This window comes from Lissotriton helveticus, chromosome 1_2 (assembly GCF_964261635.1).
Source record: "Lissotriton helveticus chromosome 1_2, aLisHel1.1, whole genome shotgun sequence".
NCBI classification, from domain to species: domain Eukaryota; kingdom Metazoa; phylum Chordata; class Amphibia; order Caudata; family Salamandridae; genus Lissotriton; species Lissotriton helveticus.
In genome coordinates, this window is record NC_136058.1 from 331,926,607 (window position 1) to 332,070,785 (window position 144,179).

The 144,179-nt window shown below is 49.0% G+C and overlaps 1 protein-coding gene across 4 annotated transcripts; it reads left to right on the forward strand.

Annotated features, from left to right (window-relative positions):
- Positions 1-32,522: 32,522 nt before the first annotated feature.
- LOC144803248 (uncharacterized) lies at positions 32,523-116,491 on the forward strand. 4 transcript variants are annotated; one of them, XR_013605498.1, is made up of 4 exons: positions 32,557-32,657; positions 62,764-62,826; positions 96,551-96,642; positions 111,502-112,091. XR_013605498.1 is itself a non-coding variant. In XM_078671855.1 (3 exons), the coding sequence occupies exon 3, from the start codon at positions 112,158-112,160 to the stop codon at positions 113,799-113,801; it is 1,644 nt and encodes a 547-aa protein (XP_078527981.1). In that variant the 5' UTR covers positions 32,523-32,657; positions 96,551-96,642; positions 111,502-112,157; the 3' UTR covers positions 113,802-116,491. The 4 variants fall into 4 exon arrangements, 2 of the variants coding, with proteins under 2 accessions (XP_078527981.1, XP_078527982.1); XM_078671855.1 differs by lacking the exon at positions 62,764-62,826 and having other exon boundaries at positions 32,523-32,657; positions 111,502-116,491; XM_078671856.1 differs by lacking the exons at positions 32,557-32,657; positions 62,764-62,826 and adding an exon at positions 32,815-33,161 and having other exon boundaries at positions 111,502-116,491.
- The last annotated feature ends 27,688 nt before the right edge of the window (positions 116,492-144,179 follow it).

The window sequence follows — 144,179 nt, forward strand, 5'->3', positions numbered from 1 at the left end:
TAAGACAGAGAGAGAAGGAGACAGAGGGAGCTAGAGGGAGTAAAACAGAGAGAGAGGGAGCTAGACAGAGAGGGAGGTGGAGTAAGATAGAGAGAGAAGGAGCTAGAGGGAGCTAGGGCGAGCAAGACAGAGAGAGAGGGAGCTAAAGGGAGCAAGGGAGCTAGAGGGAGCAAGACAGAGAGAGGGAGCTAGAGGGATTAAGACGGAGAGAGAAGGAGCTAGAGGGAGTAAGACAGCTAGAGGGATTAAGACGGAGAGAGAAGGAGCTAGAGGGAGTAAGACAGAGAGAGAGGGAGCTAGACGGAGCAAGACACAGAGAGAGGGAGCTAGACGGAGCAAGACACAGAGAGAGGGAGCTAGAAAGAGCAAGACATATAGAGAGGGAGCTATAGAGAGTAAGACAGAGAGAGAGAGAGAGAGAGAGCTAGAGTGAGAAAGACAGAGAGAAGCTAGGATTTATCATGTAGTTGGGGGAGTCTTAAATGCCAGTGTCCAGCACATTTACTCAAAATGGCCTTCCCTGTTCACTTGTAATATCTAGGAATCAACTTAGACATCACAGAGGCAAACTGTCCCCGTCTGCCTAAAAATGTCACGTTTCTACCGACAGGGGCAACCTCGGATGCCGGGATCCCAACGAGCCAATTGCATTTTTTCCTTGTTTCCCAAGAAACAAGGAAACTTTGTATAGGCCGGGCATAGGACCATGGATTACCAGGCTAAAGTTAAGATAACATACACATGGCACACCACAAACTTCTTCAGCAGGATCCGAACGAATTTTACTTCTATTCTTACATATGATATGGGTCCTTTTGCCCCAGTAGGTATAAAAGTGGCCTTGGAGAGCAATGTACTCACAATATACTACACCATTGTGGCATAATCTTGGCCATGACTAAAATGATTTGTGACTGCACGATTAAATTTCTCAAACAGCTTTTACGTGCACATTGAGCCAATTGCTCGTGTAACTTGAATTTACATGCGGATATGGCTCTGTGGATAGAGTCCTGCACAGGTGGTGGGCGAGCTGTCCGCCTCACTTGCAATATTTGTGGCTTTTTCAGCGACAGGAACGCTCAGTGCTCTGACAGAGAGACGCAATATTCGTACAGCAGGCCTCAGCTCTCTAAAAGAACGCTGTGCACCCGCCCGCCCCCTCCCACTCCCCAGGCACATATGACGTCGTGTCAGACTGAAAAGGCGCGCGCTCGCGCACCAGTGTGACTGACATCGCAGGGTGTGGAACATATGCCAGCCATGAACTTCCTGTTCTATTTCTGAAGCACGCATGGCACAACCCAACGTGATTCTATAAAACATGCCCGATATATTTTTAGTAACTAACATGAAAATACGGTAATAGACTAATTATTCGTAGCATAATCCGTATTAGCAAGAGTTGCTCCAAAACCCGCCTGAAAAGACTTCTTTTTTGGACGGCCGCAAAAAGAGAAAAGAAATGCACTTAATCAACATTTTCACCCTGGTGCTGAGATGAAAATAAATATATCTCTTATTATGTCACAAAGGACTAAGCTTTCATGAGTGGTATTTCCTTACTTACTTTTTCTTTCTTTTGAATGTCAAAAGTGAGGAGCAAATAAGAGAAAGTTATTTTTACAAAGTACCTAAGTGTAAAGCGTATGGTCATAGTGCGAGGAACACAAATTCATCGAAAGGAGTTTAAACATCAGAAGCAATAACAACTTACAATAACCTGATGTTAAGAACAATAACATGAGTTAGATTAACAGTATTGATGCCTGCTCGAGTTTCTGAAGGAGTTAAGACCCCCTCATGCCCCTCGCAGCCCCCCCATCTCCTCCGCCGCTCTCCCCTGCTGCCCCGTCCCCGCTGCCCTCCCTGCCCCTGGCCATCAAACCAAAGGCAAATCAGCAGCGTCAATGACTGAGAAACCTCATACCTGGAAAGAGGACAACCGAGTGGCCCAGGGTCCCTGAGTGACACGGCGGCGGAGAAAAGACGAGCGGAGACCAACACGCTGGAAGGGGAGACGAACCGCTGGCTGCAGTGCCAGACAGCAGAGCCCGGGTAAGTGTGGTGAAGTGTGCCTGGACCCTGTACTGCGGAGGTGGGAGCGGGAGACAGGTACACAACACCACATGAGCGAGGGCAGGGAAGCGAGGACCCAGAAAGACACGAGGAAGGGGCACCGACACCACATGAGCGAGGGCAGGGAAGCGAGGACCCAGAAAGACACGAGGAAGGGGCACCGACACCACATGAGCGAGGGCAGGGAAGCGAGGACCCAGAAAGACACGAGGAAGGGGCACCGAGGGGGCTGTGAACGGATCCTGGACACAATACGATTGAAGGGGAAAAGGGAACACCCCAGGGCCCATGAATTACGTGAAGGGCAAATTAAAGCAACTAGTGGAGGACAGAGACTCTGGAAGCGGGAAGAAAGAGCCCGGTGGCATGTTGTAAGGAGCGAGCGCTGATGAGGGCCGAGCAGGGAGCGCTGCCATCTGGGTCAAGAGAACTCTGAGGGGCGGGCACTGTAAAAACTGCGACCTGAGCTGCACACGGACGCACGGCTAGGCGGGTGAGGCAACCACTTTCACACGGGGAGGGGGGGGCGGAACGGACACACGGGGAGGGGGGGGCGGAACGGACAAACGGGGAGGGGGGGCGGAACGGACACACGGGGAGGGGGGAGGGAACGGCAGCACTCACCTCGACTTCCTCCAGCGGCGGTCGGCCGCGTAATGGGGGAAAAAAAAAAAAACGAAAGTCCGCCCACCGCCGCGATGACGACATCGCAGAGGCGGAGAGGGAAAAAATGTCGGGAACGCCCCCGAATCTGGTCCGGCCTTGACGGACAGATCCGGCTCCCAATGGCTAGCCTCCGTTTATGGAGCTAGCCAATGGGAGCAGGGGGCGAGTAGGGGACGAGTCCCTGTTCCCCACTGCAAGACATAAGATTTTGCTAGCGCATGCGTACTTCGTACGCATTGCCAAGCAAAACCTAAAAAGCACAAGCCAAATAGCAGGAGAAAGCGAAGGAAAAATAGAATGCAAATAATGAAAGAAAGCTGGAAAGAAAGAGAAAGATTTAGATTTAACAATGGAAGGAAGGACAAGAGGATGATTAAATGGGAAAAATGAAACCAAATGAATGTTAATGTGGAAAATGGAAATATGAAAAGAAAGTGAAATATGAATTTAAAGAATAGAGAGAGACTGAGAGACGAAATGAAAAGGTTCACAGACAGAAAGATGGAAAGAAAATAAATGGAGGATGTAAAGAAGAAAGAGAACAAAGGTGGATAGAAAGAAGGACATAAGGAAAAAAAGAAAATGAAAAGACGGAAAAAATAAAAGACAAACAATCAAAATAGGTAAATGCAGTTTTTGACTAAGTTTCTTTCCAGCTGTAAAAAGCACAATTTTGCATTATTTTTGCTAACTTTTATCAGGGGAACAATTTTCACAGACTTCAAAAGGAAAGACCAGGATAGCTCACTATCCTCCTTTATTTAGTGCCATATAAAGTGTGGTTAATTTATTTTTCTGCCTACTCTCTTGCAATGGGCCCTTGTGTAGTTACAGCATGTGGTGTGCCCTCCTCTGCATAGGCCTAGGGCACTGCATGCTGGAGGACTAAGCTACATTTTGAAATATCCAACAGGATGAAAGGCAAAGACTTCTGAGTGCTTTGCGCTACTGCAATTTTCGGGCCATAACAAAACTGTCTATTGTACCTCTGGTGATTAGTGTAACTCTTGGAGAGATCTGAGGTTTCACTAATCCCGGTTTTGACTCATCATAAAAAAGCATAGAGGCATAATGCATCTCTTGTAAAGCACAAAGTGTAACATGCAGAGTAAAGTATTTATTTGTATTATAATTGTAAAGACAACCCCCACCACTATGTTATGTGTTATATCCTCAGTTTGTATTTGGGGGTCACTGGAATTATGCAATTGTGCGGCTTCAACAGTTTTCGCATGATTATGGATTTGTCGCATGTGCCACATAATCCATCATTAGCTGAATATAGATGAAGATTATAATTTAAAAACAGTTGCTACCTCAAAAGGTTAAAAAATAACTAAAAAGGCAGTGATGTATTGTAAAGGTCGACGGGTCACCTTCCTTTGCATATGACTATATTTGGGTGTTATACGGGTACTGATGAGGTGCAACCTATGACCAGAAAGTGTTAAAATGTGCAAAAATGAGAAAATAATATGGTAACACTATGACAAAATTTGCAGCATTATGCTGCATACATTCCCTTGGGTTACCAAATAATTTAGTCAACCCTGCAGCATAATTTGGCCCTCTGAGCTGCATTATTTCAGTGGCTCTTCATATAGAGGCTACCAGAATGGATGCCATGTGACTCTTGCACGCTGTAGCCCTCCTTGTCTTAAGTAACATTAACTATATATTGATTTACATTCTTATATGAGTCATTGTCTCTGAACAATAAGTGTGTGAGCTAAAGCGCTCAACACCCTACATTGAACTGAGCACCACTATAAATGACATACACATGAGCGAGGGTCTATACAGCGATGAGGGGCACCCTGGGAGGTTGATAATGAGGGAATCTGTGCAGAGGGAGGTCTTTGGTGAAGGGGTGTAATGAAGGCTGAAGGCGTCTGCATCCCGTGCAGTGCAGGTGGGACAACACTTCAAAGGAACCCCAAACTGAAAACAATACATCATATGAAATACCACAAAAAGACCTGCACAGTTGCTCAAAACTGTGCACATACCAAAACGGGGAGTTACACAACTGTCTCAACTTAATATAAACGTATTTTGACATGTATTATGTTGGTGGTCTATTTACTTACTTATGCACTATTGTACGACTTCCTCTGATGTGTCTGAAAACGCACCTTTTGTCCCAAATTTCTGTCCTGAATTTTGACCTTTTGTCCTGAATTTTTACACTCACTCTCCTGAATTTGCACCTGTGCCAGCTGGTTACCCTAGGGACTTGTGACCCGAGGCCACAGCCTCTCCTCCATGACTGGTGACCCGCAGTCCCTCCCTCATCACTGGGGACCCGGGGGCGCTGCCGCCGCCCCTTCCTCATCACTGGGTTCCCGGGGCCTCAGTTCCTCCCCATCACTGGTGACCCGGGGCCGCAACCCCTCCTCCATCACTAGTGACCCGGACCGCCGCCGCCCCTCCCGCATCACTGGGTTCCCGGGGCATCAGCCCTTCCCCATCACTGGTGACCCGAGGGCTTCAGCCCCTCCTCCACAGGTGGTGACCTGAGGGCCACAGCCTCTCCCCCATCACTAGTGACTCGCAGCCCCTCCCCCATCACTGGTGACCACAGCCCCTGCCACATCACTGGTGACCACAGCCCTTCCCTATCACTGGTGACCACAGCCCCTCCCCCATCACTGGTGACCACAGCCCCTCCCCATCACTGGTGACCCGCCGCCCCTCCATCATCACTGGTGACCACAGCCCCTCCGCATCACTGGTGACCACAGCCCCTCCCTCATCACTGGTTACCACAGCCCCTCCCCCATCACTCGTGACCACAGCCCCTCTCCCATCACTGGTGACCACAGCCCCTCCCCATCACTGGTGACCAGCAGCCCCTCCCCCATCACTGGTCACCACAGCCCCTCCCCATCACTGGTGACCACAGCCCCTCCCCCATCACTGGTGACCACAGCCCCTCCCCATCACTGGTGACCCACAGCTCCTCCCCCATCACTGGTGACCACAGCCCCTCCCTCATCACTGGTGACCCGCAGGCCCTTCCCATCACTGGTGACCTACAGCCCCTCCCCCATCACTGGTGACACGCAGCCCCTCCCCCATCACTGGTGACCCACAGCTCCTCCCCATCACTAGTGACCACAGCCCCTCCCCCATCACTGGTGACCCGCAGCCCCTCCCCCACCATTGTTGACCACAGCCCCCTCCCCCATCACTGGTGACCCGCAGTCCCTCCCCCATCATTGGTGACCCGCTGCCCCCTCCCCCATCACTGGTGACCTGGGGCCGCAGCCCCTCCTCCATCACTGGTGACCCGGACCGCCACCACCTCTCCCGCATCACTGGGTTCCCGGGGCATCAGCCCTTCCCCATCACTGGTGACCCGAGGGCATCAGCCCCTACCCCACAGCTGGTGACCTGAGGGCCACAGCCCCTCCCCCATAACTGGTGACTCACAGGCCCTCCCCCATCACTGGTGAAAACAGCCCCTGCCACATCACTGGTGACCACAGCCCTTCCCTATCACTGGTGACCACAGCCCCTCCCCCATCACTGGTGACCACAGCCCCTCCCCCATCACTGGTGACCCGCCGCCCCTCCATCATCACTGGTGACCCGCAGTCCCTCCCCCATCACTGGTGACCCGCCGCCCCTCCATCATCACTGGTGACCACAGCCCCTCCCCATCACTGGTGACCACAGCCCCTCCCCTATCACTAGTGACCACAGCCCCTCCCTCATCACTGGTGACCACAGCCCCTCCCCCATCACTCGTGACCACAGTCCCTCCCCATCACTGGTGACCCGCCACCACTCCCTCATCACTGGTGACCCAGTGCCGACGCCACCCCTCCATCATCACTGGTGACCACAGCCCCTCCCCCATCACTGGTGACCACAGCAACTCCCTCATCACTGGTGACCACAGCCCTTCCCCCATCCCTCGTGACCACAGCCCCTCCCACATCACTGGTGACCACAGCCCCTCCCCCATCACTGTTAACCCGCAGCCCCCCATCACTGCTGACCACAGCCCCTCCTCCATCACTGGTGACTACAGCCCCTCCCCTATCACTAGTGACCACAGCCCCTCCCTCATCACTGGTGACCACAGCCCCTCCCCCATCACTCGTGACCACAGCCCCTCCCCATCACTGGTGACCCGCCACCCCTCCCTCATCACTGGTGACCCAGTGCCGCCGCCACCCCTCCATCATCACTGGTGACCACAGCCCCTCCCCCATCACTGGTGACCACAGCCCCTCCACCATCACCAGTGACCACAGCCCCTCTACCATCACTGGTGACCACAGCCCCTCCCCATCACTGATGATCCGCCGCCCCTCCATCATCACTGGTGACCACAGCCCCTCCCCCATCACTGGTGACCACAGCAACTCCCTCATCACTAGTGACCACAGCCCTTCCCCGATCCCTCGTGACCACAGCCCCTCCCACATCACTGGTGACCACAGCCCCTCCCCCATCACTGTTGACCCGCAGCCCCCCCCATCACTGCTGACCACAACCCCTCCTCCATCACTGGTGACCACAGCCCCTCCCCATCACTGGTGACCACAGCCCCTCCCCCATCACTGGTGACCACAGCCCCTCCCACGTCACTGGGGACCCACAGCTCCTCCCACATCACTGGTGACCACAGCCACTCCCACATCACTGGTGACCCGCAGCCCCTCCTCCATCACTGGTGACCACAGCCCCTCCCCATCACTGGTGACCCACAGCTCCTCCCCCATCACTGGTGACCACAGCCCCTCCCCCATCACTGGTGACCCGCAGGCCCTTCCCATCACTGGTGACCGACAGCCTCTCCCCCATCACTGGTGACACGCAGCCCCTCCCCCATCACTGGTGACCCACAGCTCCTCCCCCATCACTGGTGACCACAGCCCCTACCCCATCACTGGTGACCCGCAGCCCCTCCCCCACCACTGGTGACCACAGCCCCCTCCCCCATCACTGGTGACCCGCAGCCCCTCCCCATCACTGGTGACCCACAGTCCCAACCCCATCATTGGTGACCCGCAGCCCCCTCCCCCATCACTGGTGACCCGCAGCCCCTTTTCCATCACTGGTGACCACAGCCCCTCCCCCATCACTGGTGACCCGCAGCCCCTCCCCAATCACTGGTGACTACAGCCCCTCCCCGATCACTGGTGACCACAGCCCCTACCCATCACTGGTAACCCACAGCTCCTCCCACATCACTGGTGACCAAAGCCCCTCCCCATCACTGGTGACCACAGGCCCTCCCCAATCCCTGGTGACCCGCAGCCCCTCCTCCATCACTGGTGACCACAGCCCCTCCACCATCACTGGAGACCACAGTCCCTCCACCATCATTGGTGACAACAGCCCCTCCCCATCACTGGTGACCCGCCGACCCTCCATCATCACTGGTGACCACAGCCCCTCCCCCATCACTGGTGACCACAGCAACTCCCTCATCACTGGTGACCACAGCCCCTCTCCATCACTCGTGACCACAGCCCCTCCCACATCACTGGTGACCACAGCCCCTCCCCCATCACTGTTGACCCGCAGCCCCCCCATCACTGCTGAACACAGCCCCTCCTCCATCACTGGTGACCACAGCCCCTCCTGATCACTGGTGACCACAGCCCCTCCTCCATCACTGGTGACCACAGCCCCTCCCACGTCACTGGTGACCCACAGCTCCTCCCACATCACTGGTGACCCGCAGCCCCTCCTCCATCACTGGTGACCCGCAGCCCCTCCTCCATCACTGGTGACCACAGCCCCTCCCCATCACTGGTGACCCACAGCTCCTCCCGCATCACTGGTGACCACAGCCCCTCCCCCATCACTGGTGACCCGCAGGCCCTTCCCATCACTGGTGACCGACAGCCCCTCCCCATCACTGGTGACACGCATCCCCTCCCCCATCACTGGTGACCCGCAGCCCCTCCCCCATCACTGGTGACCACAGCCCCTCCCCCATCACTGTTGACCCGCAGCCCCTCCTCCATCACTGCTGACCCGCAGCCCCTCCTCCATCACTGGTGACCACAGCCCCTCCCCATCACTGGTGACCACAGCCCCCCCCCATCACTGGTGACCACAGCCCTCCCCCATCACTGGTGACCCGCCGCCCCTCCATCATCACTGTTGACCCGCAGCCCCTCTTCCATCACTAGTGACCCGCAGCCCCTCCTTCATCACTGCTGACCCGCAGCCCCTCCTCCATGACTTGTGACCACAGCCCCTCCCCATCACTGGTGACCACAGCCCCTCCCCCATCACTGGTGACCACATCCCTTCCCCCATCACTGGTGACCCGCCACCCCTCCATCATCACTGTTGACCGCAGCCCCTCCTCCATCACTGGTGACCCGCAGCCCCTCCTCCATCACTGCTGACCACTGCCCCTCCCCATCAATGGTGACCACATCCCCTCCCCCATCACTGGTGACCACAGCCCCTCCCCCATCACTGGTGACCACAGCCCCTCCTCCATCACTGGTGACCCGCAGCCCCTCCCCCATCACTGCTGACCACAGCCCCTCCTCCATCACTGGTGACCACAGCCCCTCACCATCACTGGTGACCACAGCCTCTCCCCCTTCACTGGTGACCACAGGCCCTCCCCCATCACTGGTGACCCGCAGCCCCTCCCCATCACTGGTGACCCACAGTCTCTCCCCCATCACTGGTGACCACAGGGGAGGGCTGTGGTCACCAGTGATAGAGGGGGGGTTGCGGTCATCTTAGGTCAAACTCTCTGGCACTGTTGAAGGTCTCACGTATCCGCCTTAGCCGTACAGGGGGCAAATCATTTTCATATGTAGCCCCCAGATACTGGAACACGCTTCCCGAGGCTTTACGTAAAGCCACTTCCTATCTTGTTTTTAGAAAAAATCTCAAAGCTTTTTTTGTTCTAGTGCACTCTTCCCTTTTTTTGCTTTTTGGTATCTGACCTCTACGTCTCTGTGTTTCCTTTTAGGCTTCAGCGCTGAGATGCCCCTGGGTGAGTCATGCGCTATATAAAAGGTCACTAACAAAACATAACATCCGGATCTCCTGCGCATTCCATTGGTGACTTACTTGGGCATAAGCCTTTCTCCGGCGAGCATTAATCCGAGGGTCATCAGGGTTCTCCGGCTGCCATCGAGGATGATGAGGTATGGAACAAGTGACTACCCGACCCATCAGCAAGTGAGCAGGGGCTACCCCGGTGGTGGTATGGGGTGTCTGCCGGTAACTACGAAGGAATGTGAAAATAGCTAGCTCGATAGATTGCTTTTTGTCATGGGCGATTCGAATAACCTTTTTGAGTGTCCTCATGAATCGTTCTGCCTCACCATTGGCTTGAGGCCAACGTGGCGTGATTCGGCAGTGTCGTATACCCAGGGCTGTAAGGTAGGCGGCCAACTCTTGTCCCTGAAATGGGGGCCCATTGTCCGAGCGTAACTCTTGTGTTAAGCCACGGGTAGCCATAATTTTCTCTATCTTAGGTATTACCTCAGCAGCATTGGAAGATGTCACAATTTCCACCTCCGGATATTTGGAATAGTCATCAATTGCTACCAGTGTGTGACGTCCATCGGGCAAGCTGCCAAAATCCATGCTGACACAGGACCACGGAGATTGTGATAGGCTCTGTAATGATTGGAGCAGGATGAGGCAGGTCTCCGGTGACTTGACATGCCGGACACGATCGGACCACATTCTTCACTAGTTCGTCCATGAGGGGAAACAGCACCTTGGTGCGGAGTCGTGACTTTGTTTTACCGTGCCTTGATGCCCTACATGGGCCAATTGTACGCATTGATCTGTTAGCGCCGTGGGGATGACCAAGCGATGCCCTCTGAATTTTCCATTCTTCTTTGGCCTTGTGCCAGTTTCCATGTTGCAAGATCTGCTTGGATCTTTGGAGACACTCATCTCTGGCGGTGACTTCAGACAGATCCTTAATGGACAGGGGAATTGGACAGGACCGGGCTGTGATGCATTTAACGTATTCTTCAGTGTCAGCAGCGTCCTCCATCTCTTTATCTGTGGCTGCTCGGGGATGTCAGGACAAATAGTCCGCCGGATTGCGAGACCCGGGTTGGTATTCCACTCAACAATTATAGTCTTGGAGCATCCACTTTTCAATTCTTGGCGGAGGCTTCGTGGATGTCCTTGCAAATAAGGCCACTAGAGGCTTGTGATCTGTTGTGACCACAAACGGTTGTCCATATACGTATAAGTGGAAATGCGACATCCCCAATGGATGGCAATGGCCTCGTTCTCTATCTGAGAATAGCGTTGCTCAGTCTCTGTAAGGGATCTGCTTGCAAACGCCACAGGGGCCCAGTCTTCCTCTCGACGTTGTTTCTGCAAGAGCACTGCTCCTAGGCCCATTGGGCCTGCATCGACAGCAATTTGGGCCATTCTCTCCGGGTCAAAGAAAGCCAGGGTGGTTGCTTCCGAGAAGGCGTTTTTTATGTCCTTGAAAGCTTTCTCTTGAGTCGGACCCCACTTCCACGGAACAGAACCCTTGGTCAGCTCTCGTAGTGGCAGTGTGAGGGTGGTGAGGTCTTTGCTAAACCTTCCACAGTAGTTGATCCTACCTAGGAAACTACGAACTTCCGTTACACTGGCAGGGGCGACAGCATTTTTGATGTCCCGCACCTTTTCAGGATCCGGGTTGACTCCTTCCGTGGAGAAAGTGTAACCGAAGAACTGGAGCTTCTTCTTTAGGAATTCGCATTTCTTTCTATACTGTGGAATTTTAGTTCGTGTACTAAACATTATCTACGCCATCTTGCAGACTCACGTATGAGCATACACGACAGCCATTTTAGGTACCATGGTCTCCCTGTTCACGATCGCCCGTCAGCACACTTCCCTGAACCTTGCGAGTCTTCCCCGCGCACCCTGGCTGCCCCCGCACTCACATGCACAAGTCATGAACCCTCCCCTCCCATGACTCTGTCTCAAGGAATCACACCCCGCGCCTGACCAACACCTCCTTTCCGTCCATGAATACCCCTCCTTTGATGACCCCTTCCTCTGAACCCGACTGCCTGTACGAACCGCTGGTCATCCTTTAGCCCGAGGATACAGTTTATTGTCCACTACTGTATGCACTCGCTTTTCCTGAAAGGAGCCACTATTGATCACGACCTCCCCACCCCCTGAGATTCGATCAGGCGCACACATTCCAAAGGAATCGGCAGAACACTCAGCTGCGTGATAGCCCCTCCCAATCATATGAGGGGAAAGGGCTTCTACTGTTGTCATGTGTTGGAATGGGCCGGAACTGGGGGGGGTGCCTGGGATGTCGTTCTCATACTTCACAATGCCCTTGTTGAAATAAAGAACGTTCACATGTCTTAAACCAGGGTATAAAAGACCAGGTCTCAGAGAGGTTGAGAGAGCACCTCGAGACGATACCTTGTTGTCCGATCTGATGTGTTCTACTCCGTCGGAATAAAACTTGTTTCCTGTCTTCTTGTCTCCAGCGCCTGCCTCTTTATTGAATAACTTCGTATGGTATTAGGGGTGTTTTACGCCGGGCAAATTTAACTTAGGAAACATCTACTGAAATCGCCTGCCCATTTTGAATTGATCTTTATCAATTGGCGTCCCAAACGCGGGGCCCATCAGCGACACGTGGATCCAGTGGGAGAGGTCCCGACGACAGAGTGAACAACTGCAACGATCGGGAGAGCTCCTGTCCGATAGACCCTTGTCTGACAGCCGATCATCTGAACTTCACTGATTCCGAGCAGACCTCTCCCGAGTGATCTACGGTCCTGACTGGGAACCACCAGGATAGCAACAAGAGAATAGAGGACAATCGGGCGCTGGAAGCGGAAGACGAGAAACTGTCCATGCGGTCCGGGTAAGGTCGTGACATACGACAAATTGCGAAATTGATTGATTGATTGTTTGAAAATACTAGTATTACTTATTGACGGGAAGCACCCCTTACATCGGATACATCGCATCGCCCTGACATTGCAACGCGGCGATTACATCGTGCACGTCATCACATCGCATGTCATCAGGACGCATGCTAGTGCATCGCATTTACTATTACATCGTTAACGATGACATCGAATTTACTTAAAATGGGAAGCAGCGCATATGCTGACACTTTAAATAAAGCGAGCACAATTAATAAAGAACAATGTTTGACAAGAGAAGCAGCGCCTATGCGAACCCAATCAACTAAAGCGCACAATTTACATAAAATGGGAAGCAGCGCATATGCGAGCACAAACAAGCAAAGCAGCGCATATTTGGAAGTATGTTTATTTAAGTAAGCGAAACATCAGCGTTAATCACTGCAACAACATGTGGTCTGACGGAAACATAGACAGACTTTGGTGCTGACAGACGAGGTTCAAGCCTCCTACCATCTACTCATAGCAAGAGCATATATATTTTATAATTAACAAAAATATACTTACATGTGTTCAAATTAACATATTAGACGCACACACACACATGCATATTTAATCGATAAAAGGTTTGTTCGGCTGCTAAATGGATCCGTACATAAGGATGACCAGCCAAAACGGGATGAATGAATGCATAAATGAGTGGATGGGTAACCAAAGGGTAACTGGATGGGTGGAAGGCTAAACGGAAGGGCGGAGCACACAACGAAGATTAAAAGGGTATACAGTCGGTTAAAAAGATGCCTACACGGATAGGCGAATCGCTAAACAGATGAATGTATGAATTAATTGACTGACAGATAAATGGGCGTTTGCATCGTTGGGTGGAGTGGACAAGATGGACGGACGGACAGACAGAAGGTGAAGATGTACATAAGGGGTGGTTGTGTACGTCATTTGGTATGTTGCTATGCAATAGATTGACGGCTGGATGGATGGTACACTAGACTCATGTGTGAACAGATGACTAAAGAGACAGATGCTTTCATAAAAGCTGCCTACATGGGTGGAATGAGGGCTGTCTACCTACAAGTGCCGCTGACGGTGGCGATGGATGGTAGGCTAAACGCACACTCCCAGGCATTGCAGCCCGTGAATGATAAGGACTTGATCTGTAATTGTTGCCGCCTGTGCTGATGATTCGGGGGGTGCTGTGGGGGCACTGGTGTGCTTTGCTGTTCTTGTCTCCTGTTTGCTGGAGTGATGTCTATTCCTCGCTTCACCTTGGTGCCTCGCTCATCCCTTCCAGGCGCTGTGTGGCTGTCAGGTTGTAATGTGACAGTGTGCGCGCAGGGAGCAGGCTGGCCCTGCCCTGCGGGCCGTGCAGGGCGCCGCGCTGACAGACACAGGCTACTAAACAACTTAAGCACAACCAGCGCGGGAAGTATCTGGGAGGGTGGAAAATTACCGAGCAGCCGTGCCCCGGATAATGCACTTACAGAAAGGACACTTGTTTGGCAGTCATTTCAAGGGGCCACTTAAGCAGGCGGCAGGGATGACAGGTAAATAAATATTAGCTCAGGCAAAAACTCACATGAAGTTCCTGCAGCAAGCCCAGAAATGTTGTACATCATGCCGCGGCGAATATGACGACTGGAAGTGTGCAGTCCGCCGGAACTGCATGGAAACTTCACTGAGTGTAACGAGCATCCTGGTCCTGTAAATGGAGGGCCCGCAGGAACTGCAGAACAACACATGGGAGTGTGCATGGAGCACAGTAATACATTGTGTCCAGCACTGTGAGATACCGCCGCAGAGAGAGTGTGTGTGTGTGCATGGAGTACAGAGGCGCGTCGTGTCCAGCACTGTGACATACGTCAGTACACATGGGAGTGTGCATGGGCTACAGAGGCGCATTCTGTCCCGCGCTGTGCTATACACACAGAGTGTGCATAGAGTACACAGTCCTAGGAGTTCAGTGCATGGTTGTTCCTGCTGCGTGCACCATGCGGTCCTCCACTTGTCGAATGCGGGAGTTTCACAGTTGCATACAGGGTCTCACACGCTACCCTGGTGCTGCGGGCTAAACCATCGCGTTGTAAGGTCGCGCGATGTAAAGTCGCGCGAAGTGACATGCGATCCTATTGCATGGCCGCATTTGCGTTGCTACATCGTGCGATGCTAAAACGACCGATGTGACTGCATTTGCGATGTAGTGACGGCGATGTGAATTACCGCGATGTGATTCAGTGCGATGGATTGTCATACAACCCTTATTGACTGTTTCTGAGAAATTCTCTATTTGCAAACAAGCACAGAATCGCCATACTCTGTTTAGTCTTTGCAGATAGTGAAGGGTAGGCAACACAAGCCTTTAACACATCGTGCCTATTTTTCTCCTCATTGATTGATTGATTGAATCGAGCATTGAATTGTTCGAAGTTGGTTCTCTTAAGGATCTTCTCTGCCTGCAAACGGGGAAGAATAGGAATATTCTCTCTCCCTTTGCAGATAGTGAAGGGTAGGCAACGCAAGCCTTTAACACGTCGTGCCTATTTCATTCCTCATTGATTGATTGTTTGTCCAAACATTGACTGTTTGGAATTGGTTCTTTCTGGAGGTATTCTCTGTTTGCAAATAGCGTAGAATAGAATATTCTGTCCAGTCTTTGCAAATAGTGAAAAGATAGGTAGTGCAGGCTTTTGCCCCCCATTGTAATCCGTCATGCCTATCTTCTCCCCATTGGTTAATAGTTGGGTCAACCCGGACCGCTTATTAGAGATGAACCATCCGGCTCCACTGGAAGGCACCCCTAATAAGGACATGTTTACTAAGCAAGGACTAGTCGCTATAGCTTATAGTAAGTTATGGCATAAATATACAAAAAAGGATCCTGAAAGTCAGTGGCCACTGATAGGTTCTTTTGATGAAAATAAAATAAAAACACTAGAAGCAGCTGTAAAAATAAACAAGGCAACGCCCACTATGCTTGATAGTATTGGCATGTGGCGCAAAGAAGCAGAACATCGCAGAAAAAGAGAGGAAGCGAAAATAGTGAAAGAGTTACGAAAAGCCGCCCATCTGGCCGCAAAAGAACTAGATGAAGAAATAAGAAGAAGAGAGGAAGTTAAACAAACGCAAGAATCAGGACTGGCAGGCCAATGCCCTGTCAGGACCACCTCTGCGCTCTACCCGGAGATGCCCTCCAAACAGCGGGCAAATGACGAGTTACTGCTCGGTCCTCCAATTATCTACATGCCTCCTCCTTATGCTCCCAGCCAGCCTCTAGCACAACACTCACCAGTTCAAAGTGCAGGTGTGGGTGACCCTAGCGCTAGTGCCCCGGCTCTTACGGCCTTCGCACCAGCCGCATTGGTAAGAACAGCAGATGAACATGAGACTAGCAGGCACCTAACAGCCAGACCAAATAGGTTGAGCAAAGATGAGCGGGATGGAATCGACAAGATAGCAAAAACATTGGTAGAACGGAAGGAGAGCGAAGAATATACGATGAATATGCACAATTCACATGCCGGTAGTCACAGACGGCATTTCATTTTACGGTTCAGCTACCACACCCTGAACGCATATGAGGATAGGTACCAGAATAAGGGTCCTGCAAAACTGACGACTCTATATAGAAGGGTCGATGTTGGAGATGGGACTGAGAGCGATGTGACGGACCTCTTCATGCAAACGCTTGAGGTCTTCCGCCACCTCGCGGAACAGAAACCAGAGGTCAAGATCACAGTCCCTGAGACGATTGAGCCCTCATTAGAAGCAGCCAACACTATGATGCCTATCAGAGAAGCCGCCCCCTATTGGGTTCCCCCAAGAGGTCAGGAACAAACGATGATATCAACCACGCAGATGCAAAAGGGAGGGTTGTGTAAAACTGGGTTTACCAACCATGGGATCGGCAAGATATTTTAACTTTTAGACAAACCCTGCCCGATTTACGAAAGAACCCTACGGCATTTTATACAGAACTAGGCACAGCCTTGGGCTCAACCATAATGACTCTATCGACATTGATTTGTTTTTCGGGTTGTGTCTGCCGGCTGATGTGTGGAAGCAAATCTGGAAAGCCGACCACACGGACCTGTTCGGACACACCTGGAAACAACTCGATGACCTAGATAGGCAGCGAGAGCCCGGAAAGAAACCTGTAAAAGACATACTGGAACTCCCCGACAAAATAGTACAGAAGCTAAAGACGTTGATCCCAGAAAAGAAGGTAGACTGGTCGGTAGTCACGGCTTGTCGTCAGAAACCTCAGGAAGATGTATCAGAATATTTCTCCCGATTTGAAACAGTGTTCTCCGACTACAGTGGTCAAGACATGACCACCGCAACCGGACAACACCTATTCGTGCAAAACTACGTAAAAGGGCTATCGCAAGAGGTCTCCCAAAAGTTACAGACGAGTGAGAGTAGTTGGGGAGCCTCCAAACCTGCAGCTATCCTTCAGATGGCTCAGTATTATGAACACCAAAAGAACGAGAACGAGAGGACGAATGAGAAAAAGAAAAAGGACTTAAAGAAACGAGTGATGATTGCCCAATTGCATGAAGTGACTACAGGAAGGGAACGATATAGGGGAAACTACCAGTCAAATGCCCCTAGGAATTCGGCCCCTAGAGACCGCAACTCCACACCTGGCGCTCCACGAACTGACCTCGATGAGAACCAGTGTGCATTTTGCAAAGAATTTGGGCATTGGAAGTCTCAATGCCTGGCCCTTCGGGAAATGATTAAAAATAAAGAGACATGACAAATGGCTCCAAAACTGGAGGGCAGGGACGAGGGCAGACCCGCGACACCACCAATGACCGATCTGGCAGACCAAACACATTTGACCGCCCCGACAGAATCAGTGCCAACAGTCCGACTGCAACAATGCTCACGACTCTGCATAGGACTGCCAGGGGCAAGGGAGGGATCCAGTCGAGCTCTGTGTTGACCAGCAAGGTCCTTACGTCACTGCTAAGGTCATGGGTACAAAGTCTCCATTTTTGGTAGACACTGGAGCGACACGTAGTGTATTATCAAAACGACTGATTCCAAGGGCACCCTTGTCTGGCTCACACATCACCTCGATAGGTTTCGATGGAACGCCCTCCACTAATCCCCTGTCTGTACCTATCTCCTTTGACCTAGGAAACAATCCCACTGACACAACATTTCTGCTCTCCTCCAACTCCCCTGACACCATTATGGGTATTGATTTACTGAAACATTTCCGAGCTACTATTAGGTGTTCCCCAGATGGAGTCCGAGTCATCCTGTACGACAACCCGAGCATGTCCAGACCCTACCCCGCACATATGTACGCCATAACAGATGCTGACCTATCCTTGCTCGATACCCTACCCCTGTACCTATGGGCCAGAAACGACTCGGATGTAGGACGAATGATGATCGATCCTGTACACATAACTGTTCGACCAGATGCAATACTCCCGAAACTCCCACAGTACCGGATATCGCCCGAAGGCGAGAAGGCATTGGTAGCGATTATTCAGTCCTTGGTGGATGCAGGAGTGGTAGAGGAAGTGGTTAGTAATGTCTGCAATAGCCCTATCCTACCCATTGTTAAGAAGCAAGGTGAGGGAGATGAGAAAGCTTACCGCTTCATCATCGACCTGCGAGAAGTCAACAAAGTGGTGGTGCCACAGTACCCCGTAGTCTCAGACATCACCACCATCCTGACTCTCATCCCGTCCACTGCCACCACCTTCACCGTTATTGATCTTAAAAATGCATTTTTCTCTATCCCCATCCATCCAGACAGCCGTTATCTCTTCGGCTTCACTTTAAAAAACCGTTCATACCGATTTTGTAGAGCTCCCCAGGGCTACACTGAAAGTCCCAGCATTTACAGCCAGGCCCTCAAAAGACAGCTGGACGCCGTCCAGCTACCAGATGGAGTGGTGTTGATCCAATATGTTGACGATATCCTTTTGGCGGCCGACACCACTCCACTTGCAATCACAGCCACTATCCAACTCTTGCACTTTCTTGCGGAGAATGGCCACAAAGTCTCCAAAAAGAAACTGCAGTTCTGTCAGCCCCAAGTAACATACCTAGGCCACCTCCTGTCCAAAGAAGGGAGGAAACTTACGCCCGACCGAATCCAAACCATCCTAGACACCCCCATTCCAAAAACGCAGAAGCAAGTCCGTTCATTAGTGGGCCTTACTTCTTTCTGCCGACAATGGTTACCAAATTTCAGTCTCATTATAAAACCCCTACTTTCCCTGTTGGCCAAAGATGTTCCGTTCCCACTCCCGTGGACTCCCGAATGCCAAGCATCCTTTAAGGAGTTGCGGGATGCCCTTTGCTCGGCACCCGTTCTAGGAACACCAGATTACTCCAAGCCCTTCTCCCTCTTCACTCACGAAAGGGAGGGATGCGCATTGTCTGTTCTAACTCAGCCCATCGGCGCCAAACAACGCCCTTGTGCCTACTTCTCTGCCACTCTTGATCCAGTCGCCAGAGCTCTACCTGCCTGCCTTCGAGCAGTAGCCGCTGCTGCTGTCTCTATCCGCCAGAGTGAGGGAATTGTGCTTTCGAACTCTCTCACGGTATTAGTGCCCCATGCAGTTGACACCCTTTTGAACCAGACCCAAGACTCAACACCTGACTAGTGCACGACTGACAGGGTACGAATTGACTCTACTTGCACCCCATATCACCCTGAAGAGATGCACGACATTGAATCCTGCTACACTGTTACCCTTGCCCGAAAATGACCCCGATGTGCCCCCTATACACGACTGTGTGACCCTCACGGACGAACAGACTAGGAGTAGAATTGACCTCCGAGACATTGCTTTTACAGATCCTGATGGAGAACTATGGGTAGATGGCTCTTGTATCAAACTCCCAGATGGCACCACTTCTGCTGCCTATGCGGTGACGACAGCTCGAACAGTAGTTGAAACAGCTCGCATCACACAACGATCCGCACAGGCAGCAGAACTAATTGCCCTCACATGAGCATGTATCATAGCAGCAGGAACCACGGCAAACATTTACACGGACAGCCAGTACGCCTTCGGGGTGGTTCATCATTTTGGGCTCCTGTGGAGGGAAAGGGGATTCCTGACGTCCCACGGTACGCCCATCCTTCACGGAGATTTAGTCTCCGCCCTGATTGAAGCAGTTCTTCTCCCCAAACGATTAGCAGTGATCAAATGCCAGGCACACAAGAAGGTGACAGATTTAGTTGGACAGGGAAACGCACTAGCCGACATCACTGCCCGAACCACAGCTGAGAATAGGACAACGACACGCATGTATGTGACCAGGTCACAAGCAGAAAAATGGACCGACGCTAGGGAAACGATCAGGGACATCCGATCGGCCAGCACACCACACGAATTGACTGAGTGGGCGCGGGTGGGTCTAAGGGACGATGAAGGCTGCTGGCGGACAAAAGACACGAACAAATCGTTGCTGCCTGATGCATACTTGATCCCCATACTGACAATGGCACACTCCCCTGCACACATAGGTTCTGCCCTCATGATTGAACTCATTTCTAAAGTCTGGCACAACAACAAGATCCCCGACTCAGCCAAACGCCTAGTCCAGCAGTGCCTTATCTGCCTACAACACAACCCCGGGAAAGGAACTGTGGTACCCCGGGGAGGGTTTGGGATGCCCGACCACCCCTTTGAGGTCCTCCAGATGGATTACATCCAATTAGAGAGGTGCCAAGGCTTGAAGTACGTATTAGTCATTGTATGTGCCTTCAGCAAATAGGTGGAAGCCTATCCGACCCGAGATAACACTGGCATGACTACTGCCAAAGTACTACTGAAAGAGTTTTTCCCTCGCTACGGCCTTTGTCGAATTTTATGGAGCGACAATGGCCCCCACTTCGTAGCTGAAGTTATCCAACTAATCCTGAAGGGGTTGGGGGTAAAACAGAGGTTCCACGCAGTCTTCCACCCCCAATCCGCTGGCCTGGTAGAACGACACAACGCTACACTGAAACTGAAACTGTCAAAAATAGTGGCCACCACAGGACTTAAGTGGCCAGATGCCCTTCCACTGGCATTACTATCGATGCGCTCCACTCCCACTAAGCACCACTTGACCCCCTACGAAGTTGTGTTTGGGCGGCCTATGAACCTCTGGACTGCCCCCAAACCGACCTCCATTCACGACGTCCCCGACGTCCTGCTGTCAGATTATTTATGCAAATTAACTAAAACGTTGTCTGTCATTCATCAACAGGTGCAGCAGGCCATCCCCGATGCTTCCAGGGGTCCCGGTCACGATATCCAACCGGGGGACTACATCCTAATCCGGAACTTTCAACGAGCGAAGAGTCTGGAACCCCGGTGGACGGGCCCCTGGCAAGTACTGATCACCACTCGGACGGCTCTTCGAGTGGAGGGGAAGAAGAACTGGCTGCATGCACACCACTGCAAGAAGGTTTCCTCGACCCTGGCCACGACAGACAACGTCAGCACCCAAGAAGAGCTCCTGAACAAAGACCGGCCATCACTGAACTGCTACCCTGATACCGAGGCACTTGAACTTGCAAAACACTCTGATCCCACTGTGCCATCTCGAGAAGGGTATTTCCTGCGTCGAAAGGAGGGAGCTTCGGCTAAGTAGGCCACTGACTAAGTTAAAAATCTCAGAACGGTGACCCAAAGCAACCAAGGGTTACCCGGAGAGAAGCTAAACAAAGTCTGTTGTTCTGCCCACTACCGAGCACCTTGAAGATGAAGATGATGGAAGCGCCAGATAAGAAGATGATGGAAGCGCCAGATAAGAAGACGTCGGAAGCAACAGGAAATACCCACTACAGGAATCCAAAGACTGACAATTTGCACAAATCAAAGACAATCGCTTTCTTCATTGTCTTCCTCTTTTGCCTCCTCCTCATGACTTCCTTCTGGATCTTGGAGGAAAGCACACCCGCTCACCAGATGTTGCCAACCACTGTCCAGCCAACCACCATGAAAGAGCACCACCTGATCACCCTTTCACCTCAGCTCCGAGAAAGGCGTAGGGAGTTCTGGAACAATTCCTTCGTACAACTGTTGCACCAGCACAACCTTGCTGCAAATGCCACAAACTGCTGGATCTGTGGGTTGCTCCCACATGCTACCGGACACTCCATCCCCTTCATCCCTTCTCCTTTCTCAGTTCACGGCTCCTGCCTCGCCTGGTTGATCCTCATGCAGGAAAGCCACAAGGACAACGCCGCTTCTGGTCAGACAGTGTCACACTTCTACTATGGGTTCTGGCTGAACAATACAGGAAAGCCCTTTTGTCCTGCAATTTCAGGTTCAACCTTCCTTACGAACATCCCTGCCAAAGAAAGGGTCGAAATGCAAGTGCTCCACAATCCAGCCAGACCCACCTTCTCCCACCTGCGGAAACAAACGGCTGCCACCCTGACCGTGGCCCTGTCTGTCATCAATGTCACAGGACTCGTATGCCTCGAAGGACAAGGAACGCAACTGGTGGGTCACAGTTCTTGTCGCATCACCAAAACATTGGTCTCAGCTGACCCCCCCTCCTTTGTTGCTTCCCCGAATATGTACTTTGTTTGTGGCACCAAAGCTTACACTTGGCTCCCAAGAGGCTGGAGGGGTACGTGCTACATCGCCTTCATTCTTCCTCCCACGTATGTGGCTCCAGCCAACCACCACCGGCAAAAGCGCACAGGAGATGTTGAACAAGCCGACTCCACCGGAGCACAGTTCCTGGATGCAGCAAAGGGACTTGTTCCTCTGTGGGGACCAATGGCAAATAGCCGCGCTATCCGACACCTGACTCAGGCATTAGAAACAACCATTAACATCACCGCTGGCATCCTCGCCAACAACACGGCTGAGCTTCAGGCCGTCCGCCTGGTGGCTCTTCAAAACCGTCTTGTTCTAGATGTGGTTCTGGCCGACCGCGGAGGAGCATGCCGCATCATCGGCTCCAGCTGTTGCACCTACGTGCCAGATAACTCACCTTCAGTCTACAAAGCAATCGAACACCTCCACAGACTGTCCTCAGAGGTTCACCAGGAGCAGGAAGGATGGTCGCTTGGAGGCTGGTTCTGGGACACTTTGAAGAACTGGGGATGGAGATTGTTCACGTTTTTATTGATACCAATCATGATACTGTGTGGGTGTTGCTTAGGTATTCAATGTTTACCATCTTTATGTGCACTCATTTCCAACTGTATGTGCCCAAAGACTTTGAACTTTAAAACTGAGCACATGAGTCCCCTATACGAGATAGAGGTGCGTGGTCTCATGGGGATCGATCCGAACTGACAAGCTGGCGAGACATGTTAAAGGGAGGACTGTGGAATTTTAGTTTGTGTACTAAACATTATCTACGCCATCTTGCAGACTCACGTATGAGCATACACGACAGCCATTTTAGGTACCATGGTCTCCCTGTTCACGATCGCCCGTCAGCACACTTCCCTGAACCTTGCGAGTCTTCCCCACGCACCCTGGCTGCCCCCGCACTCACATGCACAAGTCATGAACCCTCCCCTCCCATGACTCTGTCTCAAGGAATCACACCCCGCGCCTGACCAACACCTCCTTTCCGTCCATGAATACCCCTCCTTTGATGACCCCTTCCTCTGAACCCGACTGCCTGTACAAACCGCTGGTCATCCTTTAGCCCGAGGATACAGTTTATTGTCCACTACTGTATGCACTCGCTTTTCCTGAAAGGAGCCACTATTGATCACGACCTCCCCACCCCCTGAGATTCGATCAGGCGCACACATTCCAAAGGAATCGGCAGAACACTCAGCTGCGTGATAGCCCCTCCCAATCATATGAGGGGAAAGGGCTTCTACTGTTGTCATGTGTTGGAATGGGCCGGAACTGGGGGGGGGTGCCGGGGATGTCGTTCTCATTAAGCATGAGCGCAAAATCCGCTCCGATCGCGGATTTTGCGGATTTTCGGCAAATCCGCGATCCGCGAACTCTCGCGGATTTGCCGAAAATCCGCAATCCGCGATCGGAGCGGATTTTGCGGTCAAAAGTTCAAGCGCGCCTAATTAACGATGGCGCCGGCATCCTGCAATAGTTACTTAATTAGCTTCAACAGGAAGCTCTAACAGATAAGATACAGCAGGGGCTCGAGCGCCTGCTTTATTTTAGCAGTTGGAGCTTCCTGTTGAAGCTAATTAAGTAACTTTTGCAGGATGGCGCTGGCAGCTTGCCGGCGCCATCGTAAATTACTTCAACAGTGGTGTCTTCTTGAATAAATATGAAGGGCAGGGTTCATTCGGGCACGACGGTCCTGGCACAATTAAATAATTAATCTGCTGCTCTGATCGGTCTCTGACCTTTTATACACACAAGAGGCATGCTCGCATGGACGCCCCGTCCGTTTGGCCCCGCCCACACACTCAAGGTGTGCACCGTCTTCCCGCCATTTACCCACTATGATGGACATTTCACTCAAGGGACCCCTGCGCACTTCGGCGCGATTGCATAGTGACACACACTTGGTCGCTGGAACTAGTTGAAGCGCAAATGCAGTGACTCATTCAGCAGCCCAAAAAAAAACGTGAGCGTTGGGAGGCTGGGCATCTTTGACTTTTACGAGCGCAACCCCCGTGCTGTTCCTGTGACCAGGGGCTTCTGTCTCTTAATCTGCTGCTCTGATCGGTCTCTGACCTTTTAGACACACAAGAGGCATGTGCGCTCGCGTGGAAGCCCCGTCCGTTTGGCCCCGCCCACACGCTCGAGGAAGCCCCGCCCCCAAATCCGCAAATCCGCTGAATCCGCGGATTTTGCGGATCCACGATCCGTGAATCCGCTGAATCCGCGAATCGTGGATCCGCAAAATCCGCCCATGCTTAGTTCTCATACTTCACAATGCCCTTGTTGAAATAAAGAACGTTCACATGTCTTAAACCAGGGTATAAAAGACCAGGTCTCAGAGAGGTTGAGAGAGCACCTCGAGACGATACCTTGTTGTCCGATCTGATGTGTTCTACTCCGTCGGAATAAAACTTGTTTCCTGTCTTCTTGTCTCCAGCGCCTGCCTCTTTATTGAATAACTTCGTATGGTATTAGAGGCGTTTTACGCCGGGCAAATTTAACTTAGGAAACATCTACTGAAATCGCCTGACCATTTTGAATTGATCTAACAGATCACAAGCCTCTAGTGGCCTTATTTGCAAGGACATCCACGAAGCCTCCGCCAAGAATTGAAAAGTGGATGCTCCCCCATCACTGTTGACCCGCAGCCCCCCCATCACTGCTGACCACAACCCCTCCTCCTTCACTGGTGACCACAGCCCCTCCCCATCACTGGTTACCACAGCCCCTCCCCCATCACTGTTGACCACAGCCCCTCCCACGTCACTGGTGACCCACAGCTCCTCCCACATCACTGGTGACCACAGCCACTCCCACATCACTGGTGACCCGCAGCCCCTCCTCCATCACTGGTGACCACAGCCCCTCCCCATCACTGGTGACCCACAGCTCCAACCCCCATCACTGGTGACCACAGCCCCTCCCCCATCACTGGTCACCCGCAGGCCCTTCCCATCACTGGTCACCGACAGCCTCTCCCCCATCACTGGTGACACGCAGCCCCTCCCCCATCACTGGTGACCCACAGCTCCTCCCCCATCACTGGTGACCACAGCCCCTACCCCATCACTGGTGACCCGCAGCCCCTCCCCCACCACTGGTGACCACAGCCCCCTCCCCCATCACTGGTGACCCGCAGCCCCTCCCCATCACTGGTGACCCACAGTCCCACCCCATCATTGGTGACCCGCAGCCCCCTCCCCCATCACTGGTGACCCGCAGCCCCTTTTCCATCACTGGTGACCACAGCCCCTCCCCCATCACTGGTGACCCGCAGCCCCTCCCCAATCACTGGTGACTACAGCCCCTCCCCGATCACTGGTGACCACAGCCCCTACCCATCACTGGTAACCCACAGCTCCTCCCACATCACTGGTGACCAAAGCCCCTCCCCATCACTGGTGACCAAAGGCCCTCCCCAATCCCTGGTGACCCGCAGCCCCTCCTCCATCACTGGTGACCACAGCCCCTCCACCATCACTGGAGACCACAGCCCCTCCACCATCATTGGTGACAACAGCCCCTCCCCATCACTGATGACCCGCCGCCCCTCCATCATCACTGGTGACCACAGCCCCTCCCCCATCACTGGTGACCACAGCAACTCCCTCATCACTGGTGACCACAGCCCCTCTCCATCACTCGTGACCACAGCACCTCCCACATCACTGGTGACCACAGCCCCTCCCCCATCACTGTTGACCCGCAGCCCCCCCCATCACTGCTGAACACAGCCCCTCCTCCATCACTGGTGACCACAGCCCCTCCCCATCACTGGTGACCACAGCCCCTCCTCCATCACTGGTGACCACAGCCCCTCCCACGTCACTGGTGACCCACAGCTCCTCCCACATCACTGGTGACCCGCAGCCCCTCCTCCATCACTGGTGACCCGCAGCCCCTCCTCCATCACTGGTGACCACAGCCCCTCCCCATCACTGGTGACCCACAGCTCCTCCCCCATCACTGGTGACCACAGCCCCTCCCCCATCACTGGTGACCCGCAGGCCCTTCCCATCACTGGTGACCGACAGCCCCTCCCCATCACTGGTGACACGCATCCCCTCCCCCATCACTGGTGACCCGCAGCCCCTCCCCCATCACTGGCGACCACAGCCCCTCCCCCATCACTGTTGACCCGCAGCCCCTCCTCCATCACTGCTGACCCGCAGCCCCTCCTCCATCACTGGTGACCACAGCCCCTCCCCATCACTGGTGACCACAGCCCCCCCCATCACTGGTGACCACAGCCCCTCCCCCATCACTGGTGACCCGCCGCCCATCCATCATCACTGTTGACCCGCAGCCCCTCTTCCATCACTAGTGACCCGCAGCCCCTCCTTCATCACTGCTGACCCGCAGCCCCTCCTCCATGACTTGTGACCACAGCCCCTCCCCATCACTGGTGACCACAGCCCCTCCCCCATCACTGGTGACCACATCCCTTCCCCCATCACTGGTGACCCGCCACCCCTCCATCATCACTGTTGACCGCAGCCCCTCCTCCATCACTGGTGACCCGCAGCCCCTCCTCCATCACTGCTGACCACTGCCCCTCCCCATCAATGGTGACCACATCCCCTCCCCCATGACTGGTGACCACAGCCCCTCCCCCATCACTGGTGACAGCCCCTCCTCCATCACTGGTGACCCGCAGCCCCTCCCCCATCACTGCTGACCACAGCCCCTCCTCCATCACTGGTGACCACAGCCCCTCACCATCACTGGTGACCACAGCCCCTCACCATTCACTGGTGACCACAGGCCCTCCCCCATCACTGGTGACCCGCAGCCCCTCCCCATCACTGGTGACCCACAGTCTCTCCCCCATCACTGGTGACCACAGGGGAGGGCTGTGGTCACCAGTGATAGAGGGGGGGCTGCGGTCATCTTAGGTCAAACTCTCTGGCACTGTTGAAGGTCTCACGTATCCGCCTTAGCCGTACAGGGGGCAAATCATTTTCATATGTAGCCCCCAGATACTGGAACACGCTTCCTGAGGCTTTACGTAAAGCCACTTCCTATCTTGTTTTTAGAAAAAATCTCAAAGCTTTTTTTGTTCTAGTGCACTCTTCCCCTTTTTTGCTTTTTGGTATCTGACCTCTACGTCTCTGTGTTTCCTTTTAGGCTTCAGCGCTGAGATGCCCCTGGGTGAGTCATGCGCTATATAAAAGGTCACTAACAAAACATAACATCCGGATCTCCTGCGCATTCCATCGGTGACTTACTTGGGCATAAGCCTTTCTCCGGCGAGCATTAATCCGAGGGTCATCAGGGTTCTCCGGCTGCCATCGAGGATGATGAGGTATGGAACAAGTGACTACCCGACCCATCAGCAAGTGAGCAGGGGCTACCCCGGTGGTGGTATGGGGTGTCTGCCGGTAACTACGAAGGAAGGTGAAAATAGCTAGCTCGATAGATTGCTTTTTGTCATGGGCGATTCGAATAACCTTTTTGAGTGTCCTCATGAATCGTTCTGCCTCACCATTGGCTTGAGGCCAACGTGGCGTGATTCGGCGGTGTCGTATACCCAGGGCTGTAAGGTAGGCGGACAACTCTTGTCCCTGAAATGGGGGCCCATTGTCCGAGCGTAACTCTTGTGTTAAGCCACGGGTAGCCATAATTTTCTCTATCTTAGGTATTACCTCAGCAGCATTGGAAGATGTCACAATTTCCACCTCCGGATATTTGGAATAGTCATCAATTGCTACCAGTATGTGACGTCCATCGGGCAAGCTGCCAAAATCCATGCGGACACAGGACCACGGAGATTGTGATAGGCTCTGTAATGATTGGAGCAGGATGAGGCAGGTCTCCGGTGACTTGACATGCCGGACACGATCGGACCACATTCTTCACTAGTTCGTCCATGAGGGGAAACAGCACCTTGGTGCGGAGTCGTGACTTTGTTTTACCGTGCCTTGATGCCCTACATGGGCCAATTGTACGCATTGATCTGTTAGCGCCGTGGGGATGACCAAGCGATGCCCTCTTAACAAGCAGCCCGTAGTGTCCTCAGTGAGTTCATCCTTCACATGATGTAAACTTTCCATAATCCTTTGAGCAGGAATTGTCAGAATTTTCCATTCTTCTTTGGCCTTGTGCCAGTTTCCATGTTGCAAGATCTGCTTGGATCTTTGGAGACACTCATCTCTGGCGGTGGCTTCAGACAGATCCTTAATGGACAGGGGAATTGGACAGGACCGGGCTGTGATGCATTTAACGTATTCTTCAGTGTCAGCAGCGTCCTCCATCTCTTTATCTGTGGCTGCTCGGGGATGTCGGGACAAATAGTCCGCCGGATTGCGAGACCCGGGTTGGTATTCCACTCAATAATTATAGTCTTGGAGCATCCACTTTTCAATTCTTGGCGGAGGCTTCGTGGATGTCCTTGCAAATAAGGCCACTAGAGGCTTGTGATCTGTTGTGACCACAAACGGTTGTCCATATACGTATAAGTGGAAATGCGACATCCCCAATGGATGGCAATGGCCTCGTTCTCTATCTGAGAATAGCGTTGCTCAGTCTCTGTAAGGGATCTGCTTGCAAACGCCACAGGGGCCCAGTCTTCCTCTCGACGTTGTTTCTGCAAGAGCACTGCTCCTAGGCCCATTGGGCCTGCATCGACAGCAATTTGGGCCATTCTCTCCGGGTCAAAGAAAGCCAGGGTGGTTGCTTCCGAGAGGGCGTTTTTTATGTCCTTGAAAGCTTTCTCTTGAGTCGGACCCCACTTCCACGGAACAGAACCCTTGGTCAGCTCTCGTAGTGGCAGTGTGAGGGTGGTGAGGTCTTTGCTAAACCTTCCACAGTAGTTGATCCTACCTAGGAAACTAAGAACTTCCGTTACACTGGCAGGGGCGACAGCATTTTTGATGTCCCGCACCTTTTCAGGATCCGGGTTGACTCCTTCCGTGGAGAAAGTGTAACCGAAGAACTGGAGCTTCTTCTTTAGGAATTCGCATTTCCTTCTATACAACATGAGACCAGCATCTCGCAGCCGTCGCAGTACTTGTGTGAGGTGGGCGTTGTGTTCAGGTAACGATTTGGCGTGGACCATGATGTTGTTGCTTACATTAATTACTCCTGGAATGTCCATGATCAATTCTTGTATGACATTCTGGAACACCTCCGAAGCGCTGGATACTCCGAAACTCAAACGAGTGTAACGTCATAACCCCACGTGGGTTGAGAAGGTGGTGATGTTTCGTGACGCCTCATCAAGGACCAGTTGGTGGTATCCAAATCTTAAGTCAAGTTTGGAGAACCAGCAGGCTCCAGCCATCTCTCCAATGAGATCGTCAATTGTTGGTGTAATATGGCGCTCGCGTTTAATTGCGGCATTGGATAGGCGCATTTCGACACAGATGCGTACCGCGCTAGGATGCCTTGGCTTCTGGGTGACCAAAATGGGGGATACCCACGGGGTGGGAACAGTGACCTTCTCAATGATCCCAGTGGCCTCCAGTTTCTTCAGTTCCTGTTCGACCTGTGGCCGTAAGTGGAATGCTATTCTTCGATGCCGTAGAGCGACAGGTTGAACCGTGGGGTCAACATGTAGATGAACTTATTTTCCTTTGAACTTTCCGATGCCCCCGAACACTTCAGGGAATTCCTCGAGTAAGTGTTGTATGGACTCATGATGTACGCTGAAGGCAAATGTTACTACCCCCAGGTCTTCTGCGGCCCGACATCCCAGGAGCATACCTTGGCCGTCTTCTGTGACATATATGTTGGTGTGGACAGTCCGTTCTCTGTGAGTCACTGACATTTTGAAACGTCCCAGGATCTTCAGAGGGGTGTCCTGACCATACGCAAACACCATGATGGCTGATGGCTGTAGCAGGGGCGCAGGTCGCAATGTTCGATGGAGGGCAGCGGCCATGATGTTGATGGTGGCCCCGGTATCCACTACCGCCATGACTTTCTGATCCCCTACCTGGATGTTGCACTGGGGCAGGCGTCGCGCTCTGCGGGTGGTGGTGCCAATCATGTGCACTTTATGGACTATTCACTCTTCCTCCTCATCATCGTCCATATCACTTGGTGTTTTGTCACCCTCAGGCACCGCGTTGACCATCTGACATGGCTTGCGGTATTTCTTGGCTCTGCATACCTTTTCGAAGTGATTAAATTGTCCACATCTGGAGCATCTTCTCCCTTTGGCAGGACAGTCCGCTGGCTGGTGTGGCGGTCTGTCACAGTCTCCACACGTTGTGGCCATAGTCGCCGCAGCATTGCGGGATCCCTTCTTGTTCCACTTCGTCGCGGGCTTGGTGGGAACAGGGTTAACCGGTTCTATCTTCACAGGGACTTGGAGGGCTGCCTCCATGTGAGTTGTGCGGGCTTTGGAAAGCTCCTTGGTGCGCCCCAGGGTCAGAATTTCGGCGAGGTGTTTGTCAGACTCCTCGAGGATGCGTTCCCAAAGTTTGGCGGAGGCACACCCCTGGATCACTTGACCCCTTATCTCTTCCGTCTCGTCTTGAAACCTGCACGTTGAGGCCAGATTCTTCAGCCGTGCATGGTAAGTGTCCAAGGATTCCTCTGGAAGTTGTCGCGCTTGTCTAAATATAAATCTCTCATAGTTCTGGTTGGCCATCGGCTCGAAATGTCCATTGAGCGCATTAATTAGAGTATGGTGGTTCTTTGGCGTCGCTTCCACGAGTGTTTTGACGATATTGTGTATGTCCTCCTAGGTGTAACAACATTGCTTGTTTTTGATCTTTGTGCAGAAGAAGATTTGTAGGCGATTTGTTTCCATTTGGGCGCAATGGAGGATGGCGACCCTTCTACTATGAAGGGCTCTATCGGAGGTATTTGTGACATGGTTTTGAGTCACCCACGGGCAACTAGGTCCTCACTGAATGGTGTCACTCTCCAAAATCCGTCCAACGCTGAGCCCCTGGCTGTGACAGGCACTTTATCTTCACTCTGGCTCGTAAATTGCGTCTGAGTAGCAAAGGCAGGCCCTCATATTCACTGGGTGAAGTCTGGTCCTGCTCCCTGTTATGAAGGTGCCTGCAGTGGGAATCCCTTTTCCTCTATATCAGGGCAGGGGACCCCCTCGATGGTGTAGTGACACTCTGTTCACTTGTCCAGGCTTTGTACGTTAGGCCTTGACCTTTGCCTGCCTGCGGCCTCTCTCTGCGCTCCTCTCTGCTGCCTTGGGGCTTGCTGGAGGCGGGGCCTGTAACACGGCCTTTCCCGGTCTCCTTCAAGGGGCCTAGAGTTCCCCCCCACATGGCAGGCACAAACACTGGAGCTCCGTCAGCCTAGCGGAGCGAGCCGCACTTGTTGCTTGGGCGAGCGGGGCCGCGCTCGCCGCCGGAGTGCCACATGGGGCGCAGCTGCTCAGCCGGACCCAGCCGTGGGGACAGCACACGCGGCAGGCAGCACCACGGGCTGCTTCGCAGCGGCAGCCTCACCTGACGGCCTCGTCAAATCCAGGTCCGCGCACGGGACAGGAGCACCACACGGGGCACGACGGGCGCCAGGCAGAGACGGCACCAGCCGACGGGGCCGAGCGCCGCGATCATTCTGACACGCTCGCGGTCGCCTCACTGGGTGGCGAGGGCACGACCACCCTCGTCACCAAATATTGTGTCGGGCGCACTGGGCAGCGCCGACATTCGCAGGAGCAAGGATGTTGGGGGCTAGGGCCCTGGCACACAATAACCACAAGAGGCTTGATAGTGGTTTGCTTAACCCCTTGCATGCTGATGACGGCCCCCAGCCATCATGCACTACAGTGCTCGTGTGCTGATGACGGCTGGGGGCCGTCATGACCGCACCCGCGCTGAAATCTTCAGCACAGGAGCAGAATTGCGGCATCATGGAAGGGGTTAAAGGGGTTTGTCTCCTTCGCCAACTGGCCAACGTGAGCACGGCCCTGTACTTTTATTAACTCAGGGTCACATAATCCTTACGTCGCGACTTGACGATGTCATCACAAGTCACGACATTACAGTGACCACAGCCCTTCCCCCCATCACTGGTGACCCGCAGCCCCTCCCCTGTCACTGGTGACCACAGCCCCCACATCACTGATGACCCTCAGCCCCTCCCCCATCACTGGTGACCGGAAGGGGGGGGCCTCAGCCCCTCCCTCATCACTGGTGACCCGAGGGCCTCAGCCCCTCCCCCATCACATGATCCTCGGTGTGGCCGCTTAGAGATTCCGTAGGTGAGCCTGCATGGCCCTATGATTGGCCGCCGTCCAATCAGAGCCTTCCACAGCGCAAGCTTCCACAGGAGCAGCCAATGAGAACAAGCTGCATGTAAACCAATCAGAAACGCCCTGCTGCCACGAGGGACTATGGGCCGCGTCTGAGAACAATCCACCAAGGGAGAAGGGTTTCCTCTTCCGTTTCAGCGGTCGTGACATCACTTCCGGACAGTGTTGATTCTCGTTCCGGGCGTACTGCCGAAATTTGACCCTCGACCTCCAGCTTGGCCAAGTTCAAAGGTGAGTGAAAAGGGGGGGGCACAGCCGTTAACGCGATTTTGACCCCCCCAGTAATACCGCATGTTGTACCCAAGCCGAGTGAGGCGCCGATATTTATTCTACCCCCCCATCACTTTACTTCCGGCTCCGGTCAGCATCCTGCCGGAAGTGACGTCTCAAGCACCATCTGCGTGTCAAGGGGTCGGGGTCCACAGAAGACTGTAACAACCTCCATGGAGATAGCTCGGGGGGTTCATGCCATCGCTGCTCTGCTCTGGGGATGAATGCCCCCCGCCCCCACAAAGAACAAGCGAGCCCCCCAAGGAGGGCAGGGACATACTTCCTTAGCTCCTCCCCTCCCTGAAGTTGGGGTGCTCCCCTTCCATCCGCACAGGCATCAAAACCCCCTGCCTGCACCGGCCGGATATATCAGTTGCGACCCAGAAGTCCCAAAGTCTCTGTCAGGTGCACAGTTTGTTTGACTCGTACCAGCGCAGGGCTTGAAATGGAAAAATGGAAGTGCAGGTACCTGGTTGTGTCTGAGAAGTGCCTGTATCAATCAAAAGTATTGCATCACTCTTGAGAAGTGCCGGGACTCTCCAATCTAAAGTATTACATCACTTGTGATAAGTGCAGGCACTCTCCCTCTCAAAATAGAGAAGTACCGGCCCTTTTAAAGCAATGTACCAGAGGAAGGTGCATGGTGCCTGTACCTCTTAAAATATTGCTCCCCAAATCTAATATTAGACCCACAAACCTTTGCGACCCACCTAGCTTTAATGGACATAAGGTGCACAATGTTTTAATGTAACTAAAGCATTCGCCCACACCCACCTGTGCACACACACACACCTGTACACACTTACACCCTCCTGTGCACACATACATCAACCTGTACACTCCTACCCCACTCATGCACACACATACACTCACTTGTACACACATACACTCACTAGTACACACATACACTCACCTGTACACACATACACCCACTCATGCTCACACATACACCCATCTGTACACACACTCACTCATGCGCACATATATACCCACCTGTGCAAACACATACACCCACCTGTGCAAACACATACACCCACCTGTGCAAACACATACACCCACCTGTGCATACACATACACCCACCTGTGCACACACATACCACCTGTGCAGACACATATCACCTGTGCACACATATCACCTGTGCACACATACCACCTGTGCTCACACATACCACCTGTGCTCACACATACCATCTGTGTGAACACATACCACCTGTGAACACATACACCCACCTGTGAACACATACACCCACCTGTACACACATACATTCACCTGTGCACACACCCACCTGTGCACAAACATACACCCACCTGTGCACATATGTATGTAGTTGCCTCTTAGTGTCCAGCACAGAGGCTGCTTTCCAAGACATTTCTATTTGGCGCTTGAAAAGTACGTATGCAAGGTCTATGAACCAGTGTAAGTGTTAGCCCCCCTTTGCTTTAGGGTGAAGACCTAGCAGGCAGGATTAAGGAGTAGGTGACCGTGTATGGTCTGCGAGTTTCACTATGGTGGCTGTAACCTCAAGCCATAACACCTGTAGTGATGGGCACTCCCACCCCATATGTTAGACGCAGGCATCAGTCTGTTTACAGCACGGGCACTCTGGTGTCGAATCAGGAAACATGCGCTGGATATAGAGATAACTGTGATGTGTGTAGTTAAACTGTGTAAATTGGAATCAAGGGTTCAAGTAATCCTTTAAAACAATGAAGTCTTTAAGTCACTTTCATTTTTTTTCGTCTTTCCCAAGAAGAAGGCGGCAAGTTCTTCGCAGTTAGGCAGCAGATTAAACCCAGAAAGCAGGTTGAGGCTGCCTGTTAGATTGCAATTTAATGAGTTCAAACTGTTTTTTTTAGGTTTATTCCTGGCATTGTTCAGCTGTTTCCTAAAGACGTTTGCTTTTCAGTTATGTATGTGTTTGTTGTAAATGAATCTTTGAGATCTCAGGTGCTGGAGGTGTTCGAGCGAGGAAGAGAATCTCCATGACCATTCAGCCAATATTAGATTGCATCTTTCAATGTTTAGATTACCATTGTACCAAGGCTCGGAGTCTTTGGTGGATACTCTTTTTAGTTGGAGGGGTGCCAGAGAGTCTGGAATGTTTGTCATTGAATTAGTGTAAGGATCAGTAAGGTCCAGGACATCTGAAATGTCCTTGGGAGGGGGTAGGATGTAATTTCTGATAGATGTTAGTTCATTCAGGTTTTATGTTTCAAGGGTTCCTTTTCCATTGTCTGTTTTTGTTTTTATTTGAACAATTTTTGAGGACAGCGATTCAGTGATGAGGAAAGTGGTGCAGTGGTGGTCTGTCCAGTCACATGGAATGATAGCTTAAAGTTGAATGGAATTAGCTTTAGAGATCACTCCCACGTTGTTTGTAGGAGTTTGCCATATTTGGATCAAGTTTAGGTCGGCTAGGAAGTTTTTTAGGCTAATCACCGATTCGTCATCTGGGTCATTCCAGTAGAGATTGAAGTCACCAAGGAAGATTGGTACGCAGTATACCCCAGAGTTGGTTGTGATGATTTCCATAACTTGTTAAATGGATGGGAGGTTATCTCCCGGAGGGTGGAAACACGCATTCAGTTTGTATCGAGGCCTATCTTTACTCAGGATTTCGATGCCTAGACATTCACACAAGATGAGAGTAACATTTTGTGCTTGCTTCAGAGAGAGCTTATCGCAGTGAGTACAGGGCTTACCTCCACCAGGTCGGTTTGGTCTATCTAACCTGATGATGTCGTAGCCAGGCGGTGCTAGAATGTCGAGCGATGGAGTGAAGGAGTCATTTAGCCAAGTTTCAATCAGGACTATAAGGTCAAGATCATGAGTAAGGATAAGGTCAGCAATATCCACTCTGTGTTTAGATGCCGATCTGCAATTGAAAGGTGTACATTTCAGGTGGGGTATGGCTACAGCGGAGGCAGCCTGAGTGATGGGAATTTGCTTGAAGTTGGAATTGTTAACTGCTCTGGGATTGGGCCTATGATATCTATGTGGATTCGACAGAAGGAGTAGGGAGTAAATATTGTCTGATAGAGTGTCTTTCATCCTGATGGGTCGGGTGGAGGGGTGGGGGTAGGGAATTGTCTTCCAGGTCAATTGAGGAGACGTTGCGAGTGCTGAGATCCCATTGGGTGTGTGGGTGACATCCATCAAATGTGATTGTTATTGAATTGCTAAAGGGAGTGTCTACTCTTGCCCATCGGCCTGGTGAGACACCAACAATTAACGATCTCTAAGGCGAGGGATATTAGGCTTTAAATATCAGCCTTAAGTTGATGAAGCTCCTGAAAGATCTCCGTGAGTTTGGCGTCATTAGTAATGTTGGAACAGGGGGTCGTGATGTGGGCCAGGAGACCAGGTGAGACTGCTGTGGTTTATGGTGTTAGGGAGCAACTGAGTTGGGAGAATCAGGGGGGGGGGATAGAGATGGAGTCATGATTGAGGAGTGGAGGTGTGGGACTCATAAACTGATTGAGTAGATAGGTGCCATGTTATTGGTCATGTTATGGGGTTCCGAGATAGCAAGTGTCATGGTTTGGTCCGGAAAGGGTGTCACAGATGCATCAGTGCTGACAGCGGGGGAATGTTCAGAGGTAAGGGGCAGAGATGAGGTGATGGTGTTAGCATCGAGTCGGTGTATTTCAATGGTTGCTGCTCTAGGGGTGTGATGAGGCTTCAGGCTATTATGACGAAAAATGTCGGTTGAAATAATCTGCAAGGGTAATGGTAAATTAATGCTGTTGGGTAATCTTATGAAGGGGGATAGGGAGGAGGGGAAAGGGGTGAAGCAATACAAGTAGTGGGGAGAGGGGAGGATACAGAATGAGGTACTTGTGTGATGACTAAAGGGCTAGGATGGGCTTGGGTCAGGGAGGAAACTTACTCCATCACGGAGAGTTTGATGAGTGAGGAACATTTCATCAAGTGATTCTAGGTTGCATTCAGATGGTTGGATGAGGATAATCCCATTATTTTAAAGGGAGATGGTTGCCCCTGCTCGGCAAATGATAGATGGAGTTACAGGGAGTCTGAGACCATGGGGGGCTTTAGTGGATGCAGTGATCCGGAGCAGAGAGCAAAGGGCTTTCCTTCATTGGGCTGGTCTTTTAGTGAAAAAGATAAGGTCACTTATGGTAGCTCCTTTATTTGTGCAGACATAGGGGGTGGAAATAAGGATTTCTGAGTGAAATTTGAGAAGCCTGTGTTTGAAGTTCTTGAGCACACTTTTAGATAGTTTAGGGGGGTATATGATAGTGTAGGAATTACAGCTGTCTGGAACAAGTTTGGAGTCTAGTGATCTTCGAGAAAGGGAATACATGGCTAAGGGCTCCAAATTTCCAGAGTGGAAAGAGGGGAGAGACCAGAGTACTACATGCTCACATGTGGGGAAGCTGCGGAGAGTCGAGGCGAAGGCGGTATGGTCAGACGAAGGAAGGGATGGAGCAAATCATGGGGTGGCTGGAGGAAAGTTCCATGACTCCGTTCTACAAAGAAAGCCCATTAAACAGCAGAATCATGACAGAAGATGTCCAGAGAGGAGAAGGTACTCTTTCTTTTTTGGGCTTCCCAGCATTATATGCATGCGATTACTAGGTGGAAATCAGCAAATCCTGAAGAGAGGACCCAGCTGCTAATCTAACAAGCATTGAAAATGCAATAGGTCTCGCAATAGAAGAGTTTGAAATTTTTCGTTTTGCAAATGGATGAGTGGTGTTGCGTGGATGAGTGGCGTTGCGTGGATGAGTGGCGTTGCGTGGATGAGTGGCGTGTGTGAGTGGCGTTGCGTGTGTGAGTGGCGTTGCGTGTGTGAGTGGCGTTGCGTGTGTGAGTGGCGTTGCGTGTGTGAGTGGCGTTGCGTGGATGAGTGGGGTTGGAATGCAATAGGTCTCCCATTAGAAAAGTTGTAGGTATTGGTCTTGTAAATGACATAATTTTTTTTTTTCGTTGTTAAAATTGCTAAATTGATGGCTTTGTCATTTACAATGCCAATAGTTATAACTTTTGCAAATGTGACACCTATAGCATTTGGAATGCAACATGTTTTGTATTTACGTGACTTATATGGCAGCTCTGGTCGTTATGCTACATCTCTAGATAGTTTTATCTTCCGCAAATGTGACACCTATTGTAACACAATATGTGTTGTGAGGGTGAGGGGTTGAGGGTGAGGGGTTGAGGGTGAGGGGTTGAGGGTGAGTGAGGGGTTGAGGGTGGGTGAGGGTGAGTGAGGGTGAGGGGTTGAGGGTGAGTGAGGGTGAGGTGTTGAGGGTGAGTGAGAGTGAGTGAGGGTGAGTGAGGGTGAGGGGTTGAGGGTGAGTGAGGGTGAGGGTGAGTGAGGGTGAGGGTGAGGGGTTTAGGGTGAGTGAGGGGGAGTGAGAGTGAGAGTGAGGGTGAGTGAGGGGTTGAGGGTGAGGGGTTGAGGGTGGGTGAGATTGAGGGTGAGTGAGGGTGAGGGTTGAGGGAGGGTGAAGGTGAGTGAGGGTGAGTGAGGGTGAGTGAGGGTGGGTGAGTGAGGGTGAGTGAGGGGTTGAGGGTGAGTGAGGGTGAGGTGTTGAGGGTGAGTGAGGGTGAGGGTGAGTGAGGGTGAGTGAGGGTGAGGGGTTGAGGGTGAGTGAGGGTGAGGGTGAGTGAGGGTGAGGGTGAGGGGTTTAGGGTGAGTGAGGGGGAGTGAGAGTGAGGGTGAGTGAGGGGTTAAGGGTGAGGGGTTGAGGGTGGGTGAGATTGAGGGTGAGTGAGGGTGAGGGTTGAGGGAGGGTGAGGGTGAGTGAGGGTGAGGGTGAGTGAGGGTGAGTGAGGGTGAGGGTGAGTGAGGGTGAGTGAGGGTGAGTGAGGGTAAGTGAGGGTGAGTGAGGGTGGGTGAGGGTGAGTGAGGGTGAGGGTGAGTGAGGGTGAGGGTGAGTGAGGGTGAGTGAGGGTGAGGTGTTGAGGGTGAGTGAGGGTGAGGTGTTGAGGGTGAGTGAGGGTGAGTGGTTGAGGGTGAGTGAGGGTGAGGGTGATTGAGGGTAAGGGGTTGAGGGTGAGTGAGGGTGAGGTGTTGAGGGTGAGGTGTTGAGGGTGAGTGTGGGTGAGGGTGAGTGAGGGTGAGGGTGAGTGAGGGGGAGTGAGGGTGAGGGGTTGAGGGTGGGTGAGGGGTTGAGGGTGAGTGAGGGTGAGAGGGTGAAGGAGGGTGAGGGGTTGAGGGTGAGTGAGGGTGATTCAGGGTGAGGGGTTGAGGGTGAGTGAGGGTGAGGGGTTGAGGGTGAGTGAGGGGTTGAGGGTGAGTGAGGGTGAGGTGTTGAGGGTGAGTGAGGGTGAGGGGTTGAGGGTGAGTGAGGGTGAGGTGTTGAGGGTGGGTGAGGGTGAGGGGTTGAGGGTGAGTGAGGGTGAGGGTGAGTGAGGATGAGGGTGAGGGGTTTAGGGTGAGTGAGGGTGAGTGTGGGTGAGGGTGAGTGAGGGTGAGTGAGGGGGAGTGAGGGGGAGTGAGGGTGAGGGGTTGAGGTGAGGGAGGGGTTGAGGGTGAGGGGTTGAGGGTGAGAGGGTGAAGGTGAGTGAGGGTGAGGTTGAGGGTGAGTGAGGGTGAGGGTGATTCAGGGTGAGGTGTTGAGGGTGAGTGTGGGTGAGGGTGAGTGAGGGTGAGGGTGAGTGAGGGGGAGTGAGGGTGAGGGGTTGAGGGTGGGTGAGGGGTTGAGGGTGAGTGAGGGTGAGAGGGTGAAGGTGAGTGAGGGTGAGGGTGAGGGGTTGAGGGTGAGTGAGGGTGAGGGTGATTCAGGGTGAGGGGTTGAGGGTGAGTGAGGGTGAGTGAGGGTGAGGGGTTGAGGGTGACTGAGGGTGAGTGAGGGGTTGAGGGTGAGGGGTTGAGGGTGAGTGAGGGGGAGTGTGAGGGGTTGAGGGTGAGTGAGGGTGAGGCGTTGAGGGTGAGTGAGGGTGAGGGGTTGAGGGTGAGTGAGGGTGAGGGGTTGAGGGTGAGTGAGGGTGAGGTGTTGAGGGTGGGTGAGGGTGAGGGGTTGAGGGTGAGTGAGGGTGAGGGTGAGTGAGGATGAGGATGAGGGGTTTAGGGTGAGTGAGGATGAGGATGAGGGGTTTAGGGTGAGTGAGGGTGAGGGTGAGTGTGGGTGAGGGTGAGTGAGGGTGAGTGTGGGTGAGTGAGGGTGAGGGGGAGTGAGGGTGAGTGAGGGTGAGGGGTTGAGGGTGGGTGAGGGGTTGAGGGTGAGGGGTTAAGGGTGAGAGGGTGAAGGTGAGTGAGGGTGAGGTTGAGGGTGAGTGAGGGTGAGGGTGATTCAGGGTGAGGGGTTGAGGGTGAGTGAGGGTGAGGGTGATTGAGGGTGAGTGAGGGTGAGGGGTTGAGGGTGACTGAGGGTGACTGAGGGTGAGTGAGAGTGAGGGTGAGTGAGGTGTTGAGGGTGAGGGGTTGAGGGTGAGTGAGGGGGAGTGTGAGGGGTTGAGGGTGAGTGAGGGTGAGGCGTTGAGGGTGAGTGAGGGTGAGGGGTTGAGGGTGAGTGAGGGTGAGTGAGGGTGAGGGGTTGAGGGTGAGTGAGGGTGAGGTGTTGAGGGTGGGTGAGGGTGAGGGGTTGAGGGTGAGTGAGGGTGAGTGAGGGTGAGGGTGAGTGAGGGTGAGGGGTTTAGGGTGAGTGAGGGTGAGGTGTTGAGGGTGAGTGTGGGTGAGGGTGAGGTGTTGAGGGTGAGTGAGGGTGAAGGGTTGAGGGTGAGTGAGGGTGAGTGAGGGTGAGGGTGAGTGAGGGTGAGGCAGTGAGGGTGAGTGAGGGTGAGGGGTTGAGGGTGAGGGGTTGAGGGTGAGTGAGGGTGAGGGGTTGAGGGTGGGTGAGGTGTTGAGGGTGGGTGAGGGTGAGGGGTTGAGGGTGAGTGAGGGTGAGGGTGAGTGAGGGTGAGGGTGAGTGAGGATGAGGGTGAGGGGTTTAGGGTGAGTGAGGGTGAGTGTGGGTGAGGGTGAGTGTGGGTGAGGGTGAGTGTGGGTGAGTGTGGGTGAGTGTGGGTGAGTGTGGGTGAGTGTGGGTGAGTGAGGGTGAGTGAGGGGGAGTGAGGGTGAGTGAGGGTGAGGGGTTGAGGGTGGGTGAGGGGTTGAGGGTGAGAGGGTGAAGGTGAGTGAGGGTGAGGTTGAGGGTGAGTGAGGGTGAGGGTGATTCTGGGTGAGGGTGAGTGAGGGTGAGGGTGATTGAGGGTGAGTGAGGGTGAGGGTGAGGGGTTGAGGGTGACTGAGGGTGAGTGAGAGTGAGGGTGAGTGAGGTGTTGAGGGTGAGGGGTTGAGGGTGAGTGAGGGGGAGTGTGAGGGGTTGAGGGTGAGTGAGGGTGAGGCGTTGAGGGTGAGTGAGGGTGAGGGGTTGAGGGTGAGTGAGGGTGAGTGAGGGTGAGGGGTTGAGGGTGAGTGAGGGTGAGGTGTTGAGGGTGGGTGAGGGTGAGGGGTTGAGGGTGAGTGAGGGTGAGGGTGAGGGTGAGTGAGGATGAGGGTGAGGGGTTTAGGGTGAGTGAGGGTGAGGTGTTGAGGGTGAGTGAGGGTGAGTGTGGGTGAGGTGTTGAGGGTGAGTGAGGGTGAGGGTGAGTGAGGGTGAAGGGTTGAGGGTGAGTGAGGGTGAGTGAGGGTGAGTGAGGGTGTGGGGTTGAGGGTGTTATTTTTTTTAAAATTAAAATGTCGGACGCAAAGCGCCACCTTAACGCTACCAACATTTATTAGGTTAGCGTTGTAGTTTTTTTATTTTTTCCTACCGTTCCGTATTATTTTTGATTGACATTTTTTTTAGCCAATCGGAGCGCTACGTTTTTGACGTCGCGTTCCGATTTGCATACGTAATCGGTGGAATTCTCCAGAACATCGAGAATGGTGGGATGCGGAAGGCGTGTTCCTGTTCGTGTGCTGTTGGTGCGTCGTATGATAGGTAAGAGATTTCCTCTAACTGTTTTTTAAATCTAATTTAAAGTAGTATTGATAGTATGCATAAATTCGTTAATAATTATGAGTGTATTTATATAAATAGTGACATATTTTGTTAGCGATTGCAATTATTTTAGTTATTTATTTAATTTATATGTAAGTAAGTGTTTCTATTTACTACCTATAGTATGTTTAAGTTAACGAATGAATAGGAGTGTATTTTTAATAATTTTGACATGGTATTTTTTTGTTTGTAATATTTGGAAATGAATATTATGTAATGTAATTAAAGTCTTGTTTTTATTCTTCGATATGTAATGTATTTATTTTCTTAAAGTGTTATGTAATGTATTAATAGCAGTTGTTTGTTATTTGACGTCCAAGAGCTGTTCTTTGAGTTTCTAAGTACTCTTTTCGCCATGAATATTGTACACTTCAAAAGTATTAATTGTATTACGCGTTGTTTTGTGAAGCTAAGAGACATATGTAATGTTTATTGATGCTGTTAGCGCTGAATCCAAGTTGCGTAATATGTTTTTTATATTTGATGTAATTCCGTGTGATGAACTGCTATTGTTATATGCGTACGGCTTTTTGTGTAACTCTTGACCATTGTGTTTAATCCGTCCCATTCCCCGGATGAATAGTGCTTGTTTATTACCCCAATTAAAAATTGGCTGTTTCACTTTTGTGTTTGTACATCCTCGTCCTCGCTTCCTGCCACATATTTTTCTTTGTTTTGTTGGTGTAATATTGTAGGAATGACTTTTGCTTTTTGGCCTGAAGCCTGATCAACATCCTTGCATGCTGTAGCTCATTTTGGGAAGTATATTTTGTGTGTAACGTATCTGATGCAGTACTCCGTAGACCCCCTTTTTTTTTCCGTCCTAAAAGTTGTTTATGTCAATGAAAATGGCATAACATTCATTAATTTGCAGGTTGGGTGAATGATGCAGAGTGGGTGAATGATGCAGAGTGGGTGAATGATGCAGAGTGGGTGAATATTCGATTTGTTGTTTCCTATTATTTTTATTGGCATAGTAGTGTCTTTGTTTTGCAACGAAGGATGTTTATTTTGATTTGTCGGCTCTTTATGTATGTAATGCATTGTATCCTATTGTTCAGATCTAAATTTTAAAATGTATGTATTTTGTTACTAGTTGTGTTAATAATTAGAGCAGTGTTTTTTTGGTGTAATTGTGTAGTATGTTGTATATCTGCGTGAATAATTTATATTGTTTCATCTCTACGTTCTGTTATTGCAGTTTTTATTAAACGTATGTTTGTATAGCTTTTTAATTTGATGTTTATGTAAATTTCGTGCTGTTGTTTGTGATACTTCCTCTTCGTTAATAATCAATGCAATGTCTCCGCTTTGTGTTACGATGTATTTTTAAAGCAATATTGTCTTGTTATATATGCTTTCTCCATGTTGCTATCAGAATTGGGACTTATGTTCACATTACTGTAGATTAGCGACATTTTTATTTTGTATATTTGCGCTAATTTCGTGTGACTAAAAGCTTGTGTTATATGCGTACGGCTTTGTGTAACTCTTCACAATTGTGTTTAATCCGTCCCATTCCCCGCCTGAATAATGCTTATTTATTCCCCCCCAAAAAAGTAGGCTGTTTCACATTTGTGTTTGTACATCCTCGTCCTCGCTTCCTGACAGATATTTCTTCGTTCTTTTGTTGGTGTTATTTTGTCCGAATAATTTTTGTTTGGTGACGTGAAGCCTGATAAACATCATTGCATGTTGTAGCTCACATTGGGGAAGTAGATTTTGTGTGTAACGTATCTGATGCACGACTCCGTTGACCCCCTTTGTTTTTAATTGCGTGCTAAAATTTGTTTATGTCTCAGAAAATGGCATAAAACTTATCTATCTGTTAAATGCACAATCAATTTTTTTAATAGGGTGGAATAGGAGGCTATTTTTTGAGTCTTTACTTATATTGTGTTTTGTTTAGTTTTATTTGATTGTTTATTTGGATGGTGCATTAGGATGGCGTATTTTTCCTTTGGTTTTTATTTTCTAGGATGTCTTTCTGTTGCGTATCTTGAGGGTGTATTTGTAGGGTGAATTAGGCTGTTAGTTTATTAGGGTGAATTAGGACTCAGGATTTCTATCTTGGAGTTAGAGTGTGGATTAGGATAGTTTATTTCTATTCTTCCTTTTGTTGTTGTTTGTGTGTGTGTGTGTGTGTGTGTGAGGGTGAGTGAGGGTGTGTGAAGCTGAGGGTGTGTGACGGTGTGTGAGGGTGTGTGAGCGTCAGTGAGTGTGTTTGCTGCATGTCTGATGCTTGTGGATGTCTGTTGCTTGTGGATGTCTGTTGCTTGTGTATGTGTGCAGCTTGTGTTGCTTGTGGATGTCTGCTGCTTGTGATGCTTGTGGATGTCTGACGCTTGTGGATGGGTGAGTGGGTGAAAGGTACAGAGCGTGTGAAAGGTACAGTGTGTGTGAAAGGTACGGAGTGGGTGAAAGGTACAGAGTGGGTGAAAAGTGCAGAGTGGGTGAAAGGTACAGAGTGGGTGAAAGGTACAGAGTGGGTGAAAGGTACAGAGTGGGTGAAAAGTGCAGAGTGGGTGAAAGGTACAGAGTGGGTGAAAGGTACAGAGTGGGTGAAAGGTACGGAGTGGGTGAAAGGTGCGGAGTGGGTGAAAGGTGCGGAGTGGGTGAAAGGTGCGGAGTGGGTGAAAGGTGCAGAGTGGGTGAAAGGTACAGAGTGGGTGAAAGGTGCAGAGTGTGTGAAAGGTGCAGAGTGTGTGAAAGGTGCAGAGTGTGTGAAAGGTGCAGAGTGTGTGAAAGGTGCAGAGTGTGTGAAAGGTGCAGAGTGTGTGAAAGGTGCAGAGTGTGTGAAAGGTGCAGAGTGTGTGAAAGGTGCAGAGTGTGTGAAAGGTGCAGAGTGTGTGAAAGGTGCAGAGTGTGTGAAAGGTGCAGAGTGTGCGAAAGGTGCAGAGTGTGTGAAAGGTGCAGAGTGTGCGAAAGGTGCAGAGTGTGTGAAAGGTGCAGAGTGTGCGAAAGGTACAGAGTGGGCGAAAGGTACAGAGTGGGCGAAAGGTACAGAGTGGGCGAAAGGTACAGAGTGGGCGAAAGGTACAGAGTGGGCGAAAGGTACAGAGTGGGCGAAAGGTACAGAGTGGGCGAAAGGTACAGAGTGTGAGGGAAGCTTGCACTGTAGCTGCCTATGCTGTACCTGCTCTGTGTGTGAGGGAAGCTTGCACTGCTGCTGCCTGTGCTGTACCTGCTCTGTGTGTGAGGGAAGCTTGCACTGCTGCTGCCTGTGCTGTACCTGCTCCGTGTGTGAGGGAAGCTTGCACTGCTGCTGTCGGTGCTGTACCAGTTCCATGTGTAAGGGAAGCTTGCACTGCTGCCGCCTGTGCTGTACCTGATCTATGTGTGAGGGAAGCTTGCACTGCTGCTGCCTGTGCTGTACCTGCTCCGTGTGTGAGGGAAGCTTGCACTGCTGCTGTCGGTGCTGTACCTGTTCCATGTGTAAGGGAAGATTTGGAAGAGAGAGTTAAAGAGGCAGAAACGTGGAGAGGAATAGAAAGAGCAAAGGAATCTGTAAGCTGAGAGATGTGGCATAACAGAACGCTCGGTAGTGCGGGCACTGCTGCTTGGGGTATCTGCGGGCTTTTTGTAAGTAAAGGTAGAGGGAGGGAGAGAGTTGGAAGAGCGAGTGAAATTTGCAGAAACATGGAGAGGAAAAGAGAGAGCGAAGGGATCTGTAAGCTGAGAGATGTGGCATAACAGAACGCTCGGTATTGTGGGCACTGCTGCTCGGGGTATCGGCGAGATTTGTGTAAGTAATTGGAGAGGGAGGGAGAGAGTTGGAAGAGAGTGAAATTTGCAGAAACGTGGAGAGGAATAGAAAGAGCAAAGGGATCTGTAAGCTGAGAGATGTGGCATAACAGAACGCTCGGTATTGCGGGCACTGCTGCTCGGGGTATCGGCGCGATTTGTGATGGAAGCTTGCACTGTTGCTGCCTGTGCTGTACCTGCTCTGTGTGTGAGGGAAGCTTGCACTGTAGCTGCCTGTGCTGTACCTGCTCTGTGTGTGAGGGAAGCTTGCACTGTTGCTGCCTGTGCTGTACCTGCTCTGTGTGTGAGGGAAGCTTGCACTGTAGCTGCCTGTGCTGTACCTGCTCTGTGTGTGAGGGAAGCTTGCACTGCTGCTGCCTGTGCTGTACCTGCTCCGTGTGTGAGGGAAGCTTGCACTGCTGCTGTCGGTGCTGTACCTGTTCCGTGTGTAAGGGAAGCTTGCACTGCTGCCGCCTGTGCTGTACCTGATCTATGTGTGAGGGAAGCTTGCACTGCTGCTGTCGGTGCTGTACCTGTTCCGTGTGTAAGGGAAGCTTGCACTGCTGCCGCCTGTGCTGTACCTGATCTATGTGTGAGGGAAGCTTGCCCTGCTGCTGCCTGTGCTGTACCTGCTCCGTGTGTGAGGGAAGCTTGCACTACTGCTGTCGGTGCTGTACCTGTTCCACGTGTAAGGGAAGATTTGGAAGAGAGAGTTAAAGAGGCAGAAACGTGGAGAGTAAAAGAAAGAGCGAAGGAATCTGTAAGCTGAGAGATGTGGCATAACAGAACGCTCGCTAGTGCGGGCACTGCTGCTCGGGGTATCGGCGAGATTTGTGTAAGTAATTGGAGAGGGAGGGAGAGAGTTGGAAGAGAGAGTGAAAGAGGCAGAAACGTGGAGAGGAATAGAAAGAGAGAAGGGATCTGTAACCTGAGAGATGTGGCATAACAGAACGCTCGCTAGTGCGGGCACTGCTGCTCGAGGTATCGGCGAGATTTGTGTAAGTAATTGGAGAGGGAGGGAGAGAGTTGGAAGAGAGTGAAATTTGCAGAAACGTGGAGAGGAATAGAAAGAGCGAAGGGATCTGTAACCTGAGAGATGTGGCATAACAGAACGCTTGGTAGTGCGGGCACTGCTGCTTGGGGTATCTGCGAGATTTGTTTAAGTAAATGGAGAGGGGGAGAGAGTTGGAGGAGAGAGTGAAAGAGGCAGAAACGTTGAGAGGAAAAGAAAGAGCGAAGGTATCTGTAAGCTGAGAGATGTGGCATAACAGAACGCTCGGTATTGCGGGCACTGCTGCTCGGGGTATCGGCGCGATTTGTGTAAGTGGGTGACTGAAGCAGAGTGGGTGAATATATATGTCTGATGCTTGTGGATGTCTGATGCTTGCATGTCTGCTGGGGTGCAGGGTCAGTACAAGTCAAGCTCTAAGTTGGTGTGTGTCAGAACTGGTTGCCTCGGGGCCAACGAAGTCTGTTGCGAGGCGTGGGGGGCAGCCTTTGATGTGCGAGAGAGCTGCCGTGAAAGAAGTAAACAGCAGGCATGTAATTAGGGGGGAGGAGAAGTCGCGCTGGGGTGAATACCTGAGGCCAAACTGCCCGCGGGAGGGAGGCTGATGGCTGTGATGTGGACGCGCGTCGTGAACTAGTGGGAGGGAAGACGGAGGGAAGGCAGAGAAGGGGAGGGGGGATGAATGCGACACGGCGGGCAGGGGAGGGGGTGAGCGGGGAGAGCGGCATGAGGGTGTGAAAGCAGCAGGGGCCTGGAGTGCGGCTAAGATAACTGAAGAAACGCGACACGGCAGGCAGGGGAGGGGGCGGAGCGGGGGTGTGGGAGGAGTGAGTGAGGGAAAATACATGCAAGCAGGCGGCTGGGGGCATGTGCACGCGCTTTTAAGCTCAAAGCACATGCGCATTAAGCTTGAATTTCACGGGCACTGCAAGGAATCGCCACGATTCCTTGCAAGTTGGTTAAAGACTGTTTAAGCCCCAATAGTCTCGCAAGCTCGATGCGCATGCGCATCGACAGGCGAGACCTAAAAATGGGAAGTTGAACTACATTAGGTCAAACTAGATTATGCAATTAGGAAGATAGAATCTAGATCAGAGGGATGGGGGGATGGGATGAACAGTGGCCAAGGATGCACTTGGAAATTAGATAGACCGAGCCAGTCTGGAAATCTAAGCAGAGTGGTGACGAGGGGACGATCAGACAACAGGGAGGGATTGACACAATCTCAGCACTATGAACTCGGAGTCGTTACCCACCCCTCCACGGAACACACATTGAAGGACAACAGCAGAGAGGCCCATGAAACAGCAAAGGCGCCGAGGGAGGAAGGTAAGGGGGATAGTCACTGATCAACATCGGCGGCTGCCGCGGGCACAGGGCCGGCGGGGAGCGTGGGAGAGGCAGCGCCGCTGGTGTGAGAGCGGGAGAGGAGGTAGGCAACCAAGGGGCCCCAAATATCGACAGGGCGGGACCTGTCTAGCATCAAATCCCATAACTCAGATAAAGTCTGACAGCGGGAGGCGTCTTCCACCCAACTCGCAACCTCAGGAGCTGGCCGCCAACCCAACACATGGCCACTCTACGCCTGGCTAGCACCAAAAGCATCGCAAATGGACGGCGAGAGGCAACAGAGCAAAATTTAACAAAGCCAAGGAGACACAGGAGAGGATCAGGGCACACAGCCCCGCCGGTGATTTCAGAGATAGTGGAGCAAACCGCCTGCCAGAATTCTTGAACCTTAGGACAAAGCCATGCTAAATGAGCAAAATCCACCGCTGGGGTGGCACAGCGCATACAAGAGTCCTCAGGGATAAGCCCGAGCAGATGGAGATGCACTGGAGTGCAGTAAAACCTGTGCAAGAACTTGAAATGAATCAAACGGAGCCGATAGTTCGGGGAGAGCTTTTTAGTTTGACTACAGCAATAAAGCTAGTCGGCCTCCGAGATATCAGTGCCAAGGTCCGCACCTCGCGCGCCCGAGTCGAGGAGATGGGGGATGACAACAGGGCAAAAGCGTATAGTTTAGTGACCAACTTGTGTGGCGACGTGGAAGTATATACGAAATCCAGGGCTGGGAAAGTAGAGGGGGTTGTGGGAAGGTAGGGTGCAGTTTCCGGCAGGTAGCCCGCAGCTGATAGAATAGGAGTGTGTCCTGCAACAATGGGGACTCCGGAAGTGAGTAGAAGGAATTCTCTGGATAGAGATCTGCTAAAGTCCTAAGGCCCAGCCGCGCCGCATGACGAGACATGCTTGAAGACTGGAGGGACGGGAAATCCGGGTGATGCATAATGGGCATAGCATTGGTAGATAGAAGAGAAAGACCAGAAAGCCGGCGCAGGAGCGAACAGCGCAGTAGTCAGTGGCCAGGTGAAGCCAAAAATGCAAGAAGCTGGCCTGAGCGCATAAAGCGTAGAGACGAAAGTCAGGCGCACCCAAACCGCCGGCAGACATGGGCAAGGTCAGGATATCATAGGCAACCCTCGGTTGTCACCCCGCCCACACCAGCGAGACAACCAGAGAAAGTAGCCTACGAAAGAAATGAGAAGTTAGGGGGATAGGTATGTTTGAGAAGAGGTAAAGGAATTTAGGGAGGACACCCATCTTGGCTATAGCCAGAGACCGCGGCAGGCGGCTCCACAAAGGGATCTTAGATTAGAGCCAGTCCACCGCGTGCCCAAAGTTCAACCTCAAAAGTTCATCCAAATATCTGCTCAGCCAAATGCCCAAGTAGCACGTAGGACCGGATGCCCACTCAAACGGGAAAGCTTACTCCAGTTTACCTGGATGCCCGAGAGCCTGCCAAATATAATAACCTCCCGCACCAAGGGACTGAGGTTTTCCTGGGGATGACGGACATAGAGAGTGATATCGTCCGCATACATGGAAACTAGGAGGGAGTGGCCTGAGAAGCCAAAACCTCTGTGAGTATGGTGCTGCCGTAACCGAGCGGCCAAGGGCTCCATTGCGATGGCAAAAAGCATGGGCGATAATGGGCACCCCTGATGAGTTCCACGAGTAATGTTGATGGGGCCGGACACCTGACCGTTAATGCAAAGACGGGCGGTGGGGCTGGTATAAAGGAGCATAATATTACGCAAACAGTGGGCACTGAAACCCATACGCGGCAGGACATAAAAAAGGAAGAGCCACTCCAGCGTATTAAATGCCTTCATGGCGCCAAGCAGAGCAGCCACGGCCGGAAGATTAGGATTAATTTGATGGAAGACGGAAAAGATAGTGCGGAGTTTGTGGGAGGTAGCCCTACCAGGAATGAAACCAGATTGGTCGGGAATGGCAATGGTGGGTATTAGTAAAAGGAGACGAGAAGCAATCAATTTGGCAAAGATTTTATTATCGATTTTAATAAGGGAGAGGGGGCAGTAGGAATCGCGGAGTTCAGCGGGCTTGTCAGGTTTAAGGAGCAGGGTTAGTGAGTCCTCACGAAGGGACGGCGGGAAGATGCCCGTGTCAGAAGACTCATTGTACATAGCCGCCAGGTGCGGTTCCAAAATGGTGGCGAACGATTTATAAAACGAGGCAGGCAGGCCGTCGAGGCCCGGTGCCTTGTCAGTAGTAAGGCTGGTGATGGCTGCCAAAATTTCCAACCCTAGAGAAAGGCTCGTCAAGGAATTTACGATGGTAATCTTCGAGCCAGACAAGGCAATGGACTCGAAATACTGATCAAACTCCTCTGGGGACGGAGGGGAGCCGGCAGAGTAGAGCTGGGAGTAAAAAGCAAGGAAACGGGACTTAATTCCTTCCGGAGAGGTCGTTCGGTCCGGACCGCCATCACTGAGGGCTGTGATATAGGAAGCTACGCACGGAGGGCGCAACAGGTTGGCAAGGGTGCGCCCTGGCCGGTGCCCCTCTCCAAAGCGGCGGGCCCGACTCTCCTTACCATGGAAGGACAGCTCACGGCTGGCCTCGTCCGAAAAGTCGTAGTGTTTTTGACGCAGTAGCTCCAATGTCTCGGGGCAGGGGCACGCCGCCTGGGCGGCATCCAAGTCCCGGATCTACCCCTCCAGTTTAGCCAGGGTGGAGCGAATAGAGCGGAGAATGCCTGCCTGTTCGGAAATACATTCTCCCCGGATAAAAGCCTTGAAACCCTCCCATAGGGTGGAAGCAGAATCGACGGAACTCACGTTAAGATCAAAATAGTTAGTGATTGCGGTCTGGATTTCATCACAGAACATAGAGTCCCTAAGGGCATTGGGAGAGAGACGCCAGGTGAAGGCCCGAAGCTGAGAATTGGGAGGCCAGAGAAGAAGCTGGACCGGCGCGATATCGTAAAGGGTGCGAGCCGTGTGCGTGACCTCAACGATCCAGGACAAAACGTCATGCGAGGTGATCCAAAGATCAATTCTCGACCAACAACCCCTCGCACCGGTAATGCAAGTGCCTTCCCAAGCGCCCGGACGGAGATGACCCAGGCATCATAGAGCAAATTATCAGTTAAGATAGATGAAAGATCAATGGCGGCGCGCGTGTGGGATATGTAAGAACCAGATTGATCCAAGGTCGCAGAGAGAGTAACATTAAAATCTCCACCCCAGACGATAGCCGCAGGACCGCAGGAGGAGATAAGATGCCAGATGTGATAAAAGAACTCCGGATCATCGGAGTTCGGGCCGTAAACCGCAGTGATGGTAACAGGCTGAGCCATTAGTAAACCATGTAAAACAACATACCTTCCCTCAGAGTCAATGAGGGCTCGGGAGGTCTGCCAAGGGACGCCATAACACAACAGGATTGAGACTCCCCTAGCATAGGATGAGTAGGTGGAAGAGTGGGATTCCCCCCAGTGACGAGATTGAAGTCTGGAGACAGAGCCGGGAAGCAGGTGCGTCTCCTGTAAAAGGCAAATGTCCACCCTGTGGCGCTGTAGATGTGCATGAATCGGGTGAGCCTTGCGGTGATCATTCAAGCCGCGGACATTCCATGTCCAACAGGTTATTTCAGCCATAGGGAGCATGGAGGGAAGCAGCATTATGCAGAGCAAACAGCAGGCAGCACAGTCTAGCATAGCACATGTTGATAGCGGTGGAGTCGAATAACAGCTGTGGGAGCGCAGATAAGGGAGCAGCACAGGGGAGTAGAGACCACCCTCGGGCGGTTGCAAGCGCCAAAGTGGCATAAAAAGGACAGCAGGTGTTGCTAACGGGCCGGTGTGATTTGGAGGACGTGACGCAAAAGAAAAGGACCTCAGCAACCAACAAGCTGTACAATGGGGGGACGTGACCCATGAGACAGCAGGATTCAGAAAAGGGGGTGGTGATGAACAGAGTGTCTGAATTAAGCAGACCACTCTTACCTAGTCCAAAGATCAGGGCTTGATCCATCACCGTTATTTATCTCACTGCCCCATCCCAGCTCAGAACCTGGCTATATGCAAATTAGTCTGTCCCTGGCCCAGTGCATCATGGGAACAGGGCAGACCAAACTACCAAGCCAATTCTTCACCAGAAAGGAGACAAGCTACAGGGGACCGGTTTCTGGCATTTCAGCCTCTTCGGCCCGGCTTGCTTGAATCCTGATGGAGCAGTGAGAAAGGGACTCATGTCTGAGTATACCCTGCCACACCTATAGTGGCCAAAAACGATTCAGAAAAGGGGGTGGTGATGAACAGAGTGTCTGAATTAAGCAGACCACTCTTACCTAGTCCAAAGATCAGGGCTTGATCCATCACCGTTATTTATCTCACTGCCCCATCCCAGCTCAGAACCTGGCTATATGCAAATTAGTCTGTCCCTGGCCCAGTGCATCATGGGAACAGGGCAGACCAAACTACCAAGCCAATTCTTCACCAGAAAGGAGACAAGCTACAGGGGACCTGTTTCTGGCATTTCAGCCTCTTCGGCCCGGCTTGCTTGAATCCTGATGGAGCAGTGAGAAAGGGACTCATGTCTGAGTATACCCTGCCACACCTATAGTGGCCAAAAACGATTCAGAAAAGGGGGTGGTGATGAACAGAGTGTCTGAATTAAGCAGACCACTCTTACCTAGTCCAAAGATCAGGGCTTGATCCATCACCGTTATTTATCACGAGACAGCAGGAGCACTTATGAGGCAGCGAGTCGAGCTGCAGAGCGTAGCTGGGAGGCACCATCCAGAAAAGACATAAAACATAGCACCATGGAAGAGTCGGGTCCATACCAAATACAGGGTGATAGCGACATGCAACGATGTTGCGCAAATAGCACAGTACAGCAACAGAGCAAATTGTGAGTGCAAATAGACAATGGCAACGGAGTGGTGCAGCGAGCTTTGTATCGTGTCAAAAACCAAACCAGAGGGATCCCACCCACCAACCCCCATACCACCCCCAACAACCCATGCAGAAAGAGACCCAACCACCGTACACGCACACCAACCCCCCAATCAGGCTGAGGATACCACCCAGGGAACACACAACTTGGAGAAGGCAACACATTGTGAACAGAGGGAATCATCCCAGTGAGGCATGGCAGTACTCGGCGAACACCCCCGCAGAGTAGCAGGGTGGCCAAGCAAGAATTGAATGGTGACATCGAGAGCAGATTACATATGTAACAAAAAGACAACCAAACAATGTCCGCACTATCAGTCATTATCACTCAATCGACCGGCTGCTTCATGGGGGAGAACTGAGGCACAGCACGGCGTGGGACCCTCTTAGCAAGAGCAGCAAGTGGTTGGCTTCGGGATCAGGGGCAAGGGCGTTTTTCCCCCAGGTCCCAATAGGCAGACTAGGTGTAAAATGGAGTCCGTGGGGGGGGGCACGCCCCTGATACCATCAATAGGAGGCAACCAGCGGATCCAAGTAGCCGTAAGGCCCAGGAACACACCCGCAGGCAGAGCAGCTGAGAGCCAGACCACCAGGGGAAGGTGAGGCAGAGGTAGGTAAAATTGGGCCCCCACGGCCAACAGCAGGGCACAGCAGCTGGCAAGGAGCAGAGCTCAGGAGAACCAATCCGTGGGGGGGCCCACGTAGCAGATGTGGGCTGCCCCGTGCAAAGGCGTACCACCTAGGCACCAACAGGGAAGAGAGGTCCCGGGCCTGTGGATCCAGAGCAGACTGGGGCACAAGAGCGAGGAAGGAGAAAAGCAACGGCTGGCACAACACTCGGTCACCGAGAGCAGGCCCCAGAGCCGAGAGACAGGAGCGATGAGACGGAGCAGCGAGGAGGAGGTGCCTCAGATGGCGCGGCAGCAGGCCGGCCCCGCTGCTCCGAGCAGAGCGCGGCAGCCGGCCCCCACCGGGGAGGAGAAACCAGCGAGGGGGCGCCACTCCCTCAGCCCAGCCCGGTCACAGCGACCAAGGGACCCACCTCTGGGAATACCCGTGGCCACTTAGTGCAAACATCGCAAACACAACAAGATTATGGATGTATTGCTAAAACATTTCGCCCACTCACCCCCTGTCAAGAGATCTGGGTTGAATCCATCGTCAGTTTGGACATGGCAATGTACAAATCAGTCTTGATCCTACTCCTCATGGGAACAGTTGAGCATGAACTGCAAGACCAGGTCCTCCCTGGACCGGAAATAGGCATCCTTGCTCACTGTGCAACTGGATTCAAGCTAGCCTGGGGATCAAACAATCAATCAATCATATCATTTGTAAAGCGCACTACTCACCCGTGAGGGTCTCAAGGCGCCGGGGTGGGGAATGCTGCTACTGCTCGAAAAGCCAGGTCTTGAGGAGTTTTCTGAAGGTCAGCAGGTCTTGGGTCTGCCGTAGGTGGATGGGGAGGGTGTTCCAGGTCTTGGGGGCGAGGTGGGATAAAGATCTGGGTCGTGGCGTTGAAGCTGTGGTGGATGTCTGCGATCTTGCGGTGGAAGAAGGTGGCCAGCGAGTCGCACAGGTCTTGCGGGGGTGGGACATCGTTGGTGTTGGAGCTGGGGTTGGAGAGTTCCTTCACGATGTTGAAGAGCTCCTTGCTGATGTGCGCGTTGTTGTCTAGGCGGCCCTTTTGGCGGATCTGATGAGGTGATGGTGTCTGCAGGGGGCGTTCTTGTGGGCTGCGTGGCTGTCCGGTGTTCGTTCACGGAGCCAGATCTTCTCCAACTTTCGGCAGGTTTGCTTGGAGATCCAGAGGTCTTCAGTGAACCAGCTGGCTTTCTTGTTGGTGTGACTGTTGGAGGGTTTCTTGATCAGGCGAGGGTGTTGGCGCAGTCGTTGATCTACTGTCTGAGGTTGCGGGTGGCGGTGTTGGGTCGGTGGGGTCGTCGGGTGGGCTCTGGGCGAGGGTGGCGTTTAGCTGGTCTTCGGTGACTGCTCCAGCAGCGGCGAGGCATCTGTTGGGTGCGGTGGTGCATGGTGGGTATCTTGAAGGTGAAGTAGATGCAGCAATGGTCGGTCCAGTGGAGTTCAGTGGTGTTGTTGAAGGAGACATGGGGGCTTGCGGAGAAGATTGGATCAAGCGTGTGACCGGCAAAGTGGGTGGGTGTTGTGACGCGTTGTCTGAGTCTGAGGTTGGCTAGGTTGTCGATCAGGGTGGTGGAGTTGGTGTCGTTGTTGTTTTCGAGGTGGACGTTCAGGTCCCCGAGGAGGATGTAGTCCGTGGAGGCGAGAGCGTGCGTGCTGACGAAGTCAGCGATTGAGTCGCTGAACTGTGGTCAGGGTCCGGGTGTCTGTAGATGAGGGTTCCTCTGAGGGTGGTGTTGGGGTCGGGTTGGATCTGGAAGTGCAGGTGTTTGGCGGTGCTGAGGGTGTCGGCGGTGTTGGTCGAGACTCTGAGAGTGTTCCTGTGGATGATGGCGATTCCTCCTCCTGCTCCGTTGGTGTGGTCCCTGCGGGTGATCTTGTAGCCTTCCGAGACGACTATGGCTATGTTGGGTGCCAAGGCCTGGTTCAGCCAGGTCTCCGTCAGGAAGACGACGCCTGGGGAGGTTGAGTCGAGTAGGTCCCAGAGTACAACGGCGTGTTTGCAGGCGGAGCGGGTATTGAGAAGGATGCATCTGAGGTGGTTGGGTTCTTTCCTGGTCGGCAGTATGGTGGGGCGGGTGCTTGTGAAGCTGCAGTTCCGGCAGGTGAAAGCTCAGTGGGTGCGCTTCGGGGCAACCAGGAAGCAGGTGTGTGATCGTCCGGTGTTAAGTTTGTGGAGGGTTCTGGCAACGTAGCACTGTCGGGCGTTGTGGCGTTCGCGAGGTCCAGCGGTCCTGGCGCTGGGCGCAGTGCAGGTGCAGACGGGCACTGACGGGCTTGCCTTAGGCAAGCCCGTATATGCACGGCCCCCATATGAGGGTATGTGAGAGGGAGAAGGAGCTGGGAGGCGGCAGTTGGGTGGCAAATGGGATTGCAGGGGTGGCGGGACCGCAGGAACGCAGCTGTGGGAAAAATGGGCGGCGGCCACCAGAGAACTGGGCACAGGAAGGAAAAATAAGTTTAGGCAAGAAAGCAAGTACAGGCACAGGGGAATATAAACAAGTCTGGGCAAGAAACCAAGTACAGGCACAGGGGACTAAAAACAAGTCTGGGCAAGAAAGCAAGTTAGGCACAGGGGAAAAATACAAGATTATGCAAAAACAATGCAGACAGAGCCGTGCAGCAGCGTGGGGAGCGACCTGCCTGCGAGCAGGGTCAGAGGTTACTTCCCATGAAGGGTAATACCCCAAAACTGGTCCCAGGATACTTGTTTCCGGTCGAGGGAGGACCTGGCTTGGAAGCTCGACCTGGACTTTTCCCATGAGAAGCAGGGTCAGGACTGATTTGCATCTGGTTGGGTGTAAACAGTGGTGGTATGCTGAGAAAAAGAATTATCGATTTAACCAAGATATCTTGACTGGGGATGAATGTATGATTTAGTCAGCATCCCGTCCATCATTTGTTTGCGTAGCACTCCCATAGAGTGCAGGCAGAGGTGACAGAAGGGTAATGAGAGAAAAATAATCCAGAATGTTAGTTCTGATTTCATTACGGAACACTAGGTCACTGAGGGCACTAGTAGGGAACCTCCACCAGTCTGCATAGGTGCGATTCTCATGAAGGGCCAACTCCAGGAGGACTGGTGCATGGTCAGAGAAGGTTCTACGTAAATGTTCAGTCACCACGGCCCAGGGGACTACATCCCTCGTCACCAGCCAGTAATCTCTCCTAGACCACGTCATGTGTGCCTTTCCAATATATGGGCCATCCCTAGCTTGAGGATGCCTCAGGCTCCATATGTCTCCTAGGGCTTGACCCTCCGCAAGGAGGCGCAATTGAGCCGCTGCCCCCCCGGATACAGTCTTTTTGTGCCGCTGAAGTGATCAAACTGGGGGTCTAGTCTCACATTGAAGTCACTGGCCCACACAACAGTATTTAGCCCCACCCCGCTAATCTAGCAGCACAGCTCTGCAAAAAATTCAGAGTTCTCAACATTAGGTCGGTATACAGGGATCAGAGTAAAGAACTATCCTGAAGCGTACCAGGTAGGATGGCATATCTGCCCTGTGTATCACCGATGGACGTTTGCGTACACCATTGAAGTTCTTTATGAATGAAAACAGCTACGACGCATGCATCATTGGGATAGACTGCTGTGTGTGTTTCAGCGAACCAACCTGGGAGTAGGGGAGGATGGGATGCAGCAGGTAGATGAACTTCTTGTAGGCAGCAGATATCAACACGGTGGCTTCCGAGGTAAGCAAATATGAGGTGAGCTTTTATCTGATCGTTAAGCCCACACAGATTCCTAGTATGACATTTAAGGGTAGGCAGATCATCATAATGTCTAGCGGTAAGCTGCCTCGTGGCGGAGTCTACAGAGGAACCTTTGAGCGCAGTAGAGTACTGGGTGTACGCTATGGCGTGCATGTGTAAGTATGCTCTGTGAGAATATAACAAGCAAAACACTGTAAAATAGTCCCACCATCCACTTCAACTCTCCCAACTGGTTGAACCTTCCACGTCCTTCTCCCTCCCCTCTCACATGTAAATAAGCAACAAACGTAGCACCTCCAGCATCACAAGATAGATTGCAATGTGAATGGGGCCTCAACGTCACCAGCGCCCCCCCAGCCTCCGCCATGCCCCCTCTGAGTGACAGCGGCAACGAGAGCACACCCCGGCCTGTGAAAGTCAGCGTCTGAGATCATGAGCCGCATTTAAACACGCCGGGCCGCACCCCTGCTGTTGCTAGCCAATATCCTCGGGCAGCCGCAATGTCTCTTGCGCCCCAGCATTTGCCACGCTCCCACTCGGAAACAATGGGAGCAGGCCCCAGTCCGCTGGAGTCAGCCTTTGAACCCGGGAGCCACTGTGGCATGGGTCCCCAACCCCACCACACAGTGGTAAAGTGCAGGTCCCAGTCCGCTGGAGTCAGCCTTCGAACCCTGGAGCCACCGTGGCATGGGTCCCCAACCCCACCACACAGGGCTAAGGTGCAGGCCCCAGTCCGCTGGAGTCAGCCTTCGAACCCTGGAGCCACCGTGGCATGGGTCCCCAACCCCACCACACAGGGGTAAGGTGCAGGTCCCAGTCTGTGGGAGTCAGCCGTCGAACCCTGGAGCCACCGTAATATGGGTCCCCAACCCCTCCACACAGTGGTAAGGTGCAGACCCCAGTCCGCAAGAGTCAGCCGTCGAACCCTGGAGCCACTGTCACATGGGTCCCCAACCCCACCACACAGGGGTATGGGCAGGCCCCAGTCCGCTGGAGTCAGCCTTCGAACCCTGGAGCTACTTTGGCATGGGTCTCCAACCCCACCACACAGGGGTAAGGTGCAGGCCCCAGGGGCTCGAAGAGTCAGGAGCAGGCCGTCCTCGCCCTTCTCAACATGCACACATGAGGGCTGGATCTTCGCTGCAGGCTCCTTCAAAGGGCCAGAAGCTCCCTGGCATGGGGGGCAGGTGCAGGAGACCCTGCGGGCACAGCACCAGAGCACCTACCCCACCAGTCCACAGAGACCAAACAGGCCACAACTTAGCTGAGGAGGAACTTCTCCCCCTGAGCCTTGCACAATCCCACAGGAGAATGTTACCAGGTCCAGATGGTACGGGGCCTCATCACCAGCTGTATCCACCCTCAGGAAAGTGACTGTGGTCCTTGTAGCAAGGCCTCGGGAGAAGTCCGCCTCAGCGTTGAAGCACGGAAGAAAGTATACACAAACACACACACACACAGCTTGGGTGCTGGCAAAAGACCCTGTCGGTCCTTGCCCCTTTATTATATATCCTGTGGCCACACCTGGCCAGATGATGTTACAGGGTGTCATTTCCGGGTCACTCCTGTACTGCAAGGGCGGTGCTGGGATCGTTACATTCCTCCCCAGCTTGGTGTTGACTCTCATCCGGGCTTCCAGCAGATACAGTCTCTGAGTCTTTGGCTTGGCAGTGGATCTGGCCTCAATTCGTAACACTGAGGGTGGGAGTGGCTGCTCCTCTCTCCAGGCTCTGGCTCACCTTGGGGGTCTGTTCAGCACGTTCAGTGGTATTTAACGCCTCAAGTGTGGAGTGGTTTAAGGGACTGATTGGGTTGCTTCTTGGAGGGGGTGGTCCACTCTTCGGAACCACAATACATTACTTGTGACGACCTTAAGCCCTCTTTTGGTCGTAGCCATGGTGCCACTTGAGTGGAGACTGCGCATTGACCTGGTTCAAACGGCGCATCGAACTTCCATCCTAACTGTTGGTCTTTTACTAACACAAGGTCCCCTGGTAGTGGCTGTCGAGATTTAGCACCCCTCTTCGGGCTGGCTTGTTAGTTGGTCTTCGGCGTCTGCTGGCTCATATGGGGTTGGTGTCCACTGGCTGGAGACAGGGATAGTGTCTTGCTGATGTCCGTTCAGCATCAGGGACCACAGAGACCGCTGCGTGGTGCAGTGGGGTGTGCCTCGGTACTCAAGCAGGAAGTGGTGCAAGCTGAGTTCGGGGTTAATGCCTTCGGTCACTGCAATCTGGAGAGCTTTGTTTAATGTACGCATAAAGCATTCTGCCTCACCATTAGCTTCCAGCCACAGGAATGTGACATGGCGATGCTTGATGCCAAGGGTTGTAAGCAGATCTTTGAAGTCAGCTTCTTGAAATTGTGGCCCACTGTCCGTTTTAAAATCTTGGGGGAGTCCCAGTATGGCATATGTTTCTCAAGCACTGGGGCAATGTTGTAGAGGGCTGTCGACTATCACCTTGACAATGGGATATTTAGAGTAGCTATCGATTAACACATCAGTGATCTGTCCATCTGGGAAGCTCCTGAAGTCGAGGCTCATTTGGGACCATGGGGCTGTACACAGTTCCTCCGTGATGATCGGGGCTGGGGCCTCTTGAGTGTTTGTGAGTTGGCAAGAGGGACACTGATGTACAAAGTCATCTACTGCAGCTTCCAGCCCTGGGAACCAGACTTTCTCCCTCATCCGGGATTTCATTCAGACGGTACATTGGTGGCCTCCTTGCACTAAGGTCATCACATGGAACTACAGACTCTCGGGAATTATGATGCGCCCTCTGCGCAATATGAGCCTATCTGCTGTGGCACTCAAGTTATCACGCACCCTCCCCCTCCATATCTTCCTGAGGCGTTCTTTATCTGGGCCATGCCAGTTAATGCAATCTCTTAGGAAGTTCTGCCACAAGCATTACTGAAGGGCTTCCATGATCTTTGTCATGACCGGATCAGACTTGGTGGCCTCTGTGATAGTGAGTGCCTGTGGTCATGCTCCATGTGACACAATGGTTATGTACTCTTCCGTGGTGTCGGTGTTGTCATTGTTCTCGTCCGCCTGGACTGGCAGGTGACGTGAGAGAAAATCATCATGTTTTTTACCTGGCCAGTAAACTATTTCCATCTGGTAATGCTGTAGTTAGATTGCCCACCATTCAATCCATGGCGGAGTGTGTGGCCCTGTACCTCGAAACAGGGGGACGAGTGGTTGGTGGTCGGTGACCACTTGGTATGGCTGCACACGGACGTAGAGGTGGAAGTGGCTTCACGCCCACTTGATGGCTAGTGCCTCTTGCTCTTTCTAAGAGTATCGTACCTCGGTTGGCGTGAGGGCTTCACAGGCAAAGTCAAGGGTTGCCCACTTGCCTGGCCCTATTTCTTGGGTGATCACTATGCCCAGGCCCACGGGGCTGGCATCCACCAGCATATCTGTGTTTCTCTAGGTGTCGAAAGAGGCCATGGTGGTTTTGCTGAGTAAGGCTTTCTTGATTTTCTGGAAGGCCTCCTCCTCGATGTGGCCCCATTTCCAGGGTGTGTCTTTCTCAGTCAAGGATTGTAGAGGCTCGGACATGGTGGCCAGGTTCAGGATGAACTGGCCACAGTATGTGGGCATTCCCATGAAGCTGTGCTCCTCCGACACTGTGGTGGGGGCCAGCACCTGCTCGATGAAGAGAATAAACAATTCCAAAAATAAAATGCAAGCAAGAACTGCTCCAACATTTAAGTTAGACTTCATTAGTCTCTAAAAGGGGAAAAAAAATAAAACTATCCCTAAACTATCAATAAGGTGACATCCCTACTTAGCATTTCCCAGGCAACATCAGTAAATGGTGTCAGCTTGTGAAAACTTCCTAAGAAGTACATTCACAGAGTAAATCAGTAGCCAAAGCTACAGAGCTTGTTCTAAGACGCTCCTTCCAAATCGATCTTTTGACACCCTTCTCCTAACTCATCCTGTCTCCTTCCGCCTCTCCTCCCTCGGGGCTCTTTCCCTAATACAAAATTCGAAAATGTAGATAACACCCACAAATCACCTCACTACCGGACACCTCTCCTAGGTAATTTTCCACTGTTGTCTCTGTGTGGATTCTGTTGACCTTGATTCCCAGGCCACCTTGGTGAGAAGGAACACCGGCTCCCAATTATCGACATTCCTTATACAATGTTTCATCTCTCCTCCATGCCTAAATCCTAAAACAAAAAGGCGTTCGGTCTAACTAACCAAGACAGCTTCTTCCACCTGCAACTGAAACGTGAGAACAGAACATCCTTGCATACACATGAAATCCGCTGACTACTTCTAAATGCGAGAGCACACCAGAGAAGATACATTTTTGGGCCATCACAGTTTGGCCAATGTAAGAATAAACAAATAGCCCTTCATTTTCCAACATGAACATTTCATTCAGGCCTTTACACATCAACTTATACATTCAAGTTAATAGTGGCTTTGAACTACAGCATCTACAATTAATACACGTTTAGCATTTCACACTATTTCTTCGCGCAATATTCATCTTGGTGCACATTTAAACTAAAATGCATTTCATTACACAGAATCTTTTCATCAAGCAATTGCAGCATAGTAAAGATTACACTTCCAGTCATGAATGTCATTTTATTTCTCTTTACAAGGCACAAATACATTTCTATAGTTTAACATCACATCATTATTACACCACGTTCTAATAATCACACCTTAATGCAACACAAGAATATATGCGGGTGCAGACTATCCATGATTATAATGCACCCCTACAATTTTAGAGCACCATCACGCTCTATCACTGAAGATGCTGGCGTCTGGGGCTGTATATGGTGACAATCTTATTGTGGAAGAAGTCTGCTAGGGCGGTGCAGAGAACTTGGGAGGGGCTAATTATGTTTTAAGTTTGAGAGGGGTTGGAGAGCTCATTGATGATGTTTAAGCATTCTTTGCTGTGGCTTGAGCTGGCTTGGAGGCGGGTGGCCAGGGCGTTCTACTTGATGTCTTTCAGGCGCTGGTGGTAGCTGTTGAGTGTTAGCTTGTAGGCAGCTGGGTTATTTGGCTCTGTGCTAGAATGTCAGATCCTTTCCAGCTGCTCTCAGTTTCTTGGTGTACCCTCTGGTGTGTTTTGTGGGTCTGCCTGGTTTGGCAGGTCTGATGAGGGCGACCTTGTAGGCACAGTTGGTGATCCAAGCATTGATGTTTTTGACGGCCTGTTCGCAGTTGGAGGTGGTGTTTAGAAGGGAGAATCTGAGGTTGTTAGTCTATTATTTTTCAGGTATCTTGTTCCAGCTCCTGTAGGTGGTATGGGCAGATTTGTAGAGTTTCAAAGAAAAGCATCTGAGCACACCTGCTCATGCTACCTGTAAAAGCAACACTAGAACAATGCTTGGACTCATGAGGGTATTTTCTGAAAACTTTAGAGATTAGCAATACAACCTATAAAACCAACACATTCAAAACCAGTTATTCAGCGCTGGTTGTGGTGTTTGATCACTTTATGAAACATAGATGATTCAGTGATGGTGGCCTGAGAGTAGGGTCCAAAAGCAGGAGATGTGAAAGTAGTAACTTGTGCCCTTTAACTCTCAGGGTTAATGCTTCCAGTGCACAACATTCACCTCCCAAACCCTGGTGCTGCAGAAATGCTCATTTCCACCATCGGATGCATCTATACACGCACCCACCATTGCTGCCTCACAAATGGCTATGTAAATGATTTGCAGTTAGATTATTTGAATATAAATATATCATATGAATTTCTTATTTACAGAAAATCACTCAACCAAATCCTAATTGGTGAAAGAACAGAATCAGTGCATGATCGCAAAATGAGGTAATTATTGAATCTTCAGCAATAAAGAATTCCACCTCTCCCCAGTTAGAATTCAGACCCATCGACACTCTGCTAGACATGTATGCAGCATCGGCAATGGAATAGAAATCTGGATTTAGAAGATAAGGCTTGTGAACAATATTCAAGCTTGACACAAATTATATTTAGGCTTGTGTTTCCAAGCATAAAGAAACCCTCATTGTGTATACCCTCCGCTGTAGAATGAACAAAACTAAATAGTATATGCTGCCCATTGAAAGTAAACATTTGTGTTGCGGTTTTGACTTCAGACCGCAAATGTCAACAACTGCAGGATTCCAAGTCATCTGAAAATGACCTGTGTGTTGATGGAGCCCCCAAATGCACTGACATCTCACAGCCCAGCCTTGCATAGAGGAAGCAGTTCACTAATAAAACATGCATGTCAGAAGAAAGAGAAGGAAACCTCTTTGGTACCCAAAGACAGTGGAAACAAATGCATTCCACCGTGTTAACTACAAAGTACCAGGTCTGTTAAGTTCTCCCTGCCACCCCCAGCCCAAGGACTGCTCTTGAGCACACCCATCCTTATTTACAACACACTACAGAGGTCTACAGCAGGGTCAAACTCATTTTACTTTCATGTTAACAGGAGCCGTCTCTTAAACTAGACACATTGGGGCCTATTTATGAGTTGGTCACAGAGTGCAGCGCACAAAAGACACCCGGCTGCGCTGTGTGACAATGGTGGGGCAGGAATGTGCTGTATTTAAGGCAGTACTGCACATTCCCTCCCTTTCCTCTGTGCTGGTGCCCTTTTGGCAGCCGAGCACCAATGCAATCGTATGCAGGAATGCTTTTGTGCAGGAATCAGCACCTTCTTGCACAAAAACAATCCTGAGAGGCACATTCCTCTCGATGTGTGCTGCATTCTGAAAGAGGAAGTAACAAAGAGAAATAAAGATATTTCTCCACGTTACCCCTCTCCTGGGAAGGCATATCTTTTCTACACTTTCCCAGTTTTACTAGTTTTTGTAAATCTGAGAATATGTCAAAAACCATGGGAGGTACTTGGAAACACCCATGCAACGCCCAGGGAACGCCATCCCAGGCAGAGTAAGCAACGCAGCGATTTGTGTTGCTTGCTTTTCTCCAGATTTATGGAGCCACTCAGGGCCACGAAAAGTGGCCTTGCATGGCTTCATAAATTGCATTTAAGATTTGAGTCACTCTTGCACCACATTGTGACACACACTGGCTCATCAATATACCCCATTGAGTTTAGGAATATGTGGTTTGTGCGACCATCAGTGGCATAACTAATTTAAAACCTGATACTTTAGAAATCTCTTCCAATGATACGCATCCAAACACATGGATAGAAATCCAAGAGCCTTAAAAAAAGAATGACATTAATAAGAGCGTATTTTGGTGCAATTGTAAAGCTAGAAAATGTTAAATAGATGCTGTTAAGGTAAAATATTGTACAAAGAGACAACCAGAATGCGAGCAATGCGCTTGGCTGACATTACAATGGCCAGGCCGGAAGCTGATTCTGATCCTTTAGATCATGCACGTTCTTTCCCGGCGTGTAGGGACCAGAAAGAGCAAAGTCCTATGAACACTCTAGAAAGCTTAAGACAAACCTCAAGGTGGCTGTCCAAATGGATCCCCACTTCACCTCACTCAAGAAGGGCTGAGGGCACAGGTCTGTCCCCTTCAGCTTTGACATATGACCTATGCCTCATTGTCACTGATCAGGTGTTTAAAACACCATGGTATTTTCCACTGTTTGCTTTCCTATGTACCACGCTGTGGATTTTTAAAAAAAAAAAGGATAATACATGAGTTAAATAAATAAATAAGCTGCCCAGTTTAATTGCAAAACTTACCAATATACTCATATATTCATTGAAATGCAGATATATTCATTGAAATGCAGATATATTCATTGAAATGCAGATATATTCATTGAAATGCAGATATATTCATTGAAATGCAGATATATTCATTGAAATGCAGATATATTCATTGAAATACAGACTGTCACTTCCAGTTGTCACCTTTCTGTAAATACTTGTTAGTCCTTTACGTCAGTGTTTGGAAGATGCTCATCAGAAGTGTAGCTATAAATACTTTTTTACAGCAGCGACCAAGTGTGGGCTCGGTACTTGAACTGTCTGACCCTTAAAAACATTCACGTCTGTGACATCTGAAATCCCAGGTCTTTACAGGTATAAGGGCTTGTTTGTGTGAAATGTATTCACTGCTGGAGCCTGGAGGCGGCGGTTCCGCCAGCGGCCACCAGAGGGCGCTCCTCGTCTGCTGATGAAACCCACTGAGCGGCACGGCACATTGGATGAAAGGAGAAGGGTTTCCTCTTCCAGGTCAGCAGCGGCAGAGACGGCACCAGCAGCGGTGGTGACATCACTTCTAGCCTCTCCTGGTGTGTGCAGCCTGCTGCAGAGGAGGAAGGAGCTCTGTCTGTCTGTGCAGTTACCTTAATCTTCAAACCCTCACAGACCCCCCTCAGATTTCAGATCTGCCCCTGCCCCCCTCAAACCCCAGATCTGCCGCTCCCCCCCCTCAGACCCCAGATCTTGTGGGCATCATTTGTGTTAACCCCTTCCATGCTCATGACGAGCTCAGCTCGTCATGTAACGCGGTAATTCGAAAAAAGCCGCACAGCGCAAAAATGACCGCATCACGCATGCGGTTAAAGAGGTAATCTGTGCACTGCACTGTATCTCACTGCAGTATGAGGGATCTGTGTGCTGCATCTTACTGCACAATGAGAGGCCCGTGCACTGCACTGACTCTTACTGTACTATGAGGGATCTGTGCACTGCACTGCTTCTTACTGCACTATGTCAAGTCAAGTCATTAATTTATATAGCGCACTACATACCCAGAGGGTCTCAAGGCGCTTGAGGAAGGGTGGGGAATTACTTGTCGAATAACCAGGTTTTAAGTTGCTTTCTGAAGGCTAGGTGGTTTTGAGTAAGGCGGAGGTGAATGGGAAGGGAGTTCCAGGTTTTAGCCGCTAAATAGGAGAAGGATCTTCCTCCCATGGTGGTTTTGTTGATGCGTGGAACATCAGCGAGGGCTTGGTTGGAAGAACGTAATTGGCGGGAGGGGGTGTAGAAGGATAGTCGCGTGTTGAGGCACTCGGGTCCAAGTTCGTAGAGTGCTTTGTGTGCGTGGGTGAGGAGGCGGAACGTTATCCTCTTATTGACGGGGAGCCAGTGGAGGTCTTTCAGGTGACCGGAAATGTGGTCTTTACGCGGGATGTCTAGTATGAGTCTGGCTGAAGCGTTTTGGATGCGTTGGAGTTTTTTCTGAAGTTTTGCGGTGGTGCCGGCGTAAAGGGTGTTTCCGTAGTCCAGGCGGCTAGTAACCAGTGCGTGGGTGACCGTTTTTCTAGTTTCGGAGGGGATCCAGCGAAATGTTTTTTTGAGCATGCGAAGAATGTTGAAGCAAGAAGATGAAACGGCGTTGACTTGTCTGGTCATCGAGAGTGAGGAGTCCAGGATGACGCCCAGGTTCCGTGCGTGGTCCGTTGGGATGGGTGCTTTTCCTAGGGCCGCTGGCCACCAAGAGTCGTCCCAGGCGGAAGGGGAAGTACCTAAGATGAGGACTTCTGTTTTGTCTGAGTTCAGTTTAAGACGGCTGTGCTTCATCCACTCGGCTACTTCTTTCATCCCTTCATGTAGGTTGGTTTTGGCGGTGTTAGGGTCTTTGGTGAGTGAGAGGATCAGTTGAGTGTCATCAGCGTAGGAGATGATGTTGAGGTTGTGTTGGCGTGCGATGGTAGCGAGGGGACTCATGTATACGTTGAAGAGGGTGGGGCTGAGTGAAGATCCTTGTGGCACGCCGCAGATGACTTCGGTGGCTTTTGACTTAAACGGTGGGAGGCGGACTCTCTGAGTTCTTCCGGCAAGGAACGAGGTGATCCGGTCCAGTGCTTTTCCTTGGATTCTGACGTTGTTGAGGCGTTGTATAAGGGTGCTGTGACAGACTGTGTCGAAGGCTGCGGAGAGGTCAAGGAGGATGAGGGCGACTGTGTCTCCGTTGTCCAGTAGTGTTCGAATGTCATCTGTTGCTGCGATGAGGGCTGTTTCGGTGCTGTGTTTGGCTTGGAAGCCGGACTGTGAGGAGTCGAGGGATTTGTTGGTTTCGAGGAAGGCGGCGAGCTGGTTGTTGGCGGCTTTCTCGATGACTTTGGCCGGGAATGGTAGGAGCGAGTGGGGCGGTAGTTTTTGAGTTCGGTGGGGTCTGCTGTGGGTTTTTTCAGAAGGGCGCTGAGTTCGGCCTGTTTCCAGCTTTCCGGGAAGGTGGCGGAGTTGAGGGAGCAGTTGATGACGTCTCGGAGGTGGGGTGCGATGATGGAGTCTGCTTTGTTGAAGATGTGGTGGGGACATGGATCTGTGGGGGATCCTGAGTGGGTGGAGTTCATCAGGCGAATGGTGTCCTCAGTGGAGATTGGGTTCCAGTCATACAGGATGTTCGAGGGGGGTTTAGGTTCGGAGGTAGGTTGGGTGGTTTGGTCTCCGGGTTGGTTGTTGAAGCTGTTATGGATGTCGGCTATTTTGTCGTGGAAGAATGAAGCTAGGCAGTCGCAAAGGATTTGAGAGGGAGTGATGTCGTTGGAGTTGGCGGTGGGGTTGGTAAACTCTTTGACGATGTTGAATAGTTCCTTGCTGTTGTGGGCGTTGTTGTCTAGTCGGTCTTTGAATGCGGATTTCTTGGCTGTCCGGATCAGTTGGTGGTGTTTGCGGGTGGCGTTTTTGAAGGCGTCTCTGGTGATGGAGTTTGGGTCTTTTTTCCAGGCTTTCTCAAGGGAGCGACAGAGTTTCTTGGAACTCTTGAGGTCATCGTTGAACCAGGGGGCGTTTTTACTGCCTAGCTTGATTTGACGTTTTTTCAGGGGTGCTAGGTTGTTGGCGCTGTGGGTTAGCCATTGTGTGAGGTTAATGGCTGCTTGGTCAGGGTTCGACGAATAGGCAGGGGGGTTTTGGAGAAGCGATGTGGAGAACTGGTCGATGGTGATTTTGTTCCAGTTTCTTCGCAGAGTGGGTTGAGGGTGGTTGTGGATTGTGGTCTTTTTGTAGTTAAAGTGAACGCAGCTGTGGTCCGTCCAGTGGAGGGCTGTGGTGTGCTTGAAGGAGATGTGCTTGCTGGAGGTGAAGATAGGGTCGAGTGTGTGTCCTGCGTAGTGGGTGGGGGCGTTTACTAGTTGTTTGAGTCCGAGGTTGGCTAGATTGTCCAGAAGGGTGGTGGTGTTGCTGTTGTTGCTCTTTTCCAGGTGAAAATTGAGGTCTCCCAGTAGAATGTAGTCCTCGGAGGGGAGGGCGTGTGGGGTGATGAAGTCAGTGATGTCTTCACTGAATTGTGTACGGGGTCCTGATGGCCTGTAGAGGAGGGTGCCTCTGAGCGTGGTTTTGGGGTCGGTGTGGATCTGGAAGTGAAGATGTTCGGCGATAGTGAAGTTGACGTCGGAGTTGGTTGAGACGCGGATGGAGTTCTTATGGACGATGGCGATGCCTCCTCCTGTTTGGATGGCGCGGTCTTTTCGGATGATCTTGTAGCCGTCCGGGATGGCTATGGTGATGTCTGGAGCTGATGAGGCGTTCATCCATGTTTCTGTTAGGAAGGCGACGTCCGGAGAAATGGTGTCAAGTAGATTCCAAAGGTCGATGGCGTGTCTGTGGATCGAGCGGGTGTTGAGCAGGATGCATTTTAGGTGGTTAGTGTCGGATGTCTATTTGGTGTTTGTGGATTTTGTGTGGGTCTTGGTGCAGTCAAACTTGCAGGAGTGGCATGTGAAGGGTCCATGGGTGTGTCCCGGTGTGGCTTGGTGGCAGTTTGGTGGCCGGCCGGGGTTGAGGGCAGTGAGGGTTGCGGCGTCGTATGTTATATGGGAGAGCTGGGAATTGTGGGGGCCTGGGGGTCTGGCGCTAGGCGCGGACGGGCGTAGACGGGCTTACCTTTGGCGCACCTTCGGCGCGCATGGGGCGCGTCCGCTGCGCGTGAACGCTGCGCGCAAGTGCAACTGTCATAAATGGATGGTGGAAGGGGAGGGGCGAGGGGGGGTCAGCTGGGAGGCGGGAGCGGGGTGGAGCTCAGGGCAGGGAGGCACAAACAATAACAAACCAACAAAATGGCGGCAATCGGGTAATTGACCAGGACTGGGGTCCGATCGGCAGTGCCTCTAATACAAATGGCAGTGGAGTTGGCAATCGGGCAGCGGAAAACTGCAGGCAGCACAACAGCGCGAGTCAGACAATTTCAGTCTAGCGCTACTTTCGAAGGTGCCTCCGCTAATATTTAAATATTAAAGGGCAGGCGGGGCAATCACTCGCTATCCAGATACGCTAAAATTATGCAGATAATCAATATCTATATCACGCAGCAGTATAGCAGGCTGAGGTGGGCAGTCAATTAGTTACGCTGGCTGAGGCAGTGCAGAGGCGTGCAAAGGCGTATAATGATACGATACCGCTCAGGAGCAGCTGGTGGAGCGGCCGTTTCTGCTGGTAGCAGGACGGTCACTATGAGGAATCTGTGCATGCTGCACTGTATCTTACTGCACTGTGAGGAATCTGTGCATGCTGCACTGCATCTTACTGCACTGTGAGGAATCTGTGCGCACGGCACCATGCATCTGTTCTACTGCATTGCCTCTTAATGAACTATGAGGAATCTCTGCCACTGTACTGCATCTTACTGCAATATGATGGATCTGTGCATGCTGTACTGCATCCTACTGCGCTATGATGAATCTGTGTACACTTGATTGCTGTCTACTGCACTATGATAAACCTGTGCATTGCACTGCATCTTAATATACTTTGAGACTTCTGTGCCACTGCACTGCCGTTTACTGCATTGTGAGGTATCTGTGCACGCTGCACTGCATCTTATTGCACTGTGTGTGAAAAATCTGTGCACATCCTGTGCTCGGCTCTTGCTGTTAATTTGTTTACTTGCCCACCTCTACCCCTATGTCTGAAGCATGTCCCCCAGGGAGTTGACGTCCAGGCTCCTCGTGCTGCCCCGCGCCCCTTTTCTCCCTTTGTCCTGTTTCCATCTCTCAGACTAGGTAAAAGCTTCAGTCATTGCAATAGTTTCCTGTGCCTTTGGTTGGCTTATGGCATTATCTGCTACAGAGGTTGTATGCCTGCTGCAGAGATTGTGCGTGTGTGTGCATAGACCTTGGGTCTGCCATGTGGGTGGCCTGTCAAGCAGTGGAACGTAGATGTCTGTGTATTTAATGCATCTCTGCAAGGGGATGTGTGTCTGTAGGTTGGACGTGTGTGCTTGTGAACAGGGTAGGGTTGTCTTTGCAGGCTGTGTGTGTGCCTATATGAGACGTGTCTGCCTTGTGTTACTTTGTATGCTGTGTGATGTGTCTGTAGTGCGTCCATCTCTTTGCAGGGTGTCTGTCTATGCAGATGTTGGCGGGGCTCTAAGTGACTCTTCCAGGCCTCTCTTCTCTGTACAGATATCTTTAGGATCACTGGCTGAAAAGGGGGTTTGCTCTGATAATCTCAGAAATAGATTAATTCCGATTTCCAGTCTTTGTGTTACACAGACCTATATATCTATATTACCAAAGTTAAGAGGAGCCTTTTCCCATCTTTATTCTGCATTTTACTTTGGGACTGCTGGCTTCTGGTAAGTTAGCTTGTCTTGATTCTAAAAAGACATAGTAAAAACCTTAATCCTTTCATCTACAACCGGTGTGAACCAATGTTCCAACTTCCCACCTGATGCTGTTCCACCAACGACTGGAAATTCTAATTTATCTCTGTTCATCTGAATATATTTAGTAGTCACCAGAACATAAGTGGCTGTCAAGCAGACCCCCACCCCCCTGAGGACTGAGGGAATAGTCAGAATCCTGGTCCAGTGTGAGGAACAGCTGTGTGTCATCGGCATAGGACAATACGTTTAAGCCAAAGGCGCAGACTTACCCCTCAGGGATGCCACATACAGATTAAGGGTGAGATAGCATAGCCCTTGAGTTGCTCAGTTATATTGCTGAGCGGAAGAGCAGCATTCTGAGAACCCCCACACAGGAGCAGAATGATTGAGGAGAGTCTGCCTCCAAAGCCGCCTATCAAGGGATAGGCGACCAGAAGTGTTTGACGGTCTCAAAAATAGTGTAGACTCGAGACTGAACTCAGTCCTTAAACTTCCTACACCACTAAAAGCAGTGTCTGAAACTTGAAGTTTTCATGACACAGCAGTGAAATCCTATACCAGTGGACTCTGTACAGGGCACTGACTCAGCACTGCCTTGATCTCAAATTGAGTACCTTGCAACCATGAGACCAATTAGGGAATTAATTTGTTTATCCCTTCAGCATGTGTTGACTTGATACCATGCACGGGGCCTTGATAAACTAAACACAGAGTGCCCCACTGTTAAAAAAACAAAAAAAAAAACAAAAACAAAAAAACAAGTAAATGCATTAGTGGAAATGTCACATTTTATTAACATGCCATTTCCCCAGTTTTCCTTAGAGAAACCCTTGTACACACCACCATGTTTGGTGGGTGAGCCATTTCCTTTCCCGCCCTAGTAGAGAGCTACACCGGCATCCTGCTGAAAATAAATCTAACCTGCTCCAAGTTGTGAAAGGTTCAAATTGTAGTTTGTAAACTTACAAACTGACAAAGTAAACCATGCCTGTGTAATTCTATGCAGATGTGACCGAAAATTATACCAACAATTATACAGTGACAAAATATTCACAGCTGCAGGTATTCTTTTGTGGGTCGCTGCCAGGCATCAGAGGAACAGCTTTCTGGCTGGACACTGAGGGCCCGATTCACAGAATGAACGTAAGACTCAATCCTAAACTTACTACTATTTTGGTATTCACAGAATGAATTTACTACTTTTGGTATTCACAGAAGTTAGCATTTTTTCTTAAGTCTGTCTTAAGTCTGTCTCAAGTCTGTCTCAAGTCTGTCTCAAGTCTGTCTCAAGTCTGTCTCAAGTCTGTCTCAAGTCTGTCTCAAGTCTGTCTCAAGTCTGTCTCAAGTCTGTCTCAAGTCTGTCTCAAGTCTGTCTCAAGTCTGTCTCAAGTCTGTCTCATAAACCTCACTCAGATCACTTTGGTGGGTCCTTTTGTTGCGTAAATGTTTTCTCTTGGCAAGGAGGTATTATTTGAAGGTTATAACTTGAAACACAGTAGCAGGGACTCAGACTCAGACTTAATGAGTACTCCTGTCTATATTCCGCACCACTTTCCAATTAACTAGTTTTGTTTGCAAACATCGGAAGAGCTACTGAGTCCTAGATACTTCTGAGAACACCCAAGCTCCATTCCCAAGGTTAACATTGGACATGGGATTCAATGTTATTTGAGACCTCAGCTTGTGCACCAACACTGTTTGGCTTTGTATCTCTCCCTAAGAGGGTATCAGCATCTCCTGTATATTATTAGCTGCTCCTTTTTTGTACCTCTTGATGAAAGTCCAATTCCTATTTAATGTTGTAGCCCTGGTTGAACATTGACCTTATTGTATCTTTTACTGTATTGTGCTGTGTGCCAGTTCTAACCTGTCCAAGAGTCATTTACTCAAAGGAAGCAAGCTGGTTATTCAGTTGAAGTGATGTAGCATTGGCGTCCCTGCTGAACACTGTGCCTGCTAGTAATACTGCCATATCACCACTGACTGATCACAGGACCTCAAGAAAAGGCATCTCCAGCCCCTGAATCTGACGGCTCCTGCTGAGAGTACCCTGGTGGAGTGTTCAGGAGAGTTTTCAGCTGCTATGGTCAGCACTTACTCCAGCCACTGTACCTGACAGTTCATCCCTGAGAGTACCCAGGTGTAGCGTCTTCCTGGGTGTATTCAGCTGTTCTGGTTGGGGCTTCTTCCTGCTCCCGTTCATTACACTGCCCTTGTATCCCTTACAGGTTTATTTTCATAAAGATGATCTCTCTGATTCCAGCAGGTCACAGGACGGGTCTTTCTTACCATGCTGTAGCCTCTTGTCTCTTCACACTTCTTCTGCTGTACCTACCGAAGCATTGTTGTAGTTCGTAACTTTTCAAGCCTCAAAGGCTTACTGACTCAGTTATACTTTCATCTGGCCATTTGTGTCAGGATTTCAATTGCTTTACACACGCACTGGTTTCCTGATCTTTTCCAGAAGTCTCAGTATTTCAACTCTCACCAAATGTCTCAACACCTCAAGTGAAACAATAATGGGAATGTTTCCTAGCTTCACTCACAGAAAAGGGGAGAGGGTCAAAAATTCTCCACTACCCGAACCCCCTAATATAACATATTAACACAGGAAGGGGTAGAGAAGAAAACACCCAAAACAAGTACATTAACAGACATGCAGTGGCACGAATCGTGTGTTTTGAAAACTGCCCTCACTCACACATAAATGTGTGTGACATGCTTCATCATCGGGTCTGCTAACAAAGCACCTGGCGTAGCCAGGCACAGGGCGGAGCAGATGGAGGGGTAAACACAAGACAACATAAAAATGACAAAACAGTGATAACAAAGTGAGTGTTACCCTTTGACTAGGTATAGTGATAGAGAAAGGTGCAGCGATTGAAAGTGCTTAAAACTGGCTCATGGATACCTTTCGGACCTTTATTCATAGGTTCCACGGTCAGGATTGAAATAGTGAAGGATGGGAAGTGTTTATAGAGAATATCAAGTTCCCAAAACATCCCTCCTTAAACTGCCAACATGTTTCGACCGTCTTATTGTGCCCCCACTGAGCAGGTCACGCCGGTCTTCATCAGGACGTCTACCAGTCCCAGTCCACTCTCCCACCTTACCTCAATCGGGTTAATTAATGGGGTGAAATGATCACTGTCGATCAGAAACGTGTGGAGATAATTCCCGGAGGAGCAGGCACGATCGGTGTGTACTTCCATTGGAACAGTTGGGTTCTTTGGAGTTCTCCCTGCCTGGCGCCTTTTCGAGTTTGATTCACCAATAAACTCATATATGTACCCCGTGTCAGCGGTAATTACCAGGTCCTCTAAAAACTTTGGTCCTTCTTTATGTAGGCCTTAAAGGCCAAGCAGAGAGTCTTAAGCTTTATCCGCTGGCCAAATACCATTAAGAACTATCGCTCGCCATGAAATATACAACTACACACAGCTGGAACACTGCAGAGCACCTGTAGCCAGCACTGCAAATTACCTGAAGACATTTTTCTATTTCTCTGGAGAAAACAGAGCAGATCCATCTGCTTTTTATCACAAACAACAGCCCGAGGCAGCACACAGACATATATTGACCAGCACTAAATTGATTTATTCTGAATAATGTAATAGAAAATTAGGCATACAGGGCTATGAGTTTTGCAAAGATAATTTTAAAATAAAGAGAATTGCAGGAAGAATCAAACCACCGACCCCTGGGATATCATGCTACTTAAAGATGAAATGCATTGTTAAAATACATATCTTATAATCACCGTAAAAAAACAAAATATACCCAATAATATCACAATCAAATCCCCACAAACAGGTTAAGCGGAAAACCTGCCGAAGGACACTGTGCCCCAACGTCATCGAATAAACATGCTGGATCGAGCTCTCAAAACATTTGTTTTCTCCTGGCAATATAACCCTTTAAGAAGGAACAAATAGGGCCAAACAGTGTAGAGGAATGTATCCCCTGCAGATGAAGCAAAGCCTCAGCACATATTCTGATACCACAGGCTCATATTAGGGGTATTAAAAACCTCTTAGAGAGTATCAAATAGTATTTACAAAAGAGAATAAGATGAAGCAAACTCTGGTGTGAGGACTCGTTACAGGTGAAAAAAACAAATACTTTATTTGGATCAAGTAATTTTAACATGCCCTTGACTGTATCACATCACCAAACCATCCTCCAGAAAGTTATAGCGTCCTTCATCCTACAGGACTGACCCAGTCCCCCGATACTCCATTTTAATCTCTTTTTATCCTTCTACTCCGAGACCTTTTATACTCGGCTCTAAGCTCTTGGATCTTCTGACCATCTCTAGGAGTCTGTCTCAAAACCCGATGTAGGTTGAGGGAGGCCATCATAAATGAAGAATTAAACCACCGACCCTGGGGATATCGGGACCATCTCTAGGAGTCTGCCTCAAACCCGATGTAGGTTGTGGGAGGCCATCATCAAGGAAGAATCAAACCACCGACCCCTGGGATTTCGGGACCATCTCTAGGAGTCTGTCTCAAATCCCGATGTTTGTTGAGGGAGGCCATCATAAAGGAAGAATCAAACAACCGACCCCGGGGATATCGGGACCATCTTTAGGAGTCTGTCTCAAATCCCGATGTTTGTTGAGGGAGGCCATCATAAAGGAAGAATCAAACAACCGACCCCGGGGATATCTGCACCATCTCTAGGAGTCTGCCACAAACCCGATATAAGTTGAGGGAGGCCATCATAAAGGAATAATCAAACCACCGACCCCGGGGATATCGGGACCATCTGTAGGAGTCAGCCTCAAACCTGATGTAGGTTGAGGGAGGCCATCATCAAGGAAGCATCAAATCACCAACCCCATGGATATCGGGACCATCTCTATGAGTCTGCCTCAAACCCGATGTAGCTTGAGGGAGGCCATCATCAAGGAAGAATCAAACCACCGACCCCTGGGATATCGGGACCATCTGTAGGAGTCTGCCTCAAACCCGATGTAGGTTGAGGGAGGCCATCATCAAGGAAGAATCAAACCACCGACCCCATGGATATCGGGACCCTCTCTAGGAGTCTGTCTCAAACACAATGTAGGTTGAGAGAGGCCATCATCAAAGAAGAATCAAACCACAGACCCCGGGGATATTGGGACCATCTGTAGGAGTCTGCCTCAAACCCGATGTAGGTTGAGGGAGGCCATCATCAAGGAAGAATCAAACCACCGACCCCATGGATATCGGGACCATCTCTAGGAGTCTGTCTCAAACACGATGTAGGTTGAGAGAGGCCATCATCATGGAAGAATCAAACCACAGACCCCGGGGATATCGGGACCATCTCTAGGAGTCTGCCTCAAAGTCGATGTAGGTTGAGAGAGGCCATCATAAAGGAAGAATCAAACCACCTGACTCTTAGGATATCGGGACCATCTCTAGGAGTCTGTCTCAAACCCTATGTAGGTTGAGGGAGGCCATCATCAAGGAAGAATCAAACCACTGACCCCCGGGATATCGGGACCTACTGGTTTCATGAGTAGATTTCTAATGGCCAGCCCTACACGGGCAAAGCAATTATCCTCGTCCTAAGATCAACCCTGGGGTTTAAACAGTCCAAAAGTGGAAACAGATGGTTAGCAGACAGTTTTGCTGATTTAGAGACGACCTTGGTTGAAGTAGGGTCATTTACAAGGGGCAAGTCTATAAGCAGTGAGACCTGCACGTGAGGAGTACTCCCAACACAATTAGTCTCAAAACAGCCCAGATCTGGCTGGCTGGCTAAGTTAGGCTGAGAGGAATGAACATCGTCAGGGTTACCAACAAGGGAAATCCTTCTTTCAGCGTAAAAATTTCTTTATCAAGTTCACCCACCAAATTTTCAATACAACCCTCAAGGGTGTTGGTCTTTCTCCTGGCTGCTTTGGCCATCAAGCTCCCCACTTTCGAATCAAGCTTCTGTTTGGACATCCTCCTTTAGAATATGGCACCCCTCATGTGACAGGAAATAATATAAAGACTCAATCCATCTTAGTCTATATTGGGCTGCTTAAAATACTGTAGAAACTGAGTTTTAAACATACCAAAGGAAGAAAAATAAACTAAAAGAATAATGCCCCTGAGTGGTCAGTATTGGAGGGGTGGCCAGTATTAGAGGGGTGGTCAGTTTTAGAGGGGTGGCCAAGCCTCACCCGGATGCAGATGGGGCAACCTGAGCATGCCCGCTCGTGTTCCGCGCTGCGACAGTCTCCTTGCCCTTTAGCACCTTGGGAGGCAAACCCCTCCTCCTCCTCCTACTATTGTAACATGAGAGCTGGGGGCCGACCCCCTTCATCCCTCCCCCCCCCACCACCAGGCACCAACAGCAGACCACCAAGGTGTTGTGAGCAGAAAGCACCCGGTAAGTCTGTCCCCAATGTGATATGGGCATCCTTAGGTTCTCAGCAGTAGTAAAGTTCCCAGTAATCACAGATTATAGTGTAGGCAAATTTTGTCAAGATTGCTTGCAACACTGCAGTCTGTGAAACAACATTTATCACAGATCAGGGAGAACCTAGATATCCCTGTCTCTATTTTGGGACGACCTGCTCCTAGAATACAAAGCATTAAATATTGTTTATAATCAGTTATGGAAAGTTTCACAGCAGGAAGCAGCTGAAAGACTTAGGCAGATTGATAAAGAACATTTAGAAAAGGCTTTCAACGTGGTTGACAACAGTATTAATACTTTGTCTAGACGCCAATATTCCCTGAATAAAATGTCATCTGTATTTGATTTAATACTAAAGGGGGGGGTGTAGATTAGGAGGGTCACTGACACATGCATGAAATACAATCATAAGGAATGTCGGGAAAAATACTCTTAATTAAAATGTGATAAGTAAACATGCTCCATGGAGGGGAGGATGGCTAAATAGGCTTTTGCCTATTAGTAGGGAGGGTTCCTCAGGGATGGGATTGTCACGTAGAATGGGAGGGTGGGGTCAGGGGGGGACGGGGGCACATGGGTGGGGAGCAGTGGGAAAAAAGGAAAAAAAAATTCGACCTCATCTCAACAATTTGTGTTCCACATCGGGTCATGAGGGGGGCCTAATTTTGGTAGAAACTGGGGGAGGAGACAGGTGTGAATATAGGGGGTAGAAGGACCATCTTTGTATCCTGGAACGTCAACGGGTTAAGGTGTGCCCGGAGGCAGAGGTTAATTTTTAAGTATCTTGAACTCTCTACAGCACAAGTATGTATGCTGCAAGAGACACATCTGAGCTACGAAGAAAGCTCTTTAATTTTCTCGAAGGTCCCCTGGGTGAAGTGGTTTAGCGCTTCAAAACAGACGTCCCAAAATAGGGGGGTGGCTATTTTGATTAAACATGGAACATCTTGTAATATAAAAAAAACACAATCAGACTCCTCTGGTAGGTGGCTGACGGCTCAATTGGCATTTGGAAACGTAGAAATACTCTGTGCCTCTATTTACGGCCCAAATATAGACGATACAACATATATCCACAAACTACAAGCTCTGTTGATGTTGAAACCCCCACCATATGTGATCGGCGGAGATTTCAATGTTTTACTGGACCCACTCAAAGACAGATCTAATTTGAGTTACTATAAAGGGGCATTAAAGGTACGGCGAGCCCTAATCAACATGATACACGACTTGGATCTAGTTGATATATGGAGGGGGAAAAAAGGAGACCAGCAGGGTTTTACCTTTTTTAGTAAAAAGCATCACCACTCCTCAAGGATTGACTATATCTTTATTGATAGAGGGTCAATGATCAATCTAGGAGAGATAATAGTTCTTCCGAGTCACCTTTCAGACCATGCTCCTATCCAATTAACTTATTTGAGTAAAGAGGCACAGCGGCAAAAGCCAAGGTGGACTCTAAATAGGGCTAAGTTACTAGACCCCGAGGTGATTGCAGCTATTCAGGCCCCCACTAAGGAATTCTTCTATCTAAACTCAAATTCCACAACATCAGATATAGTCTGGGATGCATATAAGGCATGGTTAAGGGGAAAACTACATGGAATTATATGCTATAAAAATAGGATTGAAGCTGAGGCACTGAAGGGGGTTGAGGGTAGGATAAGTGATTTGGAGAGAGAAAGAGACGGTGCCAGTAGTGGGGCCCCGGAGCAATTTACTCAGATTATGAGGAAGCTGGAGGAGACAAGAGCTGAGTATAGAGGAATCTTAGAAGCTAAATGTAGGGCACAGTGGACCACCAGAAGGATGCAGAACTATGAATATGGAGAGAAGGCTGGCGCCCTCTTGGCGTGGAAAGCCAGGACTGACCGTGCCAGGAACGATATAAAGGAACTTATCATTAACATCAATGGCGATACCTCAAATAAGGTTGAGGATATGCAGGCCTGTCTTCTCTCCATCTTCTCAGAGCTGTATAGAGAAGATTCAGCTCCCCTGCCGAGCACGGTCCAGTCATTCCTTATGGATAAACAGCTTCCTGTACTCTCAGAAGACAGTAAAAATAAGTTGGAGGCCCCCTTTACCTTGGAGGAGATAGAAGCATAGATTAAGAAATCAAAAAATAATAAGGCAGCAGGCTCAGACGCACTTCCTAGTGAAATATACAAGCTCCTTAATGCGGAGCTATTAGATATCCTGGGGGACACTTTCAACTCAATATACAGCCTAAATGGAAAGGTCCCCAACACATGGAAGGAAGCAATAATTGTATTGATCTTAAAACCAGGCAAGGACCCGAAGAAGGCAGACTCATATCGTCCAATCTCCCTGCTAAATGCTGATTATAAGATCTTCATGGGCATTTTGGCAGGGAGATTGGCAAAACTGATCCTGAAGTTAATACATACGGATCAGAAAGGGTTTGTCGCAGGGAGGCACATACAGGAACAGACGCAGCTCTTAATAGGAAATATAGATCTGGCCGTTCAGAAAGCAGAGCCCTTGGCCGTCGTCGCTTTGGACGCGGCCAAGGCCTTTGACAGAGTCTGCTGGGTGTTCCTCTGGGAGGTCTTGAGGGCTATGGGGTTTGGTCCAATTTTCATACATACCCTGCAGAATTGTTATCAGGGTGCCTCTGCCCGAATACTGTTAAACGGGCTCCTCACGGCGAGTTTTAACATCCAGAGAGGAACTAGGCAGGGGTGCCCGATCTCGCCCCTCCTATTCAACCTATATGTGGAGCCCTTGGCGCAGATGTTGAGACTGGATGATACAATCCTTCCATTTAGTTCAGAACAATACAGCTCCAAGTTAGCTCTGTATGCCGACAACTTAATACTGTACACAAGCGATCCAGATGCAGCAATCCCTAGGGTGGAGGAGTGTATGAGTGAGTATGGGTCCTTATCCGGGTTTCTTGTCAATAAGACCAAGACAGAGGTGATGTGTTGGAATTTAGAGTGGTCAGGAAGAGTAAGTAAAGAACTGAGATACCTAGGGATCTGTGTAGTAAAGGAATTGGAGAAGATACCTGAGCTCAATTTAAACAGAGTGGCGAAGGAGATCGATAGTCTCTTCAGTAGATGGTGGAACCTCCCCTTGACTATTTACGGAAAAACCAACTTGGTAAAGATGGTCATTCTACCCAAGCTGACATACCTTTTCTCCTCTATACCCTTAACATTCCATAACAAAAGTTTAATGAAGATTCAGAGTAAGATCGGGAGCTTCATTTGGGGTAATAAGGGAGTCCGCCTGGCGTGGAAAAAATTAGGACGCAGGTTAAAAAAAGGCGGGTTAGCCCTACCTGATAGGCTATATGCAGCAGCATTTCATTTTAAAAGCATACGGACGCTTCTGGTTAAGCCGGGTGAGTCTGCCTGGGGGAGGCTGCTGGGTGAAATGGTGCGAGTAGTAGGGGGTGGAGACGGCGAGGCTTTTCTGTACAAATTTGGCTCGCCCAGATTTTTCAAGCGGGTGCGCCTGAAGGTATTGAGGGCAGCCTTGGAGTTATGGTATAGACTTAGAAGGTGCTGGGGCATTGGGTACTATTCTGACAATACCCCGGTTTGGGATGCGCCGGGAACGGCAGACTGCCTACGGGACAGTTTGGCATTGCCGATAAGAAGGGCAGGCATCACAGTTTGGTCTGAACTGTTGGACTCCGGGGGGATACATCCATGGGAGTACCTGAGGGCAAAGATCGGGCCAGGGCTCTCAAGATTTAAATATATACAGCTAACATCTTGGTATGAGGCAGCAAAGGGGGAGATCAGAGGGAATAGAGAGATCGAAGCCTTGTGGCAATCCACCCTCCCAATGAATAAAGAAATATCTGTTTGGTACAAAAATATGTTGGAGATGGAGGACCACGAGATGCCCCCCTCAGCGTTGGTATGGGTGGGAACCCCCCTCGGACAGTCAATAGAGTCATTGTACGAGCCATCCCTATTGACCCTGTACAAATATATTAAGCCTGCTTGTTTAAAGAAAAATCATTTCTTTGTGATCAATAGACTCTATTATACCCCAGCGAAAATCGCAAAATTCGCCCCAGATCCAGCTCCCAAATGCCCTAGATGTGGAACACCTCTCGCAAATGACCTACACATATTTTTTGAGTGTCCATCTCTTGAAAAAGTTTGGAATGAGGTGGGGGGATAACATTCGAGATATTTTTAACATCAATATTGTGATTAACATGACATTAGTGTTTTTCGGGGATGATGGCAGCCTCAGTCAAATCCTCCCACAGAAGGCCAGAGGGCTATTACTTTACTTGATCCTGCTGGCCAGAAGGGAGATGTGCAGGAAGTGGAGGGACCCTTTACCGCCGCAAAGAGAGGATTGGCTCAAGGCTGCATTTTCTATGACTCGCTTAGATTATGATGGTGTGGAGAACAAGACAATGAACATATGGCACCCCTTTGTGAACTGGGGTAAGAATTTAAGTCTAACTTAATATAAACGGTCCAATGATTACACCAGGGTCCCTTACAAAGATGGGGACCGGTCGGACGACCCAAGCGAGTGCGGTAAGCCGTGGGGCCCACAGACTACGAAGGCGGCTTCATAAGACCCGCAGAGGCTTGAAAGGTGAGATGAGGACATAAAAAAAAAAAAAATTCTAAAGGATTTGGGTATGTTACAACAGGGCCAAGTTCAGGTAAGGGCTATAATCCGCTTGGTCACTGCCTGCTGGACACGTTCCTAGGCAATATGTCAATATTTTTGACATTTTTCAGCCATACAGTCTAACTCTAACAAAGAGAACGATGGCAAAAAAAGAGTTGGCATACACTTTATTGAAGATTGAGCATCCATAACATGGCTGTTGCACTCCCTGTGTCCTTGACTGTCAGAAGTGCCAGTCCTTGCGATGGTGAAAATATGAATGATCAATTCCTGCCCCAGAAATGGAACCTTCTTGTTGGATACAGGTGTGTCAATGAGGCGTTCATAGATGTGAAAGGTGCAAAAATCCACTTGGACAATCACTGTTGTGTGATTCTTTATCATCACTTCAGTCTGACGGCTTTAGCATGATTTCTATCACAAACTCTTACATTGACCATTCAAACACAACATGCGTTGTTAGGGCTAAGGTACGTTTGATTGCTAGTTGCACGTGTTCTCTGTATTTTGTCTGTGAGTAGTTTTGTACACATGGCCCCTATTTCCTCCAGTGTGTTATTTATTTATTGCGGCTCCTTCTGTTTGTGCTCCGTTAGTGCTGAGGTAGTTTTGATAGCTGGTTGTGCCCTTGCTCTGGTTTGCTTTATGAGTACTTTTGTACATATGGTATTTCTTGCCTACAGACATTATTGTTGATGCTTAAAAAGTTTGCTGGATGTTCCAGCTCAGCAGACATCTTTCTTTAATGATTATTTTAGTTTGGGTTACTTTTGAAGTATGTCCCCCTGATTCAGAGTTGGCGGAGAGGCCTCCATCTGCCAGTTGAGCAGAAGTGATAACCACCCACCATGATTACAGATCTCCATAACCCGGCAATAGCTCTGCCTTCAGATGAGCCACAGCAGCTGCTCTGAAAGTATGGGAACTGATAACTACTCCCAGGTTTCACAAAGCTCCTTGGGGTGGCAGAAGTTTCACAGTCGCAGCCATTAAACTCTGGAACAGTATCCCCATAGCCATTAGAACACTTCCCTCTCTGTCTGCCTTTAGGAAGGCCCTGAAAACTTGGTTGTTCAATAAATAGAGGTCCTTGCTCACTGTGGTCTACCAGCGCCAAGACACCTTTTGATATTCATGCGCATAAAAAATTCATTAACATTAACATTGAAGTTTACTCTGTGGCTGCTATGTTTCACACGGCCACTCAGCAAAAATGTTTGTGTTTTGGTTAAACAAAGTCAATAGTGACCTTCACACCCTGGAGGTGGGGGGGTTGGTCGTTTTTCTTTTTTATTTGTTGTGTCTACTTGGCCCACCAAGCTTTTCTTTGTGGTTCCAAATAGAGGGAGGTGGATGTTTATAATCGTTGCTCTGACAAATTGCTGTTTTTTTTGTTGACTTTCCTAGATAATAATGAACAGTGCTTGAAGCTTCAAAAAAGTTTTGAATGAATCACGATGTGATGATTTGTTCCTCAATGGATCCCTGAATAGAATTGGCCATATAGTGTTTCTTTGATCAGATCGATCACTTCCTTCATGGTTGTCTACGCATCAGGCTCATTTTTTTTTATTAATTCATTGTTCTCGCATTGAAACTAGTAGAGATATAGAAGGTCGATTGGTGTTTGAGACCAATGGGAATGGTGCCTGATGTTTCTGAGGTGTGGTGCTGCGGCCGGGGTGATTGATGCTGGACGCTGGGGCTCACGGTTCGATCCCTAGCTCCGGAAACAGGTCAGCCCAGCACAATGCGACTCTGGGCAATAGCTTCCTTAATCTTCCCGACGGCCCCCAGCGCCAGGATGCCTTCGGGTAGCTGTGCGCTTTACAAATACTGGATTTATATAACTACGTTAGACTGTCTGTAGCTAACCAAATGATAACAAGCATTGGCATAGCCAATAGGTCTCACCTTTGGTGCCGTATAAGTGTTTAGGCATGCAACACTTGATGTTGTTGCACCAAGGATATTGTGCTGCGTACAAAGGCTAAGACTAGAGCCACTGGAATTATACGGCAGGGCTAAGTAAATTATGTGGCAAGAGAAGTCTAAATTTCATCACGCACCCCAACTCAAATAGGCTAGGTATGAAGAAAGGTTGATAAGCACAAGACCTCAAACACACATAAAGTCACATATCACAGCCTAAACAAAAAGACAAACAACACCCACACATCTACGGAGGTAAACCAACCAAAACACAAATACCTTAATACAAACGCTGTCGAAGATAGACAATTATACATAAACGCACACACAAAAAGTTACACAGGAAGACATACTTATGGGCACATAGTTGGAAACAGACATGTGTATGCACAGGGAGAGGCACCCACATGGGTGCCACAACAGAGACAGTTGAGCACACAACTATCCTATTATAAGTGCTTTAATTCCGACATTAAAAACACGCACATGTGCACCACACATTTAGACTGGCTACAGATTTAGACAGGCTAATTACGTTGCCAACAGCTGTACAGAGATGTAAATACACAGTTACACAACACACACCAGAGGCGCAACTAGTGCCAAATTCCAGGGGGGGGGAGGGGGTAAGAAAACATTTCGGGGGAGGGAGGGCTGAAACTTTAAGCAATAGGCAGAGTGGAGCTGCAGGGGCTATTAGAAGGGGTCTTTTAAAGACCAGTGAAGTGCTCGGGTGCGGCTGTGTGTGTGCCCGGGAAGCTGTCTCATCCCGGGCTGCCACACACGACGGGGGGGGCTGAAGCCCTTTGAGTCCAATGGGTGTACGCGCCTGACACACACATATGCAAGCCGTCTAACATTGCTCTTTGTAACCTGTCGTGTAGTAGGCGACCCCCACCACTCACACACGCACCCTGCCCGTGAACCACCAGATTCATAAGACAATTTGCTTTTCCAAACTGCTTGGTGTTGGGCCCGGGAGGGGCCAGCTGATGCAACATGGTGCAGTACAGCACCTCTCTGAAGGAAGATTATATCAAAGGTGATTACTGAGTCAGGAGAGTTTAACCCCGGGATTACCAGCCAGTGACAGGTGGGGGCAGGAGGGGTAGGGAAGGGCAGCGAGATAAGGAGAGGTGTTTGTGAGTGTCGAAGGAAGAACGAGGCAATACAGCATGTGGGACTGACGGAGCCGATAAAAAGAAAATAAATAACCAAGAGCGGGCAGCAGTGACAAGCACAATATCTCCAGCCAGGCGAAGGAGGCCAGGAGACTGCAGTCAGGGTTCACGTGCCTCAGAGGGCCGCCAATCTTTTTCCAATCCACAATGCATTCACCTCAGAGGGGCGATATTTACTGTAACCTTTGGAGAGCGGCTTCGCCCCCTCCTACCTCAGTGTGATCTACTACACACAAACATCTTTTTGTGGGGTGTGTTCTCATATGAATGCCAGTGAAAGACAAGAGAACAGAAGGAAAACATGATAGGAGAAAGGAGCAAGGGCAGAAAGAGGGTGAGGAGCCACGGATGAGGAGAGAGGGAGGGACATATTGGAAAGATGAGGAGAGAGACAGGGGACGACGTAAGGGTGGTGAGGCGTAGGAGGGAGAATGAACGAATTAATGAAGTGATGGAGTATGACTGGGGATAGAGAAAGGAGAAACGAAAGAATGTGTGGATGGGATAGGGGCAGGTTTGGGGGGAGAGATGGGGCAGTGCTAAGGAGAGAATATAGAAGGGGCAAGGGATTGGGGGTAGGAGCAAAATGTGGGAATACAAATAGAGAGAGAGCGAGGGGGAGCAGGAGGTGAGCAGCAATGCAGGGGAGGTGTTCAAGCAGCAACCTGGGAGGGGTGGTGGGGCGGGCAACTAGCAAATACGTGATTCTGTGGTAATAGAGAATTTCAGCACAGTGGGTAACACCCAGTACCTGATATGGGAGCCGCTGATCCGGCCGTTGGTGAGCCGTACACACAGAGCTCGTGGTCGTGGAGGTGGGGCTCGGCTCCTGAAATGCAGAGGGGTTAGCTGTGGCAGCCTCAGCTGCCTCACACACGGAGCCGATTTGAAAATAAAAATGCAAGTAGCACGCTGCTGTATGGCACATGGGTGCCGTGCATAATTTAAAAAAGGCAGGCACGTAAATACGATTACATATGTGAGTTGCCGGCCACCAGCTTGCTATTAGGCGCACAAGCGCACGCGACGTGCACAGCAAGCCAGATGGTAGCTGTGCACTTCACGCGCGTGCTTGTGCGCGTGGAAGTAAGCTGGTCGCCGGGAAAGTAGCACTTTTCAAAGCAGCTACTAAATGTCTCGGCCAGACAAGCGCATGCGCTGGATTAGGCCGAGACCTAAAAAGTATCAGCTGCCTGTATTTACTTTGGAACGGTGGAACTGAGTCTGCTACTGAAGAATCTTGCCATCCTATTTGTGTGTCCTCCAAGGCGCAGTAACACAACAGGACACAGTTAATTAGTCTGAATAGTTTAATCGTTGGAACAACGATCCACCGCTCCTCTCACGACAGAAGAGAGGCACCAACTGACTCTTCATGGAACTTAGACACAGAGAAGCTCCATGACAACACCTGGGATTCTGTATGGAATCCAAAACAAGCATATCTAAGCATAATATATTACCTCTTTTTGTAAAGGAAACAAACAATATAATGCATAGCAAATGAGAGAAAGCGGTAAGCATAAAAAAATTGAAAAATACAAGAGTACAACAAAAATGTATGGTAGAATACAGTTAATGCAAATTATGCACAAAACATAAACATGAGAAGCATGAAAAATGCCACAAAGTTGACCATAAACATAAAGAAGATTGCATGTGATTGCTAAAAAGTTCAACGCAGCTTCCTGGGAAGCCGTCTAACACGCATAGACTTCCTTGGCACCTGACGTGTCGCATTGGTTTCAGAGACATTACTTGGAGAAACATATGCAGGTCCTGTCAAATAAGAAGATACAGAAACATTTGCAGGTCCTGTCTGAGAAGAAGATACAAAAATATTTGCAGGTCCTGTCGGATAAGCAGATGCAGAAACATTTGCAGGTCCTGTCGGAGAAGAAGATACAGAAACATTTACAGGTCCTGTCGGAGAAGAAGATACAGAAACATTTGCAGGTCCTGTCGGAGAAGAAGATACATTTGCTGGTCCCGTTGGAGAATTGGTATTGCCTGCAGACACATTAGTCAAACCAGAAGGTTTATTCACTGCAGACTAAACTTTGACAACTTTTCCCAGATTCCACCAATGTCCACCCCTTCCCATAATGGCACCACCACAGACTTTCTCTACACAAATGGGTTCACCAAAGGACATGCCACCTTTTCTTACAAAATTCGTATTTTTAATACGAACCATGTCCCCAGGAGACAATCCAACTGTCTTCGCAGATTTCTTCAGATTATACCTGCAAGACATATTCTCCTGCGCTACTTTAACACGAGACCCCAAAGCAACATTATCCACACAACACAAAACTTTGTTAGAGAGGGTTCTTAACAACCAAGCAGGATAAAGACTAAAAGTAGTTACTTTACCTTTAAGTGAAACAAAAGGTACAGTTTTTGTAAGTGAATGTGGCGTTGTGCAATAAAACTACAACATGGATCTGACTGCACCTTCCACATCAAAACTGTTGTGTTTAGCCCATTTGATACATTCCACTACTACTCTGTTCATTCACTCACTTGTGGGTGTCCAACAGAACTTCTTAAATGCTTCACACCGGATTCACTTAAAACTCACTCATTTCCTGATTAACATATTGCACACCATTATCTGAAACTATTGCCTCTGAAACCCTTCCCTCATAAAAATCTCTTTAAGGAAGAGTATGGCATTGCTAGCAGTAGAAGACGCACAAAACTTGACTTCAGGCCACTTGCTGTGAAAGTCCATTAGTACAAACGCAAAACGTAAGTTGTGGGGAAGAAAATTGAATGGCCCAACAAAATCAATGCCCACCTTAAACCATGGCTTCGTAGGAAAAGAGATGGGTTGAAGAGGAGGTGTAACAACTTTCAAACCCTTTTCTGCTCCACTACAGACAACCCACTCCTTGACCCTCCCTTCTATGTCTTTGTCTATAGAGGGCCACCAATAGTGTCGTCTGAGATGTTTCTCATCCTCGTCGCCAAAAAATATGTTGTGTCTTCCGAGGCGCAGTAACACTACAGGACACAGTTAATTAGTCTGACTAGTTTAATCGTGGGAACAACGAGCCACCGCTCCTCTCACGACAGAAGAGAGGCACTAACTGAGCCTTCATGGATCTTAGACACAGAGAAGCTCCATGACAACACATGGGATTCTGTATGGAATCCAAACAAACATGTCTAAGCATAACACTATTGGCCTGTGAAGGAAGTAGCCTGTTACAATTTATTTATTTTGAAAGTATTCTGTAGAGCAAACATGACCAACTCGGGTATCATAGTGCTTTACAGTTTATATAACAAGAGGGGAACAAGCAATCGGAAACAGAACCAACAAAGCAAAAAATACACAATAATGAAGAGCCAAGGGATTCTCGCTATCATAGAAGCCGGGCCACAGATCAGCAACTGTGACCTCAGTGTCCACTGGAATAGCTAGTCCAAAGCAGAGATTTCTTCATCAAGAGCCCTTTGACTTCCTTTTTAAAGAGGACAATGGAAGGATTCATCCTGACTTCAGGGGGGAGGAAGTTCCAAATCCTCAGTGCTATATCCGAGAAGGCTTTTTTCTTCTTGAATTCTGTTTGTTTGAGCAATACTGTGCTGGAGCTTCTGGAGGCTCTCGCACCGCATGTGAGCTCCAGTTTCTGAGTGAGGTACAGAGGGGTGTTGAAGTGAAGGCTTTGTGTGCCATGCATGCAATTTTTTATTGTATCCGAGCTTCATATGGCAGCCAGTTCAAGGACAAAAGGTCAGGGGTCGGCTCAGTCTTATGAACTACCCTTTATGGGCAGTTCTGTTGCTCTAATTTGGTTTTGAAGCGTTATACTTTTTTGATTTCACACTCTAATCATATTCTATTCTGTGGTGAGCAGACTCTCACACCCAACATGCACCGCAAGACATGGGCAGTGCAAAAGGTTTAGCCATCTCACGATGAGGCTTGGCATTTAATCTTCGTTTTACCAAAATATGCTGGTTGTGAAATCTATACTTAGCCTGGACAGTTTCCCCAGCACAGTGGCATATCTCTTGGTGAGAGGAGTTTCTGAGTCCAACCATCAGAACAACTCACAACCCCATTGTGTAGTAACTCAGATGGAAACTTAAATCAAACTAAACGCTGGTAGTAAGTATGTGATGATAAAACCGCTGTAAAACAATGATCATTTCATTTGACCCTTTCTCATAATACACTAACTAAAATATGATGTAGTGAGAAAGTTATGAATCTTGAAACAAGGATTTCTACTCCGTGGTGTTGTTACTCCTGCGTCATCAATTTTCTTGTAGATAGTCAAATAACATCCTTACTATGTCTTTGTACCCTTAATTTCCATTATTTTATAGAGATGGGCGAGCCAGTGAAGGGTGCCTGGCTTTAGCTCAGCTCGGAGTTTACTCGGATCCTCGGGTCAAAGCAAGCCAAGCCATTTGTCTGCCTCAGGTGGCTTTCTTTAGGGGTGAATGTCATATATTAAAAATCGTGTTTGACTTTGCCACACATGGTGAAGGCAGAGTTGGGATCAAGCAGTTTACACTCTTCTGCAGTCTGCATTGGCCGTCTTCTTGTTAGTAGTTTTCTTGGGCTACTCAGGGTAGCACGAATAGTGCTTCAGGCCCTGGTGACCCCTTAAACACCCATGCCCTGGGTACCATTGATACCATGTACGAGGGACTTATAAGGGGGTTAAAGTCATTGCCAATTGGGGATGCCAATTCACATATATCAATTTCAGCCCGCTCCAGTGCACTTTCAGACTCCTAACCAACAGCACCTGGAGCAAAAAGTTTGGGGGTGACCATCCAATAAGGGTACTTTCGTCCAGATGATTACAGAGGCAGACTTGGGGCCACCGTCTTGTGAGCCCTCTCTATATTAAAGTATGGGAATAGCTCTCTGTCTGGAATCCATGTTTTAAACTAGTCTCCTCAGTTTGTTGTCCTTCCGTGCCCTTTGGCAGTCCCACCAGCCACAGATTATTTCTGCACGATCGGCATTCTGCATCTTCCATGCGTTGTCGCCTCATTCAGTCTTTTTTTTATTTTTTTTATTTATTTTTATTGCAGAATTCACAGTAATCAAGGAACAAATAATCAGACACCTTCTAAGACTTCTTGTATGGCGCCTCTCATGCCCCCCCAAGTGGGTACACGGCCATTCAGCCCACACCCCGGAGGTCGGGCGGCAGTTGTAAATCAAACGCTTTGCATAGGCCAATATATTCTGCAGAGTTTTTCAAGGGCCTATATTTACCTCTGCAGTTTTTCTTATTTTTAATTTCCCCTATTGCTTAAGAAACTCCCCCCCCCCTTTGAACAATAAACACCATGTCACTTGCATCCGTCAAACTAAGTGTAGAAAGAAACCCATCAGCAGCCGCACCCTCCCAGTCCTCCCCCCTCCCACCGTCAGCGATTTCGCTTTCTAGATCTGCACCACATGGCCTAGGCAGTGTATGATCGACCCCCGTCACTTTATCAGTGTAGCAAATGTACATTACTTCATTCCCCTCAAGCCCAGCTCTCCACCTCCCCCTCAACCGATGGGATCACGGTCACAACCCTCCATCTAGTCCTCTGTACCTTCTCCATTTAGACCAAACTCTGCGAAATTTTTTGGGGCAGCCCCTGGCCTTATGTCACCCGTTCGGCAGCCATATAGATATCAAGCCCCCTCCTCCATTCCTCTGTCGGGAGGCTCTGGCACTCCCCAATGTCTTGCGATATCGCGCTTCGCCACCACCAGTGCCAAGACCAGGAATATAAGAAGGGGACGTGTCAGGTCCACCTCGTTAGTCATGCCCAGTAGGGCTAGTTTGGGCTCTTGCGTGATCTGGACCTCTAGGACCTCCTCTAATTCTGTGAACACTTGGGACCAGTATGTTTGTAGTACACTGCATGACCAAACCGTGTGGTAGAAACCCCCAATCTCCTGAGTGCATCTAAGACAGTTGGGGTCCTCAGTCTTTCCCATTCTGCAGAGTCGCTGCCTGTCGTAATAGGTTCTATGGAGTATATTGAGTTGGATCAATCGCAATCGGGACTTGACAGCAACTTCACGGGGATGCATCAGAACTGTGTCCCATTCCAGGTCCTCCATCTCTCCCACCTCCGCCTCCCACGTGGCCCTGAGCTTTGCCAGATCCCCCAGCATATGGTTGGTCAACGTCTTATATGTCAGTGACACTGCCTTTCTCTGTATCTGTTCCTGCAGGAGCCTCCCCTCTAGAGGTGCATATTCAGGAATGTCGACGAGCGCGATTTTTTTGGGCCTGCCAGCCGTGTCGAAGTTGGATATATTTAAAGTGCTGTGTGTCGTGGAGGCCGAAATCGGACTTAAGGGTCTGAAACGATTTGAATTCCCCCTTGGCAATTACATCCCCTATTGTGGAGATGCCAATATCATCCCACCTCCGGAAGCCTTTCAGTTTGTGGAGTTCCGTTAGCCACTGGCAGTGCCACAGTGGCGTCTGCCGTGTTGGCCTTTTTTCCCATCCCATACGGCGGGTAGCCGTCCTCCACGCGTGTAGTGTCACTAGCGTTGCTGGGAGGAGGGAGGTCCGCCCCGGCGTCCCATAGAGGAAACACAATAGATTTTTGCCAGACATTGTTGCTCTTTCCAATGCGTACGTTGGGTGATCAGCTGTGGCATGGAACCAGTCATTTATTGGCGTGAGATGTTCCGCCCAGTAGTAGGCCTCCAGATTGGGGAGTGAGATCCCGCCACTATACTGATGCCTCTGGAGAGTGGACAGAGCCACCCTCGCCTGTTTACCTAACCAGAGAAAGGATCTCAAGTCTGCATGGATCCTACAGAAGACCGGTGCTTGGATCGGATAGTATTCATTTTGCAGAGCGTAGAGGAATTTTGGCAATGTGACCATTTTATACATGGCCGCCCTCCCCAAGAGAGTCAGCGGGAGCTGTCTCCACCTGGTCATATCCGCCACCGCATTAAGTATGATCCTTTCTATGTTCCTCTTAAAGGAGAGAGTCTCGTCCACAGTAATGAATACCCCGAGGTACTGGAAGCCCTCGGTCGTGGTCAGAAGGTCGTCCGGTAGAGCTCCCCACCTATTGCTTCCCCCAGGGTCGTACAGCACCGACTTGTGCCAGTTTATTTTGTGGCCAGACATCCTACCGTATATGTCTATTTCTCGGAAAAGCTCTGGGATCGTGATGTCTGGGTGTGTTATGTACAATAAGACATCATCCGCGTAGAGTGAAATTTTTTCAGGCGTCGAGTCAGTGGCACTAGTTGTAAAACCGCGGATGTCAGTGTTCTGTCGGACCCTGGCGGCCAACACCTCTATGGTAAGTGTAAACAGGAGGGGGGACAGGGGGCATCCCTGCCGAGTACCTCTTTGAATCTTAAACTCTCGGGACAGAGTCCCGTTCACCCTCACTCTGGCCATCGGGGCAGTGTAGAGGAGCTGTATCCAACGCATGAACTGGGGACCAAACCCGAACCTGCGTAGAATAGCGAACAGGAACGGCCAGTGCACTGCGTCGAACGCCTTCTCAGCGTCTAAAGAGAAGAACCAGTGGGGTTCAGTACGGCCCGTACCTCTCGCAACCAGTTATGGGTCCTTCTAAGGTTGAATTTAGTGGCCCTGTCTGGAAGGAACCCCGATTGATCCAGATGTATCAGATCCGTGATGACAGTTCGCAGTCGGGTAGCCAGGATGGTGGCCAACAGTTTCACCTCAGTGTTCAGTAGGGAGATGGGTCAATACGAGGCGCAATCATCGCGTGGTTTGCCCTCTTTATAAATAGGGACGATCGTAGCCCTCGACAGGTCAGGGGGCAGCTCTCCCTCCTCAAATACTCCTGCAAAGAGTCCCCCAAGGTGTCGCGCCAGTAGGTCCGCTGTCCGCTTGAAGAACTCTGCCGGGAAGCCGTTGGGTCCCGGGGTTTTGCCCGGCCTCAGGCTGGCAATAGCCTCTACCGTTATGGCCGTCTCTAGAGCCGCCACAGATTCCGGGGGGAGGGACGGCAGGACTGCCGCATCCAGGTAGCGGAGCGCCTCTTCCTGCGTGGCAAGTTCACACGCCGCGTAGAATGCCTCAAAGTGTGTGGCAAAAGTTTCGGCTATCTCCCTGTCCGTGCGTACAATCACTCCATTTCCGTCTCTCACTTCATCTATCCATCTCGCCGCCCTCTCTTTCCTGCTGAGCCACGCCAGAAGTTTCCCCGACTTGTCCCCTACGTCATATAGCCTGTGGAGGGTGGCAAGGGCCTGTGTCTTCGCTTCTTCGTTTACCAATTCCCTATACTGTTTCTGGACATCTAGCAGCTTCCTGAGGGTCTCGTCGCTTTTCTGGGTTAGATATTCCCTTTCTCTGTCTAAGATCGTCTGCTCTAGGGCGGTCACCTCCGCCTGCAGTCTACGTCTCTCGTCGCCCCGCCTAGAATTTATCCTATCCCTAAGGACTGGCTTCAGGGCTTCCCATAGAGTGACCTTCGAATCCACAGTGCCCGCATTCTCGGCCAAGTAGACCTTAATGTCGGCCCGTATACCTTTGAGTAGGGTCGCATTCTGTAAATCCCAGGCTGCCAAGCGCCAGGTTCCCGCGTGTCCAGCCTGGTTCCGACCTACCCTTACATATAGAGGCGAGTGGTCCGAAATGCCCCTGGCCCTGTATTCAGCAACATCATCTACCCTCAGTTGTTGGCAGGACATAAAAACATAATCGAGGCGCGAGAACACCCTATGAGCCCCGGAGTAGTAGGAGTATGCCTGTAGTGTCGGGTGGAGCCACCTCCAAATATCTGTAAGTCCTATGGCTGACATCTGGCTGCAGAGTGTTGTCTGGCTCTCGCCCCTAGCCCCCTCTCCCGATCTATCCTGTTGGGTGTCCATTACGTCATTGAAGTCCCCACCCACCACCTGTATTGTGTCTGAGGTCTCCAATAGTATGCGGTTGAGTGCCGTGAGCGTACGTGATTGCAATTTGGGCGGTGCATATACCGAGACAAGTGTGTAGGAGCGTCTGTTCCAGGTGCCCTTACTCCAGCATACGTCCCTTGGGGGTCCAGCCATGTGCGGGTAATACAAAATGGGGAAGCTATTTTGGCGATAATTGCCACCCCTCTGGAGTCTGATGTGTATCCCGCATGTGCCAACACCCTGTGTCTCCCCCTAGCGAGGAAGGCGCATGCGGTACCCCGGAGGTGTGTTTCTTGTAGGAAGGTGAAGTCCGGATCGACCCTTTTGATATAGGCATTCACCAGCCCCCTCTTGATTTTAGAGCCCAGACCGTTAACATTCCACGTCAGGATGCTCATTTTCCCAATCCGCCCCTATTGGCGTGGTTACGTTATTGGCCATTGGACTGTGCGGTAAGTGCATGTATTCCCATACCAGCCTGTGTAGGTGATGCGTGGGCTCAATGTGCGCTGCTGCATGAATCTAGTGCAAGTAACCCCCCCTCCTTCCCTCGGCCCTCTCCTTCCCCAACTTGAGAGAGTTCAAAAGCCTCATTCAGGCTTTTATGCTCGTGTAGTGGTGCCTGCCACATCTTGCAGGGAGGAAAGGCGCCACTCTGCCTCCATAGCTCGCCAGGATAAGTTACGCAAGTATTGATGGAGGAGCGAGACGCCTACCCCATGAATCTTGTCAAGTCTTTGTGGTTGTCTTTGATCACTTGGAGTACTGCTGCGGTGTAAACTGTCACTTCCTTTGGTAGTAGGGGAGACATGGTACTCCTCTCTCTACCGACCCGGCAAATGCCACTGGTTTGGGGTATTTATCTATCTGTCCCTAGCCCCCTGCAGCCTTCTCCTTCGCCTTGTTGGGCACTCACACATCCTCAGTCTCGGTTCCATGGAAATTGGTTTGCCTCTGGTGCAGTGCTGGGCCAGATCAATGCCACTCCCCCCCACTCCTCACCTCTGTGTCTGTCAGCAAGGATTAGGCCGTCATTATCCAGCACCATCGCCTGGTTGGTCCTCTTCCCTTAGAGGCTCCCACAGTGGGTCAGAATTGGTTGAGGGGCAGGCCGCCTCGCGTATAGAGGAGGCAAAAGATGAAAGAGGTGCCTATCCGCCTCTTGCGGCCCCAACGGAATGTCATTGGGTGACTGTCACCCTCACGGACAACTCTGAGGTCTTGGCAGGTATTCTCAGCCCGATCTCCTCTCTCAGGGGAGCCAGCAGCAGTGGGGGAGATAGCAGAGTTCGATCCCCAGTCCCCAGCTGCCACAGCGGGAGTCCCCATGGGATGACCACTCCTCCTCAATGTCTGTTTATTGGCTGCTGACCGTGTTTTCAGCCCTTCTCCACTCATAGTGGGTCCAGCAGCAGGAAACAGTGATTGGGGATAGGTAGTCAGCCACCAGCAAGGGCTGATCCCTCTCCAGAGGGGCAGGATGCTGAAGGATATTCGTGGCCAGCACAAAGTCCGTTTATATTGCAGCGGCCAGGAAAAAGATCTTCAATTAGTGTAGTGTAGGGACCACTGATAAGTTTCCTATATTTGTCCATTTTGTCTTAATAGGAGTTAGTAGTAGAGTCCGAGATGATATTTGATTTACTCTGGAGGTCTTGAGGGCACAGTTCAACTGCTGGTAATTTAGAGAGGTCGAATTCCTCCCGAAGAGTTTCAAATGTTTTGAGGGCCCCCTCAGGAAGGGCCTAGCTGCTATATTTGAAAGGCCAGGGGTGAGACAATCTATTCTTCCCCAGTAGAGTCATCTTCGTACAGTAGAAGTAATCCTCTGTATCATCTATTTGGGGGACAGTCTTGAATAATGAATTCCTATGCCTGTGTGTGTTCTGTACTCCTCCGCCCCTTCTGTGCTTCGACTTTTAGTATTGTTTCCTCTCATGTGGCCCATTTGATTAGTTCATTTCCCCACTCGTGCCGTGTGGGTCCCCTGAGGGGTTCCAAAAGAGGGTTATCTAGCATTGTGCAAGAGCCAGGGCTATATTTGCACATCCTGAGGAAATCATATTGGCTTTAGGTTTAGGAAATATGCATAGGAGGCAAGCTGGTGGGGAATTGTATGTTATGCCCTGTTGCGGCAATTATGTAACTTTTCTCTGTTTCCCAACTTTTGGTCCAGTTCATTTTGTACCTGGAAAACGCTGTAAAGTCTGATATGGTGGACATGAGGGTTGGCATCAAACGTTCTGGGGAGGCTAAAGTGAGGAGTATGTTGTCTGCTTACAACATAATTTCCAGGTTTCCGGCTATGGTTTCAGTTCCCCAAATGTCTTCTGAGCAGTATAAGGTGAATGTGAGGGGCTCTGGGGCTATCAGGAAAAGTATGGGTGAAAGAGGACATCCATGCCTCATGCTAGGTCCAATGGGGTTCTTTCTCTTTGTTTCCCTTTTGCTCTTCTCCACTGCTTTTCTTGCCTGCCATCTGTTTGTTCTCATTCAAGTGCGCACTTCACATTATGTGTTGTATGCATGCTCAGAATTTAGATTTTCCTAAGTGTAACGATTCAGAAAGTCTAGACTATTATGCATTTCATCCATAGCTTTATCAGCATCTACATTAAATGCAGTTACAAAATGACTGCATTTCCCAGAACCCATTGGAATGCATGATTACAGATAACTGCACCTGGTGCACCGCCATGGCACAATAGGTCTTGCTGTTAACCCTCCTGTGTATGCAGCAAGTCCTCTTCTCTGATAATGAACATTGAAAACAAGATGCATAGGCTTTTCTGGTTTCAGTTTCTATGGGTTCTTAATTGTGGTGTTTTTTTCAGTGTTTTACAAACTTTTAAGACATTTTTGCTCTGTAAAAATTCACAGGGCCAGTGTTTATACAGAATGTTGGTTGAGTTTATTTCCTTCTCTTGCTTGTCCCTATTGCCATTTCTAATATCCATCTATTTTCTCCTAACTCTCTTTTTTGACTTTGCTTTTTCAGGTAATGTTTCATTGATTTGCTCACCTCCAAACCTGTGTCATTTCCCATTGAGCGCTTTCCAGCAGTCTAGTCCCAGGATGTGCAGGATGGAGGTATGTTTGCATCTCATTATATCATAAAGATTTTGACTGCAGCTGGTGAAAGTTTTTTTTCATTTTTTATTATTTTAAAGCACCAACAAGAGGATACTCATTGAGGGATACAGGTTGCAGGGAGCATCAATGACATAATACATGTGACATATGTAAACACATCATAGTTGGGCAGCATTGCTATTTACATCAGTGTCGGAGCAAGCTCTACTAAGGTAAAGGGTGATCACAAGGCGAGGAGGAGAGGGTGAGGACTACAAAACATGCCCATCCTAATAGCAGGCAATCCGTCAATAAATCAATAAATTATAAGGAAGTAGGTGTAAGGGGGAGGCTGCAGGGAACACATATGGGTAGATCACATGCTGTCTAATCCATGACTTCTGCTGGCACGGCTCCCAGCCCCACTGTCCACAGGGGAACAGAGATCACATGAACAGGATGATATACATCATACTTCGGTACAATTGTACAGAAATTGTACATTCATGAGGTCCCAGAAATAGTTCCTTCATGGTGACCGAATATCGTTCTTGGCTTCTATGCTAAAGATATACATGTCCCAGTTCCCCACACCCACTCTCCCACTCCTCTAGTGAGTAGCATGTGTGGTGTGTTGGCCTCTGCTCGTGAACAGTGCAAGAGAGTATGCAGCTTGGTGTCCAGCACAGAGGTTGCTTTCCAGTACATTTTTATTTGTCACTTGAAAAGTACGTATGCAAGGTCTATGAACCGGTGTAAGTGTTTGCCCCCCTTTGCTGTAAGGTGAATGCCTAGCAGGCAGGATTCAGGAGTAGGTGACCGTGTATGGTCTATGAGTTCTGCTACGGTGGCTGTAACCTTGAGCCATGACACCTGTAGTGGTGAGCACTCCCACACCATATGTTAGAAGCTGGCATCAGCCAGTTTACAGCGCGGGCACTCTGGTTTTGAATCAAGAAACGTGCACTGGATACGGTGGGGAGAGAGAAAACTGTGATGTGTGTAGTTAAACTGTGTGAATTGGAATCGAAGGTTCAAGTAACCCCTCGCAGCATGTTGTAGCGTGCGCATGCATGACTTGAGCGGTTGTGGGAGCACAGCGTTCCATCTAGCCAATGCTGTCCCTGTGTGCAGCTGGTGAAAGGTTAATGGCTGGCATTTAACCCATCTTCATGTTGCTCTGTTCTTCAAACAATCGTTAAAGATTGGCTGAAGTGAGGTGCTCATTGTTTTTTTATTGGAAGCCAGCGTCCTACTACCCAGTCCTTTATCTCAAAATACTACTGTATTATTACTATTACTAATGTATTATTACTGTCTGATCTGGGCCTGCACCCGCTCTACCTGTCATAGAAGTGAAGCTGCTGAGGAATTAGCACACAGACTGTTAGTTTCAGGCTCTTCAATCACAATACAGTAACCATCCACTATCCAGCTACCTCACCTATCACTCGTTGACTCTGTCCCTAATAGGGGACAACTTTGATCTAGGAAGGTTGCAAAGGGTTTATTTCCATAGTCCAGCCTGGAAATCACTGGGGCTTGAGCAACTGACTTGAAGTCATCGAGGGGAGGAAGGGTTTGATTTTCCCTAAGAACCCTATTTGGAAGTAAGCCCCATCCTGCTTTCCAGTAAGTCAAGGAGGCTGTCATGTTTGACCGTATCAAATGCTGATGATCGGTCAAGGGCGCTTAAAAGGCAGGATTAATTTTGATCAAGCATTTTTAACACTTCGTCAACGATGTAAGTCAGGGCTGATTCAGTGCTGTGTCCCTGAAGGAATCCGTATTGGTATTGGTTTAAGAGTTGGAATTGCTCTATGTAATTGCATAGCTGGGTATGGGCACATTTCTAGAGGAGCTTTGAAAGAATCTGGATGCTAGAGATAGGGTGGAAGTTATTTAGAGCAGTGTGGTCCGCTCTGTTTTTTTTAAGAATGGCGGTTTTCTGTCTAGACTTGGGGCAGTCTGGTATAGTGCCTTGAATAAATGAATTATTTACTATTTTAGTTCAGAGTGGGAGAAGAGCGGTTTCACTCTCAATGAAGAGATTTGAAGGAAGCGGATCGCTGAAGTGGTTTGAAGGTTTAAGTGTTGACAGGATTTGTATGGTTATTTCATCAAAGGATTTGAATGAGCACCACGGGGCAATATTTTTGGGTGTGTGTGGAGGGTTCCCAGGCCACATGGGTGGGTGGGGCTGACGTGTGAAGGCGCCGGGAGGCGATCCAATGAAGTCCTAAAGTCAATTACAATTTTTTTGTCTCTTCCAGGAAGAAGGCAGCAAGTTATTTGTGGTTAGGCTGCAGATTGGACCCAGAAAGCAGGTTGGGTTTTCTGTTAGATTGCAATTTAACAAGTGCAAACTGTTTTTTAGGTCGGTTCCTAGCATTGTTTTGCAGTTTCCTAAAGAAGTATGCTTTTGAGCTATGTATGCACTTGTTGTTAATGCTGCTTACATATCTCAGGTGCTAGAGGTGTTCGAGCGAGGAGGAGAATCTCCACGACCCTTCACTCAATCTTAGATTGCATCTTTCAGTGTTTAGACTACCATTGTACCAAGGCTCGGAGTCTTTGGTGGATACTCTTTTTAGTTGGAGGGGTGCCATAGAGTCTAGAATGTTTGTCATTGAATTAGTGTAATGATCAGTAAGGTCCTGCACATCTGACATGTCCTCGGGAGGGGTTTGTATGTAATTGCTGATAGAAGTCAGTTCATTCAGGTTTGTTTAATTCAGGTTTATGTTTCGAGGGTTCCTTTTCCAGTGTCTTTTTTTTTTATGTTAACCTTTTTTGAGGACAGCGATTCAGTGATGAGCAAAGTGATGCAGTGGTGGTCTGTCCAGTCACATGGAAGGATAGATTCAAGGTGAATGGAATTAGCTTTAGAGATAATTAGATCCAAGGTTACTTCCAGGTTGTGGGTAGGACTTTCGCATATTTGGATCAAGTTTAGGTCTGCTAGGAAGGTTTTTAGGCTAATCACCGATTGGTCATTTGGGTAATTCCAGTAGAGGTTGAAGTCACTAAAGAAGATTTGGGCGCAGTATACACCGGAGTCGATTGTGATGATTTCCATAATTTGTTCAATGGATGGGAGGTTAGCTCCTGGAGGGTGGTAAAACGCATGCAATTTGTATCGAGGCCTATCTTTACTCAGGATATCGATGCCTAGATATTCACAGAAGATGAGAGTAACGTTTTGGTGTTGCTTCACAGAGATATTATTGCAGTGAGTACAGGGTTTACCTTCACCAGGTCTGTTTGGTCAATCTAATCTGATGATGTCATAGCTGGGTGGTACTAGAATGTCGAGTGCTGGTGTGGAGGAGTCATTTAGACAAGTTTCAGGCAGGACTATCAGGTCAAGATCATGAGCAAGGAAAAGGACAGCAATATCCACCGTGTGTTTAGATGCCGATCTGCAGTTGACTAGTGTACATTTCAGGTGGGGTATGGCGAGGCAGCCTGAGTGATGGGAATTTGCTTGAAGTTAGAATTGTTAACTGCTCTGGGATGGGTCCTAGGATCTCAATGTTGATTCGACTGAAGGAGGAGGGAGTATATTTTGTTGTCTGATTGAGAATCTTTCATCCTGATGGGTCGGGTGGGGGCGTGGGTGTAGGGAATTGTCTTCCATGTCACATGAGGAGACTTTGCGATTGCTGGGATCCCATTGGATGTAAGGGGTGACATCAGTCTAACGTGATTGTTATTGGATTGCTAAAGGGAGTGTCTATTCTTACCCATCGGCCTGGTGGGACACCAACAATTAGTTAGCTCAGAGGTGAGGGATATTAGGCTTTAAACCTCAGCCGTAGGTTGATGACGCTCCAGAGAGATCTCAGTGGGTTTAATGTCATTAGTAATGTGGGGACAGGAGGTTGTGATGTGGGCCTGCAGTCCAGGAGAGACTGCTCCGGTTGATGGTGTTAGGGAGAAGCTGTGGTGGGAGAACCAGGAGAGGGGGGAATAGAGATGGAGTCATGATTGAGGAGTGGGGGTGTTGGACTCATAAACTGATTCATGAGTAGATAGGCGCCATGTTATTGGTCATGTTGGGGGGGTTCCGAGGTAGCAATTGTCAGGGTTTTCCAGAAAGGGTGTCACAGATGCATCAGTGCTGACAGCGGGGGCTCAGCACTTTCACCCATTCTTTTTAATCTACTCATGGAGCCCCTGGCAAACACATTGAACTCAGTGAACATTCTATATCACCTATATGCGGACGACACCTAACTCTATATGAAAATCTCCTCACCAGAAGACCTCATCTCCCTCAACGCAATTCCACAGAGTACTCAAAGTTGGCTCACTGATAACCACCTCTTGCTTAACACCAAAAAACGGAATTCCTTCTTATCTCCCCACCCAATCACACACCCAAGATATACTTATGGTTGAAACATCTAACTTCCTTTGACTGTGCTCCACACATCATTGACTCCGCGAAATCCCTGGAAGTCACCATAGACAAACACCTGAACATGCAGGCGCAAATCACTAATGCCACAAAGGGAGCTAATCACCAGATGAGTATATTGAGGAAACTTAAACCCTTCCTCCCACAGACCGACTTAAAAATGGCAGTACAGGCCCTAGTGCTACCAAGATTAGACTATGGAAGCACCACTCTATGCGGTCTCCCCAAATACTGGCCGGCCCCACTGAGGGCACGGCTTAACGTTGCAGCCAAACTGGTATCAGATACTAAAAGAAATAACAACATCTCTCCGATCTTGAAAGTTCTGAACTGGTTGCCCTACGAGGCAAGAATACACCTGAAGATCGCTTGCATGATCGATAAAGCCCTGCATAGTTTTAACCCCAGTTACTTAGCTCTAAAGCTAGAGCGATCGGGAGGATGCAAACAACTGCAAAGTGCGGGTTCACTACTACTGAAACCACAATCCTTCCATAAAAAGATAACTGGTTGCAGAGCTTTCTTAGGCATTGTACCAGTAGTACGTGGAATCTCCTCCTTTACCTCCTTCAAAAAAAAAGTAAAAATGCTTCTAATGAACAAATTCACATCCTAAGACGTTAATTTTATTGTGACCTCTAGGCACCATATATTATTGCCTACATCTTTTGTATTGAAGGCGAATACCGAATGTATGTTTACTATTATGTTTAATAACTGTGTATTGTGAAGCGTTCTGATTCCCTCGTGGATCATTCTTTGTTGACTACTAGTCACCTATGCTGTCCATATACTGCTAATTACCTCTTTTGTACTGAATGGCGAATACCGAATGTATGTTTACTACCTCAACCATCTAATGTTTAATAACTGTATATTGAAAGCGCTCTGATACCCTCGTGGGTCATGTTCGCGATATATAAAACATTATAAATAAATAAATAAAATAAATGTTCAGAGGTGAGGGCCAGAGATGAGGTGAAGGTGTTAGCATCGAGTCAGTGTATTTTAGTGGTCGCTGCTCTAGGGATGTGATGAGGGCTCAGGCTATTATGACGAAAAATGTTGGTTGAAACAAGTTGCAAGGGTAATGGTAAATGAATGCTTTTGGGTAATCTGACGAAGGTGGATTGGGAAGAGGGGAAAGGGGTTAAGCAATACAAGTAGTGGGGAGAGGGGAGTATACAGAACGAGGTACCCGTGGGATGACTAAAGGACTCGGATGAGCTTGGGTCAGGGAGGAAAATTATTCATCACAGAGTTTGATGAGAGGAAAATTTCATCAAGTAATTCTAGGCTGCTTTCAGATGCTTGGATGAGGATAATCCCATTATTATAAAGGGAGATGGTTGCCTCTGCTCGGCGAACATTAGAGGGAGTTACCGAGAGTCTGAGATCATAGTGGCTTTAGTGGATGCAGTGATCCGGAGCAGAGAGCAAAAGGATTTCCTTCATTGGGCTGGTCTTTTAGTGCAAAAGATAAGGTCACTTATGATAGCTCCTTTATTCGTGCAGACATAAGGGGTGGAAATAAGGGGTTCTGGGTGAAATTAGAGAAGCCTGTGTTTGTATTTCTTGAACACGCTTTTAGATCATTTAGGGGGTATATGATAGTGTAGGAATTTCAACCGCCTGGAACAAGTTTGGAGTCCAGTGATCTTCGAGAAAGGTAATGCATGGCTAAGGGCACCAAATTTCCAGAGTGGACAGAGGGGAGGGACTGGAGTACTACATACTCAGGTGGGGGGAAGCTGAGGGGAGTTGAGGAGAAGGGGGTATGGTCAGATGAAGGAAGGAAGGGATGAAGCAAATCATGGGGTGGCTGGAGAAAAGTTCCATGACTCCGTTCTCCAAAGACATCCCATTAAACAACAGAAGAATGACAGACGATCTCAAGAGACAAGAAGATACTCTTTCTGTTTTGGGCTTCCCAGCGTTATGTGCATACGATTACTAAGTGGAAAACAACAAATCCTGAAGAGAGGGCCCAGCTGCGAATATAAAAAAGGGAAGTTGAAATACATTAGGTCAAACTAGATTATGCAATTAGGAAGATAGAATCCAGATTAAATAGTGGGTATAGGATGAACAGTGGCCTAGAATGCACTTGGAAATTCGATAGACCGAGCCAGTCTGGAAATCTAAGCAGAATTAGTCAACAACATCATTCTAAGATGGCCACCACCGTGGAAATACTTTGAAGCTATAGAACATGATAGTCTTTCTTTCATGTCCATAAGAAGGACATGCTAAGTCCTATGTCAATATCTAGATTCCTAGAGTCTTAAAGGCGCCGCCATTTAAGATTGAACTCAAAGAAAGGGGGTTTTACCTAAGCCTCTGAAATTAGTTGAGACAATGAATGTAAAGTAGAAAGGATAAACACAACTTTATTAGTTTATCCTGGCAATTGATTTATGTCTTTTTTTCTTTTTATGAAAACATTTTTTAGAACAAACTTTTTGTGGACAAGAAAGGGAACATCATCAACTTCACCTCAAGTCATACACAATTATTTACACAAAAACATACAATATATACAACAACACAATATGTGATAAAATTAAGTGCAAAAACAATTATACTCACAAATTAATACAAAGCAAATCAAATCAACAGTTTCCGGGAAAAGAAACAAAACAATGTCTTTAACGGATTATTCCCAGAGGGTGAACAAAACCTTTTTACCACCCACTACCTTATTACGATATTGTACTGTTCCAATTTATTGTAATAGGGAATATACAGATATCATTAATGCTGTCTTTTTTAGAAAAACGGAAAGTGCAATGCCAATTGCAATGCCGACGCGTTTCGAGTCTCTGTGTGTGAATCACTGGACTCTCATCAGGGCTGGATGAATCAAATCCATGGGAACTGTTTGTGGGAAATACAAGGAGGAAAGAGTTTTAATTTTTATATATTGATCCTCGATCCATTCAAAAATGTTGTAAACTGAGTTATGTCAGGGAATGGGCATACCTTATTTATCCAAGGATGCACTGAAATTTTGGAATGTCTTCGGAACCGTGGCTGTCACTCTGCAATAGAGTACACTAAGTTGTAATTTCTGGTTAAAGTGTGGTGGGGCTGCACGATTAGGCACAGAGGAATTGACTGAAATTACCTTCGTTTTCGGTGTGACTTTGGGATGAACCACCAGTGCACATTTCACTCGAGGTATCGAGTATGGTTTAAATGTCTGGAACGAAAAATGAGGAGCAGGGTATGATTCTCTGCACTGATCGGAGAAAGGCATTCTGACACGCTATGGCCGCTACTTGTGGGAAGACTTACTTGTTCGTCAAAGACAGGGAGCTCAGATCGATTTCTCTATTGAATTTCTAGCCGGTTTGTGTGTGCTAAAAAACATGAAACAAGGGGAGAGCTTTAATGTTGGAGCTCTTCGTACGATGTCCAGGTGAATTTCGTTCACCTAAGCGAACACATATATTGCTTACCATCAAGTTCAAAAATATTTCGCGCTGTTTGTGTCTCGTCCGTGGCTTCTTGCACCCGGTGGGGGCCGTGCATGCGCAATGGCAGTCAAAAACCGGCTTTCCGATCACGTGACTCAATGGTGGCCAATCATGCTTAACGGAGGTGTAATTCCTCTTGCAATGAATTGTGGGCAATGGAGTTTCCTAGTCCAGCGTGATTTTTTGGAAAACAGATTTGTCTTGTATTTAGCTACTACGCCCTATTGATCTCGCTCAGACTGTTTAGTCCTTTGTTGACGCTGTCAAACTTCATGATCAGGTACGCCTCCTTGCGTAAAAGTGCAGCCTCCACATCTGGTGATCGCAATTTGGGATCCACCCATGTTAGGACAGTCCATTTAAAATCATTTTCTCCATGGTTATTGTTTATGAAATGTTCGACCATGGGAGCGTTTGGGACTTTTTTCTTAATTCTTGAGCGGTGCTGTGTAATCCGTACATTGACGGACTGGCTCGTTTTGCCGATGTAGACTCTGTTGCAGGGACACACCACGGCATAGACGACATTCTTAGTTTTACAGTTCGTAAACATCTGATGTTTCCATTTGACGCCGTCATGGTCAAACACAGTGCCTTCTAATGTTGTTGGGCATGATACACAGTTGCCACATTTATGGTGCCCACAAACCGGTTTAAGTTTCCATTGTGCTATTAGGTCGCTCTTTTGTTTAGGAATAAAGCTGTCTGCTTTTACCAATTGTTGGCCTATGCTGATATTTTTGCGCATGGCAAAAATTGGCTTTTGTAAGGGGTGTTCCAGGGTCTCCAGCAAATGCCAGTTTTTTAAGATGATACGTTTAAATTGGTTAGTGTGCGCGCCAAAGGTTGTCACACAAACCAATTTGTTCACCTCATCCTTTTCTTTAATTTGGAGTAGATGTTCTCTAGGGGTGAATCTGGCCCGTTTCTTGGAATGTTTTAATAGTTTCTTTGGGTACCCTCTTTGTGCCATTTCAGCACAAAATAGTTGTGCATGGGACTCAAAATCTTCCACGTTTGTACAGTTGCGTCTTATTCTTAGCAGTTGTCCAAACGGGAGATTTTCTTTCAAGCACTGTGGATGTGAGCTTCTGAAATGTAAGATTGTGTTCCTTTCTGTTTCCTTTTTGTGTAAATTGGTTATAAGCATATCTTCGCAGGTGCCTACAGTGATGTCAAGAAAAGTCATTTTATTGTTACTGGATGCCAAGGAGAATTTTATGTCGTTATGCCTAGAATTTAGCCAATGGTGGAAACATTCCAACTCCGCCTGGCTCCCCTGCCACAGGAGCCAGACGTCATCAATGTATCGTAGCCATTGGTTTACGTTGCCTAGAAATGGATTATTGTTAAATATGAATCTCTCTTCATATTGTGCCATGTACAGCACGGCCATCTCCGGCGCATAAGGACAGCCCATGGCTGTGCCCTTGATTTGAACAAAAAACGCATTCTCAAACTTAAAGTAGTTGCTGCGTAACGTTATGTCTGCCAAAGAAAGAATGAAAGAAGTAGGGACCCTATGGGGTCTGTCACGTTGGTCCAAATACAGCTCTAGCACTTGTAGTGCCTCATCCTGCGGGATTTGGGTGTAAAGCGAGGCGACGTCTAGGGTCACCATCATTTGTGTATTCTCATTAAAAGACACCCCTTCTGTTTTCGTAATGAAGTCAGTGGTGTCCCTGAGGTATGACTTAACCTGTGAAACAAATGGTTTTAAGAAAAAATCAATATATTTAGAGACTGGCTCTAAAACTGAATCACAGCCCGACACGATGGGTCTGCCTGGTGGTATCTGGTTGTTTTTGTGAATTTTGGGCAGAAAGTAGAGAATCGGTGTTCTTGGCGATTTTTTGTTCAGATATTCAAATTCCTTAGGGCCTAGGAATCCTTCATCTAGCCCTGTCTGAGTGATTTTGGCAATCTTGTCTTGGATTGCAAACACCGGGTCCTCCTTCAATGGTCTATACCAATCTCAATTGTTGACATGTGTTGTGCCTTCTTCGAGATACATCGAGCGGGGCCATATTACCACTGCCCCGCTCTTGTCGGCCTGTTTTATCACTATGGATGTGTCTGCTTTAAAATCCTGAATAGCAGATGTAAGACCTTTGCTCATGTTATTCTGTACAAAGCATTTTTGCTTTTCTAGTTTAGTAAGTGATGATAAAACTGTCTGTTCGAATGCAAGAATTTGCTTTGGAATATTTTGCATGGGAGTAAACCTGGATTTGACCCTTAGGCCAGTAGTTTCCTGGCTAGGCGTCACTTCAGAACCTGCGAAGAATGCTTTAAGCCTTATCTTTCGGCAAAAATCGAATGCCTCCAATTTAAGTTTAGTGAAGTCAGTTTTCCTGGAGGGAACGAACTTGAGGCCCAAGGATAAAAGTGTTTCTTCGTCTTTTGTTAACTGTTTCTCTGAAAGGTTCACTATGGTTGCCTTGTCTAATTCTTGTATTGTTTGTTGCGAGTTCGCATCTCCCATGGCTGCTTGAACCGGACTCGTGACTGTCCGCCCCTGGCTAAAAAAGAAGATGCTGCTGAAGCCCCTCTCCTTTTAGAGTTGTCCTGCCTGGAATCTGAGGAAGAGTCAGAAGAGGTTGTATCTGAAAAAGTGAGGAACCTGTTCCTCGATCTCCCTTGGAATGATGTTAAAGCCCACCTTGATTCCCCTGAGGTGTAATAATCTTCTTTGAGAAAGGGGTAAACCTGTTCCAATTTGAACGATTTTGAATCTCTGTCGAATTGGGCTGATTTTGCATTCAGAGTGTTATCTTTGAAGACTTGAATTTCTTTTTCTATCTTCTCTAATACAATCTTAGCTTCCGTTACAGTTTGATTATCTGTAATAGTCTTGTTGAGTTCTTCTATCTCTCTTTCTTCTTGACTACAGATCCGTTGGGCTGTCTCTATGGTATGCACCATTAGATCTCGGCTACATTTGGTATTTATCTGACTGAAACCTTTCTTGTAGTCCGCGTCTTCTACGAAGATCACCGGAATGTTTTTAACTTGGAGACCCCAAGGGATCGTCCCCGCCTTAAGATGTTTTAATAAAAAGTGGCCGTGTAATTCAGTACGTATGTGTTTTTTTTTTAAGACGAGTTAGTTTATCTGCCTCATTTTGCTGTTTAGCTGAGGTGCTCAATGTTATGGTGGAGATTGGTATAGACCATTGAAGGAGGACCCGGTGTTTGCAATCCAAGACAAGATTGCCAAAATCACTCAGACAGGGCTAGATGAAGGATTCCTAGGCCCTAAGGAATTTGAATATCTGAACAAAAAATCGCCAAGAACACCGATTCTCTACTTTCTGCCCAAAATTCACAAAAACGACCAGATACCACCAGGCAGACCCATCGTGTCGGGCTGTGATTCAGTTTTAGAGCCAGTCTCTAAATATATTGATTTTTTCTTAAAACCATTTGTTTCACAGGTTAAGTCATACCTCAGGGACACCACTGACTTCATTACGAAAACAGAAGGGGTGTATTTTAATGAGAACACACAAATGATGGTGACCCTAGACGTCGCCTCGCTTTACACCCAAATCCCGCAGGATGAGGCACTACAAGTGCTAGAGCTGTATTTGGACCAACGTGACAGACCCCATAGGGTCCCTACTTCTTTCATTCTTTCTTTGGCAGACATAACGTTACGCAGCAACAACTTTAAGTTTGAGAATGCGTTTTTTGTTCAAATCAAGGGCACCGCCATGGGCTGTCCTTATGCGCCGGAGATGGCAGTGCTGTACATGGCACAATATGAAGAGAGATTCATATTTAACAATAATCCATTTCTAGGCAACATAAACCAATGGCTACGATACATTGATGACGTCTGGCTCCTGTGGCAGGGGAGCCAGGCGGAGTTGGAATGTTTCCACCATTGGCTAAATTCTAGGCATAACGACATAAAATTCTCCTTGGCATCCAGTAACAATAAAATGACTTTTCTTGACATCACTGTAGGCACCTGCGAAGATATGCTTATAACCAATTTACACAAAAAGGAAACAGATAGGAACACAATCTTACATTTCAGAAGCTCACATCCACAGTGCTTGAAAGAAAATCTCCCGTTTGGACAACTGCTAAGAATAAGATGCAACTGTAGAAACGTGGAAGATTTTGAGTCCCATGCAAAACTATTTTGTGCTGAAATGGCACAAAGAGGGTACCCAAAGAAACTATTAAAACATTCCAAGAAACGGGCCAGATTCACCCCTAGAGAACATCTACTCCAAATTAAAGAAAAGGATGAGGTGAACAAATTGGTTTGTGTGACAACCTTCGGCGCGCACACTAACCAATTTAAACGTATCATCTTAAAAAACTGGCATTTGCTGGAGACCGTGGAACACCCCGTACAAAAACCAATTTTTGCCAAGCGCAAAAATATCAGCATAGGCCAACAATTGGTAAAAGCAGACAGCTTTATTCCTAAACAAAAGAGCGACCTAATAGCACAATGGAAACTTAAACCGGTTTGTGGGCACCATAAATGTGGCAACTGTGTATCATGCCCAACAACATTAGAAGGCACTGTGTTTGACCATGACGGCGTCAAATGGAAACATCAGATGTTTACGAACTGTAAAACTAAGAATGTCGTCTATGCCGTGGTGTGTCCCTGCAACAGAGTCTACATCGGCAAAACGAGCCAGTCCGTCAATGTACGGATTACACAGCACCGCTCAAGAATTAAGAAAAAAGTCCCAAACGCTCCCATGGTCGAACATTTCATAAACAATAACCATGGAGAAAATGATTTTAAATGGACTGTCCTAACATGGGTGGATCCCAAATTGCGATCACCAGATGTGGAGGCTGCACTTTTACGCAAGGAGGCGTACCTGATCATGAAGTTTGACAGCGTCAACAAAGGACTAACCAGTCTGAGCGAGATCAATAGGGCGTAGTAGCTAAATACAAGACAAATCTGTTTTCCAAAAAATCACGCTGGACTAGGAAACTCCATTGCCCACAATTCATTGCAAGAGGAATTACACCTCCGTTAAGCATGATTGGCCACCATTGAGTCACGTGATCGGAAAGCCGTTTTTTGACTGCCATTGCGCATGCACGGCCCCCACCGGGTGCAAGAAGCCACGGACGAGACACAAACAGCGCGAAAGATTTTTGAACTTGATGGTAAGCAATATATGTGTTCACTTAGGTGAACGAAATTCACCTGGACATCGTACGAAGAGCTCCAACATTAAAGCTCTCCCCTTGTTTCATGTTTTTTAGCACACACGAACCGGCTAGAAATTCAATAGAGAAATCGATCTGAGCTCCCTGTCTTTGACGAACAAGTAAGTCTTCCCACAAGTAGCGGCCATAGCGTGTCAGAATGCCTTTCTCCGATCAGTGCAGAGAATCATACCCTGCTCCTCATTTTTCGTTCCAGACATTTAAACCATACTCGATACCTCGAGTGAAATGTGCACTGGTGGTTCATCCCAAAGTCAGACCGAAAACGAAGGTAATTTCAGTCAATTCCTCTGTGCCTAATCGTGCAGCCCCACCACACTTTAACCAGAAATTACAACTTAGTGTACTCTATTGCAGAGTGACAGCCACGGTTCCGAAGACATTCCAAAATTTCAGTGCATCCTTGGATGAATAAGGTATGCCCATTCCCTGACATAACTCAGTTTACAACATTTTTGAATGGATCGAGGATCAATATATAAAAATTAAAACTCTTTCCTCCTTGTATTTCCCACAAACAGTTCCCATGGATTTGATTCATCCAGCCCTGATGAGAGTCCCGTGATTCACACACAGAGACTCGAAACTCGTCGGCATTGCAATTGGCATTGCACTTTCCGTTTTTCTAAAAAAAAGACAGTATTAATGATATCTGTCTATTCCCTATTACAATAAATTGGAACAGTACAATATCGTAATAAGGTAGTGGGTGGTAAAAAGGTTTTGTTCACCCTCTGGGAATAATCCGTTAAAGACATTGTTTTGTTTCCTTTCTCGGAATCTGTTTATTTGATTAGCTTTGTATTAATTTGTGAGTATAATTGTTTTTGCACTTAAATTTGTCACATATTGTGTTGTTGTATATATTGTATGTTTTTGTGTAAATAATTGTGTATGACTTGAGGTGAAGTTGATGATGTTCCCTTTCTTGTCCACAAAAAGTTTTTTCTAAAAAATGTTTTCATAAAAAGAAAAAAAGACATAAATCAATTGCCAGGATAAACTAATAAAGTTGTGTTTATCCTTTCTACTTTACATTCATTGTCTCAACTAATTTCAGAGGCTTAGGTAAAACCCCCTTTCTTTGAGTATTACGTGGCCCAACCTAACCTCTTTCCCACAGGGCCAAACCCCCCCTTTTTTTGTAAAGCCATTTAAGATTGGGCAGGGACTTTATATGGGGAGAGGGTCGCTACATGATGCAGGCCCTACAACGCCCAGATAGAGCTCCTTTACGCCGCAAGGGCCCCAAACACAATCCGCGCACTAAAGGCCCCCGTAATCAAGCATTGAGACAACAGCAAGGGAAATCCTCCTGAAAAAAGAGTTAGTAGTTAGTAGTAAATGAAACCAGGCACCCCTGTGAACAATAAGATTTGATGTATGTATGGCACAACATCCTTATGTCCATCGTGCTGTCTTGAGTCTTCCTGATCCATCTCTTCCTCCAAGAGCTGTTCTTGTTTTAACAAAACCTTGACCATATGCATCTACCTAAAGCTGTAACTAGTATATGTGTGCTATGCGAGCGCCCTTTTTTTGCTAAGTTACTCTATGAACACCTTTGCTGAAATAAATAAGATTGTGGCATGTTTAAAGGAACTTTTATGCAAATATCTCTGTATGGTTAAATGTGTCTTAAATATGTCTTCATAAGTTTCAACAATAGTATGAGATGCTTTTACAATCAATTAAAAATTGTATATGCACATTCTGGTATTTTCCATTTAAGTAATTTAAAAATCTTTACATCCAACAGAAAACAATCCTTGATTGCACAAAATGTTTAAGAATAATGAAGATAATACTGTAAATCTGCAAAAGCAAAGTCCGAAACATTGAGTTCCAGTATTCAGGAAAACATAAGTGCCGACCGAGGCAGCCGAACCTGAACATAAACTGACAGATCTTTGAAGTACGTCAAGGGCAATTCGGTGGTTCTTCGAGTCTCAGGTGTGCACCTCCGTGCCTTATGATGAAGAAATGACCTCTGGAAAATTAAGGCAACACTGATCAACCACTTCGTGTGTAAACATGTCCAATACCAGCTTTCATCATGAGGTGGTTAGACCAGTACTCTGCTTCCTAAAGTGATATCAGACCACCATTCAGTGCTAGAGGTGTACTGTAAACTCTTTCAGGCCATTCGACAGCAACCAGCGAAAAGCACAGTTAACTGAAAGTTAAAAGAAATGGGGGTTCTGCTATATAAAACACAGAGTATATTTACGAAGCCTAAAACCGCATCAGAGAACACACACAGGGGAAAAGCCATACAAATGCAATGAATGTCTGAAGAGCTTTAGTCAATTATCAGGCCTAAAAAAAGCATGAGCGAACACACAGGGGGGGTGGGGGGGGGAACTATATCATTGCAGTGAATGTGGAAGTAGTTTTACGTAATCATCTAAACTCATGAGTCATCAGCGAACACATACTATGGAAAAACCATTCAAGTGCAATGAATGTGGGAAGAGCTTTATATATTTATCAGACCTAAAACTGCATCAGATAACACACACTGGAGAAGCACCATATCCTTACAGTGACTGTGGAAGTAGTTTTGGTAACTCATCAACATTAAAGGTTCATCAACGAACACAAACTGGAGAAAAACCATATCATTGCAGTGAATGTGGAAGTAGCTTTACTGAATCTTCAACATTAAAGGTTCATCAAAGAACACACACTAGAGAAAAACCATATCCTTGCAGTGAATGTCTGAAGAGCTTTCGTCTATTATCACACCTAAAAGAGCATCAGAGAACACACACTGGAGAAAAACCATATCATTGCAGTGAATGTCTGAAGTGCTTTCGTTTATTATCACACCTAAAACGGCATCAGAGAACACACACTGGAGAAAAGTCATATCATTGCAGTGAATGCAGAAGTAGTTTTCGTTTCCCTTCAGGATTAAGGAATCATCGACAAACACACACAGGGGAAAAACCATATAATTGCAGTGAATGTGGAAGTAGTTTTAGTTCCTCTGCAGGATTAAAGTATCATCAACAAACACACACAGGGGAAAAACCATATCATTGCAGTGAATGTGGAAGTAGTTTTATTGACTCATCAACATTAAAGGTTCATCAACGAACACACACTGGAGAAAAACCATACCATTGCAGTGAATGTGAAAGGAGTTTCAGTTCCTCTTCAGGATTAATGTATCATCAACAAACACACACAGGGGAAAAACCATATCATTGCAGTGAATGTGGAAGTTGTTTTAGTTCCTCTTCAGGATTAAAGTATCATCAAAAAACACACACAGGGGAAAAACCATATCATTGCAGTGAATGTGGAAGTAGTTTTAGTGACTCATCAAAATTAAAGGTTCATCAACGAATACACACTGGAGAAAAACCGTACCATTGCAGTGAATGTGAAAGGAATTTTAGTTTCTCTTCAGGATTAATGTATCATCAACAAACACACACAGGGGAAAAACCATATCATTGTAGTGAATGTGGAAGAAGTTTTAGTTCCGCTTCAGGATTAATGTATCATCAACAAACACACACAGGGGAAAAACCATATCATTGCAGTGAATGTGGAAGTAGTTTTAGTTCCTCTTCAGCATTAATGTATCATCAACAAACACACACAGGGGAAAAACCATATCATTGCAGTGAATGTGGAAGTAGTTTTAGGAATTCGGTAACATTAAGGAATCATCAGCGAACACACACAGGGGAAAAACCATTTAAGTGCAGTGAATGTATGAAGAGCTTTAGTCGATTAACAGGCTTAAAATACCATCAGAGAAATCACACAGGGGAAAGACCATACAAGTGCAGTGAATGTGTGAAGAGTTTTTGTCAATCATCACACCTAAAACAGCATCAGAAAACACACACCGGGGAAAAACCATACCATTGCTGTGAATGTGTGAAGAGCTTTTGTCAATTATCACACCTAAAGCGGCATCAGAAAACACACACTGGGGAAAAACCTTACAAGTGCAGTGAATGTGTGAAGAGCTTTTGTCAATCATCACACCTAAAGCGGCATCAGAAAACACACTGGGGAAAAACCATTCAAGTGCAATGAATGTGCGAAGAAATGTTGTCGCTTATCAGACCTACATGGACATCAGCGAGCACAGACTGGGGAAAAACTATACCATTGCAGTGAATGTGGAAGAGAGTTTGTAGCTTATCAGTCCTACATAGACATCAGCAAACACACACTGGAGAAAATCCAAACCATTGCAGTAAATGTGGGAAGAGATTTTGTCACTTATCAAACCGCATCAGAAAACACACACTGGGGAAAAACCATTCCAGTGCAATGACTGTTTAGAGAGATTTTGTCGCTTATCAAGCCTAAAACAGCATCAGAAAACACACACTGGGGAAAAAACCATTAAAGTGCAATGAATAAGGGAATAGCTTTTTTCAATTATCAAACCGAAAACTGCATCAGCGAGCACACAGTGGGGAAAAACTGTAGTGGGGCCCTTAGGGTCACGCTATTCTTTGCTAAAGCTAGCCTGAGTTGGCAACCATCTTAGCTGTGTGTCTTTTTATTTTTGCGCACTACACTCTGTATCTTCTTGTGCAAGACGCCTTTGTGCCCACATGAGCTCATATGGTTATAGTTTGCTCACAGCGTACAAGGTCGAAAAACAAGCCACTGTGCTTTGCAGTTCTGGTCAGTCCATACTACCTAGACATAACATTAGGCACTTCTTGGCACGATTGAGAAATGCTTGCATTATACTAACACGCAGCAGCTTTCTCAAGACAGATGGAAGATTTCCTTCTATGAACTAGAGCCTTGCTGAGCCTATAATGTAACCTTACTCCTACGTTCTAAGGTGAGGGGTTCCCCAGAATTGGCCCAGAGATCTTCTTTTATATAATAGACATATTCCTACCAGGGGAGGGTGGTCTAGGCGCTATAGCTGTAATATCCACTGGTCAATCAGAATGATCTCCCCCTTCTTATTTTATGGCATTGTAACTTTGATCATTGTTTTTATCTTATGTGTTATTCTGCTGGTAATAGCTAGTTTACTGCATTATTGAACAACACACAGTTTGTTAGTTGAAAAATAAACATTTTAAATTTTAGATAGACTGCATTCTTTGGTGTGGACAAGCATGGGTGAGTGAGCAAAAGGGTGTGCATTGCTACCGCGACTGAGCGGTCGGGAGGTCCGTGTTCTGGGTTTGTCTAAGCATTAGGTATCTTCGGAAGGTCTGGGGAGCTAATGAGACACTATAGCTAGTCGGTCTAGGGATTGTGGGTTCTTAGGTGTAAGTGCGGTACAACCAATCTTGCACTAACGGCCTATTTTCTTGTGCATAGTTCTGTATGTGCAGAATCTCTACAACAAAACCATTCAAGTGCAGTGACTGTGGAAGTAGTTTTAGTGACTCATCAACATTAAAGGTTCATCAACGAAAACACACTGGAGAAAAACCATATCATTGCAGTGAATGTGGAAGTAGTTTTACGGAATCATCTAAACTCATCAGTCATCAGCGAATGCACACTGGAGTAAAACCATACCATTGCAGTAAATGTGGAAGTTGTTTTAGTTCCTCTTCAGGATTACTGTATCATCAACAAATACACACAGGGGAAAAACCATTTCAGTGCAATGAATGTGGGAAGAGATTTTGTCGCTTATCAGTCCTACATAGACATCAGCAAACACACACTGGAGAAAATCCATACCATTGCAGGGAATGTGGAAGTAGCTTTCGTGATTCTTCAATATTAAGGATTCATCAGCGAAGATACACAGGAGAAAAGACATATATTGGCAGTGAACGTGCAAAAAGCTTTTGTCAATCTTCAAACCTAAAAATAAATCAGCGAGCACTCCACCATCACCATCAATGACAGTGTCTATTCTATGCTATTGTTTATTTCCCTACAGCTAGGAAAAACATGAAATATCAGGAAACCCATTGAGAGACTAGCACAAAGTGGACTAAAGGTAAAGAAACATTGTTGGTTTTTATTCTGTGAGAGAGTTTTAACTAAAGAAATACAAGCACACCTGACCATGGTGCCTGTAAAATCCACACCATGAACAATGCTTGGACTAACAAGGGTATTTTCAGCTAATTATAGAGATTAGTACTAAAACATATAAACCCAACACACTCAAAACAATTTAACAAGCACAAAATGAAGATTCTTCAGAGCTGGCTGTGGTTTTGGTCATTTTATGCATCATTAATTGTTCTGTGACAGTGGCCAGAGAACTGTGTAGAAAAGCAGAAGTGAAAGCAGGAGAATGTGAGCTGCTGCTCTCTGGGTTAACCCTTACAGTGCATGACATTTACCTCTGAAGCTCTGATGTAGAACAAATGAGGACACAAAATTCTTCAGCCATGAAAATTATGATTATGTTTTAACTGTGAAACTATGTGACAACAATTGAATTGATGTTACTCTTTTGGTCTGTCCTTACGATGTAGCAACTCTTATACAATTTTGTTAAAAATTAGACAGTGCATCTATAAAGAAATAGGCAATGGATGAATGTGGAAGTATTCCTGTATATCTTCAGTAGGGATCATGCACCAACTACGTGCTGAATATTGATCATCTCCATCGCAATTGCATTGCAAATGCTTTTTTGATACACTGTTTTTTATATTGAGTATGTGTCTCCGTGATACGTTGTTCTCTAAATTTTTGGAACCAAAAATATAAAATTATATATAAATAATATCAAAAAATAACATTGGTACAAATAAACATATATTTTTGAAAACTCATTATACTTGGTTGTTCACAATTTGTCTTTTCTTAATTCAAAGGTCCACTTTTTATTATATTTCCTAAATGTTTTTTTCACACTTGTAGAACATATGATCATCATAGTCTGAGTTTCCGTCTACGAGATGTACTCATCAGCACATTACACAACCTCACATTTCATTAGCGACAAAAAAAGTTAAAATCTCAAAGAAACTTGGCCGAACACCTGGCTAGGAAAAACACAGGCAACACAAGCTTATTTAACAACTACAGGCAAGCACAAAAAGCCTTCAAATCATCTATATACAGGGGCAAACAAATGGCGTCTGATCAGTTCTGGATGAAGCTGGTTCACGCAAGTAAGAACTCCAGCACAAAGTTATTCTGGTCTCTAGTTAACAGGGGTCCTTTAGGTAGCAGTGGGCATGGTAGCGTAAATATAACCTCAGAATAATGGACTCAGTTTTTATCTAAACATTTCCGCGACCACTCAATAGCCCCCCCCCATCAACTAATTTAGTTATTACCTAAAGAAGCCAATGCATAGGTAAGACCGAGCCTGACAACTTAGCTAATCATGTCCTGTAATCAAAAACATTTGACGAAGGAGCAAAGCGAAGACCCATTGACGGAGACCTTGATTGATACCAGAAGTGTTAAGAAACAACATTGCCAGTCCAATCAGGAAAGCAAGGTCAGAAGGAGCCCCCTGTTTTCATACTGTAGGCTAAAACACAACATCCCAGAGTCCTGGAAAGGCGCTATTATCCACCCAATCTATAAAAGTGGAAAGAGAAATGACCATAAGAACTTCCAAATGATAGCTCTCCTCGAGATTGAATCTAAATACTATGCCAGTATTTTGCTGGAAGAGCTGTTGGCCTGGCTAAATCAACAAAGCGCCTTCCCTTCAACCAGACCGGCTTCGTGGCGAACTCCGGAACAACTAGTAACCTACTTGCATTATCTGTTTTGATGGAGAAAGCGAGAGTCCAAGGTATTCAACTTCACTGCTGCTTTGTGGACTTCAAAGCAGCTTTTGACTGGGTGCCGCGGGGCCGTCGGGGGCAAAAAATTGGAGAGCTGGGGCATACCTCTGGCCCTCTTAGCAGCCATAATTCAACTTCATTCGAAAACCTGGATTAGAATAACGTGGGGAGATGGGTGCCATGTCTTAAAGAAGATCTTGACCAATAGCGGTGTCAAACAAGGCTGCGTGTTGGTTCCACTCCTTTTTAACTTGCTTATTTCAGACCTATCTCCTTTACTTACCAATGTCCATTCTCTTCCCCCTCAAGTAGACGGATCCCTGAATTAGCAATCTGTTATATGCTGTTGACCTTGTGTTACTGACCCATACAAAAGTAGGACTACAGAGGTTACTTGATCAGCTGCTCCCCTACACAACAATAAACTCCCTTGAACTGAATTTGCCAAAAACAAAAATAATTTCTTTTGGGAAGCGGAAGCAGCAGAGAGGTGGGTGGTTCTTAAGCACGGTAAACCACGACACTCTCCTCGTCCCTCTCACTGAAGCTGGAGTGCACAAGACAGCTCGGACTCTGTGAGCTTCATATCTATCTAATAGGACCTTACGGGGTACCCCAGGAGTCGTCGTTAAGTCCCACTCTATTCAATCTATACGTGGCACCCCTGGCGGCTATACTAAGGAACTGCAGCTTCCTCCCAGTTTCGTATGCACACAACACCCAAATACTGGTATCAATTGCAAACAATGCGAAAAAGCAGCCACCAGGTTAAAACACTGTATGGAACAGATCAATTACTGGATGCAGACTAACTGCCTAAATTGAATGGAGACAAAAGCGCAGTCAGGCTGTTGGGTTCAGACATGCGAACCTGGTCCCAGGACTGGTGGCCAGACAGCCTAGGAAACCGCCTGTCCCCAGTGTACAAGGTAAAAAACTTGGGTGTGCTCCTGGACCATAAACTGTCTTATGAAGCACAGTCAAACAAGTTATCATCATCGATTTGGTATATCATGAAAATGACCAGGAAGCTTTTACCATTCATTCCTCATGAGTCTTGCAAAACAGTGGTAACAATGCTGGCTTTATCAAGACTGGACTACGGAAATGCGCTATATGCTGGAATCCAGGCCCAGCATCTGGCTAAGCTCCAGCGCCTACAAAATGCAGCAGCACGGCTGGTGCTGGACATCTCCAGGCATGAGCCAATAGCACACAGACTGAGCTCTCTACACTGGCTCCCAATCAGAAAAAGAATAACATTTAAATCCTTGTGCCAGGCCTATAAAGCCCTCCATGGGGTGGGTTCACAGTTCCTGAAAACCCACCAGAAAAGTTACGAGCCAACTAGGACCTTAAGATCTAGCCATCTAAAACTGATCCAGGTCCCAAGATATAAATAGGTCAGGTGGGGGGGGGAGAAGCTTCCTGTTGTACGCAGCAAAGGCATGGAATCTGCTCCCAATTGCAATTAAAAACAGCCCTCGCTGCTCTCTTTCCAGAAAGAGATAAAAACATGGCTATTCACTTCTGGTTAGTACACTAAATGTTTAGCAGCTTCTGGCCCCTTACTTCACCCAGCACCAAGACGCCCATGGGTATTCATGCGCTTTATAAGTCATCAAATCAATAAAAACATTGAAACAGTATCTCATTACAAATATTTGGGAATTTTTGGGGATGCAAAAAGAGGCAGTAAGGACAAAAGCCTGGTCACTCAAGTTTGCCTCCACGAAACTTTCGAAACAACTACTTGGCCCAAGCCTTACCCCATTACTAAAGGTGATGAAAGCAAAGATAATCAACTCCCTACCATATGGGCATGAGATCATGATGGGCGCATTATGTTCCCTTCTAAACAAATTAACCACCAAAATGTTTAAATGAGCATGGCGCCTGTCAAAATCCTTGTTGCCAGTCCATATCAGACTTGAACTTGGACTACTAGCCCATCATGGTGTCAAGGGCGGCCCGTTTATCAAGCTTTGCAATAGACTGAGCAATTCCCGGGAAGGCAGCTTGGAGGTTAGACTTTGGAATTAAATATTGAACAGCCAATCTAGCTAAAAACATCGGCATCATTTCAACCATTCCATGCAGCTACTCGGCATCAAGGAATACTGGGGAAAAATCCATCACAGCCGGCGTAAAGACTGTTATTAAGAGAAGTGTCCGGCTATGATCCTTTTATTCAGACAGGGCAAATCTGTCCAGAAGGAAACATGCCTGGGAGGTTATTTCTGACTTCAAACTGAGGGTTGAATCATCTTATTAATCATGCACGTTTGCACTCTTTTGGAAGTTAAAATGTATGGTACTGAGATTGGGAGAATGGCCTTTTTTAGAGCATTTACTTAAATGGCAGTGCCCAAATGTCAGTACCGAATGTAGAAAATGCGGTTACCACTCTGAAGCAATGAAGCACATAGCCTGCGCATGTCCCGCATTGCTCAATGACAGAAGGAACTTACTGCGTGACGAATGGAAAAAACTCTGAGCTCGTACAGGCGATAATAATAGCCGCCATGAGCTCTGAAAATACAAAGCTGAACATTCGGTTCACCAATTTGGCACCAGAGTGGCCAAATCACTGGGCAAAATTTCAAATATAACAAATTCCTAGGCAACTGAGAACCCTGCAAGGTGGCAGGTGAAGCAACACAGAAGATAACATAAACTACAGTGTACTGAACCAATAATGACAAAATATATAGAAAAATATTATTCATTTATTATAAAACACATACATACAAGAAAGGAATAAAAAAAATCTGATTATCAAGCATGTAAATGGTGACAGTATATGCCAAATGATGTGGGGCATGGAATGATACAAAAAGCAACATATAAAAATTAAGTACACATACAATGATAAAATTCAATACAAAACAATTAGTTGGTACAACAAAGTGGGTTAGATGTTCATCTCTACGCGCGTTTCGCCGTATAACACGCCTTCTTCTGAAGAACCACTTGAAGATCCTAAAATATGTTTAAAACCGGCAATGCAGGATTGCGCACGGGAAGTATATCTCGTGAAAAGACTGGAAACTAAACTAATGTCATCCAGCCAGTTGTGAAACCAATGATGTATGGCAACTTAAACTGGAGGGAATTTCCATTCTGAGTTGAAAAAATGGAAAGTGTTGGTCAATCCACTGAATGTGGTTTAAACCAAAATTAGAGAAGATAAAAGCAGCCTGAATGAAACAAAGTTGCACAAAACTAAACTACCTGGTAAAATATGATAAAGGAATCTCCCGTAGGTCAAACTTGGTTGTGGCAAAAATGTATAAAGCTTTGAATTGGGGAACTGATTCCTGAAAATCCTGGGGAGCCAATGAAAAAACATCTTTGATGAATGCAGGAAACAGGATAGGGATGATACGTCTGTTTCAATGGGACAAGTAACTGCTGGCGCCAAATTTAGGTTAGAGGCAGCCTGGCGTGGAGTCAATGAATGCGTGGGGTCCCAACCTGGATGTAGTCACTGGGCAAATACAGGGCTGCAAACCTCCCTTTCTCTGGCCGCACCGTTACGCAGCCCCACAATGAACTCATGAACATTTGTTTACCCAGGATAGTTTATTTGACCATTTCTTTTTTGTTTACCTAATACTAATTGTTCTTACTTACTTACGGCTTGAAAATGTATGTCTAAGCCTCCCTCTCCAGCTTTTTAAAGTAATGCTATGATTGTCTTGTCAACAAAGGCTTTTAACTTTTTAGGCAATCAGTCATTAGCCGGACATTTTAACTACACCTCACTTTTTAGCAAGATTAACGCACCTTTTTTACACTAATTGCGTCTTTAAAAAAAATCCTTGTATACATGAATTACGCAATTTTAAAATTGTTATGGGTTTAAGTAATCACACAATAAAACTGAATTTGTATTGGATCATTTCCATCATTCAATCAAATCCGAGGAGACAGAGAAGTTGAAACATTTACGGCCTGATTTAGCTCTCGGCAGACGTGTTACTCCATTACAATGGTGACACATATTCCATCCGCCAAAATATGCATTCCATTATATCCTATTGGATTTATATTTCCGGGGTGGTGATATTAGTCACTGTTGTGATGGAGTAACCTGTCCGCCTGGATCTAAATCAGACCCTTGGTTATTAACAGGTTTCTGATTGCTTGACGGTCAAGTAAATATTGAATCTTGAACAGCAAAGAATTCCAGCACTTAAACAATAGAATTCAGAACTCTACTTTACAGTTCTGGACCCTTGGCTTGGAATATAAATCTGTCTTTAGAACAGAAGGAATGTGAATGAAATTCTTCACTGAAATGATATTCTGGCTTTGTGTTTACAAGCAAAAAGAATCCCTCATTTTATATAAACCCAGCTGGTGAATGCTGCCCTCTGCGCAAATAGAGCTGCTGCTGTGTGATAGCCCGGCCAAGTATTTCACTTTAGAAGAGTGCAGGATCAAGAATGACGGTCATGAGATTTGTCCGGTCCGGTCTGCCACTGGCGTAAATCCAACCCCGCACACCTGTGCAATCCCCTTCAACCTTGCCGGCCGGTAGAGGAGCGAGGATCCCCGGCACATCAGTGGCAAGTCCGCCGGCCCCACCTGGTGAGAGTTGGTCCCGCTCGCAGCTGTTGCCGCTTTAAGCTTTCCGAGGACAGAGGTCCGTACAGGCCTCCGCGAAATGTCGGCAATTTAATGAGACCCGTGGTGCTCGGATCAACCCGCTCGGGGTGCCTGCAACATGCGGCGGCCTGAAGTGCTTTCCCAGTGTCTGCCCTCGTGGGCCACAATTAGAGGCACCCATTGGTGGTTACATCCGCTGCACCTCCACATGGCGCTGGAACCCATTGTCTGGAATGAACCCCTGTGGACGCTTTCCTCCTCTGCGTGCTCAACGGGCGACCAACTCATCTCAACGATCCGGCATCCCTCTTCGTGCCGCACCATTCGGCGCCTAATCCTGGCTCAGTGACTGTGTAGTAGTAGACTGGGAGCCAGCCACTGCCATTTTGATTTACAGGGGGCTGATGACAACCAAACGTGAGTACAGATTGGACGCTACAGTGGCAATATTTGCCTCCTGCCCCAAGGGTTCTGACTCCCCCGCCTTGCTTTGCCTTGGGATTAGCTCTTTCAAGATTACCATGACCCAACCCATTACCATGGAAGCAATGGTCGCCCAGTTGGCCGAAGGTCAGAGGCATCTGCAGCTTGTCATCAAACGTCAAAATCAAGAAGCACAAAAAGAAAGGGAGGCCTTTCAAACAACCCCTAGAAGAGCAGGCAGCTCTTCTAACCACCAAACAGCAGGTCCAAGACACTACCATCTTACTCCTCACTGACGTTATAAACGCAGCCCGGGTCCACCCTAACCTACCCAGTTCAGGATTGTAAAAGTATCAGGAGCGGGAGGACCCAGATTATTTCTTAGTTCATTTTGAAAGGGTAGCCACCACAGCCGCTTGGCCTCCAGAGCGATGGGGCCACTACGTAGCCCCCCTTCTGTCCGGTGAACTCCAGGCCGCCAATCCCTCTGGCCTTACACCCTACCCAGAGATTAAGAAGTCCATTCTCGGGAGGTTAGGGTTTGGTTCCGAGTATTATAGGGCAAAGGTCCGTAGGGAAAAGGGGGTGGCGAGCAACATCCCCAGGGCACTGTACTACCATATCAGGGATCTAGGAGAAAGGTGGTTACAACCTAGTAAGTTCCCTGTTGAGGAAATCACATAGAAGGTGTACTTAGAGCAGTACTTGAAGGCCCTTCCCCCCAACACCCGTGCATGGCTAAAACAACACCCTCACTTGACAGTACAGACTGCTGTGGAACTAGCTTGTGCCTGCCATCAGGGTCCAGCCCATAAGAACCCCGACCTTGACAACCTAGAGGACTGGCCTCAGACAGAACGAGAACAGGGTTAACGGACTGGGAAAAGGAATAACGAGACAACCCATACACCCGTCCCTACCCCGGCAGGGCCTCGATGCTTTAAGTGTCTAGAGTGGGGGCATATTGCTAGAAATTGCCCGGTCAAGAGTGAGGGAGTTGAGCCCATGGAGGTCGGGCTAACCCGAGGTGGAGTACTTGCCACAGGGGGTGTCCGCCATGGTATTGGAAGACCATCCGCCTTAACGGCCAAACCATAGACTCCCTACTGGACACCTGATGCCACCACACTGTGGTATCCAGGGTACTGGTCCCTATTAGTCATAACACAGATGAAACCCAAATACAGGTATTTTGTGTACATGGCGATATCCGTTTGTATCCAGTGGCCAATGTCCTGATGGAAATAGATGGGGACCCTAAACGTATATCGATTAGGGGTGGTACCGGCCCTGCAAGAAAAGGTTCTCCTTGGATCGGACCTACCCCGGTTCAATGAGTATTGGACAGATGTAGCCCATGAAAAGCAGGAAGCCAACTGGTTGAAGGAAGCTCCCTGCTATACAGCTGAGATACCCCAAAAGGCAATTAAAACACCAAAGACCAGGTCAGAAAAAAGGAAAGCGTGCATAACGTATTTAATGGCCTTATCTTCCCCTGTCACCTGTCTTCTTTCCACCCCAGACGAGAGAGATTGGCCAGTCCGGAGTTTTAGGACAGCTCAACGGGAGGAAAGCACTCTGACACTTGCCTGGAACCAAGCCCGGCGAAGAAGAGCCCCAGAAGGTAGGCCCGCACTTTTGAGTCGAGAAAGGGCTAGGATTAGCGGGACAAGACAGAAAAAAAGTCGTTCCCCTAGCGTTCAGAGAGCAAGCCTTACACATAGCCCATAGCCAGGCTGGGGATGGACACTATGGCCAGGAACATACCCTTCGGTACTTGTTGGAAAAATTCTATTGGCCAGGGGTATATAAGGAAGTGGCCCGGTTCTGTGCCTCGATCCCCATGTGTCAATTAGTCAACCCCTCGACAGACAAGAAAGCCTCGTTACGACCCTTGCCTCTTATAGACGTCCCTTTCAAATGGGTATGAATGGACCTGGGGCCAACAATATACACTGGTGCTGGTAGATTATACGACACGGTACCCCGAAGCAATATCCATGACAAGCATGACCACCCTATTGGTTGCTCAAGCCCTTGTCTCATTCTTCTCATGGGTCGGACTTCCATCTGAAATCCTAACTGACCAACACATTTTTGAAATTCACTCATACATTTTCCAACACAAATCTGGTGTTCCTTGACCTGAACATCTAGTCGGACATCTATCCGGCTAGTGGTAGCTCAAAACTACCACACCTTTCAAACCGACTGCAAAAAATTGCCAATTACTGTACAACAGTTTCCACCCCAGACACCTTTGGGACAGCATCCCCTATGAACAGTTCTTCCTCCTCTGCAGGAACTGTTCCGAGCTCAAAGATTTCAAGAAACAAGCCTCCGACTTGGAAAGTAATCTTCTGAAACGCAACTATCCAGAACAGATTGTAAAGAGAGGGTTGAAACAGGCAAGAAACAACAACAGAGACGCTCTGTTGGAAAACTGCGTTCCCCAAGAGCACAGAAAACAAGATCCATTTGCGTTACCATATTCAACACTCACTCAAAAGCAAGTGTCAAAAATAGTGAATAGACAATGGAGAATTCTCAATTGCGGGAGTTTCAATTTTCCTAAGCTCATGTTCTCCCACGAGAGAGGCAGGAACCTGAAGGACATCTTGGTCCATACCAGACCCAGCATAACACCTGTAAGGAATCCGGCCACCACTACCCTCCCACCTATACAGGGTCATTACCCTTGTGGTAACTGTAGCACATGTAATCTCACGAAAAGAAGTAAAACCATCACGTTCACCAATGGCTCAGACTTGTGAACAAAGAGGATTCACAAACTGCAACAGCAGAAACGTGATATATGTGATCATGTGCCGATGCGGACAAGAATACATCAGCATGACATCAAGACCAATAAGGATCCGTATTGGCGAGCACAAGAGTAATGTTCGCTGTAAAAAGAGCACCTCTAAGATGGCAAGTCACTACCTAGTTATGTCGCACAGCATGGATGACTTAAAGTGGACCATGATTGAGCAACTCTACAACGTGAATGGCCTGCTGGAAAAAGAACAATGTTGGGTGTTCCATCTGGGCACTCACCTAACTGGCCTTAACGACGACATACCCTGGGCTCAACTGTCCTAAAACCCCTGAGTCCCAAGAACTCTAAAGAACACCGATATAGAGACAACCATATCATTTAGACATTCTAGTCTTGGTGGTTTTGGAAGACTTAACGAATTCATGCCACAGTGAACCGTCGTGGAGGTTTACCTACCACCGTTTCCAATAACCCTCCTAATTAAAATCTTTATAAATTCCTTTCTCCTAAAGATAATCAACTCATGGGAAAAACCACCAGGAGTACCCACTCGCCTAGAACCACAAACACCCCAAAATCAACCCCCCCATTCTGGGGTCTTAAGTGACAAGAACCTAAGAGGTTCTACACTTTTTTTCTCTCAGAGTACAACCTTACGATGGGCATTACATCAAGTAATCCCAGTCAACCCTTGAAAACGTTGCGGCCTGAATGGAACAGTCTTAGATCGGGGTTTCACTAATGAGATTACATCTTCCCCGCATGTATTCGATAGCAGGTTTCTCTATAAAATCCGCGCCACGGGACCTGCGCCTAACATCTCTCACTTATAACCCGCATTTGATTGAATGAGTATTCAGACTCAATACTCTCAGTCTTACAACCTTTAATGCTTCAGTCATAAGAGACCGTGAACTCCGTTTTAATGTGCCCATACATAAAGATCAGCACTTTCGAAATAAGAATCACTTCCGTCTCCACAGTAGAAAGAACGGGTTAGCATCTAGCGTTTGAGTCACTTCTGTTTAAATTTTATCCTGAACACTACCGCTCTAGTCTGCATTGCATTGCAGCCTCCGGTACTGACCGGACATCTACTTCCAGGTGCCTACGAACTTTGGCACAGGTGCATCCATTTGTGTGTACTAATTGCCAATTAACTGCCACATAAATAGAGCCTCCCCCGCGGACTCACTCATACCACGGTGCCGCGGGATGGCGTTATCTTAAGCGAGGAGCTGTTGACTACATTGTGAGTACGGCATAGCCATGTGAGGAACCAGTGACATTCAGCCTTTCTTAGGATTTCCTTGAATCGCTAGCTTTGTTTTTCTCCCAACCTTTTGAACTTTTTCATCCCACCTTTCTTTTCCAAACAGAATACAGTGGCAACACCCCTCCCACCCATTCAAAAGGCTCATGGAGCATTTTCTCCTACTTATTCTACTATGTATTTACCATGGATCTTTGTTTTACATACTATCCACCTTTATTTTCAGTGACTCTAATCTCAAGCATAGAGAGTGTGTTTTCTATTTGTGTGTCTCGTTTTGTCCCTTTTATCCTAACAGGTCACAGAACTTGTTTTCAATTTACAACTAAGGCTAATGACACCACAGTCACATTGTGACGCTTTGTATTTACAGGCTAAACTTGTTTGCGCATTGGGAGGCGCAATTGTATAAACTAACTGTGCTCTCTTTTTCAGGCTTACATTTTAGAAATACTGATTAGGTACTGTATAAAGTGCATGATACTTTGCATCTTTTTCACTTTTTTGTATATAGCACATCATTTCAGCACAAATTGATAACAACATAGTGAGTACTGAAGAGATCATTCCTAGTCCTGATGAAGAAGCCCTGATGCTTCGAAACATGTTGAGCCCTGATGCTTCGAAACATGTTGACTTGATCTGGACTATCCAAAAACATTACACGCAGGACATCTATGAACCACCTTTTTAACAGCACCAGCCGCCATGACCTATTAAAGTTTCTTAAGTCCATGAGGCTAGGTTCTTTTTAATTCTCTTTCCGCATTCACTCCTGACCCTTCCTCTCACTACCTCCACACCACACATAGGACTGTAAAATCAGTGCTCCCACGTAGTCGCTGGTCGTAGCACACCCCGTCCTGCAGCGGGGCGGGAAGACCCCTATGATGAAGCATGACACCAAGGGTCCTTTTGGTGTGTGATGGGTATTTAATCAAACACTGTGTGCGTCCTACCAAGATAGGCAACACTCCTGTGAACCTCCTTTCAGGTGGATCCTTTTGTTTTGTTTGAATTTCTAGAGGACGTATCCACCTCTAGTGCCCACGAAGGGCACTACCTCTTCACTCCCCTATCCTGTTTTTCATAGGAGGTCTGTAACCTTCTGGGTATCGGGCAGATCCGAAAGGCAGTGTATCATCCCCATACGGACGGTTTCGTGGAATGCTATCCGGACTATAAAGACCATATTGAGAAAATGTATCACAGACACGGGGAGAGACTGAGACCGTAAGCTCCCTCTAGCACTGTTCGCTATACGAACACATGAGTAAAAATCCACAAGGTTCAGTCCATTTGAGATAGTGTTTGGACATAGACCACGCACCCTTTTACATATGGCAGCCGAGCAGTGGATAGAGGAGGAAGATGAGGGGAAACCATTATTAGCGTACTCTGCCACCTTTAAAACAACTGTCACTACTCTATGAGAGAAGGTCCACCAAAATATGGAGAAGACTCAGCAAGGACAGGTTGTATTATAACAAAAACACCTGGTTAAGACAAATAACAGTGGGAGATAGGGTCCTCATGCTTTTGCCCTCCTCGGACAAAAAGCTACTGGCGACCTGGCAAATGACTTACACTGTAATGGGGCAGGGAACCCCTGTTACCTACAGAGTTGCGGTTCCCAGAACAGGGTCCAAGGGGCAAGTGTCCCACATCAATCTATTGGAAAAGTGGGAGGAATCCCAATCTCAAAGTAAAGACGGTGTTATATCTGTTAACAGTATTACCTGTTCAGAGCCCATAGAGCTTGGAAACATCCATCACAACTTTTACGACGCACTACCATTACAACACAGGATTTACAACGCAAGTCATTACAACGACTTGCGCTGGAGGGCGCTGTAGGATAGGGAATAGTTTAATTTACTATCCAAAACCTTCCCTACTATCCACGGGGACTGGAGTTGGAATAGTAAATTAAACTATTCCACTATCCTGCACCCCCCAACGCAAGTCGTTGTAACGACTTGCGTTGTAAATCCTGCGTTGTAAAGGCATGCGTAGTAAAAGCATGCGTTGTGATGACATACATCCCATAGAGCTACCCCTCCAGCCTCCTGGCTCATTGTCCCTGGAACGGCCAGGAACAGGAGAAACACTTTGCAGTGCACAGAGGGGACAGCTGTACTCCCTGAGGGACTGTTTTCTGGGGCTCAGTTCCAGCCATCTAGGAAGAACCACCCTGGTAACTGATGACATAAATACAGAAGCAGGGAAAGTGATAAAACTAAGGCCACATTGTATACCAGCAGCCAGACGCCAGGTGGTAGAGAATGAAGTAGGCACTCTGCTGCGGGCGGATGTCAGAGAACCCTCACAGAGGAACTGGTGTTCCCCAGCAGTGTTAGTACCCAAACCTGATGGAAGCCTCCACTTTTGTAACGACTTCTGCCAACTAAACACCCACTCCAAATTCGACAGCTATCCCATGCCGAGAGTTGATGAGCTCGGAGAAAGACCGGGAGGGGCCCGTGTAATGTCTACCATCGATTTGACAAAGGGATACTGGCAGATACCTCTCAGTTCAGCTGCCAAAGAGAAAACGGCTTTTTCCACTCCCTCTTGCCTGTATCAGTTTAGGGTTATGCCCTTTGGTTTACACGGAGCCCCCGCAATGTTCCAGAGACTAATGGATGTCATTCTACAAGCCCATCAAATATACACTGTGGCTCATATGGACAATATTGTAGTATACAGCCCCGATTGGGAGACACACCTACAGGGTGTCTTCTCCTCCCTACACCAAGCAAGGCTTACGCTCAACCCCAAGAAGACCACTCTGGGAACAGACTGGATAGAGTATTTAGGTTACTGCATATTAGCAGGGACATTACGGCCTCAGTATACCAAGGTGGAAGCTATACAAAACATACCCAGACCATCCACCAAAAAGGATGTACGGGCATTCCTTGGCTTGGTAGGTTATTACAGACATTTTATCCCAAACTTCTCATCCCTAGCATGCCCTCTCATGGAATTGTTATCCCAATGATGCCCCAACCAACAGGTAGAGTGGACTGCTAACCAGGAACAAAGCTTCCAGTCCCTGAAATCCCTGCTAGGTGTTAATTTGTCCCAATTTTGAAAAACCATTTGTCTTGCAAACAGACACTTCTGACTGAGGCCTAGGGGCTATCCTATCGCAACCTGACCAGCAGGGAGATTTACAACCCGTCCTGTATCTCAGCTGTAAGCTGTTTTCCAAGAAACTCACTGCGCAACGATGGCAAAAGAGTGTTTAACCATTCAGTGGACTATGGAAGCTCTATAGTATTACTTACTGGGACGCACTTTCTTTCTAATCACTGACCATGCACCTCTCACATGGCTCGCCACCCACAAAGACACAAACCCCAAGATACTCCGTTTGTTCCTTTTCTTGCAGCCCTTTTCTTTTCGACTACATGGCCCAATCGTCCAAGCTTGGAGGGAAGGCAGGGTAACTCGGCGCCTCCCGCTGCTGGGAATTCCAACATGGCGCCCGCGATCGTACACCAGGAAAAGGAGGTCGGCAGTCCAGCCCCCGCATGCAGGGGAACGCCGGCTCAGGAAGAGGATGGGTGAGAAGGAGAAAAGAAAGCCACGCTATTTATTTCATGGCAGATCTGTTACCACATTACCCCTTGCCGCTTGTAGTCATTGATAGTTATTATAATAAACTCACTGTTGCATTCACATTGATCATAACATAAATGTATACAAAATTGATACAAGTACTCTTCCAATACAGCCCCAGGAGGTAGCCTTTACCATGATTTCATTTGTGAGAAAATGTGACTGTAAAGTACTCATGTACTAATGAAAATAGAAATCAAACATCAAAGAAGGACTGCAGTTCGCCCATTTTAAATTGGAAATGGAAAAACCGTACTCTCAAGGTACCACTCAAAGCTCATCTGTCATGACAAGGTACATGTGCAAAATGTGCTGTGTTCATTTTATTTATTTCCTGGATGTGACACAAAATTAAAAATTGGAGTCCGAAATAAAATGGCTATTTCAAACATAACATTACTGTCTCATACTCACACTTTCAATATTGGTAGTTCATATAGTACAGGCAACTCATTGAGATAGCTCTTTTACCCTATTACCCTGTGATGCTTTGGCCATTAATGGATATTAAGTTCTACGCAGGGTAAATTTAATCTGTTTTGTAACATAAGTCTGCACAGATGCAGAAGTGTACCCTTCCAATGAAGACCCAGTCAGCATCCGTTACCATACTATCTATAGTACAATAGTTGCAATGAACAGCGATCTCGTCATCCGCATTAAAACCCGCTGGTGTCTTGGGCTGTAGGTCAGCATGTATTTTGACTTGGAATTCTCTGCATCTTTTCTGTGCCACCTCCTTGCTCTCTAGGTTATACCCTGTCAATGAAAACACAACAGAAGCTGCTCGAAGTGTTGTGACCGAAACCTGGACAATGCTAAGTTAAAAGAGGGATGGCATCTCGCAAAAACTGAAGGACTGTCCTCACACACCGCTAGGTGTCATGCTTTATCATCGGCAGTCCTCACTGTCCTTAAAACTCGGTTTGGTGGAGAGCGAGCCTACACCTGGAGACAGGGAGGCATTTCTAAAATTAAGTGGGGGCCCATATAGAGAGTGAGTTTAAAATCAGTATAATCACCAGAATTAATTTATTCTGAAGAGGGGATTATATGATATTAAAATACAGGACCGGTGAACGAGTTTATTGCCCCATCACTGTAGTGGTAAATGTTGTCGACATGTTTCTGCCTATCCGGCCCAAAGTGTCGTTGGAATTCATCAGGACAAGAAAAATATATAGAACAAGCATTGGAAATGCAATAGGTCTCGCATTAGAAAAGTTGGAGTTATTGGTCTTGTAAATGACATATTTTATTTATTTGTTGGTTTTTAAAATTGCTAAATTGATGGCTTTGTCATTTACAATGCCAATAGTTATAACTTTCGCGAATGTGACACCTATAGCATTTGGAATGCAACATGTTTTGTATTTACGTGACTTAGATGGCAGCTCTGGTCGTTAGGCCACATCTCTAGAGAGCAGGAGAGTGCAGCAGGGGAGAGAAGCACAGCAATGCAATAGGTCTCGCATTAGGAAAGTTTGAGCTATTGGTATTGTAAAGGACACATTTTTTATTTATGTGCTTGTTTTGAAAATAGCGAAATTAATAGCTTTGTTATTTACAATGCCAATAGTTTTATCTTTCGCAAATGTGACACCTATTGTAACACAATATGTGTTGTGAGGGTGAGTGAGGGTGAGGGTGAGGGGTTGAGGGTGAGGGGTTGAGGGTGAGTGAGGGTGAGGGGTTGAGGGTGAGGAGTTGAGGGTGAGTGAGGGTGAGGGTGAGGGGTTGAGGGTGAGTGAGGGTGAGGGGTTGAGGGTGAGTGAGGGTGAGGGTGAGTGAGGGTGAGGGTGAGGGGTTGAGGGTGAGTGAGGGTGAGGGTGAGTGAGGGTGAGGGGCTGAGGGTGAGTGAGGGTGAGTGAGGGTGAGGGGTTGAGGGTGAGTGAGAGTGAGGGTGAGTGAGGGGTTGAGGGTGAGGGGTTGAGGGTGAGGAGTTGAGGGGGTTGAGGGTGAGTGAGGGTGAGGGGTTGAGGGTGAGGGTGAGTGAGGGTGAGTGAGGGTGAGGGTGAGTGAGGGTGAGTGAGGGTGAGGGGTTGAGGGTGAGTGAGGGTGAGGGTGAGGGGTTGAGGGTGAGTGAGGGTGAGGGGTTGAGGGTGAGTGAGGGTGAGTGAGGGTGAGGGGTTGAGGGTGAGGGTGAGTGAGGGTGAGGGGTTGAGGGAGGGTGAGTGAGAGTGAGGGTGAGTGAGGGGTTGAGGGTGAGGGGTTGAGGGTGGGTGAGGGGTTGAGGGTGAGTGAGGGTGAGGGGTTGAGGGTGGGTGAGGGTGAGTGAGGGGTTGAGGGAGGGTGAGGGGTTGAGGGTGAGTGAGGGTGAGGGGCTGAGGGTGGGTGAGGGTGAGTGAGGGTGAGTGAGGGTGAGGGTGAGTGAGGGTGAGGGGGAGTGAGGGTGAGGGTGAGTGAGGGTGAGTGAGGGGGAGGGTGAGTGAGGGGTTGAGGGTGAGTGAGGGTGAGTGGTTGAGGGTGAGTGAGGGTGAGGGGTTGAGGGTGAGTGAGGGTGAGTGAGGGTGAGGGTGAATGAGGGTGAGTGAGGGGTTGAGGGTGAGTGAGGGTGAGGGTGAGTGAGGGTGAGGGGTTGAGGGTGAGTGAGGGTGAGGGTGAGTGAGGGTGAGGGTGAGGGGTTGAGGGTGAGTGAGGGTGAGGGTGAGTGAGGGTGAGTGAAGGTGAGGGTGAGCGAGGGTGGGTGAGGGTGAGTGAGGGTGAGGGGTTGAGGGTGAGTGAGGGTGAGGGGTTGAGGGTGAGTGAGGGTGAGTGAGGGTGAGGGTGAGTGAGGGTGAGTGAGGGTGAGGGGTTGAGGGTGAGTGAGGGTGAGGGTGAGTGAGGGTGAGGGTGGGTGAGGGTGGGTGAGGGTGAGTGAGGGTGAGTGAGGGTGAGGGGTTGAGGGTGAGTGAGGGTGAGGGTGAGTGAGGGTGAGTGAGGGTGAGGGGTTGAGGGTGAGTGAGAGTGAGGGTGAGTGAGGGGTTGAGGGTGAGGGGTTGAGGGTGAGTGAGGGTGAGGGGTTGAGGGTGAGGGTGGGTGAGGGGTTGAGGGTGAGTGAGGGTGAGTGAGGGTGAGGGGTTGAGGGTGAGTGAGGGTGAGTGAGGGTGAGTGAGGGTGAGTGAGGGTGAGCGGTTGAGGGTGAGTGAGGGTGAGTGAGGGTGAGCGGTTGAGGGTGAGTAAGGGTGAGGGGTTGAGGGTGAGTGAGGGTGAGGGGTTGAGGGTGAGTGAGGGTGAGGGTGAGTGAGGGTGAGGGTGAATGAGGGTGAGGGGTTGAGGGTGAGTGAGGGTGAGTGAGGGTGAGGGGTTGAGGGTGGGTGAGGGTGAGTGAGGGGTTGAGGGTGAGTGAGGGTGAGGAGTTGAGGGTGAGTGAGGGTGAGGGGTTGAGGGTGAGTGAGGGTGAGGGTGAGTGAGGGTGAGGGTGAGTGAGGGTGAGGGGTTGAGGGTGAGTGAGGGTGAGGGTGAGTGAGAGTGAGGGTGAGTGAGGGTGAGGGTGAGTGAGGGTGAGGGTGAGTGAGGGTGAGGGTGAGTGAGGGTGAGGGTGAGTGAGGGTGAGTGAGGGTGAGGGTGAGTGAGGGTGAGGGTGAGTGAGGGTGAGGGGTTGAGGGTGAGTGAGGGTGAGGGTGAGTGAGGGTGAGGGGTTGAGGGTGAGTGAGGGTGAGGGGTTGAGGGTGAGTGAGGGTGAGTGAGGGTGAGGGTGAGGGGTTGAGGGTGAGGGTGAGTGAGGGTGAGGGGTTGAGGGAGGGTGAGTGAGAGTGAGGGTGAGTGAGGGGTTGAGGGTGAGGGGTTGAGGGTGGGTGAGGGGGTGAGTGAGGGTGAGGGGTTGAGGGTGGGTGAGGGTGAGTGAGAGTGAGGGTGAGTGAGGGTGAGGGTGAGTGAGGGTGAGGGTGAGTGAGGGTGAGGGTGAGGGTGAGTGAGGGTGAGGGGTTGAGGGTGAGTGAGGGTGAGGGTGAGTGAGGGTGAGGGGTTGAGGGTGAGTGTGGGTGAGGGTGAGTGAGGGTGAGGGTGAGGGGTTGAGGGTGAGGGTGAGTGAGGGTGAGGGGTTGAGGGAGGGTGAGTGAGAGTGAGGGTGAGTGAGGGGTTGAGGGTGAGGGGTTGAGGGTGGGTGAGGGGGTGAGTGAGGGTGAGGGGTTGAGGGTGGGTGAGGGTGAGTGAGGGTGAGGGGTTGAGGGTGAGGGGTTGAGGGTGAGTGAGGGTGAGGGGTTGAGGGTGAGTGAGGGTGAGGGTGAGTGAGGGTGAGTGAGGGTGAGTGAGGGTGAGGGGTTGAGGGTGAGTGAGGGTGAGGGGTTGAGGGTGAGGGGTTGAGGGTGAGTGAGGGTGAGGGGTTGAGGGTGAGTGAGGGTGAGGGGTTGAGGGTGAGGGGTTGAGGGTGAGTGAGGGTGAGTGAGGGTGAGGGTGAATGAGGGTGAGGGTGAGGGGTTGAGGGTGAGTGAGGGTGAGGGTGAGTGAGGGTGAGTGAGGGTGAGTGAGGGTGAGGGGTTGAGGGTGAGTGAGGGTGAGGGGTTGAGGGGTTGAGGGTGAGTGAGGGTGAGGGTGAGTGAAGGTGAGGGTGAGCGAGGGTGAGTGAGGGTGAGGGTGAGTGAGGGTGAGGGGTTGAGGGTGAGGGGTTGAGGGTGAGTGAGGGTGAGTGAGGGTGAGTGAGGGTGAGGGGTTGAGGGTGAGTGAGGGTGAGGGTGAGTGAGGGTGAGTGAGGGTGAGTGAGGGTGAGGGGTTGAGGGTGGGTGAGGGTGAGTGAGGGTGAGGGGTTGAGGGTGAGTGAGGGTGAGGGGTTGAGGGTGAGGGAGGGTGAGGGGTTGAGGGTGAGTGAGGGTGAGGGTGAGTGAGGGTGAGGGTGAGTGAGGGTGAGGGGTTGAGGGTGAGTGTGAGGGGTTGAGGGTGAGGGTGAGTGAGGGTGAGGGGTTGAGGGTGAGTGAGGGTGAGGGGTTGAGGGTGAGTGAGAGTGAGGGTGAGTGAGGGGTTGAGGGTGAGGGGTTGAGGGTGAGTGAGGGTGAGGGGTTGAGGGTGAGTGAGGGTGAGGGTGGGTGAGGGTGAGTGAGGGTGAGGGGTTGAGGGTGAGTGAGGGTAAGGGGTTGAGGGTGAGTGAGGGTGAGTGAGGGTGAGTGAGGGTGAGGCTGAGTGAGGGTGAGTGAGGGTGAGGGTGAGTGAGGGTGAGGGTGAGTGAGGGTGAGTGAGGGTGAGGGGTTGAGGGTGAGTGAGGGTGAGGGGTTGAGGGTGAGTGAGGGTGAGGGTGAGTGAGGGTGAGGGTGAATGAGGGTGAGTGAGGGTGAGGGTGAGTGAGGGTGAGGGTGAGTGAGGGTGAGGGGTTGAGGGTGAGTGAGGATGAGGGGTTGAGGGTGAGTGAGGGTGAGTGAAGGTGAGGGTGAGTGAAGGTGAGGGTGAGTGAAGGTGAGGGTGAGCGAGGGTGAGGGTGAGTGTGAGGGGAGATGTATATGGGCATATAACGAGAAAGCGAAAGTGAAAGAACAGGTGATGTGGAGGACTCAGAGGTAATCAGAACGGAGCTGAACGCAGAGGAGATGGCTTCGAGCTCCAGTACAGGTAGAGAGAGGAATGACAAGGACACGAGGGCAGCTTGGGAAGGACTTCTGCTGATTACCTTCAAGTACCGTCTTCCACTGCCAAGTAAATGCTCTCAGGACAGAAAGGGCAGAGGGGGAGCATGAAACAGAAGACAGGTATAGTGACTAAGCAAAGGGCAGGGCGACAAACAAGAATAATGATCATACGGATAGGGGTTCAAAGGCGGCAAGGATGAGGCTCATGAAATTACGCGTTGGCAATTTGGATAAATACATTAAATGATTACGTTAAACAGAGTAGGCTATAGCCAGCGAGAGGAGGCATGCATGGAAAGAAGTTAAGGCAAGAGGGAATCCAGGCCAGACTCTCCTGCTCTGGATTCATAATAGAGTGTGAAGAGGGTTATTAGATGACGTGCAATATTAGGATGTAAAACTGTTAACAAAAAAAACCTTTAGAAATAAACATTTTTACGCAATAAAGTGCTATAGTAGTTTGATGCACTAAAATCACACTAACGCTGCTATGATTGGTTCCTGGCAGTGCTCTTTGCAACCAGACTGGAGATGCATATGAAGCGGTACTGATTCTCACAAGAATGAAAACTGGTCTAATGAACAGACTATATGTTTACAGACTCATCTATGAAACAGCAACTTTGTTACCCACAAAAACATAACTAAAACAGACAATAGGTCCAGGTCATTGTTGAGATTGCACACAACAACTTAAGACACCGAAGGGGAGACACACGGCGGGCAGGGGAGGGGGCGGAGCGGGGAGAGCGGCATGAGGGTGTGAAGCAGCCGGGGCCTTTGAAGTGAAGCTAAGCTTCACTTCAAAGGTGTGGGAGGAGTGTGGCTTTGGGAACAGATGGCGATTTGGTGATGTGCATGCGCATTTTAGGTCAATGCGCTTGCGCATTGACATAAAAGCGCACTGGCACAGCACCAAATCACCACAGTTAGTTAAACTTTGTTTAAAGCCCTATAGTCTCGCTTCTCTCAATGCGCATGCGCATTGATAGGTCACGAGACCTAAAAAGGGCTCCTATCATACCACAAAAGTTGGTAGGATGACACCACTGCGTAGGATGACCTATGTTATACTCTACCTAATATAGGTTTCATGAAACCTGTATGGAAAAAATAGAGAAAGAAGAGGGAGTAGATTGCCATAAAAGTTAACAGTCACGGAAATATAACCAACATGCATCAATAATACATATGGTGGAATAAAGTTTATGACGTGACACTGGAAGCTTGAATCACATGCAAATACATATAAATTATTGGTGTGAGATGAACTTACCCTATTACGGATACCCACATGCCCCATGGAAGGAGAGTGAGGGAGAGAGACCCCTCTAGTCACACTCTAAAAATGAAAGGAATCTTCTTACATTTGACTCTGTCATGGTGGGAAGGCAAAACACACCTAAGCATTCATACCGACACTCATACCCGTACTTCATCAAGGTGTGTCTCTCGCTGTATTCTGTATGTGTCTGCTCTCTATCCCCAAGGAATAGTGAGTCTGCTATGTAATCAGGTTTAAATAGTGTGCTAGGTAGGCGGATCATAGTTAATTGAACCCCTGTGTGCCCATAATTGGAGCCATAGACATCTCCGGTGTCCCGGCCAAACCCGTAGTAATCCATCAGTGGGTGCCTGGTCAACGCGCAGTAAAGCAGTGTAACAAATCTGAGCCATGGTCGCACCCTTCAATGAGAAAATCCGGTGTCACAATGAACGTTGCCTGGCCGCGTCTGGTTCGCTTGTTAGGACATTGCGTGACCGGCTTAGGAATAAAGTATCAGAGGTGTATCTGGTGTCCAGAATGGGCACACCTCTGGTAGATGCCTGAACTACGCGCCGGCATGTACACCTATCAGGATCTGCTACGGTCAACACCTTTCTCTAAAGGAGACAGTGTCAGGCAGAGTACTGATCGCATGCAATATAATGATGCGCATGCAGGAGCATCACGTGCACGCACCTGTGTGCACCCATATTCAAATACTGAGCCCTGATACAATTGTAGCGAAAAACATAAATGCTACAAAGGAGGTATCGATCTTATTTTTGTACAGAATTGTTTGAGACACAATAAAAGTGGAGCTAGTTATACCTTAATGAATGTGGTAAATCGTGTCATATAATCATAGCTCACAAGAAATTAAAACAACAGCTGTTTTGAGTATTTTAAAAAAACAAACACTGGCATATCTGTATTAAGGATGGGAAGATACGTTTGTATATATTAAAGTACTACAAGTTCAAACCAAGCAGAACCCCATATTGTTTTCCTGTCCACAAATTATTTCTGTTTATGGTGGATAATAGATTTGTGGCGTTAAAAACCCAGTGTATTAGGATGTGATGACAGATTTGGTAAAGAAGTAGTTAACTGTAGGTTGGAAATGGGCATGAGAATGTTCTATATCTCATTTACCTATCTGCAACCAAGGTATTTCATCCTTAAGTCCTGTGTCCCATGTGCACAGGCGAAAGACTCTTTGTTGTTCTTTGATGTGAAGAATTTGTAGATATCTGGGCTAGCTCTCCTGATTACTTCAAGAACCCACCATCTGGGATCTGTGTCTTTGTGGTTGTTTTCCAAGAAATGTCTAGTCAATTACGATTTGTCTTTTTGGATCTGATTGTGCTCCTATGCTCGCTAATGCGTACCTTGATCTTTCTCATAGTCATTCCCACATACATTAGGTCGCGAAGACATTTGAGTAGATAGATGATGTTTTCAGTATTGCAATTGCTAAAGTTTCTGAGAACCCATGGTCTGTTGGTGTGTATGTCCACCTCTTTAGTTATGCTTGTGTGGGGACATGCTACGCATCCCCCGCATGGCTAGTGCCCTACCGGTCACTGTGTGCCTCATAAGGTGGTTTGTTCTTGAGTCTTAGGTTCCGGTGTCTTGGTGTGAACCAATTTGTCCCTAATGCTTATATTCTGCTTAAAAGTGAAAAGGGGCGGTTTCCAGTGTTTCTTTGTGCCATTAAGGATGTGCCAATGTTTATGAACGATGTTCTGTACTTTGTTGGATATAGAGGTGTATGTAGTGACACATACCAATCTCTTGTTTTCTTTCTTCTACTGTGTCTCTAGCAGGGCCTCCGATTGTTATTCCGGGCTCTCTTCTTTGCCTTTCTAACCATTTTCTTAGGTTAAGTTAGGTTTTTGTCTTAAGTTTGTCTTAAGTTTTGCTCTTAAGAGAAAGTCCCAATTAAGTTAGGATTTTGTCTTAAGAACAAAACTTAAGACAAACTTAAGACAAAATCCTAACTGTACTACTCCGAAATGCCTTTTGTGAATACCGAAAGTCGTAAAGTTAGGATTTTGTCTCCGATTACTTTTGTGAATCTGCCCCCAAGTATTTATTTAAGTACAGGTTACAGACCACCAGCCCAGAAAACAGCTCAGTAATAACTGTGCTTTTAATCCAAACCTAAACGTCAGCACCAGGACAATACATTGTGTAGTCATTGATGACCACTGGGATGACAACGTCACCCAGCAACCATGACATAGATAGAACTCCACTGGAAAGGTCCTGACACTGGGCACAGGCACATGGCATAGACCATAACACAGAGGTTTGGAGAGTCGCCTTCTGCTGCTTAGGCCAGTTCTTATTGACTTCCAGTGCAAGCTTGAGTTCGCTTGAAGGTCCCTGTTGTACTTGGCCCTTTTTGGCAGGTTCACCCTTAAACATTTTGCCCTTTCTCTGACATGGTATTGGTGATTTTAGGCCTCTGGGCACTTTAGCACTGTGGTCCAGTGTAAAGTGCATGCGCTTTCTGTGTTACATGTGTAAGGTTGGCCTGCCCTCCCATAGGAATGCACTGGGTATTCCCTGATCAGTGTGTGTCAGTGGTAATTCCTGTTATGAGAGGAGCAGCATGGTCAAGTCTGGTATGTATGAAATTGTGTGAATAAATGCTGCGCTGTTGGACAGGCCCCATGAAGGGCTCGCTCCCTCCCCGCAGGACAGGGCCCGGGCCACCGTCAGCACCATTGCCCGGCCCAGCCGCCATCTTGGACACGGCACCACACGGCCGCGCGGCCTCAGCCCGACCCCAACCCTGGGCCTGGCCAGGCCCCGACATCCCGGCACCACCCTCCACCCAGGAGGTGAACGGACCACTTGGCAGGTCAATGGGAGTAGAAGTGTCGATGGCTCTCCCCCGCCAGGTGCCGAGCACCCCCAGCCTCCTCGGGCGCTGGCTCCACCCCCCTGCTGGGTGTCTGGACTCCCTCATCCCAGACCTCCCGACCTCCAAGAGCGAGGGTCCGGACATCAAAGGGCGCCAGACCTATAACTGAGGCCGCCCCAGGACAGGAAGGCAGTTGTATCCTGGAGTCGAGAGACACCGCGACGAACTCATCCTTGACGGACTGCTGGCGCTGCCACAGCCCGGCCTTGTGAACTATTGTCCTGCCTGCTGGCGCTGCCGCGGCCCTCTACAACCTTCATCCTCGTGGGACCTGCTGGCGCTGCCGCGGCCCTCTGCAACCTTCATCCTCGTGGGACCTGCTGGCGCTGCCGCGGCCCGTTGTAACCTTCATCCTCGTGGGACCTGCTGGCGCTGCCGCGGCCCGTTGTAACCTTCATCCTCGTGGGACCTGCTGGCGCTGCCGCGGCCCGTTGCAACCTGCATTCTCGTGGGACCTGCTGGCGCTGCCGCGGCCCGTTGTAACCTTCATCCTCGTTGGGACCTGCTGGCGCTGCCGCGGCCCGTTGCCACCTACGACCTCTTCGGGACCTGCCGGCGCTGCCGCGGTCTGACCCATCCGAACACCGAGCTCGAGGATTGTGAGCTATCACCGTTACACCTCCGTACCCGTGGGTACCAAGACTGTCCCGCTACCCCCTTCCCTTACTAGAGACTAGAATTGAGAGGATCATCGTGTCCTGATCGCCCTGTATCGTACCACTCTACTACAAGAATTGCCTATAAAAGGTGTTACCCTGATCTTTGTGTGGTGTCCATCTGTGGGGGGGAAGTTACCTGTCTGTGCGATCACGGTGCTCGGCCGACCCTCCAGGTCCCCGTCTAACATTGGTGGCTAGCGGCGCGATCCGAACCAACGCGTACCGTACAGACAGTAACTCACCCTACGACTAAAACCACAATGACGACCAAAGAGAGCGGATCGGCGGAGAAGTTCCAGATGGAAAGGCTGGAAGAATACAACCACCGAGAGCTCAAACAATTTTGCATGGACTTAGGCATTGCTACCACCGGGCTAAGCACAAAAGAAGACTTCAAAAACGCCCTAGAGGCCTGGACAGAGACAAATACCGCAACCCCCCGGGACCCCGCAGCCCCGGAAGTCAACACCACCCGGACGGAAGAACGGAGAACAGGCCCTTCCCGTGAAGAGATCCAAGAGCGGGAAAAAAATAGATTACACGAGTTAGACTTGGCACGACTCAGATTAGACGGAGAATTGAAACTGGCGGAACAAAAAATAAACTTGGAACACTTACGGCTCAGAGAAGAGCGAGAGGAAAAACAGAGACAGAGAGATCTCAAAGAAAAAAGACTGGCATACGAGCACGAGTGCAAACTAGCGGAGATAGAAATATGCAAACTGAACAAAAACCTAGGGGTGCCCGAGCAACCGCACTCCCCGGGTCCTACCGAGCAGAAGGTCCACATCCCCAAGGATGTGGTCCGAGAATATCACCGGAACGACGACATACAGCAGTGGTTCAAGGCCTATGAGATTGCCATGACCGCCCACCGGGTCGCTCGAAGTGACTGGGGAGCCGGTCTATGGGGGAGATTCGTCAACGAAGGTCGTGATGCCCTGCTGCAGCTTCCGGACCATCAAATGACGTCCTATGACCATATGAAGGCCGCCCTCCTCAGTCGATATGGGCTTACACCCGAGATGTACCGCCAGAGGTTCCGCAACTGCACCCGGATCCCAGGTACAACGTGGTTGGAATACGTGAACTATTTCAGCCGAGCCTTCGAGGGGTGGATCAAGGGTAACAACGTAACCACTTACGAACAACTCTTCAATCTCATTGTGTGGGAGCACCTCTCCAACAACTGCTTCGTCGAGCTCAGGCAGCACCTCCTCGACAGTAAATTGACTGAACCCCGGCAGCTCGCCACCGAGGCTGACCGGTGGGAGAGCACCCGAGTGGCCCGGAGTGGGCCGAATGAGCAGAACAGAACCAACCAAGGTCATCATCGTCCCCGAGGAGGAGGAGGAGGCCCGGGCCGGGGCAGAGACGCCGTCCCGGCCGCGCCCACTAACGCCACCCCGGCCCCAGCAGGCCGGGGAAACCCCCCGATGCGCCCGGGGTTCCGAGCCAACGTGATGTGTCATCGATGCCAGCGAGTCGGCCACTATGCCAGTGACCCGACCTGCCCGAAGAACCAGGTCCCCGGGCCCCGCCAGATGGCCGCCGCCCTGGGAGAAGAACAAGTCTCCGAAGACACTGAGACCTATGAGTCGGAGCAGTTCGAGTGGGAACCCGCCGCCATGACCCTGGCCTGCCTGGGAGGAAGAGACATGGTCCCGCGGACTCCCCTGCCCGCCAACACTCGGAAGTACAGCCAATGGGTGAGCATCAATGGGCGCAAGGCCGAGGCTCTGCGTGACACCGGGGCCAGTGTGACGGCCGTCCGTTGTCACCTGGTGACCCCAGAACAAATCCTACCGAACTTACTTTGCCCCGTCCGATCGGCAGATAACTCGGAGAGCCTGTGTCGGATGGCCTGCGTCCCCTTCGAATGGGGAGGAGTGTCCGGCATGCTGAAAGTAACTGTCCGCGACGATGCCCCCGTGGACTGCCTCCTGGGGAACGATCTCGAGAGCTCCCCGTGGGCCGCTGTGGAAAGAAGAGAGCATCTGGGGATGTTGGGTCTCCCGGACTGGGCGTGCGTAACCACCCGGTCCATGGCCACCCGCACCATCCCTAGACCAGAAGAACCAGAATGGGCAGCACCTCCGCCCTCGATCACTCCAGAAGAAGACTTCCTCCAGACCGACCACCCGGACCCCACCACAGAGGGGTCCACACAGCCCCCCGAGCTTCCCGACCTGGCTCAGTGGCGTCAAGAAGGGGGGCCCACCCAGGAACGATTCCGGCAGGAGCAAAAGACCTGCCCCTCCCTCGAGGGATTGCGACAGCAAGCGCTCGCCCAGAGCCAAGGAGACACCACCGGGGCCCACTGGGTTTATTGGGACAATGATCTCTTGTACAGCGAGCAGAAAATCGCAGAACTGGGGGCCCGGCGAGTGCTGGTGGTGCCCCTCCACTTCAGAGACTTCCTGTTGAACCTAGCCCATGATGTCCCCCTGGCCGGGCACCTGGGCCAAGACAAGACCTACCACCGCATGGTGACTCACTTTTTTTGGCCCAAAATGAGAAATGACGTCTCCAACCATTGCCGGTCCTGCCCGACCTGCCAGGCCAGCGGGAAGAGCGGCCGCAAACTCAAGGCACCCCTACAACCATTCCCCGTGGTGACCACCCCGTTCGAAAGGGTGGGAATAGACATTGTGGGGCCCCTGGACCCCCGAACAGCACAGGGGCATCGCTTCATCCTGGTCCTGGTGGACCACGCTACCCGCTATCCTGAGGCGGTCCCCCTTCGTACTATAACAGCCCCAGTAGTGGGTCGAGCCTTGATGGGGATCTTCTCTCGAGTGGGCTTCCCCCGGGAAGTCGTCAGCGACAGGGGTACGAACTTTATTTCAAAGTATATGAAATCTCTCTGGCAGCAGTGCGGAGTCACTTACCGATTCACCACCCCCTATCACCCCCAGGGGAACGGACTGGTCGAGCGGTTCAACCGCACCCTCAAGGGGATGATCATGGGGCTGGAAGAACCCCTACGCCGCCAGTGGGACGTGCTACTACCGTGCCTCCTCTTCGCCTACCGAGAAGTCCCCCAGAAGTCCCTCGGCTTCAGCCCCTTCGAACTCCTGTACGGACACCCCGTTCGCGGGCCTCTCAGCCTAGTGAAGGAGGAATGGGAAATGACCCCCCTAAAGACCCCTCCGGACGTCTACAAATACCTCCTGACCCTCCGCAATCAGACCCGGAAATTCAGGGAGATCGCTAAAGCCAATCTGGAGGCCAGTCAAGAGGACATGAAGAAGTGGTACTACCAACATGCCTCCTCCATCGAGTTTGAACCGGGTCAGCAGGTATGGGTGATGGCCCCCATCGAACCGTGTGCCTTGCAAGACAAATGGACGGGGCCCTTCAAGGTGATCGAGCGCAGGAGTCCCGTCACCTATCTCATCGACCTGGAGTCCCCCCGGAACCCCCTCCGGGTCCTCCACGCCAACAGGCTCAAACCCCACTTCATGCGCTCAGAGCTCAGCCTGCTGATGGCTACCGACAGTGGCACAGAAGGAGACTCCGAGCCCCTCCCTGACCTACTGAGGACTCTGGAAAGAGATGGCTCGGTGGACGGGGTCCGACTCTCCGAGGCCCTGACCCCAGAGCAG

Bases quoted from the DNA above. Each gene is read 5' to 3' on its own strand.
- LOC144803248 (XM_078671855.1), top strand. From the start codon at position 112,158: ATGAGTCATCAGCGAACACATACTATGGAAAAACCATTCAAGTGCAAT.